Here is a 136,757-nt window from a genome sequence, read left to right on the forward strand (position 1 = left end):
ATGAAATATCAACTCCTAGAAGAAGAAAAAACTACTTTTTTTAAACTCTTTTGAATTATAATGCTGTATTTGTTTATTTGAAGGAAAAACCCCCCAATAATTCTTCCTAAAATTACCCTTTGCAAGGCTTAACCAAGAAAAGAAAAAAATGGACCAACAAGTCAAAAGAAAGTAGCTTTTCAATAAGAAATTATTGAAACTGAAAGGAAATAGATTTAATTTTTTTACCAAATGAGATCTTGATCAACAACTTATATCTTTTTATACAAAACGACTATCACCAAAGTTAAAGTTAAAATTGGAGTATCGTTTGGGATATGATTGGTGCTTTAAGGCTTAATCTAATATTAGAATTAGGAAAAAGAAGCTTCAAATACATATACATTGAACAAGGAAGTAAAAGAGATATGCTTCAATTCAAGCAAACAGTATATATATGTCTGTCTAAACCACACCTAAAGCAATAGCAACCAAAAGAAAAAACTATAAAGTCATGATTAATTCTATGCAGCAGACTTGAAATGAAACTCATCTATGGTGGAATATATCAAACCTTCATCTTCAAGAGACCTTATGGAATCCCTAAACCAAACCAAAAGTAAATATAAGTTAATTCGCATATTAACCACACAAGGGAGTTGGAAGGTATAGGGGAAACATACAGTATTTTCTCCATTGGAAGTTTCAGTTGTTGGGAAAGTTCATCTTTGTGTATTCCTCTTTCTTTTGCACTGAAAAGAAAGAAAAAGAATATTTAACTTCTCCAAGTAAAAGAAGCCGTTTTCCCCCTTGTACAGAATAAGTAGTTTATACATTAGTTTCATAGAACAATTTTTTAACTCTCTTGATCATTATACTAATTGTCAAATAAATAAAATAACTTCACTTAAGATGAACCAAATTATACGTACAAAAACCCTTAAGTCCAGGTACTCTAAGATATCCAAATTTAGTCTGTATATAGATAAATCTCAAATGTCATCTCAAAATTTTAGTCTTGTTTACTCTATTTAATTAACAAACTTCGATGAAAACTAACATCAAATACAAATAATTTAAGACATTGATAGTGCAAAAACTAAATACATTTGAAAGTAAAAGGGATTAAAATAAGTTCATAAACCAAAATCATATCATAACCTATATTTATCTTAAAAAAACTTAACAAATATCATACACTTTTTACTAGGTAACAAAACGAAGGATTCCATATAATCACTGTTCTATACTCTTTTTTTTATATCTATAACAAAACGAAGCAGATTGCATATAATCATTGTTCTATACTTTTTTTTTTATATCTATAAGTGTCCCAATCAGTTTACGTGCATCGAAACAATCCATCTGAAATTATTGTCCTATACTTGGGCAACAATAAATCTCAAGGGCAATACTAAATTTCTAATCTACAATAATTAGTTGGATTTTTTTTTAGTGGCCCACATGAAAATTGAAACGTGCAACCTAAAGTCATATCTTGTCCCCCCTTATTATTGAGCCAAGGGTCAACTCAGTGTGAGTGTCTATTGAACCAATAATCAGAAGTGACCTGACTAACAGTCAACCACCGACCTCACGTCTTGTTTTCTATTCACAGAAGTTAAAAAGTACCACGAATGACTCAAAATCACATCTGATGATAGAGCTCAATTATTTGTATGTAAAAACACCTTGTGTCCGGCAAGCTTAAGTCAGTTTCATATGGAAAAACGCACAGTAATTAGCCAACAAACAAAACAATCTGCAAAGGAAAATCAAACTTTGGTTTGGGACAACTTACACGCTGGAGGGCAGCTGCAGATAGTCAAGAACCAATTCATCACAGCTCTTTTTAACATCAACAGTGTGCTGCTCAGATGGCTGCAAAAAGAAATCAGATTTAAATTCCTATCAAGCAATCACAGATAAGATATAGATGCACAGTCATAACTGTTAAGGACAACCCTCCACACATCTCTACAATAATATGATATTGTTTACTTTAGATCCAACTCACATTACTTTACTTTTAGCTTCACTCGAAGGACATCAATATGATATATTATTCCTCACTTACATATTCTAAATCTTCTATTTACAGTCGAGTGGTATTTTTGTCACATTCTCAATAATTATCATGGTTAATTAAGACTTACTATTGCTGAAGAAGTTGTATGATATCCATTCGAGCCATTCTGCACTGGAGTCTTCACAATTGAATCTGAGGTTTGGAGCTGTGTTGATCCATTGCCTTTGAGATTCTAGCAGTTTAAGACAAATGAATTGAGAATTATGATATTTGTTAATAATTAATTCCGTTAGACTATAGAAAAAACAATGTTACAAGTTCGAAGCACAATTACCAAGTCAGCTCCAGGAACTAGTACCTGTAACTTGGAGTTCCGCAAGTGGTCGTGTATGCATTCAATAAAGTGGAAGGTAATTTCATCAAAGTTCGTAACAGGCCTGGCAAAGCATAACCAAATTCAATCATTGTGTCAGTTGATCAAATATACAACAGGGACAGATTATTTGGCATTAGACGGTTTCCAATACACAAATAATTACAAAAAAATCAATCCTTTGGACTGTAGTTTCAAGCAGAAGTTTTAGGCAATTACATATTAACAAAGAGAGACTATATAGCATTAACAAGACATTTGTTTCCCAGAGGTTTGCTTGTTCATATTTTACTAATTGGGGAAATCCAGAAAGGAAATCAGCAACTGTAAATTTTAAGGGAGAACATAACATTTCTTAAACCAACACTGGCGAAAATTTGCTAAATCCCATATGTAAATGTCATCATTCAAAGCATGTAATCTAGAAATAGTTTAAACAATTTAGCCACTAATAATTGATTTTAAGTCGAGGGTTGATATGGAATTGATCTAATTCCACTACTATGTCAAAACTAACAAATGACACGTCTCATAGTGCCCATGCACTGGCAACGTGAGAAGTTAATACTATTCTCAAAATTTCTTAAATTCATTGAGAAAGAAGTTTAAGAATTTAAAATATTAACTTTCAAAGCATAAAATATTTCTCTGCACCTGACACATCCCCGAGACCTTCAACAAAGTAGAGATCATAATGTAAACATTTCAAAAACAAATTTTGTTATCCTGATATGCTTAGTTTGAAAGTTTACGAGCACTATGATTAGAAACAAATATAATGGTCACCTTCACTTGTTTGTAAAATGTGAATAAAACCGGTCTTTCGGCACCAACACTACCCATTTCTTCTATTGGACCTTAATTCCTTCGTACCAATACCGAGTACCTCTCTCCGTGACAATCACACAGAACTCAAGGGTACTGTAACATATCCTGGTTGTTCTACTTACAAAACCAGTAGACTATATTTGCTGCAATAGATCTAAGAACTGAGAATTGGCACAATAGAACGGATTCCATTCAATCCTATACAAGCAAGGTTGTAGTTGTATATTTGATGGTTTTACTACAACAATGAATTAGAACATATATGGCATCTTTCCAGAACGGTGCTTAGCTAACATTGACCTACTTCAACTTACTTGATGTGTAAATCCTAAAATTTCAACATGCAATAAAACACCGAGCAGAATGATAACCTTATGTGTAAAACATTTAACTTCAAAAGAGATCCCAAAGGCTTGTAATAGATTGAAGACAATCATAGTACCATACCTTACGGAGAATGCAAATATTTGCTTATTGCTTTGGAACATTTTCAAATGCCCATTCACCCGAACGTACATTCCATCTCTGTGCCATGAAAAATCAAACTACATGAGGATCAAGACCACTAAAGTATTTTTCATCACAAGAGAATCAAACTAGATAAGAACTTACTGTATTTCCTCCATTTGGTTGGTGTCAAAAGTGTCGTTTACCCTGAATAAAATTTGACACACGTTCTTCAATAAAACGGAACAGATACAACGCTAGAATGAAGATTAAAAGGTTTAGGAAGATTGCAATTGCAACAGTATACCATCTTTTGCAACCAATTGTTCCTGTTCCATCATCTACCGTGAATGTGATATCCGTATTCCTTTCAGCTTTCTCAGAGACCTTCCCAACGATTGTAACCTTTTCCCAATAACTAAAATGTCAGTACTTATAACAAAAGAGAATTTACAAGTACAGTATGAGAAACTCGAACTTAAAAACTAGATAGAAATACACAGGCTGATGATCAAATCTGGAGGAGCCAATCATGAATATGTACACCAACATGGCCTTTTAAGAAACGATGCTTGTCACGAGGGGAAAAGTTACATGTTGATTATACAAGTTTGCTGTAGAAAATTTCTATGATTTGACAACTGTTTATTTCAATTAACATTTATATGATGTAAAAAAACTGAAATCCATAACCTTCCCTGCGCATTGCAGAATTCAACACTCTGCTAACGTAATGTCCATGCTTCTTAAGGTTGAAGGGATAAAGAATCTAAGAATAACTAAACCACCCAAAAATATTAACATAAGACCCTCTACATCGTTTTCTTGTCGTCTTTTTTAAATAATACATAACAGTTGGAAAGAAGACAAGAAAATATACATTTGTAATATCAACCCCATTGATTACAAAGTTGGCCTTCTCTTCACCAGAATGTGAAGCTTCGCTGATCTGTTTCACAGTTACCGGAATCAAGCCCGGGGATTCTCGACTCTGCATGGAATAATTAAAAAGATATGAAGAAAATGTAACAAACATCCGACAATTAGCATTTTATTCACGATTCTCTCAAGATTAATCCGACATAAATAAAATGAATTCAAACCCCATTTCTTGAAATTTCAACACCGTTCCGATCATCGTTCCGGTGAACTAAAAACGATTTAGGTTTACGCTTTCAGTTTTGCTCTCGCTGGATTCTAGCCATCCAACGACTTTATAAGGAGTATCGGTTCCTTAAACCCCAATTCTATTCATTAATTAAAAAAAAAAATCTCTCTGGATCAAGCAGAAATTTAGAAGTTGAAGCAGCGACTTACCTTCGCTGAAGAGGAGTCATTGGTCTGAGAAGACGTAAATCCGCTGGCGGAATCAAACTGGGTACTGGAGAACATTCTTCAAAACTCTGTGAGTAATAACGCGATGAACAATCAGCAATGGAGAAATGGAAGAGAATTGGGGAGCAAATATGAACATATGGAAGTAGAAGCTTTTCGTTTTCCCGCCATTGATGCTCTAATTTCCCGCGAAAACTTGTTAGCTGCAAAGCCCACAAAGCCCATTCTCTCGTTCACATTCTCTTCGTGTAAATTTATGGGCTGAGCCTCTTTCATTGGTCCATCAAATATGCCAACACTATCTTAAAGAAATATTTAGGTGAAACAACTAGATTAGGTATGATATTTTATAAATGACCTAATTTTTCAATAATTATCTAAACTAAAAAATCGTTCTATTTTTTTTTTTTGACAATTTTAACCTTCTATTAATTATTTAAAAATAAATTATATCAGTAAACACTAATTTTTTTTAATATTTTAAAAAATGTTAGATAATTTTTTACTTAATTATCAACCATCTAATTTATTATATTAATGGTAACTTTCTTAATTATATTTATTTATTTATTAGTGTAATATTAATAAAAAAACTACACGTCAGAGGACAAAAATGAGAAGAAGAATGAACTAAAAAGAAATACCAATTAATTCAAAATCGTGAGAGTGTAGAGCAACATGATGGAATGAAAAAACAATTTTAATTTAGGATTTAAATTGAAAATGATTATTACTAAACATATATAATTTATATCATATTATCACAAACAACTAATAAGTATTACATAAATAAATATAAACTAATATAAACTAATAATTAAATAAGTTACAGATATATAAATTAGGTGGTTTATAATTAAAGATTTGATGTAATATTAAAAAGTTATTTAAGATATTTGAGTATTTTGTGTAAATATTTGAAATATATATTAATTCGAGTGAATTGGATTGAATTAAATCTAAGTTTTCAATTCTATATAAAATGGTTTGGGTAGACTCACGTTACCGCTACCTCCAAGCTTTTACCTTTCCGCATCGGAAGTAAAGGAGTAGAACTACAGAAGAAGACGAACCTGAAATTTTGAAGCTCGACCTCATATACGTACCGATACACGGAGCTTCTTCCATTGCTTCTCGACTCCGATAAACCCTAATTTCCAAGGCGTTACCTTTTTTTTTTTTTTGTTTCTGATTGTTTCTCAAGAATGTCGGGAAGTGGAAACACGCGATTCCTTTTTCGTTGCATCTAATTTCGTCGGAAGAATAGATTCTACACATTTCACAAGGTGAACTTGGAAACATTCCCGATTCGGCTGCTTACAACTTATTGGTACTGGATTTAGCTTTGGTGAGGTGAAAAATGGGGGAAAAATGTATGTGCAGCTTATGATTAGAGTTAGAAACGGAGTTTCATACACTTGGTTGATTGCTTGAAGTTGCTAAGGCGGTGATCATTGTCTAATTCGCAATCTGCAGAAGATTTTTTTTAATGATGAAGTAGTTATATTATCAATTCAGATAGAATCGTGTAATCAAGGTAGTCTAGATTTTGTCCAACGTTGAAATTTCAGGATTGGATTGAATGATTAAGGAACAAATTAAAAACTTTCGGTAGCTCTGACATTTATCTGTTTTCCTTTCTTGCTAGAACAATGCCTCGCAAGGTGAGCCACGGGTTAGATTACGATGATGATTACGACGACTACGACGATTACGATTATTATGATAACGATTTCGACGTAGAAGAAAAAGGCAAGAAAGTTCTCTCTCTGATAACATTTAAATTCGTTATCTTCCACAATTTCTCGAACTTTACCTTGAATTTAGATATTTGAAGTAATAATATAGACTAAATTACCTGTGGAGCATTGCCATCATGTAATCAATTAAAAGGGAAGGTGGAAAGATGATTGGCGGGTTCTTATTTGGTTAATCAGTTTAAACTACTGCCCTGATATTTGGACGGGCTATAGCATGCATAGCGAGCTATTAGTTTGGTGTAGACCGGTGCTGGTTCTGTTTTGAATAATCTGTTTCCTTGACGGTATTCTGTTGCTCTTCTTTCATACCAAATATTTGGGTTTTGTTTACAGCAACAGAAAAAATACCTGTGACTAAGGAAGAACCAAAAGGGCATAAGCTTTGGCGATGCTCGATTTGCACTTACGACAACGAAGACAGTTTTTCTGTCTGTGATATATGTGGGGTTCTGCGCATCCCTCTGGACAACAACAGAAATACTCAAGATGATAGAACAGGTACTTCATCATATCTTTTTGACGCGATTTTGTTCACTGATTAGAGGAAGAGAAGTGCTGTATGAACATATTACACTACTTTAGTTATGGAGTGCTTTATGGCTAATTCGCTCGTGAGTCTCTCTTCTTTTATTGTTGTTCTCTATTTTATTTTATTTCCATTCAGTAATACACTGGTCAGAAGTTAGATTTATCGCATTAGGTAAAGGAGTTTACATTTGGTTTAATGTAGCTCCAAGAGAACTTCACTGTTTTTCTAAAACTTTCTTTTTTGGATGGTTTCAAACTTCCCTTGTCTAGCTCATTCCTCTTTCATAGATTAGATCTCTTTCATGCAGTTGAAAACATCTGCAAAGACTCTGGAGTATCAAAAATGGCCAAGTCTCTCTTTGCATCGTTGCCAAATCAGATACCCAAAAGGGCTGTAAAATTGCAAGAACAGGATGATAAAATTGTGGAGGAAAGAGAAGAGAACATCCACAAGATTGGAAATATCCAGGGCCATTTGCATGAATTCCATAATGCTTTTAGTACCTGTAGTCATTTCCATACTAACATAGGTTTGTACTTACCAATTTTCTCAGAAGACGTGGATTCACAAATTTAGAGCAATTTATTTTGTGGTCTGCTTCCTCAATACCTAGAGCCAGAATGACATTGTTAATATCTTCTATTAAGCAATAACGAAATCTAAATCGATACTTTTGCTCCCCCAAGATATCCATAAATGATTGCAACTTACTTTTGAATTTTGATCTACAAATAATCAGTATAAAATATCTTCAAATAATTACTCAAAGATTATCTTTTATTTTCTAAACAACATCTTGAGTTCATCATGGCATTAGATTTCTAACGTCACTCATTTGGAATGATACAGTCCCTTTCAAGTTTGATATTCCATCCCCAGATGATGTGGTTTCTAATGGATTGCGTTCCTCCAAAGTTGGTTTAAAAGGTATATTTTTTGGTGGCTGAAGATTTCGTTGTTGCTTTAGTATCAGTTGCGAAGCAAAATTTGAATTTTCTATTTAACCGAGAGGAAGCAACAAAAGATGGATCTACACATTTAGAAAATTTGATGTTTGTGCATGGCTGAAAGCATCTCATTGATACGGGAACCTAGTTACTTTGTAGAAAATCAAGGATAGCTAGAATCTATTGGGTTTAAGGTATCTTTTTCTCAATGTGCAGGCTCATAAAAATTGGGTGTCAGGGAAGTGAGTGATAGTTTTAGACCCATGCTAGCACTGCACGGGGTGGGGGTTTACCTGCTTATATGTCAATTTTTTTTTTGTTATTGTGTCTTTATCCCACATTTCATTCACAAGGGTATACCTGTACTTTCTGTGGTTCTTTTATGTAGTAGATCAAAGCCTATTACTGTGTTCAAAAGATTTGATCCTTTACTGTAAAGCTAGTCATAAGGTCCTTTTCCTGCAGTAGTCTTCTTGAATGACTAGGACAAATTTACCTCAGTGTTTGAAGATCTGTAATAGTTAGCTCGTCTTCTGTCATTATCTTATTTTCGAGCTACTGGATGCTATCTCCAAAGCAATTCTTATTAGGGTCTCTTAAATGATCGACTACTCCCTTTTGCCTTTCAAGTTGTTATGTGCTGATGTCTTTCTGGATTACTTTCAATTTCAACGTCGGTTCATTCATATACAAGTTTTTTAACTCTGAAGACACATCTAAAGCTCTCCATCAGAATGATGGTTTGTTACATTTTATGGCTTTTGGCACCAAATTAAAAATAATTACTATTACTCTAGAATGATGAATCTAAATTATTTATGGTTTAACTTATTATGGAGATGATGGAACCAAAGTAGCATTTTGGAAAGTATAAGAATTACTGTAGAAGGTTGACGGTTTTTCTTTATGTTTGTTAGCTCTTTGTTTCATCTCCATTGCTTAATTATCACAATATACGTACAGTCTGATATCCGATGTACCACAACATTTTGACATCGTTTGTTACTCATTGGTTGGTATTAGGATTACAGTGGTAAAATTAGGCTCCAAAACGTGTCATCTAGTGGTTGGTTTTGACTGTCAACTTGAACTTAGTTTCAGTTAGAAGTATGAATTTTTATGTTCCAATGTTTCTATTTCCATGGTTGGTTATTCAGTCTTCTTGAGTCTCAATTAAGTAATAGATATCTTTGTATTTCTACTCCTTGCTATCTGAATGAAGTTTGCCTTTTTTTGTTGATTCACCATTTTATAGCAGCCAACCACAACGACTTCAACTCTTTAATATTTTCTTCAGACACCACTAAGATATCTGCAAACAATGCAGCATTGACTTCAAAAAGTGCACATAGCGCGTCTACTTTATCGCAAATGAGTAAATCAGGCAATATAGGAGATAAACAGTTGAATACCAAAGGTTCAGCCAACTCAGGGATCTCAATTGGAAAAAAAACAATGGTTATTGAAGAACTCAATACATCAATTAGTGTAACAAAAAATTTACAATCACGTGATAACCGGTCATCAGGCACTTCCTCATCAAAGTCAGCAGGCAAATTTGACAGCATGGATGAGAGCAGCAACCCTTCTGTGGACTGGGAAAGGTCCCAAAGTCTTGCCGGTGGTTTGAACAACATGGTCCTAAATGTTAAATCTGCCTATGCAAATTATATTAGTGGGATTGGGAAAACATCAAATCCGCAGTATAAGCATGATAAGTGGATGCTACCTGATAAGGCTGTAGATACGCTGACTCAGCTGAATCTTGCCATAGTAAGTCTTCGTATAACCACGAACAGTCTCATGAATTATTCTGAGGCTTCTTTTTAAGTCCTTATATCAATTTATAGAAAGGTACATAAATAATAGTTTATTCAACATTTTGCAGGTTGGTCATGTTGATTCTGGAAAATCTACACTCTCAGGAAGATTGCTGCACCTATTGGGACGTGTATCCCAAAAAGAAATGCACAAATATGAAAAAGAGGCAAAATCAATGGTAAATTAATTTTTGTGCATTTTTCATTCATCTTTTTTTACGGCCACCAAAATAGATGTAATATTCATCTCCATGTCTATATAGCATCTCCTTAATCGTACGCATCAGCTACACATGATTAAAATTAATATAACAAGCTACATAATCTAATAGCATATCAAGTACAGCTACAAACTTCCATTTGAAACTTCACACAATATGTACGAATTCTCGTGCTGTCACTCTTCAGTTTGTTAGATATGGTCATCAAGGACAGTTCCATTCGCTGAAAAAAAGAAAATTTATGAATCCTGCAAACTTGCGCATTTTTCATTCATCTTGTACTTAATTACTGCTAATTTGTATTTTTTTCTCAGGGCAAGGGCTCCTTTGCTTATGCCTGGGCACTGGATGAGAGTGCAGAGGAAAGGGAGAGAGGAATAACTATGACTGTTGGTGTTGCTTTTTTTGATTCCAAAAGATATCATATTGTTGTGCTTGATTCCCCTGGCCATAAAGATTTTGTTCCAAACTTGATATCTGGGGCCACACAAGCTGATGCTGCAGTTCTTGTTATCGATGCATCTGTTGGTGCATTTGAGGCTGGTATGGACAGTTCAAAGGGGCAAACAAGGGAACATGTGCAATTAATCAGGAGCTTTGGTGTAGATCAGATTATCGTTGCAGTTAACAAAATGGATGTGGTGGAGTATTCCAAAGATCGATATGAGTTTATTAAGCTGCAACTGGGAACCTTTATTCGTTCATGTGGTTATAAAGATTCATCATTGTCTTGGATTCCATTGAGTGCCATGGCAAATCAGAATCTGGTGACTGCCCCTTCTGATGTACATTTTTTATCCTGGTGAGTGTCAGATGCATTCCTTCCTTTCAAACATTTGAAGCAAGATTTATTGAATGAGGAATATGATGTTTTATCATTTATGCACCATGCTTTTCTTGAAAGACTTTCTTCCATGTCCTTTTGGTATGAATAAATGGGGTTGCCTTTTCTTACTCCCTTCAATCTGGTCTGGTGGAATATTATTTCTCTTGTAGCAATATTTTAGACTCTAAGTGCTTAAAACATATACGTGCTGGGGTAAAAAGGGAAAAGAGGTTGAGAAGCGGTAAGAGTAAGCATCGTATCTACGGACTGTTAAGGGAATGTTTTATGGGGAGGGAAAGTGACAGGGACCTCTTTTTGTCTAAGAATTGGCTCACACTCAAGTGGAGGAGAACCAGCTCTCTCCAGGTGATCCGTAGTGTCTTCTTGCTTTTTTGTTAATCTCTTATCCCCGTTCTTGTTTGAGACTCTCTGTTTGTAATCATTGTTTACATCAACATATCGCTTTTATTGGTGGTCTGTTTGGCCCATTTCGTGCACGGATTTGGTTTGTTTATGTTTATTGTGCAGGAACTTTTTAGGATTGGGAAACCTAACACATTATTTGTGGTGGCCTCCTACAAAAAAAGAAATATTATCTTTTGTTGGACTGTATATGGATATATGATGTTGACTAAACATCTAAGGCTGCAATTAGATAGTTAAAAGTAGGGGGATTAGAGCTCTTATCTTTTCCACTCCCTCTAGAAAAGAAATAACACGATCTCATCTTTGTTTCATATTGGCAACAAAGTTCTCAAGTTTGAGACTAAAAGCGTTTCAGATATCTCTTGCGGCAAGTGATGTCCTGTCTGTTTCAAAATCTTCAGTGATTCTATCAAGTATCAACTTTAGCTAGAGTTGGTGGCTTGAAAGCTTTACCTTTTGGTAAGAGGAAATCCTCAAGGCAGTGAAGGAGATTGGTAGTTTAAAATCTCTTGGCCCCTACCCCCTGTTAACATATAGTAGTGGGGGTGCTTTCTTTAAGAAGGTTGAAACTTCTTAAAATATGGCTTGCCGAACCGGTTTTGACTGTTTATCGGTCATTAATGTTATTTCTATAGTCAAATTAAAAGATGAAAAAGGAGGGAAGACAGAAAAAACTCGGTTAGGTTTTGGGTGTAAACTACTATGTTTGATAGAGAGATTTTGCCAAAAGAATGACGTGAGACCTAACTCTATTGTAATGGTATTACTTGGAAATGGTGTTTTGTTATGGTATTTGTAATCACTGCAGTCACTATTCACTACTATTGACACATACTTGGTAGGTCAGTTTGTTGGTTCGAATTTGCATCCCTACTTGTTCCGATGTCTTTGCTTGTCCTATGATTTCACAAACAGTAATATGTATGCAGGTACCGTGGACCTAATCTTTTGGAGGCAATAGATTCTCTTCAACCACCCACTCGAGAATTCTCTAAGCCACTGCTTATGCCGATATGCGACGTTGTTAGATCACTTTCACTAGGACAAGTGTCTGCCTGTGGAAAATTGGAAGCTGGAGCTCTCCAGTCTGGATCTAAGGTACATGCTCTGCTTCTAAGCTGAGTTTATATGGTTTTGTTTCTGGAGACTACAAATTTAAAAAATGAAAATTTTCCAGTTGTTTCTTTCATGGTCTAAAGTTGGGTCCTCTATGCGATTTCATGAAAACATTTTTGAACCTTCTAAAGTTAAAATGTCATGTTTGTCTGTTTCTTGGTGTTCTGTAGGTTCTAATCATGCCATCTGGAGATAAAGCAACCGTGCGAACTTTGGAACGCAATTCTCAGGCTTGCAAAATCGCAAGAGCGGGGGACAACGTGACTGTTACTCTACAAGGAGTTGAACCAAGTAGCGTGATGTCTGGGGGTGTCCTATGCCATCCTGATTTCCCGGTCGCTGCTGCAAAACATTTGGAATTGAAGATTCTCACCTTGGAATATGCAACACCGATATTAATAGGATCTCAGGTGCACATCATTCTGCCTGCGCCATTCGATTCTTTTTCGATCGTGATTTATTTGTCCCTTTCAATTATTAGGGTGTTAATCCCATTTCTCAAAATGAACAGTTGGAAATTCATATACACCATGTGAAGGAGGCTGCTAGAGTTGCAAGAATAGTCTCATTGCTCGATTCAAAGACGGGGAAGGTCACGAAGAAGGCACCACGCTGTCTCAGTGCTAAACAAAGCGCAGTGATTGAGGTGAAAACCAAGTTTACAAACACATCCTATTTCAATCAATTTTCAGGTTGACCATATTCTATTTTCTTCATCATTAGGTTGTTTTACAAAGCCCTGTTTGCGTCGAAGCATTCTCAACTAGTCGAGCACTTGGTCGGGTATTTCTGAGAACGATGGGAAGAACCATAGCCGTCGGCATTGTGACCCAACTAATCGGAGGCTCTCAATAATGTAACACAACACAAACATCATAGGGTTGTATTTGAAGTGAAAACAAAATCGTTGGCGTAACTTTAGATAAGAGCTTTATATTATTTAGAGTGAATTTGGAGTAGTGGAAGTTAGAGCTTTGAATAAATGTAATTTCTGAGGGAATATAGGTTATATGTAATATCAAATTTATTGATTCTTTTCTTGCAGTGTTTTAGAATTTGTTTTTTAAAACAGCGTTTTGATGCACTTCTAAATTGTTTTAGGATTGTGAAGTGTAGTTATTGTATCAATTTTGTAATCACTAATTCATCTTTTCTTGACAAAGATGGACAGTACAACCAAATGAGTTTTGTTTCAAAGTAAATGGAAAAAATAATTGAAAAATCATGGATATAACGTAACGAAAAATAATTTGTAAATATGATATAATTTAGATATAATTTTCAAACTCTTAACATTTCATATTAGATTTTTAGATTTTGTTTCTGAACCTACAATTATAATCTTACATATGTACAGGTTTGGAGAGTTTTTTAATCTGATTTTAGAGCTGTTAGTTGTTATTCAATATAACTACAAAATTAATCAAGTTTGAATCTCATCTGATGATATTATCAATTAACTCTTGAAATATGAAGCAAAATGTCCTGAGGATTCCAAAATTCAAAGATTTCTTATAAAGTTACTATATTGTATAGGTTTTATATTGATTTTTTGAAAATCAAAATCGTGTTAACCGATAGAAAAGAAAGTTACATTATCAAGGTGATAATTGTCGAAGGCCTGTTGGTGGTATACACATCCCATTCCAAAATTTAAAACTTGTACGTGTTGTATGCAAATTCCTCAGGAGTGTTAATAATAGTTCATCACATTAAGAATAATTCCTTTCATCTTCTTTACCAAGTAAACTAAAACAGATTTAGAGTAAGAAATTGAATAGTGAGGAGTATGAAGCCCTAAATTTTGATATTTTCTAGTGACAAAATCCACAAACTCCTTGACCCAAACAAACAACAACAGTAGAGATCATAACCCTAAACTTTCCTACTACTTCCAAACTTTTTGAACCAAACACCTAAAAGGGAATTAGCATAGCTGCTTTGTGCCCTATCATCCTAACATTCATTCTTCAAAATAAAGGGAAAAAATTAAAAATGCATGATATAAGGAAAGTTAACGTAGCAAAATGAACTCCATCATGATAGACAATATAGTAGACTATGACATATAGATTTTTGCTATATTTTAAGATGTTTTTAGAAGTTTTTTCATTTAGAATGATTTTCAACCATATGAATAAAATTATAATTTATCATCGACTAAACAGATAAACAAAACTTTGTGGTGTTTAAGAGAGAAAATACAGGCAGAAAACGTACAACAAACTTAAACTGCACCCTGTTAGAATCGATTGTTCCTTCTCCAATCATAAGCCATTTAAAATTTAAAGACAAATACCAATTCTAGTGTGGAACATTCTTAGGCAGGTTTCGGATTACGTTGTTCTTCAATCCGATTTTGGTGCGCATTGCTTCCAACCCGGTTCGATTCATTTCTTTCATCACCTTCATCCTGATCATCTTTTCTCTCGATTGGACCGTTGCCAATCCCATACTCCTGTACCTGCCAAATCAAAATGATAAAAATCTCTTCTCAAAGGTTTGTTCATTCCATAATAACATATTGCTTTGATTCTGAGCTCATAACGAACAGAGTTCCTCAAACGATTGAGAAATCATTTTAATATTTCACCCGCCGTTATTGTACGTCTTTAGCGAGATTTAACATATGTATCCATAGATTTTAAGGCTTTTTCTTTAATCATTCAAGACAAATTTTTATTATATGCAAATTGCATATTTTTAGTACATCGATTGGGATGAAGGTTATGCCAATTACTGTTTGAGTTAAGTTCACTTTGGCATAAAAACTGCATTCAAAAGTGTAAAATTAAATAATAAACTAATCTTGAGTGATTAAAGTCATTTATCAAAATGGTATTGTAGATGAAAAAAGTAATTTTAACCATTTCAACACTTCGATCCATCGAGTCTTCTCCATGAAAGTTGGCTTTAAAACAAATATAATTTATATTAGCAACGGGATCTCACGGTAAAATATCAGAACATACCTAGCTGCCAATACAGCAGTAATGGCTGCATCGTTTGCAGGAGATGGTCGTGGTTTTTGGCGATAATAACGTAGAAATTGTCTGGAACCAAGTGTTTTAGTCGATTGTCGTTCGCTGCTTCCTTGAACTAAGATGAGCTCTGCTCCACCACTACCAAATTGGACAGTGTTGTCTTGCGCACCTGATGGTACGAGCTGGTTGCCACTTCCATCGACATAACTATATGATAAACACCATAGAAAATGAAGAAGAAACTCAGTTAGAAACTGAGTTTATTTCAAGATATGAGAAATGAAAAATTCAAGAAACAGAAGGATAAGCACCTGCTGCTGTAATCATAAAATTCCTCCAACTCTACTTCTTCATTCTCGTCTTCATCACCATAATGCACTTTGCAATGGCTTTTTGCTTCCATATGCTTCCTAACAGCTTCCAAGCTGCTAAAAGGAAGACAATTATCATTGCAGTACAGACACCTGAAATCCCTCATCACCTGGAAATGGAACATTGAAGTAAATCAACTTCTGATTTCATTGAGCACAAAGTTAAAAAAGGGGGTATCTCATTTTAACACCTTCAGGCCGACATATGTAAGGAAGCCTTTTGGATCCTTCAAATATTCAATATCAGGAATAAAGAATCCATGTTTCTTGTGCATGTGGACCATGCAGCTCTCAATGGTATCATGCTCTAGATCACACATGAAGCAGCATGATGGATCCAAGTCCACCTCAATGGCATCAGTATCATCATCCTCATTCTCATCCTCATTTCCATCAACCATGTCTTCATCGGGATCAACTTCTTCCCACTCATCCTCACTCTCTTCCTCCTCACTTTGTTGGGGTGCCTTGTTGGAAATTCGCTGGGGAAGGGGCTTAATTATTGGCTTTTCAACTTCTTGATCATGTGCTCCTTGCGAAGCTCGAATGATATGACTCCTAGATTTAAGGTGTTGGGCATGTGCCTGAGCACTCCTATAAGCTTTGCTACAAAGGCCACAAGAGTATAACATTGAGTTCTCTCTTGATTTGGCATTCTCTTGTGCAGCTGCAGCAGATTGTCTAGCTAAAAACAATGCCTCTGTAACTCCAGGAACATTAGCAACCTGATTTATTCACAATATAATTAGATAAATGATATAAGATGTATTTTCAAAGAGACACGTCCAAAACACTATACTAAAGCAAGGTCAATTGTGAATAAAATTATTATCCCACGGAATATGTTTGGCCTTATATGTATCTTCAACAAGATGAAATCTAGTGAACCTTAGAACAATGCTGCTTAACCACCACCAAGAGTCTCACGAGAAATCAATAAACAAAATTATCAATGGGTACCTACGACAAAATTACAAGAAGAAAAGAAAAGGAACATTTGCATTTAATGGAAATCCAGAAAGATGATATGTTCCATACTTCCACGTATAATGCTTTAGAACAATCATTTGAGCTGAAATTCATTTTTTTTTTAAAAAAAACGTACTGATCGAAATTCTGTATATGCATACCCCCAAAACACAACATATCACATATTCACACCAAAATATTCAACAAAGAAGACAAACACCCCGAATCGATGAAATTGGGCAACGATACTCCAGAAGCCAAAACCAACAAGCAAGCAGAAAGAAACACAAAACTAGCAACGGGAAAAGAAAAAAAACAAAACGATTTCATATCAGTAACAAACGACATCAACCTACTGCGGCAATAGAAAACCTAAGCGATTGGTTTCAATTATCAGCATGACACAAACATTACATGTAGAGATAGAAAGAAGACCTTGCGCTTAAGATTATATCGATGCCATTCGGATTTGTAGTGAAGCTTTTGCTCATCGACGTCTAGAAATTCTTTGTTACAGGCATTACAAGTTAGACCCGGCATCTTCTTATCTTCTTCCTAATCACTGACGCTAAATTCTGATTTGAACGTCAATCAATCTGTTTTGAGAAACGAAACAATGAAGCGATATGGAGAGGGAGAGAAAATGAAGCGATACGGCGGGGTTTGAGGAGAAAAATATATGAAGAAAAGGAACTCGGCGCCGACTGCCGACGGGACGTGAGTTGTGACTCTAAACAGACGCATGCTCTGTCGTCACCAATTATGGGCCTTTATTTGGGCCTTCTAATATTGGGCCATAAATTTGTGACAATGGACCTCTCTTGAGCGATGCAGTCCTGATTGGCCCGTAATTTACCTTTCTCATGATTTTCAAATTTAGATAAGGATGAGATTCCAAGTATTAACACTACGCACAACAATGAAGGGTACTTCTATTAACTAAACAATTATGTGAAAGAATTGATGATCATTTACTCGTTCATATACGAGCATATAAATAATTAAACGATAAATATCAAAACGATTGTGTGAAACATATTAAACAATTGTGTATAAAGAACCAAACGATCGTTTGTACTTTGTTACATGATATTGTATAAATAACTGTTTGATAATTTTGACTTTATTACACGGTCGTGGATGATTGTATCGTGCAAAGGAAAAAACAATTGTTTGCACTTACGTTTGTTTATGAAATCATATTTAAGCAAACATGAAATCAAACATTTACCTTCATATATCGAGAGAGATGATTGGAGAAATATTTTATAGCAAAAAATATAGAATGATAATTAATGTCTTGGATAAACTTTTATTGTTCTATCGTTGATACAAGTTTATTAAATGCTTATCTATAAACCTCAAGCTTATATTGGTCATGGATTGAGAACGGGAATTGAATTCTCTAAGACCTAATTTACAGTTGTTCCTCAATAGCTCAGTGGTAGAGCAGTTGATCGTTAACCGATTGATCGTAGGTTAGAAACACATTTTTGCTATTCTACTAATACTTGTACTTGCTCTGCTATTCTGCACGAGCGTGGCCAACCATAAAGTTAAAAAATATTAGTTTTACATATGAAGAAAACATATGTAAAACTTTTTTAATTTTATTTTAGGTTGCTTCATGAAAATTTGCATATTTCCTTCTGGTCGTATAAGTAATTTTCATTTGTCATTGGCAAAGTAGGATCCGAAATGAAACCTTTACGCCAAATGTAAAAAAGGCGAAGTTAGATTACTTGCATTGCAAGTTCTGCATTGGTGGCTCAAAAACAGTCACGGCGGGTTCTCTCAGCGGCTCCATGAAGATGAAATTTGCAATCGGATCAAGCTCGGGAAGATGGATAATTCTTAGCTGCCATCTGAATACGCCAAATTTCGATCGAACTATTCAGATTTTGAAGTTTCAATAATCGATTTGTTAATCGAGTATATCAATCATTCGATTTAATCTGTCGCTGTCTTGAATTCGAATTGAGATATATTTATAAATTATGATCTCTGGGAACTGTCGATGAGAAAGCCAAAATGTCGATTCATTCAGGAAGTTACCTCGGAATCAGCAATTAGCGACAGGATAGGAAAGGGCAAGAGGATGGATATTCTTCTTCGGAATTTCATCCCTCTTTTTTGTCCGATTTCTTCTCTTTATCTAAGGGAAAATCTCTTGAATAGGATAAGGTTGAAAGAAAAAATGCCAAAGTGGAAGAAACATGGGAGGGATGAACTAGATTTGGCTTTCATCTGATTTTGATCCTTCAAAGTACGTGCTAACTCTCTGTTTCTTTTTCAGAAGTAGCTCTCTGAAATGTGTCTGGATTAGATAGCTTCAATTATAATTGTTTTGAGCTTCGTAAATTTTGATCAATTTCGTTGTTACTTACGATAATGTTGTGTCCAGTTAGTGGATCACTCATATAGAAATTTAAGCAAATTAGTGATATATGATTTGGAAGTTCATATTTATTTTCTATTTAGTTTATGGTTCCTGTCTGAAGGAAGGAATGTTGAAGAGGACAGACAGATATTAACAATGTTTAGGGGAGAAAGAACCAATTCTTTTAAAATATTCAAATATACCGGTTTACGCCCTAACCTCGAGACAACCCGCTGATCTTAGAACATCTGAGTGTCGTTAATGAAACTCATAGGAAGTTAATGAGTTAGTTATCGAGACTAATGTCTTGTTTTTTACCACTAGGCCAAGTGAAATCTAGTAAAATATTGTCATACAAAACAAAGGACAATGAAATGAATTGGGATTGGTTCCATTGTTGTTTTTTTAGAAAAAATTAGGGGTATTGATTTAAAGTATACAAAGCTTAACGGGTGTCACCAACACTTATGTAGAGGCTTGAACACATGATCTTCTTGGACCACCTGCTCTGATACCATATTAAACCACCGATTCACCCAAAAGCTTAAACTAGTGGTTGAAGGTAAATTTAAATATATATCACCAACAAAGGGAATGCACAAAAACTCTAGTGAGTTAAAAAGACAAACAGGAGGATAATTTGAAAAGAGTCGAGATAGAGAGAGATTCAAAGATAGATTGATGTTTTGCATCAGTATTCAACTTACTTACTTTTACTCCTAGAAGTATTTATGTTATGCTTAATGATCTTTGATCAAACAAACATGAACCAAATGAATTGAGCATGTTTTATAATTTCTTGACTCTGATTCTGTTTTGTAGTTAGTTTAAATATCAATTTGCCTCCCTTAGAATGGCTACAGGCTTCTCTCCGCCAAATTACTATGCTGACCGAAGATCGGAAGCAAGAGCAATTTGTGAGTATCTAATCCTTGTTGTTTGTGGTAAAATATGAAAGAGTATCCTCTGAATTATTATTGTGTGATACACTTTAGATCAAAATTCATTGATACGGATTAGGCTTTTGTATATCTCACCATTTCAATAAAAAACATTGGGGCTTGCAGATGTAGTTTTGATCTTGGTGCTTTTTTCTGTGGTTGCTGCAATTGGTTGCTGCTTTTCTAAAAAAGTGAGACAAAATTGTCTAACGGAGCTGGAAAATGCACTTGTTCCTCCATCTCCACCAAGGTTTGCTTCTGCACCAAATTTGGCACATCAACCAATGCACAATAATGTAATTCAAGTTTGGGAAATTGATGCACCAACAATGGAGAAATTCATTCAAGAACTGGCAAAAGAAAAGCCAATAAGGTTCACTGCTCAGCAACTATATATTTTCACTCGCAATTATTCAACAATACTTGGGGCTGGAGCATTCAGTACAGTCTACAAAGGTGAGTTCCCAAATGGGGTTAAGATTGCTGTGAAGGTTCTAAATAGAAACTCAGATAAACAGGCTGAGCAGCAATTTATGGCTGAGGTAGGAACAATTGGCAAAACTTATCATAGACATTTGGTTAGGCTTTATGGTTTTTGTTATGATCAATATATGGGTGCATTGGTATTTGAGTATATGGAAAATGGATCTTTGGATAAATATTTGTTTGGCAAAAATCAAGATGTTGATTGGGGGAAATTACATGATGTAGCCATTGGGACTGCTAAAGGTCTTACTTACTTGCATGAGGAATGCCAAGAGAGAATCATTCATTATGATATAAAGCCAGCTAACATCTTGTTGGATGCAAATTTCTCTCCCAAAGTTTGTGATTTTGGACTTGCCAAGCTTTGCCACAGGGATAGAACTCATATATCTCTCACTGGCTATCGAGGCACCCCCGGATACTCGGCACCGGAGTTTTTTCTGAACAATTATCCCATAACGCACAAGTGTGATGTTTATAGCTTTGGAATGCTATTGTTTGAAATTGTTGGTAGAAAAAAGAATGCTACTGTTACTCCTTCCGGGAACCTTGATTGGTTTCCTCGACACGTGTGGGATAAGTACAAAAAGCGCGAGTTAGAAGAAATTAGTCAAATATGTGGTATTGAAGAGAAAGATAAAGAGAGTGTGAGTAGAATGTGCAAGGTGGCTTTGTGGTGCATTCAAGACTCCCCCGACGAACGGCCGCCGATGAGTGTAGTGGTGAAGATGCTAGAGGGAGATGTAGAAATAATGGCGCCATCAAATCCATTTAAATTTTCGAATCCAACGCCAGTAGGGAACAACAAACCGAATTTGCTACAAAGTAGTAGTAGTTCGAATTATTCGACATCGAGTGAAGAAATACATTCTTCTTGGTACAAGAAAGCTACTCCAATTATGAAGAAGTATGAAATACACATAGGTAGTTCATAATTTAGAAGTTGAAAGATTTGTGTTGAGGTTTTAATTTATAATCTTCGTATCCCTTTCCTTTGAAGTACGAAGTTCTCAATGGATCGATTTATAGAGACATTTTGGTAATCTGATAGTTACTTATGGTTGATTGTTGGACAAAAGGATAGCTAGTGCCTTAGTACGTGTTTGAATTGATTTTTTAAGCGTTTAAATAAATATCCATAAGTGTAAAAATATGTCTATAAACTCTTAGAAAAATCATTTCAAACGGATCCTTAATTTGGTGGACGAATTCTCATTTCATACTGTTCAATTTTATGTATTTACTTTAAATCGCCGTATTGTTCTTTTAATCTCCTAATTTTGAAGGACACGTGCATCTGATCAATGAGCTTCAAACATACCCTTTTGGTCCTAATTCTCTCCGTTTCTTTTTCTAGAAAATTTGCATTTGATCCTTGATGTTTCAAAATATAATTCTTTTAGTCCCGAATTGTTAACAATATGTTGAAAATGTCTCTGAGTGGTTTTCTATACTCAATTTTCAAAATCTTTTATCTTCCTATGAGTAAAGGATAGTAATGAAATTGGCTTTGTTTCAGCGTCACTGCTATATAATTATATGCATTTTTTAATTAAAAAAATATGCTTAAGAAATAATTTTAGCGATAGGTATTTTTTTAAAACAATATTTTTCCAAATTAAAATAGTAAAAAATAGTATAGCAATCTTTTAAATCTAATTTTAAATTACAAAATTTAGAGACTAAAAAAAGTTTATTTTAAACTTAGGTACAATACAAACTTATTTTAAAAAACTCTAAAACTAAAACCAAACGCAGGTATTCTACGAAATATTAGAGTTAAAAAGTGTAAATTATTCTTGTTCTTTTTTAGTGCAATAATATATATTACGATACACGTAAACGAATATAGTAATTTATAGCAATCTATCACGATAAACTAAAATATTTTAAGCAGTTTTATCGTTTAAAATAAATTCTCAAATACAAAATATCAAAATAATGACAAAAACCATTATCAAAATTAAGGAGCTAAAATAATAACATGGGTTCTTAATGCACTAAAAAAAGCAAATATTAATAGATTTAGTCATGTCATGAATTTTAACTTAAAATATCACTTTTACCTCTAAGAAAAATTACTTTATTTTTAAAAAATGTTCTAAAAATACTTATCCATATAAAAAAATAACATAATTTATATGTGATAGACCACTTGATGTATATTGATCTATCGTATAGAAAATAAGATGTTTTTAAAAAATAAAAAAAGTTTAAAAACTATTTACATTTTATATAACAAAACTATTTACGGTCGATCTTTCTATAAACAATAAATATTTTTTGTTAAAAATATCCAATATTTAATCATTCGAAATTAATTTTTACTATGATAATAATAATAATAATATATTACCTAAAAAGAAGGGCTGAAAAGGAAAGACTAACAATAAATCTAATATTTATTAGGTTTCAATTGAATTCCGCGGGAATTTATTAAGTTTAGCTGTTAATGAGACTTTTCTACTCTCTCCGATAGACTTCTTACAAGTTTTGTCAAAATTTTGCCATGGCGGGTCCTCTCTTCACCGGCCCCATGAACATGAAATTTGGCATTGGAAGAAGCTTGGTAAGAGGTAAAGCAGTTCTACACCACAAACATATTACATTGACTCCACCGGTCAGCTCTGAAATTGATGTTTTTAAATTGTCGGTTGTTATATTAGGGTTTTGTTTCTTCATCATTTAAATAATACATTCATTTTGACTCTTCTTGTTCATTTTACCTTTCGCTGTCTGGGATGGCCCAAATCATTGAATGAAATATTGAATTATTGGTGAGAAAGTCAAATTTTAAGTTTCTTAGGAATTGATTATTGTTAGAAAATTCATGTCCAGGCGGAGATTTTTTTTTTGCCAGCATACCGAAACCTAACAAATCAACTGCAGAATGTTGATTAGTAAAATAAGGTTTTAGAAAGCCTGTAGTTTGGGTCGAGACGCATATTAGAATTCCCTAGAGAAGATTTACCCCTATGTGTAGGGATTTCTTTTTTTAAAAAAATTTAAAATTTGATATCCATGGCTGTTCGCATTCCTTAGACAACCCATCCTACAACATTTGAGTGAAACTCTAAAAAATTAATTTATAGGTAGGTGGCACCTGGATCAAACCGATGACTTCTTAGTAACTTATGTCCCCCATGATGGTTCTATGTGTTGGGAGTAGTTTGAAACTTCACTCTTAGGCTAGAACTCCCTACAAGAAAGCTTGTGTATAGCTAAGTTACGAATTTCTGTTAGACTTATATGCTCACGAAAGACCCTTTTGCAATTGAATGTTTCAAAACAAGTGGAATAAGGTCCTGGTAAAAATGTGTTCCATATGATATGATTTAAAAAAAGTAAAGAAGAGCTAACCTCATTCCGTAAGTAACTTAAAATTTTAGTTTAAAGAGGGAAGGGGAGCCTGACTCCTTTTCACCCATTTATTCAACAATAATGATTGGGACAAGCAAGGGCCATGGGAATGGTTCTTCGTCAAAGTTTCATCTCAAATTCATTTATATCTAAGAAATTTTTTTGAATAGAAGGTGGTGGAAACAGGAAAAGGTCAAAGAGAACATGGGACTATGGGAGGAAAAAACTGCTGTGGATGAACCAGATGTAGCATTCTTCTGATTTTCCTATCGAGTAAGTGTAATTCTATATCTCATTGAATCTCTCTTGATTGAAAACTGCGATTAAAAGAATAAACATCTTTGGGCTACATGACAGGATTAGTTTGATTTCACCATATAATGACTTTGTTTTTCTTCACAAAATTTGATATGATTAGTTGGTACTTGGTATGATGCTCAGTTGATCAACCTTCAAACTGAGAAGTAAGCAAATCAGTGATGAGTTGTGAGTAGAATGGAATTTTGATATTTTAAGTAGTTGGGGAGAGAATTATTGAAAAGTTTTGAATGGCTAGAACTACTTGGGGAGGCTACACTGGTTATTATAGTTAGAGGTTGTTATAGTCTATGGATTATAATAGTTTGTGTTTAGGGTATAAATTATTTAAGTATAGGTAGGAAATATTAAACAATGTAACAATAGAGAAAGAGAGAATGAGTATGAAATAGTAAAAACATTGTAGAAAAGAGAGATTTGAAATAGTAATACTCTAGTTAATTGTATGTTATTACAACTTGAGCCCCAAACATGAAGTGGGCTATAATTGTCCACTCTATCAACTTCATGTTGGTGGCCTAAACACATCCTTGAAGATCAAAGTCCCATTATAGGTAGGTTGAAGGGGTGAATGTGTTAGAACTTTTTTTTGGAATATATTATAAAAAGTTAGCTAATTGATAAGAGGAATCAGGTTCTTGTAAGCATATTTTGGAGAGTAGTCCTGCAAAAGTAGAAGACTCTTAAGAGCTTGGAAGTTTTACATTTCTTTTCTTAAATGAATCAATAACATTTATCTATTGCTTTTCTCCTTTAATTTGTGGCTCCTATCAGGTAGGTATGTTGAAAGGGACTACAAACGTTAGCACAATTAATGGGAGAGATCTAATCATTTCAATTTTCAAAATCTAAAAAATTCATGTTCACTGTGCTCCAAAATTAATTTACATTTCTTTTTAAATAGTAATACAATATCTTATTATTATAATTCAACTTTCTGAATCCTGGTTCGTATCATCGTTGTGGTAGTTCTTTTTTAAATACTTCTGCCTTTTCAGCTCCTGGGCTATGGCAGAATTGAAGATAGTGATTATAGCAATATGTTGTAGGAAAATACTAAAAACTTCAATAATCTATTAACAGACAAATAGAAAAACAGATTGATGTAGGTCGAGAAAGTGAGAGATTTAAACATAGGTTGATGTTTGTTGTCAAATGGCATCATGTTGTTAACTCTTTATCACACTATCAACTTGTTTCCCTCAGAATGTCATCAGGGTTTTCTCCAACAAGTGACAATGGCGAAAATAATGCTGGAGCAGGATTATGTGAGTACCTTATCACTCTGTATGAAAAAATATGAAACATTATTGACACAAGTTAAAATTCTCTTTATCTCACAAAAACATTGACTTGCAGATATACTTTTGAGCTTTGTGATTTTTGCTGTCATTGGTGCAATATCTTGCTGCTTTGCTAGGAAGGTGAGGCAGGGTATTGTAAGAGAGTTGCAAACTGTAGTTGCCTCAGCTACACCAAATTTGACACATTCACCAAATGTAGTTCAGATTTGGGAAATCGATCAACCAACAATGGAGAAGTTCATCCGAGAAATGGCGGAAGAAAGGCCTGTAAGGCTCACTCCTCAACAACTGTATTGTTTCACGAGCAATTATTCCACACCACTTGGGTCAGGAGGATTTGGTTCGGTCTACAAAGGTCAGTTTCCAAATGGGGTGAAGATTGCTGTGAAGGTTCTGAAGAGGAACGCAGATAGACAGGCAGAGGAACAATTTATGGCTGAGGTAGGAACAATTGGAAGAACTTATCATATAAACTTGGTTAGGCTTTATGGTTTTTGTTATGATCAATATATGGGTGCATTAGTATTTGAGTATATGGAAAATGGATCCTTGGATAAATATTTGTTTGGCAAAAATCAAGATATTGATTGGAGAAAGTTACATGATGTAGCCATTGGGACTGCTAAAGGTCTTGCTTACTTGCATGAGGAATGCCAACAGAGAATCATTCATTATGATATAAAGCCGGCTAACATCTTGTTGGATGCAAATTTCTCTCCCAAAGTTGGTGATTTTGGACTTGCCAAGCTTTGCAACAGGGATATAACCCACATGTCCCTCACTGGTTATCGAGGCACGCCGGGATATTCGGCTCCAGAATTCTTGTTCTTTAATTATCCGATAACGCACAAATGCGATGTATATAGTTTCGGAATGGTATTGTTTGAGATTGTTGGAAGAAAAAGAAATGCTGGAGTTACAGATTCTGGGAACCCTGATTGGTTGCCGCAACATGTTTGGGATAATTATGAAAAGGGTAAACTAGAAGAGCTCACTCTAATGTGTGGCATTGAAGAAGACAATAAAGAGAGAGCTAACAGAATGTGTGAGGTTGCTTTGTGGTGCGTTCAAGACTCTCCAGACAACCGGCCGCCTATGAGTACAGTGGTGAGGATGCTTGAAGGAGGAGTAGAAATAATGCCACCACCAAAGCCATTTCTTTACTTGCAATCAACTGCAAAAAGAAACGCACAACAAACTAGTAATAGTTCAGATTATTCAACTTCCAATGAAGAAAGTGGGTCAGTATGGTACAAGGACACTCCAATAATGAAGAAGTACGAAATACAGATAGCTAGTTCTTGATTTGAAAGAAAAAAGATTGTCTTTTGGCTTAAACATGGTTTTTCTTCTTCTTTAAAACTTATGGAAAATGTAGTCATTTGGTTTATTTTTTCCGTGAGAGGTAAGTGTTTGATCTTGAGATTGATAATACAAAAACTATGACATTTTAACTATGCTCATTATAAAACTATGACAGTAATATATTGGAACCCAAATCTCGAACATAGAATGGATAGAATATGAATTTAGAACTTTATTGCTAGTGGTAGAATTACAATGTAACAATCGAATTAAATAGAAACCTAATTCGATTAACAACTTTTCCTCACCATTTTGTTACTCTCTCTTTCAAGAATATACATAAATGACTTCCCACTTAGAAGCTAACTCTTTTATTTATATTTCTTCTTACTAATTGTGATCTCCTCCTATTGGTTACAATCTTCACTATTTCACTCTCCCGTTTTCCTTCTTTATTATTTTTCTCCTAGTGTATTCATGGATTTGTGAGTGGTCTATCATTGCATTCTCGATCCAGTTTCACCTTGTCCTCAAGGTGAAAATCAAGAAAAGATTGTTGAAAGTCATCATAATTTTTCCAAGTTGCCTTGTGGCTCGACAATCCCTTCTAGCTCATCAAAACCTCCCAAACTCCCTTATCAGTTAAGGAAGCTATTGCTGTTTTTTTTTCCTCAACATTGATTAAGTATTGCTAATTTGTGAGGACAAGGATATGATGAAGCATGTAGTATGAAAAGTGAATTGTTCCATGGCTTGAAAGCACTTATTTTGAAAGAAAATGAATGTGCTTTTTACGTTTATTGTTTTGCTCATCAACTTCAATTAGCTCTTATAAATACTACAAAAAATCATATGAAAATTGTCGGTCTTTTCCTTATTGCTACAAATGTAGTGAATGTTATTGGAGCATCAACGAAACATCTAGATATTTGTATCATTATCGTGTTGAAGTCTTCTATGCTGTCATTGATATGCAACTTCAAGAGTTGAATAACTGTTTTACTGAAACAAGTACTGAATTGCTTCTCTGTGTGGCCTGTTTGAATCCGAGTAATTTATTTGCTGCTTTTCATAGCCAAAAACTTAATCGACTTACTTAGTTTTATCCAAGAGACTTTTCAGCTATTGAATTCTCTATGCATGAGGATCAACTTCAAAATTACATTATTATTGATATCCATTTAAAGTTTGTTGAACATTTAGTTGATAAGTGCCCTCAGAAATTGTTTGGAGTTGTTTCGAACCAGACTTCCACATCCCATCAGGGGAGAGTTTTTGCCACTAATAGGAAGGAGGCCGAGAAAGCTAGCACAATGGTGACAGGTACGCTCCCAATCTTGGGAGACCTTGCTTTAGTATTATTTGACTCAGGTTTGTTCAGCATATGAGTTTAGAGGTAGAACCTTTGAGTCACATGTTGTCTGTCTCTACTCCATCTGGAGAAATTATGTTGTCAAGAGAAAAGATAAATCATGTCAAATTGAAATAGTAGAGCATGTTTTAGATGTAATCTAATTAGTATTAGGCATGCGAGATTTTGATTTAATATTAGACATGGATTGACTATCTGCTATCCATGCAAGCATAGATTGTTCCCGTAAGGAGGTAGTTTTTAACCCTCTTGAGGCAACTAGTTTCAAGTAAAAGGGAGTAGGAATTGTGGTCCTACCCAAGATTACTTCGGCCATTGGCCAGTAAGTTTATCAACTAGGGTACCAGAAGTATTTTAGCTAGTGTTGTAGACACCAGAAATCTCGAGGTATCCTTATCATCTGAGCCAGTGGTAAGAGAATATCATGATGTTTTCCAGTAAGATGTGGTTTGGGGACGAACCAAGTGGAAGCTGGTGGGTATGTAATGCTCGAGATTAAGAGAAAAACATGAATGAACCGGTATCACATCTGAATGAGAAAATTTCTGAGGGCATGAAAATAATATTAAAAAAGACTTAAAAAATTAGAAGTTAATACCAATAACAAGAAGGTGCAGAGGAATGGTTTTAGTTGTTAAACTCTCTATATTTGTAGGTATAAATTGATGGTTTTTCCTCTAAATTTTATATATTAAAGTTTAATGAATTTAAAATAGAAGTTGACTTGACTTCCATACAAAACTCATAACAATTTTAAAATTTGAGGCTTCTTCTCTCTCTCTTGTTCCTTCCCATTCACCCAATCTTCTTTCTCTCAATCAACAATGAAAAATATCAAATTCCAGATTTCCCAATTGAAGAAGTCAACCATGAAAATTTCAACGTTACTTCCGATTCTTCCTCACTCTTCATGAATCTGATCATGTCATGCATTTCCTTTTTCAGTACATACCCATTTTTGCTCACAAAACTCTTGCCACTTTCAAGCTCATTCAGAGGCGTTAAGAAATGATCGAAATCGCTCTGTTATACCAGTAAGTATCTTCCACTCTATGTTGGATGGTATTCCTACATCTGAGTTATCGATTTCAGTTCTTTTTCTTTCTTTTTTGTAATTTCAGATCCTCATCCTCCCAAGACAACGATCAAGTAAAGTCGATTACTGTTTTGTGTAAGCATACAATATCTCTAATCTCGTTGAAGCTGAGAGGTTTCTTATTCTGTTCTGAAAATCAAAGAAGCTCTTTGGTTCTATATTTTTTTTTATTACTTGTTAGAAAAGAATACTTGCATCAGTTTGTAAATGGGTATGAAGTGTGAGACTGTAACCATTCCAATTTCTCCTAACTTTTGAACACTTTTGATTGAATTAGCTGTTGTTGACTTTCAGGGGTGGTGGGCTCAGTGGTTTCCTTGGTGGTTTTTGTGGTGATTGTCATATGTGCTCTTAAGTTTGCCAAAAGCGCTGCCCCAGGTATTGTAAGAGAACTGAGGAACATAACTGCATCTCCTGTGGTTATAGCTGCTCCTCCTGTAACTGTTCCTTATAGAACCGCACCTCCTAGAGCTGCTTCTCCTTCACTTGAACTTAGCAGGGCTTCTGAAGCTATTTGGCGAGTCGATGCACCAACAATGGAGAAATTCTTCCGCAAGATTGCCGAAGAAAAACCAGTCAGATTCACTGCTGACCAACTCTATACCTTCACAAGCAACTACTCGACTCGGCTTGGATCTGGAGGTTTTGGTGAGGTTTACAAAGGGAAGTTCCCAAATGGGGTGAATATTGCTGTGAAGGTTTTGAAGAGAGGCTCAGATAAAAGAGCTGAAGAGCAATTCATGGCTGAGGTAGGATCAATTTGTAGGACTTATCACATTAATTTAGTAAGGCTGTATGGTTTTTGCTATGACCATTTCATGAGTGCACTTGTTTTTGAATACTTAGTAAATGGATCTTTGGACAAGTACTTGTTTGGAAAAAGAAAAGAAATTGAATGGAGAAAATTGCATGATATAGCAATTGGAACAGCCAAAGGTCTTGCTTATCTTCATGAGGAATGTCAACAGAGAATCATTCACTATGATATTAAGCCAGCAAACATTCTTCTAGATGCAAACTTCTCCCCCAAAGTTGGTGATTTTGGGCTTGCCAAGCTCTGCAATAGGGACAGCACACACATCTCGTTCAGCGGCTATCGAGGCACTCCCGGTTACTCAGCGCCTGAATTTCTGCTGGTTAACTATCCATTAACACACAAGTGCGATGTGTATAGCTTTGGAATGGTGTTGTTTGAGATCATTGGAAGAAAGAGCAATGCTGGCACAACTGTTTCCGGGAATCCTGATTGGTTCCCACAGCATGTGTGGGATGCTTATGAAAACGGTAAGTTGGAAGAGTTGATTATTGGTTGTGGCATTGGAGAGGAAGATAGGGAGATGGCAAGCCGAGCATGTGAGGTGGCTCTTTGGTGCGTTCAGGACTCCCCTGACGGGCGTCCAACGATGAGTGTAGTGGTGAGGATGTTGGAGGGAGGAGTTGAGATAATGCCACCGGCAAAACCATTCCAATATCTGAACCCCATAAGAACGGGGAATAGTTCAACAAGTTCACAACAAACAGGCAGTAATAGTTCAGGCTCTTCAACAAGCAGAGACAGTAATTCTCAATGGTACAAGAAGACTACAACAATCATGAGAAAATACGAAATACAAATGGCTAGCTCTTGATCTTTGCTAAACAAACTTGTATAATCTTGTGGAAAAGCCTTCATCTGTCTACAAATTCGTTATTGTTACTCGTATTTCGATTTGAAATCATAATTTAAATGTTGTAAACTCGTTAAGTTTGTAAACACTCAAGAAGACAATCCAAACATATCTTTCTTTAAGTTTTTTTTGGCTAGACTATAGTGACAATAGATTGTATTCATTTCAACTAGACACCATTTTCAAGCATTTTCCTAAATTAAGGATCAAAGTCATACCGTGAACTTTGAAGGAATCACAAGTTAAAAGATATATACATATATTCTAATTGAAGTTTGATCTACTTGCATTTGGATTAACTTTCTAGGCATTAAAATAAAAGACAAATATATAAACACTTAAACTTTAAAACGTCAATTCAAACTAGTCTTAGATTTTGAGTAAAAGACTCGTTCTTATTAACGAGTTAGACAAAAGTTTAGACTTACAAGCTTTTTACTCAAAACGTTTCAATCACAATGGCATAAGCAATATTATCTTTGCAATTATTTTTAATAACAAAAGTCAAAAGTCAAACTTTAGTTTAAATTTATTAGCTAAGGGACTTGGCTCTCATTGTCATATATCATATATGTCATTCTTTCCAAATCCATTTTAATATAAATGTGAAAATACCTCAATATTTAAAAAATCAAATTAATTTTTTACCTCAATATTCAAAAAATCAAATAAAAAAATTAATTTAATTTTTTGGTTCATTTTCAAAATAGTAAAATATTAAAACTATTTTGCTTATATTTTTTTAAAAAAAAAATGGACATATTCTTTAGCCTTCTATTTTGCCACTCATATTAAGAAAATGACTATTTTACCCTTGTGGTTGGTTCTTGTTTTGTATCTATTCCTTAGATTTAATTAGTTGATATTACCAAAACACACATTGTTTCAAATTGTTTGTTAGATTTTAAAATTCAAGTTCTTTTTAACTATTTCCTTTCGTAATCCTTACTAAAGACTACTTAAACAATTTAGGCTCCATTTATGGAACCATAATGAAAATTGGTGTAATCGTAATGAAATTATATTGATAGATCAATTGTAACGAACTTGAATTGCATGTGTAATTAGATTGCTTTTGATTGTATTTACTTGAAATTATAAATTTTGACTCTCGAGAAGAAAAAGTAAAAGGTAGTCGTTGGAATAGTTATATTTGAATGTGATTGTGAATGATTGAACCATTTTATTCATGAACTTTTCTTTTCTTAAAAAATAGGGTTGAGACAAAACTATTGACAAAAATAGGATTTAGGAGAACTGTTATTTATTTAACATATTTTGTTAATGTAGGTGTTTTTTATAAAAAAAATAAAAAATAGAAAAAAAATGTATAATTTTAATTAAGAAATAACCAAATTAAATTAAGAAAGGTGAATTTAATAAAAAAGTATTTATTATTGAATATTTAATATTGAAATATTTTAATATATATATAAAGAAAAAGAATAAATTGAAATTGAAAAGTTGATATTAATTTTAATAAAAAAAGATATCCTATTGAAATATTTAGTATATAATAATAATAATAAAAAAAAAAAAAAAAAGATATGGGGCATGTTTAATATATATAAACAGTAAAAAAAACTGAAACTAATTTATTTTTGTAAATAGTTTTCTCTCTATTCTATTTTTTACATTACTTTCCAAAATCACATTATTTTTTAAAAAAAGTTTTCAAAAAAAATTTAAATCACATGCTTACCAAATTTAAAAAATCCAAAATTCCAACTAATTAAAAAGTTTCATAGAAAATAAGCACAACTTAACCTTCAACACTTATCCCTAAACAACATGTTAATTAAACAACCCGTCTCTCGACACAACAAGTTAGCAAAAAGTTCATTCACTCTTCAACACAATAAGGTTGAGAAAAATTCACTCCTCGACACAACAAAGTACAAAAAAGTTCACCCACCCCTCAACACAACAAAGTTAAGAAAAATTCGCTACTAAAATACAACACCAACATAATACAACTCATTTTTCAGCAAAGCATATTGATCAAACAACGTGTTAGAGTACCCATTTCATATTTTATTAAACTATATCTCATTATCTTAATTCAATTTAAGTATTGTCTATTAGTGGTCACTACGGCCAATTCACTTTGGGTACGTTTTCAATGTATCAATAGTCCATAACTCATTATCTAAATTCAATTTAAGTATTGTATAGATGTATCAATAATATATTAACACTTAAGTAAATTTTTATTTGAATGCTAATATTTCATCTATAACTTGGTTTATATTTGGTGTATCTTGTTGACTTATAATTACACTAAATGAATAGTAATTTTGATACATCACTCGTATACGTTATATACTTTATGTTTGGTAGAATAACCAACTTATATACCAAATATAAAGTATATCAATATACTATAGATTTACACATTAATACACCAATGGTCAATTTGAACTAAATAAAAAAAACAAAATCCTACTTCATGAAAAACCAACATTTTCAAATTTGTTTAAAAAATTGTCGTTGTTATTCTTGCAAGTGCCCTTACTTTAAAATGTTACTACAGTTGTGCTAACATTTTGAAAGAACTGAACTGACATGATGATTTTTATGTGTGTGCAAATTTATTTTAGTAATTTCACTTGAATTTGACGTGAGCTTTCTAGTCGTAGATAGAAGTAAATTTTGAATTTATTCATACAAATTTTCTTATTTACAATCTTTTAACTCACCAACTAAAAATCTTTTGGTCAATTATCCTTCATTAGAATTTCTTTTGGATTTTTCCATCAAGAAATTATCAAAAGGGTTTTGTGTTGTAGCCTCCGATCTTTAATTTAGCATGGCGTAGAAAAATCAAAGTTAGAGTAATATTATTCAACGCCTTCCTATTTCTCTCTTCAATTACTTCAAATTTCGAAACATATCTTTCATGGAAACCCAAATACTCCAACCCCTCTCTTCTTCTAACTTTGTCTTCCAAACTCTCTCCGAATGCCTTCAATGGCCGCCGCGTGGTTCATCGGAATACCAATCCTACTTTCCCAGTAACCACTCTCTATCTCATATTCTTAATTTCGATCTTTTCAAATCTCCCAACAACATAACTAATTTAAAATTATTTATGGGTTTATGTTTTCTATCTTATGCAAAACCATAATTAATCAATGTTTTAGCTGATTAATCGTAGCAATTGATGATTTATGTTTAATTTGATCTCTTAGATTCTCCACTTCATCGGCGCAGGGCGGCAGCGGCGGCGGAAATCCAACGTCCATCGTTATCGCCTTCTGTAAGTGTTGATGATCTCTCTAAATTAGTTTTAACATTAGAAGCTAACAAATCTGATTTAAACCTAATTTTGTACATTTTGGCATGTAGCCGTTGTTGGGTCTGTGGTTGGATTGCTCATTCTCATCGCGATTGCTATTTTCTCTTACAAATTTGCCAAGAAACTTGTACCGGGTGTCGTAAGAGAATGGAGAAATACATCCACTCCGGCACCGGCTGAGATTTGGGGAGTTGATGCACCGAAAATGGAGAAAATCCTCCGAGGAATCGCTGAAGAAAGTCCGATTAGATTTACTGCTCTGCAACTCAATGCCTTCACTAGCAATTACTCGACGCGGCTAGGTTCTGGCGGTTTCGGCGATGTTTACAAAGGCCAGTTCCCAAATGGATTGAAGATCGCAGTGAAAATTCTTAAGAAAAACTCCAACAAAAAAGCCGAAAATCAATTCATGGCGGAAATCGAAACAATCGGAAGAACTCGCCATCGGAATCTTCTTAGGCTGTACGGATTCTGTTACGATGAAACCATGAGCGCGCTGGTTTTGGAGTTCATGGAGAACGGATCGCTCGACAGATTCTTGTACGGAAAAACCAAGAACGAACTCGATTGGGAGAAATTGCTTGAAATCGCGATCGGAACCGGTAGAGGAATCGCTTATATGCACGAAGAATGCGAGAGGAAAATCATCCATTACGATATCAAACCTGCGAATATTCTATTAGATGAAAATTTCTCACCGAAAATTGGCGATTTCGGACTTGCAAATCTCTGCAACAAAGACAACACGCATGATTCTCTCACAGAGTATAGAGGAACTCCGGGATATTCGGCGCCGGAGCTTTTGCGATTCAATTTTCCGGTGACTTACAAGTGCGATGTTTACAGTTTTGGAATGGTATTATTTGAGATGGTGGGAAGGAGAAAGAACGCCGCCGTCAGTCCATTGGGGAGCATCGATTGGTTTCCGATTCAGGTATGGGAAAGGTTTGAGAAGGGGGAATTAGTGAATATGAGCGGCGACTACGATGTTGAAGAAGATGGAGAGAGAAAAATGAAGGTTGACAGAATGTGTGTGGTGGCTCTTTGGTGCGTGCAGGATTCGCCGGAGGATCGGCCGCCGATGAGTGCGGTGGTGAGGATGTTGGAGGGAAGCGTAGAGATAATGCCGCCGCCGAAGCCGTTTCAGTATATGTTTCCGATTCCGACGGATAGCAGCACCGTCACCGTTGCCATGGATTCCGAGCAAATGAGCTTTGGTTCAACTTCGAGCTATTCGATGAGTAAAGGAACTCTTCCAATTTGGTATAAGGCTGCGTCGAGAACTTGAAAATGTTAATCATTTTATTTTATTCTTGATTACATTATATATGAAAAAAAATGACATTAAAAAATAGAGAACTTGTTATGAATTAGAAAAAAAAAAAAAAAAAACTATTTAAAAAATATAGTAGAAAAAAAGACATGAGAGTTCCATGATTTTGCTATATAAAAATGACCCCAAAAAATACCTAAATAAGTTTGGGATGAAATTTTTTAATTTTAAGAGTGTTTACGAAACTTTTCAATAGTTTAGAGATATTTTTGAAATAAAATATTTAACGTTTTCGTCTAAAACTAACTACAATATTAACTTTGAACTTCTTTTGAAAGTCTAAAAATATTTTCGAAAATTTTGAAAGTTTTTGTGTATTTTTTATACAACCTACAAAGTTCATAAACATTTTTTAATGTTTTTAAGTAACGTATTTCAAATTTTGAACAAAGATGGATATAAATTTTGAACAAATCAAGGCCACGATCAAATTATAAATTATAAAACTTATAAACCTAAGAAAAAGAAAAGACTTAAAAGGTTAGAAGTTTTCTTCTAAAACCAAAATAAAGGTTTAAGTTTCTAACAAAATTTGATGATGGAGTAGTTGTGTCAAAAGTTTCTGAACTTATAGTAGAAAAATTTACAAAATAAAAAGAAAATAAAGCATTTAATGTTAAAGTAATAATTCAACGTAGTGATGTCATGAAGAGAACGACACCCTTCATCAATTTTAAAAAGTAGCATTTTAGACTTTTCTTATGCTTATTTCTCGACTTCTCAAAAGTTGTTTAACACACCTAAAAAATCCAACTTTTTCAGATTTGTCAATTGGTCGAACTTCCAAAACTTCCACATATAGGTGGGTGGGGCTCAATGTTTGAGGCTTTTTCTTCTTTTTCTCGTCTGGAGGTTGTTGGAGCTCGATGGGTCTATGGCTCCCCACTAACCATTTTAGCCACCTCCCTAAATCTCTCACCCCCACAACCCACAAAAGTTTTACAAAATAACCCAAAATCTATCAAGTTTTCTATCACTCATCTCTTTCTAAAAACTTGCACTCAATAGTAAAAGACTTCCTTATCGTGTTTTTTCTACGCTTCTCTTGCTCTTCCTCTTCAATGACGACAAAATGGAAATTCAACCTACTTTAAAACTAAAGATGCTTGAACATTTTACTTACCTTATAAGTATGGTTGAAAAGAACACGAAAAACCTTAGAAAAACGAGTGGTCTTTTAGTTAAAACATTATTGTATCTATGAAGATAATGACAAAAACAGTTTTTTTGGTTTAGGACAATCCCTTAGAACTTCTTGGGCAATGTTGATCCCAATTTCTCAGTATTTCCTTCTTCGTCATTTTTTCATACATATGAGTTTTTTAAACAAAACAATTGTGTTTGCACAAAAGAGCATAGCTGCAAACAGAAAACGAGATGTGCTTCAACCCTTATCAACGAACTACGTAGCGAAGGGAGGTTAGTAGAAGCAATGGATATGTGAAAGGTATAGATCTTTATTAATGAAGAAATAGATCGAATAAGTACAAACTTTAGAGCCCGATCACAGGAGATTTGCATTGTCTCTTTCTTCAACCTCTCACTGTCAAGAAGGTTACTCAAACTCTGAACTGTTAGATCCCCATTTAAGTGTTACGTTTCAAAATGAATATAGATGCTGTAAACTGATTTTTCAATTTATGGGTATACCATAATCGTAGTTTAGACTTGGTTCAAGGTGTTCGATTGGGGCTTAATCAAAGCATTTAGAAGCTGAATTCTACTTGTTGGGTTTGTTTGTCTGTGTGCAGGCATGTTGCATGATTTATTTGTAGTATGTAGAATTAAAGTTCGAGGGGAGTTGTTAATCAAACTCACCACCTCCCAAGATGCCATTGAGTCGTAAATTCTGTATGTATTAAATGTACATATAGTAGGATGTATTATGGCCACTATTTCTACATGTGTAATAAACCAAAGTCCCCTATGCTATTGTTTGTAGATTACATCAAGATTGCTATATCTCCTTCATCTAGAGTCCTCCCAGTTTTTGAGCATTTGAATTTTGAAGGTCTTTGCAAACCAATCTTGCTTCCTTGTAAGAATGAAGTTTCCACCAATCATTCCAACCAACACTCCACATCCATATCCAATCAACACTGTCTTCCATCCAATGTGAAAAGATCCTTCATCTTCACCCTCATCAAAGCCTGATGAAGGTGGCTTCAAATCTCCACATTTCTTTGACAATGGATCTCCACATAATCCCACATTCCCGATGAACGAACTGTTGTCAACATTGTTAAATTGGTTCCCTAGTGGTATTGGACCAGAGAGGTTGTTGTAAGAGACATTAAATATTGCGAGGAAATTAAGCCATGAGAGTTGTTGAGGTATCTGTCCTGAAAGTTGGTTGTGTGAAAGGTCCAAAGATTCAAGTCGAGCCATGCTTTTCATCGATGGTGGGATGGGGCCAGTAAGAATGTTGTGGGAAAGGTTGAGAGATTGAAGACCTTTTAGATTTTCGACAACATTTGATATTTCACCTTCAAATTTATTGCTCGAGAGATCGATACTTGTAAAAACCTCTTGGATTCTTGAGTAGTCTCTTTGATTACCTTTGATGGTTATTGTGGTGGAATAGAAAAATTCAAGAGCCCAAACATAGTCGAATGAGAAGGTTACAAATGTGTTTCGATATGTTGAAGCAGTTGTGTTGAAAATCTTCATACCTTTTGAATTAGTTATATACCTCAGAGGGAGATTACCTGAAAAGTTGTTGTAAGAGAAATCGACAATTCGTAACATTGGGAACTCGGTATTGGTCTCAGGCTCTTCAATTTTTCCATGGAAGTGGTTGGACCGAAGTATTAGAAGTCTTAACATGGGAAGAGCTCCAATCCAATAGGGAAAACCATCAGTAAACTGATTGTCACTCAAGTCGATGATCTCCAAAATCTTGCAATTGGCTAACGATCTTGGCACTTGACCTTCCAACTGATTCTGACTGAAATCAAGGAACCTTAATTTGCTCCCTTTTCTGAAGCTATCAGGAACAGTTCCATGAAGCAAGTTCTGTCTAAAATTCATAATATCCAAAGAACTGAAATTGCCAATACATTGTGGAAGCACACCACTCATTAGATTACTTGACAAATCAAGAGCTACAAGTGAACTTAGTTTACATATGGCTGGTAGAATTGGAAGTGATTCTCCTAACTTGTTATTAGAGAGATCCAAGACATAGAGATTAACCCAAGGAAGAGCATCTCGAGGTTCTTCTACGCCTGTCAGCGCATTGTGACTCAAGTTCAAAACCTTCAAACTTTCTCTACTCATGCTCCACATCCATTTAGGTATTTGGCCTTGAATATTGTTCTGTCCAAGTTCTAATACCTCTAACTCATTCTGATTCTCAAGAAATGTTGGAATATGAGTTAAATTGCAGGATCCAAGTCCTAAAAGATTGAACTTTGGAAGAGTTACATTTCGGCTACCAACTTGATCGTCAATAACCGCTATATCATTGGCAGTTAGGTGGAGTTCGGTAAGGTTCTCGAGTTTCAAAAACATGCTCAACTCCACAGTCCCATTCAAGTAATTATACTGAAGATAAAGATGCTTCAGATTGGTAAGTTGAGATAAAGACTTGGGGATTGAACCAGTCAACTTGTTTCCATACAGATGAAGATCAGTTAACATTGCCATATTTCCAATCCAAGATGGAATCTCACCCGTCAATTCATTTTCACCCAAAAGTAGCTGTTCCATGTTAGTCAAATTTCCAAGAGAAGGCATAAGAGTACCACCTAACTTAATACCAGAAAGAGCCAAGAAAACAAGCTTCTTCTGATTACCAACCCAAGACAAAGTTGCATTACTAAACTCATTATAGCTAAGAAACACACGATTCAGCTCAGTTAGGCGTTCGAGCGAGGAAGGAATTTGACCGCTAAAGTTGTTTAAATGAAGTTCCAACTCCTGTAGTCCAGTAATATTACCAAGTGAATCAGGAACTATCCCAGAAAAACTACAATTTCCCAACTTCAAAGAAGTCAAGGACTTAAGATTTTCAATGGAAGAAGGTATTTCACCATGAAATGAACTTTTTTCAACCCATATCCTCTGAAGAGAACTATTATAGTTAAACTCAGGGAAAGTACCAGAGAGATTTGGATTGTAAGGAATTACAAGAAGTTGCAAATTTGGTAAGTGAAAAATTTTCTGAGGAAAATTTCCATTCAACTCACATTCTCCTAAGCTAAGAGACATCAAAGAAGACATATTTGCAAGAAAATCAGGAACAGCAGAAGATATATTAACCCGACTTAAACGAAGATTTTCTAACTTAGACAACCTTGAAATTGCTGAAGGGATTGGTCCAAAAAATCTAGAATTACCAAGATCCAGCTGCCTCAAATCAGAAAGTTGCCCAATACCTGAAGGGATTTGAGAGAGATTGAAGTTGTTGTCAGCAAGAATAAGTGTTTGAAGATGAACTAGTCTAAAGAGGCTGTTGTTAGAGTCAACAGAACCATAAAGACAGCCGCCGGCAAGGTTAAGTCCAATAACATTTCCAGTCAAGTTGCTGCATTCGACACCATCCCATGAACAGCAATCATCTGTTTCACCCCAAGAAGCAACCACTGAAGGTAAGCCTGAGCAAGATGGATCAGAAACGAAGGTGTTCTTGAACTGTAACAGAGCAGATCTGTCTGAAGTTTGACATTTAGCTGCTGATGAGGAGTGGATGAAGAATAGCAAGAATAATAGAGATAAAAATGATGAGTTCATTTTCATGGTTGTAATGGAAATGGAAATGGAAATGGAAATTGGGATATTCCTTCTCTCTCCTTTTATGGGTTCAGAGAAAGTTTTGAAATTTTTTGGGTTTGGGAATGCAAGTTGGACTTTTGATGAATGGATATTCAAAGGGTATGCGTGGAATACGGTAGATTGATTATATGGTTTGAAGGTTGAGGTCATTAAAGCTTTTTCTTATTCAAATTTTCTCAGCTTTGTACGAATGAAGTGGGGAAACAAGAAGTGTATTGGTCAATTTCATGTTTTTTCTTGACCACTATGAATTATTTTATGTTTAAATGGTTTATTTTAAATTGATTTATTTGTATGGATTGTTTTCTAATACAAACGAAGTTAAGTTGTCATTTTTATTAGAAACTATGTGAACTAGAGGATGATATTGTCAACCGTTTGATTGCTCGATCGATAGAAGAAAAACCGGGATAGAGAGAGATAGAAGAAACAAAAAATAAAGAGAAGGGAGGGAGGGAAAGAGATATGGTAAATGGAATATTGGTTTTGTTTGTCTTTATCGGCCAGTGGATCGGTTTTTCTTTATACAAAACCGCTTTTCGATCGAGATATATGTTGAATAGGTCGAAGTATGTTTGTTGGCCAACTTGATTTGGTGTGTTATCCTCGTCCTACATCTAAAGTAAAATATCAAGTACTATTTAAACCAATTATTTATGATTATGGTTTTTTTTTAATTACAAAGTAAAAAAAATATTCGTTAATTTTTATACTTTATCACCTAAAGACTTCAACGTCAACAAAAAAAAATAAAAAATAAAAAAGTTGAAATAAAAGGTTCAAGAAAAGAAGTTTAAAATAAAAAAGTTGAATAAAAGCTTCAAGAAATTTTTTTTTAAAAAAAAGTTGAAATAAAAGCTTGAATTGTTATAATTAATAAATCACAGATTAATAAATTTAAAGGTTCGAGAAGGTTTACATTCTTTTTACAATATAAATATTAAAAAATATTTATTAAGTTAAAATAATTACCGATAAAATATGTTTTAGAAAAAATGATTGTTATATAAATCAAATTAGTGTTTGGTAAATTCAAACCAAATTGAATTAGGTATTATTTAATTATTTATAAAAAAATCATTTAAAATTGAAGTTAGTTATATATAATTTTTATAATTTAAATTACAAACAACATTTAGAAAAATACATTAGTAAAAATATGTATCATTATATTGACAAAAATATTAATAACAAATAACAAAAATGTTAATAAAATAAAATTATAATAATCACAACAAATTGATTGATGTTTGTTTTGTTAGAATGGATTACTTCCTAATTACAAGTGATAATATAAATAAATGAGGATTGAAAACAATTGGCTTTGAGAACCATTTGGTGTTCTTATCGTTTTGTTATTTGAAAACATCTCTTGGTTATTCACATTTGTTCACTATTCTAGTTTGTTACACTTTATATAACAAAAACAGACCAAATTCGTTACATCTTGAAACCTAAATATTTTATCAATTTCTTTTTACAACTTTCATTAATAAATATATATATATAATATGCTTTAAATTCACGAAAGTCATTCAATTTTTTTTTTATTGTTTGGGGTTGCATATATTTTAAGTATAACAAATGAATTCTCACCCAAATTCTTAAAAAAAATGTTTTTTTTTTTTACTTAAACAAACAATTTTTTTGTAAGTTACTTTTTAATTTTTAAAAATTTAGTATTTTTTAAAAAGTGTAGCCAAAGAAATAGTGTGTCTAAGTTTATAAACAGAAACATAAAAGCTAAATAGTTCCTAGACGTGACCTTATTGTAATAAAATATGTTTGAAAGGATATATATATATATATTAATTGTAAAAGGTCATACGAATATAGATCAAACTAAAAATAAAAAAGTTTTTGCTAACGATTATAACATTTTTTACAATTTAGATGTGGTTTTGATAATAATTTTATAAAGTATGCTAATTAAATAAAAAATTGAACCAATAAACTTGAATAACTTGCTAAAACTCATTAAGAAAATACGATAAATAGTTAAAATTAAATTCTCAAATTTACCATAACTATAAAGATTTGACATTTGATAATAAAAATTAAACTCTTAAACTTGTACATATCTACGATCATATAAATTTGATGATCTAACTTTAACACAGGTAAAAATTGAAGGACTCAAAATTTATAATTAAATGTTGAGGTGTTTTTTTTGGTAAATATTTTAATTCATTATTTAGAAATTATTGCAGAAAAAACAGCGAACGTTAAGCCCTCTTTTGCAATTATTACCGTTTAAGGAATCTATCAATAAAAGAAAAATGAAACTCGGTTGAATGTTTGGGAAAAAATGTCAAATTCGGAATCCAATTTACCATACAGCCCCTACAAGTAGCGTAAAATCACAATTTGATGAAGGTTATTATTGTCATTTAGATACTACAGAACGTCAAATTTCAATTACTTTCCCAAAGTGGGTTATTTCTCCTTCCATAACTGGAAAAAAAAAAACCCTCTTCTCGCCTGAGCGAGCAAAAACTATCTTCTTCATCTTCACCGTGAACTTCCATGGCGTCTTTCCCGGCATATGGCGGAGCCGCTGGGCCAAGATCCGGCGGGAAAATTGTTAGAGCTAGGCGAGTTCAAACTAGGAAGACTCCTTATGAGCGTCCTGGACCTTCGAATTTGGGCCCTGGAGAAAACCCTAGTTGGATCTCTAAGTTCATTTTCTCGCCTACTCGTACCATTGCTTCCGGTGCTGGAAAATTACTCTCTTCTGTCTTTGTTTCCGACTCCTCGTCATCCTCTTCGGAGAGTGATTCAGGTTGGTTTAACTTTGAGCTGAATTTTGGTATATGGTTTTTGAAATTATGCGGATGGAGTAGTTGTTGTACTTAGAGTTAGTAGTGGTTAAAATGTTTGTAGTTGTTTGGTGTGCTGCGAAATGTAAGGTTATTTTGAGGAAATGAAAAGTTGAAGGAGTTCTGAACTTGTGTACTAGCTAAAGAAGAGTCAATGTGGTTCGAACTTTGAAAGTGAATTTGAAATGGAGGTAGTATAGTACTTGAAAAGAAGTAAGCAACACTTCGTGAACTTAATGGTGTTTGCTATTTAGTATGCGCAGTAAGCTGGCTAGGATGCTTAATTAGCTGATTTCTTTAGTTAACGTAATGAATCTGCATTTTAAAGTTAACTTAAGAATGCAATTTCTAGTTTTTGGACTTTCGGTTACAGATTCAAACTATACAAGCATTTCTAAGCTCCTGGCTTATATTTCAAGGTTGTATCGTTATCATATGTCAATTTAAGTTTGATCTATTTTAGAACAAGAAATAGTATTTCCATTGTTTTAGAGAAAAGTTACAATAAATGATCTATACTCTCTTATGGGAGCTTATTAGAATACACGCCAATTAGAACCAATTACAGCAAAAGTATAATTACAAAAGGCCTCAGGAAATAGTTTCCTGTTTCATAGAAAGGAAAGAAAAAGGCCTAACCACCTAAGGAAATATTGTGAAGACTAAAGTGCAATGAAACTTTCCACTGCCTTGGTAATTGTAAGAGTTGGTGAGTTCAATTAGGGCTTCCTTCAAGGCCCAAGTTGAAAGTCCAACACGATCTTAGGAGTCTTAAACTCCCAGCTTGCTTGGCTCGATCCATTTTTCCATGGGATTGCGGCCACCCATGGCGTTTAGGCGTGTAGGAGCAAACACCATGGACCATTTCAATTATATATTTAGCACTGAGGCCATCTCAAATCACTTTACAACATCAAATATGGACAGTTATCGTCCTAGAAAATTATTGTATCATTCTTGTTTCCCTTTTTTCAAAAAAAGGAAGATAATAGTATCATCATTGGCGTAAAAGTGAATTGCATGAACCTGCTTATTTGCACTCTCGGACTAATCATTCTACCAAGAATGCCTTTGACAATTACGAAGGAGGGAGCTAGTTGCCTTATCTTAGACTCCTTGATACCCTATTATTTCTCTTGGTTTTCCATCGAAAAATGTTGAAAATTTAGTTAGTGAAAGGCATGTCTGTTCCCCATCTGCATTAGCCATCTAGGTCCTGATTTATTTTTTTAACAGTATCATTTATCAAATCATTGATTATGTCTGTTTAGTGCATTTGGAAGATATGTGATTTGATTTGCAATGGAAATTTGATTTAAAACTTGTATCAAAGCAATGCTATGTCAATTCATGTGTGTATGCACACAGTTGTGTGTTAGATCAATGGACTATGTTGATGACTAATAATACACCTTTTATGTTGGATGTTTCGTTCATATTGTTTCTTTTAGTTCCTTCTACATCTTTCATTCTCTTTTCACATTTATTATTCATTTGAGTGTTAAGTTCTCAGCCTTTAGTTCTGATGATGTGGCTCAAGATTTATTGTATCTTATTTTAACAGAGGATGATGATGAGGACGATGTTCCTGATGAACGTCATGTCTTTCAGGGAGCTGAAGGAGGGAAGAAGGTAAACAATCTATATGTTAAATCATGTGCTTGCTTAGATGCTTATCTCACTATTGCACAATGTCAGAAATATCTCAATATAGTTATAGCAGACCTGCTATCGAGTTTGATATGTGACTGAGTGCTGCAGTATAATGTTTCTCAGTTCTTTCTATGTTGAAGGAAAGAGTTTTCATGACTAAGTGATGCAACATTGTACTGGACCTTACGGTTTGAGGGTTAGCTAGTGCTATGTTGGATTGTGGGTATACAAAATTTCAAATTAATAAAAGATGTGGATCAAAGATATATTCTTAGGTCAACATGATAGTTATATGAATAAAATATATGTGAGAAAGTCGAAGTGTAAGGCAACATATTAATTGGTATTTGATTTATAGACTACAGCATTGTGTCTGATTGTCAATGTTTATGTTGGAAGAATGGGACATCGGAGATGGTCAGCTTATTTAGGAAGGACTTTCCACCAGAGAAAAAAGATAGCAAGCATCTAATTGAACAGCTACTGATGCAGGAGACCTTCTCTAGGTACGGCAATGATTTTGTAAGATGTTCTGTATGAACTTGTTCATTGTTTCATGCATTAGTTCTATCTATTTTTCACTATAACCAAACCATTTTTTTGGTGTTGGTTTAACCATATAAATTGTTCTAGACATTTCTTACGTAATTCTCTATCAATTAACTGGAAAACATTAATCTCCATTTTGTTTCCTGTGATTAACAATGCTCTCTTGGTTTTTCTAGCTTGCTTGTACTTTTATCTTGATCAAGGATATGGTTTCAGACTTTCAATTTTCTTTAGACTTTCTGCTCATACTGAAATTATGCTGAAATTAGTTGTTCTTCCTTTTCAAACTAAAGTTCTATATGTTCAACGGTGATGGTTTCATGGTTAAATAGTTTAGTTCATGAGTGGCAGGCAAATGACAAAAAAACGAGCTTAGTTTTTTCAATTACCACTTAGATGAGAGCCTTCAATTATTTGTTCAAGTGGGTTCTGGTCCATATCATTCTCACTTTTATTCAAGCAGGGCAGAGTGTGACAAGTTAGTTCAGATAATTGAATCAAGGGTTGTAGAATGTCAAACCTTTGAAGGCCAGGCTGCAGGGAGGCTGACTGAGATATCAAACAGAACTGTTGATAGTGGTACTGAGCCTCCAATTTCTGTAAACTAGAATTTTGATTTTGTGCAAACAATGACTTCTGTTAACATTTAGAAAAACAAAAAAGTTCGTGAGTTTTCTTAGTAAGAAATTCAATCTTTATTACCAGATTAAGATGTGTACAAATTGATACAGATGATGGCAGGCCTGCAGTCTGCAGCTCAGCAATTCTTGAGGCAAAAAAATGGTTGAATGAAAAACGATTAGGACTGGTGTCTACTTCGACATTAAAATTGGACGATGGACCATGCACCTTGAATTCCACGATGTTGCCTATGGTTGGTGATTCTTCCTATTGTTGTTCTTGAATGGCATATGAATATTCACGGAATAGATTCAACTTTTATTTACCTTACAGTTGACTATTCCTCTCAGTTCAAATGTCATGGACTCCTTTTCTGAGCAAAAGATTTATCTGTATACATGGCATATCCCAGTTTCCGTAAATTTGCTCATTTCTTGCTAGTTTTTTTTTTTTTTTTTTGAATGCCATTTGAATTCATGATTTTATTCTTCTTTTTCCCTTTCAACACCTTTTCTCCCAAGTGCATTTCCACATGGATATTAGATTTTCTTTTTGCTGATTGAGTTAAATTTCAGCTGATTTCTTCAATCAATTTTAAGCCATTAGGTTAGACTGATGTAAAAATAAAAAGAACTACTGAAGAAAACATACAAGTGTCCTTGCACTTCGTGGTATATCAAATTTCTCTAGGAATGAGAATAGAGTGAAGAAATTTTGTAATCACACCTTTGTCCTTGGCCCGTCCACATTGCACATTTTTTTTAACTTGTGTATAATCATATTATTACCAATTAGTTTTTGTGATCAGATGGTTTATTTAGCTACTAACTTGGTATAAGCTGAACATTTTTTTTTCTTTTTTTGAAACAAACTGAACATTTCTTTATGTAACTATGATTTAGCTTGTATCTGTGCTAAATTGATAATTGGAATTCTTTTTGATACCTTCCTAACTAGGGCTGTGATCTCCTCCCATGTGTATGTTTCTCCTCTTTCAACAACTCATTGCTTGCTAATGTTAAACAACAATGACGATTGTAGATTAATTTTATAATACTATAATACAGAATCTAGAGTTGATAGACGTTTCTATATATTGATTTCTTCTTAGAATATTGAAATATATGCTGGTGCAGGTTAACAACGAAGAGATGGGTTCACCTGTAGATGTAGCCAAATCATACATGCAGGCACGCCCTCCATGGGCCTCTCCGTCCACGAATAATTTTGAGTTCAAGTCTCCTTCGCCATTAGGGTTACAGCTTTTCAAAGAAGAAACATCATATTCAATTAGTGGAAATCCATTGTCTTCATCTAGGGTAACATTTTATCCACTAAACTACACTCATGATGCTTTCCCCCATCATTTCTCTTATGTTACATTTTTTTATTTAAGTACGACTGTCTCTCGACGACATGAAGCTCAATTCATATATGTTTTTTAGTTTCTAAAAAATTATGTAATAAAATAGCACCGTGAGGGCCGACCGTCATTGGCCAGTAGGTAGATTGTTGTTTTGGGTTTTCCTCTCTTTCTCATGTCCCTATCATGTATGGATACTTGTAAGAACATGAACATATATATTTCTAGTACAACACAACCCGTCATTCTGTTTGTTAACATTGGAATGCAGATTAAAAGGGAATCTCCTACCAGTGGATCATGGAACATTCAGGAGGAACTAAGACGCGTGCGTTCCAAAGCAACTGAAGAAATGCTAAGATCTCCCTCTTCCAAACTTGATTGGTCTTCACTTGCCTCAGGCTCAGACTACAAAACAAATTTAAGCTCTACACATTTCAACCATCTGAAAATTCCTAGTGGAGATAAAATACAGCATGCTGTGAAGCCAATAGATAAATCAATGAATTGGTCCGCAGTCAATACTGTCACTCATAACTTAACGGGTACACATTTCTGCGAGTGCAATCTATTTGTAGTTTGGAATTCCATATACATCGTTAACCTCATTTGCACTCACAGAGTCAAAGACTGCAGAAGATGTGTCAGAAAATGAAGCTTGCCAACTCGGTACAACAAGCATTGTTCTACAACAGGATAAGGTAACAGACTTCCAGAAGGGCTTCGCTGGGCCTCCAGCTGTGAATGTATATTCTAGGAGGGGTAAAATGGAAAATTGCATATCTGACCGTTAACTTTTGTACTTTGTATGTATGAGTGGCAACTTGAGTTTGAAAGTGTAGGGAAGGGGAAGTGACCAGCCCTCTTAAATTGGCTGGGGTGTTATTGTAAGGCTATATGACCCTTTTCGATATTGATATACGTGAATAAGACTAGATATGTATCATTCTTGTTCTACTTCTCTCTCGATCCGCCATCTCAAGAAGTATTTAGTTTCTGTTCTATGAAACTTTTTTTTTCGTTAATAACTCATTTGGGTGAATTTGTATCGATATTACTTGATATTTGATACAGTTCAATTATTCCCTTTCTTTGCAGGATTTGGAAACCAATCCTACCACTCAGATGAAAGGTACGTAATCGTTCTTTCTTAACATTTTACATTACTCTTTTATATATATAGGATTAAGCAGTAGTTTCTACAGGATTTATGATTTATCATAGTGCTAACAAAAGATTTTGACATCCATGATTATCAAAAATCAAATGATCATTATTTTTTAAACAAATATTGAAAAAAAAATGAATTTGCATCAATTGGTGAACTGTATGTTGCTTTCTTTGCAGTATCAAATTCAAGTTTAGATGCGAGAGAATGCTCTACACCACACAAAGATGCGGGGCTGGCCAACGGTTTTCCTCCGCTACCTAGGTACCCTGGTGCCTCATCTCTTCCGACGTCTCAATCCAAATAAATATTGTGCGATAGCTGAGTTTCTTTTCTTGCATTGCAGTTCTTCTCGGGAGCTTGGTGTAGAACAGAACCATTTTAACAATATAGTTGAAGAAAGCAATTCATCAGGTCACGACCACAAGGGGAAAGACCCGCCTGTGGAGGAGCGATGCGAACTATTAAGTGAAGTGTCCATGGAGGTTCCAGATATAGAAACCGATACTGATAAAGTTGTATCGGACGGAAATGATGCTAGTAAAGTTGTATCAGAAGACAACAGTAGCTGTCAAATCTCCAAAGAAAACGGTGGTGGTAATGTTAAGAGTGTGGAGAAGCCAAGTTCAGCAAGCGGGGTCGCAGCGGGGAAGACTGGGAGCGGAACGGCGTATCTGCGACGGGGAAGACGGAGAAACTGAGGTGGGGGGAAGGGAGAATGTAGTTTGTGCTGAATTTTTGTTTAGAAACAAACGTTGAATACAAAACTTTTGACCATAGCTCAAGCAAGGCGGTTGTATGATGAGTAGTTTGGATTAGTTTGTATGGATTTGTATAGAGCTAGATCATAGAATCAGCTTGAATAAGCAGCAACAACAACAACGAAGAAGCTTTGTGTATTTAAGTTGTGGAGGAATTCTATGTTATAAGTGGCTAAATTCTAGGGTTTTGTATCCGTTTTAATTCTTAATACACAAATATCACTCGTGTATACTTGATGAATATAATACTAGAATCAAATGGGTACTCTTAATGCAAATAGCAACGAGGTTTCGTACGTGAGTGATTTTAAGGTGCTAAAACTAATCTTAAAAGTACAATGATAGTTGCCGTTCTATTCTTGAACTTTTTAGTTTGCAAAATGATAATAAAGTTGTTGAAAATATTTACTAATAAAGTTTTAAACTTTTTAACGTGATTTTGAAATTTTACTGTATTAAAAAATGAATTAAGTGTCAAAGTCATATAAACGTTAAAATTAAGTAGGTAGAAATGGATTTAACTCAAACCACAGCAAAAAAAACAACTTGAAACGTGTAGTTTTTTCTAATTGGATTTGTTAGGTTTGAATTTGACAAATAATTCAAATTTTTTTATTTGTACTTTTTTTTATAAAGCTCTCTTTTAGATAGATTTAGCCTTTTATTTACTAAAATAAATAAATATTATTTTTAAATATAACAAAATATTTATAAAAATAATAAAATACCATGATCTATGAATTGTGATAGATCAACATATATTATAATCTATATAATTGTATCTATCTAGCTATATCATGATATACATATATAATAATTTATCTTAATCTATCGTGGTTGTGCTACTTATTATATTTATAAATATTATTAAATGTTTTAAGATTTAAAATAATAACTCAATAAACTATTTCTTCAACATTTTGGTTTCGTAAGAAGCTAAGAGAAATAGATAATTAGAAAAACCAAAATCAATACAAATTCTTAGTATTTTGAACAAAACGATGCTTTTATAAAAGGAATAAAAAGCACATCATTTATTAATTTAAATTTTCTTAAATATTACAAATACAAATATTATATTAAAAAGTTTTTTTTTAAAAAAATAGAATAAAAAGCAAAAATATTTATACACAATAAACTATTAGAAAAAAAACTCACAAATCTACATCATTAAATAACAAAATTATTTAACAACAGGGGGCTACATAAAACTTTTAATATAAATGATCGTATAAATCAATTTTGTTCTATATATATATAAATTGACCTATTAAGGAAATAGTGTGTGAAATTAGTGCCACGTGGCGGTCTTTAACAGAGCGGAATTGAATAATAAATCCTCACATTTTCCATATTCCTTTTTTACTAATCCAAAAATACACACTATAAATACAAAATTCCACCACGTTTATTCTCATGCGTGTTCCGTTCACTCACTTCGTTCTTCTCAGTCTTGCTCTTGCTCTTGCTCTCGCTCTTACTAACGTAACAAATGGCTAATCCCATCACTCTCCAACAGATTCCTAATGACTCTGTTGATCTTGTAAGTCTTTTCCATTCCTATTCCGATTGACCGTTATTGTTTAATTGTATGGTTTTGCATGGCGTTTTAGAATTGCTAAAAACTTTTTTTTAATTGTTCTATCGTTTAGTTTGTGTGCTGAATTTAATGTATGAACCGATCAATCAATCTCTGAGGCTGTTTTGCATATGTGACGGATTGATGGATTGAAAGAAAATGAATAATGTGAGGATTTGTGTTTGTTAAATGTGATGGAGATTTGAAGTCTGTGACGTACTTTAATTGTTTTGTTGAAGGAATTATGGTGATTGATAGGTGATAACTGTGAGAAGAGTTTAGAGTTTTTTTTTTCTGGTTCTATTATTATTTTATTTTTGCAAAACGAAGCCCTTTTTATAGCTTGATGTTTGAGTTGATTGCTAACAGTTTGTTGATATTTGTATCTTCTTCAATTTTATTATTTGGATATTGTATGTATTAATTATGATTTTTCCTTTTGTAGGAACATATTCCAATTGATGATGTGTTTGAGAAACTCAAATGCACAGAAGAAGGTCTTACTTCAGAGGAAGGGGCTAGTCGGCTTCAAGTTTTTGGACCTAACAAGCTTGAAGAGAAGAAGGTTTCAACTATATGACTTTTTTTTTTGTTTTGTACAAGGAGAAATTACTAGTTATGAGTAGAGTTTTATAGTGTTTTTTTTTAATGTGTGGAAACAGGAAAGCAAAATTCTGAAATTTATGGGATTTATGTGGAATCCCCTCTCATGGGTTATGGAAATAGCCGCGATCATGGCTATTGTTTTGGCAAATGGCGGTGGAAGGCCTCCAGACTGGCAGGACTTTGTGGGAGTCATTGCGCTGCTTTTCATCAATTCAACTATCTCTTTTATTGAAGAAAACAATGCAGGAAATGCAGCTGCAGCTCTTATGGCTGGTCTTGCTCCCAAAACCAAGGTTCAAAACATACTCGATGTTATCATTATTAATATTGTTATTGTTTTATAAAATACTAAAGTTCTAAAGATCATCATTTCTTATTTATTTTCGTTATTGTGGAACAAGGTTCTTAGGGACGGCCGGTGGTGTGAGCAAGATGCTTCCATTCTTGTTCCTGGAGACATAATTAGTATCAAATTAGGAGACATAATCCCTGCTGATGCTCGTCTTCTCCAGGGAGACCCTTTGAAAATTGACCAATCTGCTCTAACCGGCGAGTCCCTTCCTGTTACCAAAAATCCTTCAGACGAAGTTTTCTCTGGATCAACTTGTAAGCAGGGAGAAATTGAAGCAGTAGTGATTGCGACTGGTGTGCATACCTTTTTTGGTAAAGCTGCTCATTTAGTGGACAACACCAATCAAATTGGACATTTCCAAAAAGTTCTCACTGCCATTGGAAATTTTTGTATTTGCTCCATCACCATTGGAATTATTATCGAGATTGTTGTCATGTATCCTATTCAACATCGTGCTTATAGGGATGGTATTGACAATTTGTTGGTGCTTTTGATCGGAGGAATTCCTATTGCCATGCCAACGGTTTTGTCTGTCACCATGGCCATTGGTTCCCACCGACTTTCCAAACAAGGTGCAATTACCAAGCGTATGACCGCTATTGAGGAGATGGCTGGCATGGATGTCCTCTGCAGTGACAAGACGGGAACACTAACTTTGAATAAACTCACTGTTGACCAAAACTTGACGGAAGTCTTTGTGGTGGGTATGGATAAAGAACATGTCATCCTTCTTGCAGCAAGGGCTTCTAGAACAGAAAATCAGGATGCCATTGATACTGCTATTGTTGGGATGTTGGCAGATCCAAAAGAGGTATAGTTTTAATCCAGAACTTTTATTTCATTCTTATCTCTATTTGAGTAAAATTTTGATAATCATTATTTTACATGATATTATGCAGGCACGAGCTGGTATTAGAGAGGTTCATTTTTTTCCATTCAACCCTGTAGATAAGAGAACTGCTCTTACTTATATTGATTCTAGTGATAATTGGCATCGAGTTAGCAAAGGTGCTCCAGAGCAGGTAAAGTTGTTTCTCTTTGTATTCTTGACCGGTGCAAAATTGCTTTATGATGATAGTTATATGTTTCTCACTACTCCTTGTTTGGCACAGATCTTAAATCTTTGCAATTCCAGCGAAGCCATTAGGAAAAAAGTTCATGGAGTGATCGATAAGTTTGCTGAATGTGGACTCCGATCCCTGGGTGTTGCTAGACAGGTGATCAAATGTTAACCTTCACACATGTTATGAAATGATCAAAATAATAAACTCTGTTCTTGAAGCTCATTGTTTAACGTATGATTCACAGGAAGTACCTGAGAGCACCAAAGAAAGTCCAGGAGAACCATGGCAACTTGTTGGTTTATTAGCTCTGTTTGATCCTCCAAGGCATGATAGTGCTGAAACCATCCGAAGGGCTCTGAACCTTGGAGTAAATGTGAAGATGATTACTGGTATGCAAAAAACAAATTGCACTATAACTTGTTTGTTATATACAAATAGTTTTCTCTACTGAGCTTTTGAATGACTTTCTAAATATAGGGGACCAACTGGCCATTGCCAAGGAAACTGGTCGGAGACTTGGTATGGGTTCAAATATGTATCCTTCATCTGCATTACTTTCTCAAGACAGGGTTTCAACAGATTCCCTTCCTGTGGATGAGTTGATTGAAACAGCTGATGGGTTTGCTGGTGTATTTCCAGGTGGGTTTTGCAACTTCCTTTTCCGTAAATAGCATGCAATTGGTAGAGTATAAGAAATAATTATTTTGTGAATTATTGAACATCCTCATGTATAATTTTACATTTCTCCCTTCATTTAATTTCTGTTCATGCTTATGATAAAATTGAGTTTCCCATTATATTTGCGAAATCGATATGCTTTATCTCTACTCAATTGTGTAGTTCCATCTGTTTGGTTACCTATAAAGTTCTCCTATAGAAAATGCATTGTCTCACATTGCTTTGCTAAGCTTATTTGCATGTGGCAGAACACAAATATGAAATTGTGAGAAGGTTACAAGAGAAAAAACATATTTGTGGAATGACTGGAGATGGCGTAAATGATGCTCCTGCACTAAAAAAGGCAGATATTGGAATTGCTGTTGCTGATGCAACTGATGCAGCCAGGAGTGCTTCCGACATCGTCCTCACCGAACCTGGATTGAGTGTCATCATTAGTGCAGTACTGACCAGCAGGGCTATTTTCCAAAGGATGAAGAATTATACGGTTAGGTTATTCTTTTTTATGTTGGTTTTCAATCTTTTACCATGCAATTAGATTTACTTTATTATTTACAATCTACTTTTTTTCTTTCTTAGATTTATGCTGTTTCCATCACCATTCGTATAGTGGTAAGTAAAATCAAAATAGAAAATATATTCAATACTATTATATCAGTATCTTATGTGGATTGGAGAATAATATTTCTTTCATTGACATTGCAGTTTGGTTTTTTGTTGATTGCTTTGATTTGGAAGTTTGATTTCGCTCCATTCATGGTTTTAATTATAGCTATTTTAAACGATGGTAAGGCTCTACCAAAAATGGCCCATGCACTTATCTTCTTTACCATTTTACGGATCCAGAATTAAGTTTTTTATATTGTACTCTAGGAACAATCATGACTATTTCAAAGGATCGAGTTAAGCCTTCCCCCCTTCCAGATAATTGGAAGTTGAAGGAAATTTTCGCTACTGGCATCGTGTTAGGAGGATACTTGGCCTTGATGACAGTGCTGTTCTTTTGGATCATGAAAGATACTGATTTTTTCACGGTATAAACATATAATCTTTACATTTTATCGATTGGAAATTAGAAAACTGTTCAACTTCTTGAGACTATTTGTTCTAGTAATTCATGGTTGTTCTCCAATTTCCTTTTGCAGAGCATATTCTGTGTACCATCTCTAAGGAACAACAACCAGAAAATGATGGCAGCATTGTATCTACAAGTCAGTATCGTGAGCCAGGCCCTTATTTTCGTCACACGGTCACGAAGTTGGTCCTTCGTCGAACGTCCTGGATTTTTGTTAGTGTTTGCTTTCATAATGGCCCAGCTTGTAAGTACTTAGTTTTTCTTATAAAAAGAAAAGCCCTCTTCTTAGCCTTTTTCCTTGGCTCATCCAACTAGATAAACAAGGCTTAATAAGAATTTATTTCTTTTGTACATTATGGTAGATTGCAACTGTAATAGCAGTGTACGCAAAGTGGAGTTTTGCAAGGATACATGGCGCCGGCTGGGGGTGGGCTGCTGTCATTTGGCTATATAGTTTGATAACTTATATCCCTCTTGATATTCTCAAATTTACCATTCGCTATGCTCTTAGTGGAAGGGCTTGGAACAACCTTGTGCAAAATAAGGTACCTTGTTGGTGCTTCCTTCTTCTTTTTCTTTTGTTTTATAAATTATACCACTTTGGTCTCTATACTTTTGACTATGGTTCATTTTGGTCCCTATACTTTTAAAACGTTTATTTTTGTCTCTTTACTTTTAACTTTAGTTTATTTTGATTCTTATAAGAAAACGAGTAGGCAAGAAGATCGAGAATCTAGAGAAGTACGACATATTCATTTGTGTCATTATGAAAATGAACACTTTGAAAGCTAAAATGAACTAAATTTAAAAGTTTACGGATCAAAATAACCAAAACAAAAAACAGGGGACAAAGTAGAATTTAAACTTTTTTCCCCTTGTAATCATGAAAGAATGACATTATTTGTAACCTGTCAAGCCCATTTGAAGTCAACTCACTTTTTCCATTTTTATCATGATAAGACTGCTTTTACAACAAAGAAAAATTATGGCAAAGAAGAGAGAGAAGCACAATGGGCTACCTCACAAAGAACTATTCATGGTCTTCAACCACCTCAAACCAGCAACATTGTTTCTGATAAAATCAGTTATGGTGGCGAGCTTTCCGAAATAGCCGAGCAAGCCAAGCGACGAGCTGAAATTGTCAGGTAAACAATCACTCTTCCTTCAAATATTTCCAAGTACACTAGACTTCTCCTTGGATACTTTACTGAAAAAAAATTTCGTTCTCGTTTTCGTTTTCGTTTAGGCTTCGTGAATTGCACACTCTGAAAGGTCGGGTCGAGTCGGTAGTGAAGCTGAAAGGTCTAGACATTGATACTATTAATCAACATTATACAGTCTAACAACAAGCAAGCTAGCTAGCAACAAACCCAAAGTTTTCTAATATTTTCCTCAATGAGTTTTCTCCTATTTTTGTCAGAGAAACTCATTTTTTTTTTCCTTTTTTCCCCCATTTTTCCTCAGTTAGATTAATGTTTCCTTAGTGACTACTAGCCATTATTTTTTTCGTTCTAGTTAATTATTTTTTCTCTGTATATATCATGAGTACAGCATTTTCCAATTCTTTCTTCTAATAAATAATAGTAATAATAATGTTGTCAGCAACATTCTTTCTTTTTGAATAATTGGTTTTTCCTTTTTATTTAAATGTTTTTCAGTTCACTTTATTATTGAATGGCTAAGCACTAATAATTATGGTCATTGGTTGAGTTTTGTCCCTTTCTTACTTGTGCCATTCTCCATTTCTGTTCCTTTTTCTTTGTCTTATAATTAAACTACCTTATCTACTCCATGTGATTTTGCCACTTGTTCCTTTTTTCTTTTCTCTTTTAAAGCCACCTTTTCTTTTTAAATTCAAGTTTTGTATTCTTATTCTTTCAAAATTTTCATTTTTACTCTTCTGATTTTGTATACAAATTTTGAAATTTTAACCATTTGTTTTAAAAGTATACTTGTTCTTTCAAATTTTGTAATATTACTCTTTTGATATTTCTTCGTTAAAGTGTCTGATCTTTCATAAACGTTTTACGAGTTTGGCCTTTTATGCTTAAAAGTATCATGATTCTTGCAAAATTTGTAGCGTTATTCAACTCTTTATAATTTTAGATGGAAATTGGGACTTGAAATGATGTGGAGCAAAGTTTGGAGGTATTTTTATAATGTGAATAATATGTGAGATGAAGGAATCGAATTTCTAGATAATTTCTAGAGATGATAAAAAAAAGTTTTAATTAGTAATATAGCATTGAATTGAATATTTAAACTATTAGAATGGTTACTTAAGGGGAAAAAAGTGATAGAATAAAACTCTTTTCTTGTTCCTTTTTAATGCAGTTTTTATCATTAAGACATTACTCTTTGAGTTGTCTGCTTCTAAGGCAAAGCAATTATGGTTCTCTGTTGATAGTGATAGCTCTTCTTTTTTGAACTTCATTGAGAAAAACAATTGTAAGAAAGACCCCTTTAATATATAAACCATAATACTTTCCAATGGCCCTCACCTTGTCCAAACAAGAGAAAAGGAAAAAGGTATTAAACCGATTCGCATAACGAAAAAACAGAGCAAATTCTTTCTGTTAACAGTTTATTGATAGAGATTTTTGTATGAATGACCTAATACAAGTGGTGTTCTTGCAAAATGACTCAATTTTGAAAAACCAAATGAAAGCTAACCTTCATATCGTGTTAGAGATGTCTTACTCATCGCAAAATAGTCAAAGCCCTAACGCAATGAGAGGAACATCTGTAATACGCTAGTGTTCTGTGACATCAACAAAAGATTAGTTTTTCATTCGTTTTTTTAGGATTAGATCATTTTGCATTAATGCCTCCATAAATGGGTCATCCGTACATTGTACAAATTTATTGTTGACTGTTACAAGAAAGGTGATTTTCTTTTAGTTCACTGATGAACAATCAATTCTGATCTCTCCTTGGTTTTTTGTTTTGACTCCAACTCTCCCAAGCTTTGTCATTGCAACTACGAAAGCTTGCTCAAAAGCTGTATTGTTGGAAGCAAATAAGTTCACTGTTTTTCTTGATCTTGGATCTGTGAACAACACTTGGTCTGAGGTGAACAATCCTTTTCCCATCTGCAGATTCTTAAAGTACATGTTGTCGAATGTGAACGACGACGTTGAGTCCATGTCGATCGCAATTCTCTGGTCGACGTTTCTCGGGCATTCCCTCTTGAGCTCATCGACATACGTTGGATTAAACGTCGGGTCAATTCTGTTTTTGCTGTGGAAACTGTATAGCCTTTTGGAGAAGTGCTTGCAATGTGAGAATCCAATTGTATGTGCACCTAAAAGAAACAACAATACAAATTCATCAAAACTAGAATCCAATTGTATTTTACCTTTTCCAAAATTATTCAAAGCTCTCTCTTACCTGAGAGAGCAATCATGTCTGTTTGAGTTAGACCATGTTTTGCAAACATAGCATTGAGTTGATTTAATCCAAAATCAGGCTTAGGAAGGTGATGTCGAACACTCTTTCTTGTCGAGATTTGCCCATCTCGTCTTCCTAACTCCACGGCATATGACGGTCCTCCCGTCTGCAAGATAACAACAACTCCCTAAGTCCAACTACTGAATGAACAAGACATGATTCTACATGGACAAACACCAAGTAACATAACTCAAAGAAAGCTTTTTGCTCTTAAGAACTGGCTTGTGACACACCAAGTGGTTCGATATTCAGAAGTTACTTACCAAAGCTACAACATCTCTAGTAGCCAAAGCCAAAATGTCAGCACAAGAAACCTTATTCTTACATCCTGGCACGCTATCCACAGCAGCCTTAGCTTTGATCACAGTGTCGAAACCGTCTCCGGCGAGCGAAAGATTCTCTGCATTATCTTTCTCAGAAGTGTGGTTATTTGTTTGGATCAACACAGAAGCATCACAACCCTGTCTCAAGAAAAAAAAAACAAACAAAAACAAAAAGAAAGAACATTCTCAAATTCATCAAAATCTAAAAGAATTCTCATCAAAGAAACAAGAAAGAGGAGTTTAGGAATACCCTAACAAAACAGTCATGGAAGAAGAGCCTTAGAGTGGCAGGGGCAGTGACAAAAGTCTGTTCAAATTTCTGTTTCACTGCAGCTCTAACAATGGACTCAACATTTGGACATGAATTTTGATAAAAATTGAGGTGAAGCTGAGCAAAACAGCAAATTGAATGAAGAAGAAGAAGAAGAAAAAGAAAGAATTGGATCTTCATTTTGATGTGAACTGTTTCAAAAAAATTGTAATGATTGGTTTATGGTTATATAATTTGAGAGAAAGAGGCAAAACAGAGGTCCCCTTTGGCTACTTCTCCTTTCCACAAATGTGAAAAAAGAACAACAAAATTAATGAGTGAACTTTTAATTTTTTATTTTTTTTTAATATAGTGAAGCAACTTTACTCAAATTTAAAATCGAGGATTTGGATTACATACCTCTTGATCTTATCTTATTTATATGTCAGTTGAATTACGTTGATTACGATTGGTTGGAAGTTTCTTGATCAAGTTTCATCAAGTTTTCACTTTTGTTTTTATCTGAGATTCCATGTGAGGTGAGTTTTACTTTTGTGCCTACTTAGTGTGATTTTGAGTTGTCATTTAGATGTATAGTTTAACCTTCAATTAATTTTCTCAACCCCTTCTCTCTTGGGGAAAAATGTATCAAAAGTGGATCTGACCAACTTGAAAAGAAAAGGAATATTATATATAGATAGATAAGGCTCTTTCTCCATTGTAGTGTTAGTAATTTTGATAAAATTGGGAAGAAGAAAAAACACTTCCTCTCTATTTAGGGTTTGTTAATTTGATGAAATTTGGAAAAGAAAAAAGAAACCCTCCAAAATGACTATCAAATCAAATCTCTCTCTCTCTCTGCTAAAGTTGGATAATTTTGATCAAAAACGGGTAAATAAGGATTAATGGCAAAAACTACTCTTAAAAAATACATTCAAACTTTTAATTTTAATAGAATAAATTGAGCGCTCAAATTTATATAAATATTAAAATTAGACATAGTTGTAGAAATCGGATTCTCAGAATACAAAACTAAGGGTAATTGCAATTATGTATAGTACTTTTAGAACTAAAAAGAACTCTAAATGTAGTAAAATGTATTAATGGTAAATTCTATCTCAATTGACTCTGTTACTAATAGACTTTTATCAGCAAGTCGATCACTAATAGACTTCGATAGTTCAATCTAAAATTTGCTAATTAGTACTCTTTTGCATTTGTACTAAATCTCCAAAGAATGTTATATTTACAATATCATCCCTACAAAGTCTCTTACCATTGTTATAATTTCTACAATTATGTAAATTTAACACAAGAACAAGTTTGTGAGTTTAGTTCGATTTGTACAATCGAAAGTTTGAGAATGTAAATGGAACAACTAACTCTGTATCTATACATAGTTATATGATTTAAAATGACACCGACAACATTAAAATCACATTGTGTTAGCCCATGTAGTTTGTTCGTATTTAGATATTGTATGTGCATTGCATGTGAGTAAAAAGCATCTTTTAATGTCACTTTTCATACTCTATTAGGTCATTTTTCTTTTTGCTTTAGCTAATTAAAAGCACTTAGAATGGGACAGCTCCAAAGTGAAATAGTTCCTAACAAAATTAATTTAAGTAAATGGATAAAGTTTGGTGAACCATTTTCAAAATAAACCCTTTTGTTTATAAAAGACAAAAACAAAAGGAATCAATCAACAATAAATAATAATATTGTGAGAAAGAAAAAAAAAAACCCATTGTATTGTGATGAAAGTGCTCTCTTAATCAAAATTAATTATAATTTCAACCATATTATTCCACTACTAATTAAGAACATGTCCCACTAAGTTATGTGCATGTCACAATTCGTCATTTTATCGATTCATAAAGTTAATAAATAATATGTTATATTTTAATTCATGAAGTGGCAAAGTTGTTAACTAATCGTCAATATAAGGAGTTATACTTAACAAGAATAAAGTATATACTCTTAATCAAAAAGATAGAAATTAGAGTGTGACATCTTGCCTCTTATTCAACTAAAATGTATATAAATTCATCGTATTCTAGATTAGTGAAGCTCGTTAAATACAACATTTTGAAGTTTGACAAATAAACTGTGTTTCTTATAAGTTCATCGTATTCTATATTAGTGTAAGACGTGGTAGCTTCTAAAGTTTTTTTTTTACCATCTGTTTTTTCTTTAGAAAAGGGTTTTTAGAAAGATCAAAATTGATTCACAATACTAATAATTTTCAAGTAAGAAAAGACAATAACGTGGAAAAACGAAAAAAAAAAAAGTTAACAAACTAAATTTAAATTTTAAATACGTGAAAAAATAAAGTTTTTGGTTCAAATCCTCCCTCCAACATACAAGGTATATTATAATTTTAAAATAAAGCAATTTAAGTGGATAAAAAATGATACTTAAATATTTTACATAAATCAGATTAAATCATAAAGAAAATCATGCATAACCGTGCATTCATCTGACTAATTTATATATAAAATCTTTTAATTATTTGTTTGAATGAGAAAGAGAGAATACAAACAAAGATAGATGCATCCATCTTATCCCAGTAAAAAAAAAGTTATTACAATGGGATACACTTATATCACACCTCAGCAAATTAAATAAAATAGTCATAAAATAGTTAGACGTATTTTTAGGAAGATTACAGGGTTTTTGTTCGTTTCTAAATTGGAATTTGAATTTTTGTGTTTATTTCAAAAGAGTAATTATAATTGGTGAGAATCAACTTTTTTTTTTTTGAGATTATATATTCTTTTCATGATAATTTGGGTGCACACATTTTAAAATATAAAAAATTGAATTAAGTAAATAAACATGGAGAGGTTTTTCCATTCATATAACATATTAGTTAATTACTATGTTTTAATTAATTAGAGATATAAAATGGCCATTCTTTTAATTATGTATATTTCACTGCGTTTTCTCTAACACCAATTCTCTAACACCAATTAATTCGTTTAGGAAGGTTTCATCAATTTGTAGTAAATATAATGAAAGGAACCTCCAATTATTAAGATTGATACATGCATGCAAATTCATTACCATTATCGATAATATTGATTAAAAATTAGTAAACATGACCTAAATTTATGCTGATTAATGTCATTTGCTCAAATTCATAAAAATAATAAATGATGATCATTTGCCATTGTTAGAACACATTAAAAGTGTGCAAATTATCCATATTATACTCTGGTGATTTTGATGATATGAAATTAAGATTATCTGTGTATGACAGTATTTTCACACGCTATATCACTTTGACACACTTGCACTAACACTCGCTCTTAGCATTCAAATAATCTAATAATCTCCTTCTTTACCTTTTCTAAAATGTTGCAAAATGATCCTCAATTACAATTGTTATTAAATCAACTTAATCGGTCTGGATTTGGGCATCTATTGTGTTAAAAATGGGCTCAGTTTACAACCCAAACTTTTCAGTTTGATTATGCGAGGCCCAGCATCTTATAATTGGGCCGATTGGTCCTGCTTTCAAATGAGCCCAATTAGAACGGCCTTTCCAGTTTAGGCCCAGCTGGTGGGGAGTCGAACGAAGAACCTCACCTCCAACGTTTGAGGGGTAACTTTAAATTAAAATCACGTGCAAATCATGTTTGTTAATGCCATTTAACCGTTTTTCAAACAAAAAAGAAAAAGAGAAAGAAAAAACGATTTCACCAATTTAAAAATTTTCTTATATTTAACTTTAAAAACAACTATTTATTTATTTTTTTAGATTTAATTTTGAATATGCAGAACGACGCCCGTTGAGATCCAAACCCTTTGAAGACTTATTGTCAAAGAAAAATCGATTGCAAAAAAGATTTTAAACCTTTTGCTTTAAACAACCATCTCACATACTTTATAGAGGTGTCGATGGGTGGGACGGGAGAGACAAAGAAGCTTTTCCATTCCTGCCTATATTTCAAACCACATCCCCATCAAATCCTATGTAGGGGGAGTCAACTCGGGATCAGGTTCTCGCCACCATCTCAAGTTAGTCCAACCTCTAACATGGAGAAATTTCTCCAAATTCCTTGTCCAAGCAGAGATTCTCTTCTTTTTTTCAAAAGAGGGTCCCTATGAGATAAATAAACATCTCTACCTCCAGTGATAAAACAAAATATCACTCGTTTGACAAAGAGAGAAAAAAACACAAAGAAAAACTATAGTGTTCGACGCTTGTAAAACAAGATTTGATTCTTCAAAATTACTCTTAATTATCACGTTGTTAGTAGAAATTGGACAGAGATACTCTTAAATGTGTTTTTCCACGGTAGATTTTAGCATCAATAAATTATTATGTGCTAAATTCAAAGCTTATCTTTTTTAAACACAATTTCAAAGATTAAAAAAAAAATCAAAATACGAATAAAGACAAAGTCATACTCTTATTCTTGAAATTTAGTTTTAATAAACAAAACTAATTAAAATCTAACAAACAAAGGTTTGATATTCAAATTGCTTCCATAGTCTAATATGAAGAGAGAGAGAGAAAAAAGCTAAAATAAGAAAGAAAGAAAGAAACTTATGAGAAAAATGGGCACAAGAGAGGACAGTTAATATGGTTGAGAAGAGTGCTTCATTAACAAAAGATAGTTCCCTTTAATTCATACTTCTTCTACTAATAAAAGAACATTATTGCTATATCTTAAATGGTCCATACAATCAAACCAACTTTAAAACTAATAATTTTTCATAATATTTGGTTCATTAATTGGTGTTTAAACAACTTTTTGGCACTTAAAATAACTAAAATAAGTTAGAAACTACCTTTGAAATTGATTTATAATAAAAATATATCGTTTTATTACAAAAAAAAAAAAAGAATTTACGTGTGTCTGTCCATGAATTTGTTGTCGTTGTAAGAAATAAAATTTATTTTTAAAACTATATAAGATTGTTTATTAAAGTTTTTAAATTATTTATCCACTAATATTATATTTAAATTTATTGTGGTTAGTGATAATTATTTTTACTATGATAAATTTGGTTAGGTTATTAAGTTTGATCATTATTCATCGGTTATTAATAATACATTTATTATTATTTTGTTCACAAATGATAATATTCAAGAATATGCTTTTTTTTCGTATAATTTAACCTTAAAAAATGTTCCAAATTAGTTTTGGTGTGAGTAGAGATGTCCGTGGCACAAGGACAGGTCGGGGATGCCACTTTTCGTCCTCACCACCGTTACCAATTCTTCTCAAAAAAATATTATAGTTTTTTAAAGTTTAATCTCATTTTTCAATCTACAACTTGAAATGTATATACATTTTCAATGTTATTTTATTTTCGATAGAATATTATCATAAAAATAAAAATTCAACTATTAAAATATACATTTAGAAATTCATCAATAAAATTCAAAAATCTATTAAAAAAATAATTAAGAAATACTGTTTGGCAAATTAAAATAATGTATTTTTTAAAAATTCATTTATAAAATAATTTGTTTTGGAGAAATCTTTAAAAACCAAATTCTAATATAAACACTTATAAAAAAATCTAACTAAATATTAAGTGTTTAAATTTTAAACTCATTTCTAAAAAAGTGTTTAAAAGGAAATGTATTATTGAAAAAAAAATTGTTCTTAATTCAATCCAAACGTCATCATTTCTCATATTTTCTTTTCTAAATCCAAATAATTGTGTACCAAATATAAAAGATCTTGGTACACGTCTTGAACAAAAATCGTCTAGATATTAATGATCTTGGTACACCATCGTTTAGATCTTGGCGATCATGTACCAATATCTAAACGATATTGGTTCATGATTGTGTGTCATGATCGTTTAAAAGAAGAATTACACGCTAGCGTGTGGTCGATTAATCGCGTGTTGACGAATCATTTTTTGTATTTCATTGTGGGTCTATAGACTTTTTCCGTTTTCAAAATTATTCTATATAATGTAAATATTTTGTTGTTTTGTTATAATTTGAAAATTTTGCATTAAATGAAAAAAAAATTTAGAAAAAAAATAGCTCATAACACCACTTTTTTTGCATATTATAAATATGACAAGTAATTAGATAAATTATAGAGTCATCGTACGACTATAAGAGGATTATTTGCTTTGAAATTAACTACTTTTACAATTTAGAAAATATAGTGACATGAATTCTATTATTATAATTTTTTTTGTTAATTTTACAAATGTCTCTCTAATTTTGAAAAAATCCCCCAAAAATGTTATTATATTCTTTAAAATTATTACCGTATTTGAAAAAAACTTATAACATAGAATGCATTAGGAGACTCGTGCTTAGACCCTAAATTTAAATTGTTTAATAAGTTTTTAGAATGGACATTTTAAAAAATACTAAAATTTAAAAACGATTTACAAAATAAACTAAATTCTTCGTAGTCTCATTAATTTTTTTTTTTTGTAAATAATTTAATGATTCGTTTTTAAATTTGAACTTGAGCTAAATAATTTATGATGTATTTTATGTTGTCTTAGAATTTATGCTAAACAACTCATAAATACAAATTAGAAGATTAAGGGATATTTAAAACATACATCTCAATTCAAGTGGTCAAACTTAATGTATTTAACTCTTTTTCTAGGATTCAAAGAATTACAAACAAAAACAAAGTTGATTGGTCTTTGAAACTTCATGCAATTTAGTGATTGTAAGCTCACTTTTATAATAAATTATTCTATAAACTCAAATACATTAACAAATCGGTTATTGTACATATTGTTGTGGGTGGATTTTGGACCAACGATAAGATAGTTAAAAAATAACAAATGAAAGGGAGAAGATCAAGATCGAAATAAAGATGGCTCTGAACGCCCTCAACTTGACAGAGGTTAAGCTCATCAACAATGGCCTAGAATTAATGAGTTCTTTTTTTATAAATGAAAGTTTTATATTGTTTAAGATGAATGTGGAATTGTATTCAAATCATTAGTATTTTCCTATCAAAGTCCTAACTGTTATGTGCACATAATATCAGTATAGGCGACCATGTAGTAAAGGTATGCATGGTGGAATGAAGCTAACAGATGCATAAAATATGTGTATCGTGCTTGGCAACTTGAACAACTAGAAATGAATCAAAAGATTCGCTATTGTTAAACGAATTATTATGATTTGAAAGTTCAACTTTTATTACTATTATTTTAAACTAATTTATTTTTTATGATTTAAGTGTGTTAATTTTCTATCAGTGTTATCATTTGATAGTTCAACTTTCAAAATAAAAAGTCAAATTTGACTCAGTTTTTACCATTCAAACTTTAAAAATATAATTATAACCACAACATATTTCACAATGGTTTTCACAATTTTACCCTATATATTTTAAGTATATAAACATATGCACTCATACCCCAGTGGAATGTTTCATAACTTTTCAAATATAACACATAAAGTGCGTACAAAGCTTAAAATGCCGATGCCAAAAGAAATATTGATATCTTATTTTTACAAAAAAAAACAAATGATAGTATGAATAAAATGTTGGTTTAATTAGAATTATAAAAAAAAAAACATTATACAAACTTTAAACTAGTTAAAACGTATATTATTTATAATATCTAAATTAGTAACATTTTGTTGCTTATACTTATACATTTCATCCACTTTTCTATCATACAATTAAAATACGGATTCATACCTCCGTCAATATCAAATCTATGAAAACACGAAAATTCCGATAAATCTAAAAGAAAAATTAATACAATGTGTGATTGTGTGTGTATATATATGTTGTAAGAAAAGAGAGAAAAAAAAAAAAGCCAAGAAGGGTTGGGTAGGGGAGAGGATTGGGACCCACTCACTGAACTTTGGTTTTCTTTTTTCTTTTTTTTTTTTTGGGTTTCAATTCTTCTCTTCCAAAACTAAAACGAAGTTTATGTTTTTTTCTTTTTTTTCTTTTTCCCCTTTCTTTCCTTCAGGTCAGACCTTCTTCATAATCATCATATTCATACATACACACAAAAACAACATACATACATACATACAATCTTCTTCTTCTTCTTCTTCTTCTTCTTCTTCTCCTTCTTCTTCTTCTTCTTCTTCTTCTTCTTCTCCTTCCTCTTCTTCTTCTTCCATTTACATAACTTCATTCTTCTTCTTCTTCAATTAATCCCCTTTTTTCCAACTTTCCTCATCATCCACTTTACTGATCTTTCCATCATTTTTACTTCCAATTTCCTACTTCCAACTTCAACCCACATCCCCAATTCCCTTTTACGAACAAGGGTTTCTTCTATTTCTTACTCTCCTTCTGCAATTCGCGTCCTTTGCCTTTCTTCTTCCAGGTAAGTGGGTTTCCTTTTTTTGTGTTTTTGTGCCTTTTTTTTCTTTCTTTTTTTCAATTTCAAGTTAGGGCTTTGATTTTTCGCGATGATCAATACAGCTTTCTTTCCTCGATTTTTCTCGTTTTCTTTTTTTTTTCTTTCTGGGGGTTTAGTGATTTTAGCTTCTTTGATCTCTAGGGTTTTGGTTTTTGCGACTATAGATCTGGGTTTGTGTTTTATTGCTTGTTGCCTTTGTTTTTTTTTATTGAGGAATCCTTATCCAATTAAATGTTACTTAGTCATTGCTTGAATTATGATTTCAGGCTGCTGTAAAACCCCCACTTTTTTGCTTGGTGCGCGTATTATGTATATGTGTGTGTGTATATATAATATATTTATATATATATATATATTCCTTCAAATGGTGCGGCGTTTTAGACTTGATTTGTTCTGAATGACGTGGAAGTACAAATTCTGGGGGATTTTTGTATTGGTACAATACCACAATTCAGCTTCAATTTTAGTGACTGGGGTTTGGAGCTACAGTTTATAGTGTATGAAACCAACCGGCCTCTGGAGAAATGCAACCTCAGCACAGCTCCAGAATTGATTTAGGTGACTTGAAAGCTCAGATAGTTAAAAAACTTGGAAATGATAAGTCCAAGCGGTACTTCTTCTTCTTGAGCAGATTCTTGGGTCAGAAGATGAGCAAGGTTGAATTTGATAAGGTGTGCGTTCGTGTGCTTGGAAGGGAGAATATTCAGCTCCACAATCAATTGATAAGGTCAATTTTGAAGAATGCTTGTGTAGCCAAGACCCCACCACCAATAAATGCTTCAGGACATGCACAATCTGTGTTACAAGCTTCAAACAACTCTCCTTGCAGGGAAGATGGCCCCGAACAAACTGGATCTGCCTTTCCAAATCAGAATCAGAGTAAACCAATTTGGCCAAATGGAGTTCTTCCGGTATCCCCACGGAAGGGTAGATCTGGCTTACGTGGAAAGTTTAGGGATAGGCCAAGTCCGCTTGGTCCAAATGGAAAAAGCACATGTCTTTCATATCAATCAACTGGCTCTGAAGATAGCAGCAGCAAAGTTATTACAGAGAATGGTAATGTAACCTTGTGTGACTATCAGAGACCAGTACGGTATCTCCAATCAGTAGCTGAGCTACCTGAAAATGACATAGATGGTGCAGTTCAACGGCCATCAGAAAAACCAAGGATACATCCAACAGAAGCAGCTATTCTTGAAGAAGGAGAGGAGGTGGAACAGTCGGATCCCTTAAGCTTCCTGAGAGGTCCTCTACTTCCACCTCTTGGTATTCCATTTTGTTCAGCTAGTGTAGGTGGGGCACGCAAGGCCTTGCCAGTCAGCAGTAGTGGCAGTAGTGATTTTCTGAGTTGTTATGACAGTATTGGATTGTCTGATTCAGAGACAGTGAGAAAACGCATGGAGCAAATTGCATCTGCACAAGGACTTGAAGGTGTTTCTATGGAATGTCCTAGCATCTTGAATAATACTCTGGATGTGTACCTGAAGCAATTGATAAAGTCTTGTCTTGAGTTGGTGAGAGCAAGGTCTACATTTGAACATTCAGGGCACCCTATCCAGAAGCAACAAAATCAAGGGAAGGTTTTAAATGGCATGTGGCCTACTAACCACCTACGTGTACAGAACAGCAATGGGCGATCTGAAGTTTTGCAGGAAAAGAGTTTAGAATGCTCGGTGTCATTGCTTGATTTCAAAGTTGCTATGGAGCTCAATCCAAAGCAGCTTGGGGAAGACTGGCCTTTGCTGTTGGAGAAAATTTCTATGCGTGCCTTTGAGGAATAAGCAGTCGCAAAGGTTTTATTTATTATTCTACAGCCATCCAAGGCTGGTCGTTCTGATCGTTGGGGGTTTAAAATTTACCTGGGATATCATCCCGTCCTTACCTTCTTGCTGGGGTATACTTGATCGCTCCCATTTGGTTCAGGCTCCAAGTTTCCATGCTAATATATTGTAACTTTATTGCCTGCACCATTGAGGAAGTTGAATTAACTCGACTAAGAAAGAGGGAGCTTTCAGCCAGAATGCCCATAAAAGGTTGTTCTGTTGCATTTTTAGCATTCTTCTTCACCCCATTTGCCACTACCATGTAACTTAGCTTTTCGTGTAACTTATTTTTGAGAGAATCAAAAAAGTTTTGCAGGGATACTGTCATTTAGTTTGGTGAAAGATGAATCGCCTGGGTGAGAGCTTCAGGTGCTCTGTATGTATCTTTAGAATCTGAGAATTTATTGGAATTTCAATATCAATAACAAATTAACATCCATTTCAATGCACTTCGTGGTTTTTTCCCTTGCTCTTCTATATGATTAATCAATATATTATGATTTTGGTCTCATCTTCAAACTGAAATTAGTTATTCTTAATCCCACCTTCACGATATGAATAATGTCAGCTGCCCCTCTAGATAAATGTTAATGTGTATGTGTGGGAAGTTCAAGTCTCAGGAGCAGCACAGCCTGACTTCAAAGTGTCTGCAACCAGATATCTTGCTTGCTACTGAACAAATCAATGCTCTACGAGTGCCATGGCCAATTGGATGCAGATAATTCTTCTTAAAGGTTAACGGCATGATTGAAGTTTGAAGTAGACAAGAGGCACAAGGCCATAATAACTCAAAAGGTACCTGTTCTTTTTTTGAAATAGAAAATTTTTCTTTCCTGCTCAGATATTCTACACTTCTATGTGCTGGTGCTTGGGTTTTGTAAGATATGATTTGAATCTTGATTGAAAAATATATTTGCATTTAAAGTACTATTAAGCATTGTACTGATTGTGGAAAGTTTGACCTGGTGCTGTGTATCTGTTATTTTATCACAAGTGCCTTGCCATCATCATATTATTGATTTGGTTTTCTTCTGATAGCTTTACCGATTTCTTCTTATGATATTGCTTGTTTGTCATATTATGAAATAACAATTGCCGAGTTCAATATGAACTTCAGAATCTATAATGTACAAGGGAAGGAATTTCAGAAGCAATCAAGGTGAAGTGGCTAATTGCACAACAATATGACAGTATCTTTCCTTCTTTACGTATCATGTCAAAAGCTGTATTGACTCTCACCATTGAAACTTTTTTTTCTCTCTTTTGGGAGATGTAAAGTTTGTTTAGGGAAATAAATTAACTAGGGATAGGTTGAGATTTTAAGATAACATGTCTGCTAAGAGACAATTTACTTCGTTACTGATCAGAATACAACTTCTGTCAATACTTTTGATAATACACTGTTCATATGATTTTGATTAAGAAAAAAGAAATCCTTAATCTTTCTTTGACTTGGGAGCACTTGGACATGTTAAGTATTTAATTTAATTAAGTTTCGAGGAGATGGTTCTCTTATCTAATTTATATCTTCTTAATTTAGAATTTCTACTTTTCTGCTGAATGATCCATGATTTGGTATAATATGTTGAAAACTTGGTTATCCTGGACTTAGAAATGATCAAACTGCAGTCTTTGTCCTTGCTGTTCATACTAACAGTGGCATGCTTGTTTTAAAGGTATGCAGAATTCTTTGAAAATTTTGAAATTGACCAGCAATACTATCCTTGTGCTTTATCCTGTTTCTTAATTCCCATTTATATGTGATGTTCGCTTGTGATTTTCAGGATGATCATGTGCTTTGTGCAGCGAATTCTGGTTTCATTTTACTCACTCAGCTATGTAGACTTCTGTTTCGTGTAAGTCGATTGCTGATATTAATGTGCCTTGTTTTGTTTGTGGGCTGGAGGAAGCTTTTACGATGGTTCTTTGTTTATATCGACCTGCATGCACTCTTTAGCTTAAGACTTTGGTGCCTCAATGAGATATTCAAATGAGGTAGAAGTCACACTACCAAAGCACTTAAAAGAAAAAAAGAACGCTTTCTCTCAGGATTCAGCAACTGATTAAACCATTGACCTTTGAAATGATAATTGGTGTCTATATCTACCTTAAGCTATGCACATGGTAAAATATTGTCTTGGTTATTAATGTGCTTCAAATTGTATAGGCTTGGTACATGCTCCAAGTGTTCTGTTTCTGTAATCAGGTGTAAATCAATGCCCGTGTAGGAGATGGAGATCGTTCTGTTCATTATCCAAAATGTGCGTAATTTGCGAGATTATAATGTATTGGATTGGCAGGAGCCCCTATGTAATGAGCTTGTTCTGATGGGTTCACTTTTTTCTGCAGTTTGGTTTGTGGACTTTTGTCTATTTTTATCATTGATTTTGTTGTCTAATCAGCACTTCCATTTTTCAGAAGTTGAAGGTACTTTTTTTTTTCTTTTTAAAGGAAATTTTGTTGAGCCTCTCGAGCTTGTGAAAAAGAAGTTGAAATCAGTTTTTATAATTTCGAAAGTTAAGGAGTTCAACTCTGCTCTTTGCTCAGCTGCGTCTTATATTCATTTGACAGAGATTTGTGTACTGTCAAAATTTTAAATTCACAGGTCGAACTTATAATGCAATAGAAATTAGATATCAACATAATTTTAAAGTTCAGTTTACAATAAATTAATTAGCTACATTAATTGAATTAATTCACACAAATGATGAAATCATGGATTTCCAATCAACTTATGGACAATTTTTATTCAAATCAATAAGAGAGTTGAGATCAACAGCAATTGGTGAATGGAGAGATTAAAACAGATTTAATTTGTACAAAAGAAACATAAAGTTCCATACAGTAAATCCTAAATCTTTAAAAAGTGGAAACTATTTGATGATAAAATTTAATTTGGTTATTATATCATCTGAAAGGGTGAGAAGTTGCTGCTGATGATTTACAAATGGGGCACCAGTTCTTCAACCTCAACCATTGTTGAATGCATGCTACATGATACTGATGCTCACATTGCAGTCTCCCAACTTCATCTCCACTCACATATTCTTCCTGCAAAAAAGCAATTTTTCTTTTACAGAGATTTAAATTCCTCACTGGCATACCAAATAAAAACTATCAAGTTCCTATGAAAGAAATCATTCTGCAAAAAAGGAATGTAAAGATGACTTTCAAGGTATGCCGTATTACTACTGATCTCACCCGCTTTGGTAGGTTTAAGACATAATAATGTTAAAGTGAAAATGAACGACCTGAAAACAAGGTGATTGACTGATTGCTCAAGTGAAGATCAAAGGAAACAGAGAACAGAGCTATAATTTTGAATTTGTTAGCCCTTGAAATTTGAATTTGCACGCATGTTGCCTATGTTATTCTCAAACCCAAAGGGTACTTTGATTCAGTTTTTCAAGTCATTTTCACATTTGCTCTCTATCAATCTGCACACTAAATCACTCTCCCTGGTGTTAAATCGATCAAATGAGTCGAAGTAAAGAAAGGAGATGAAAAGGAACCTGACAAATACAGCATTTGACATCACTCAGTTCCCCGATAGGATCCATGGCTGTTACTCCTTTAGGTTTGGACTGATAGATGCTTCTATTAAGGCATTTTGTCAGCGCTTCTTCGGACAGTGCTGTGCTTACTGTCCCCATTTTCTCTTCTAAATCTAAAAGTTGCTGTTTAAAAACAGAAGAAGAGAGGTGAAGACTACTGCAGAGGAGTATTTGGCAAAACCGTTATATATGATATGTGCTGATTGCAGAAGTAATCCAACTGACTTTTTACTTTAAAAAAGTGCTAACCTCATATGTCATGTTATCAATGTCAAGTCTCATGTCTCTGTGCTGATCATAGATGTTCAGGCTATTGAGGAACACACTCGTCTCAAGAAGAATGGTTTGCTGCAGGACAAAATGAAGAGATTGTCAGCATGTTTGATTCTCAGTTAAAAGTATGAAAGGAAGCGAAAGACTACACACCTCATAAGTTAGCTCCTCCTCTTGTTCAATTCTCTCCAACGCCAATAGTACCTGTGAAATGCATAATAATTAAGTGACAACTCTCTTTCAAAACCACAAAAATGAGATGCGTAGTCTAAAGAAGTCGAATACCTCAGCAATTCCATCGACATTGTGGCATCTAAAACGGCTTGCATTTGTTGAAGTGCTTGAAAGACCAACTTCTGCAGAAGTAGCTTGTCTAATGTCATGTAGCCTTTGACTATAGCCTTCTGGTTTGGGGGAAGTAGTGTGCTGCCTGGAGTGTGATTCTGAAGATAACTGAAGTGAAGTAGAAGCATTTGAGGAACTGGAGACATTAGCCTGAGGCCTCCATGAAGTCGTTGCTAGTGAATCCTGCAGTGACAAATTGTCACTTATGCCTTGGTAAGAATGCCTTCCCCCACTACATACACTAGTCAAACTTCGAGTCCCATGTGATGAAAGAATATTTTTCCTGTGAAACACGTTTCGACCTGGTATTTGATCAGAAATAGAGATACCATGCCGGTAGATACACTTTTGTCCTCGGGAAGTTCCACTCACCTTCTTTCCTCTAGAACTGGAACTATTCTCACCATCAAATGTCATCTTCTTCATTACATTCTTTCTTCTCACAAGGTTTGATTCCAGTAAAGAATTATTTGATGGAATTACTTCAGATACAGAATCACATGTGAGGTTTCTTGAATTGTACCTACTGGAACTACCATTTGATTTCTGGCAAAGACTTCTAGGCCTCATTGATGCATGAGGATCTTCATTGTCCACTTCATAACTTTGAATGGAGACTCTCTTAGATATATTGCTAGAGTCCGTACTGCAGCTTCCCCTTTCCATCAGCATGGCATTAGCGACCACTGGACTTTCAGATTTCGCATGAAGCCCTGTATGGAACAATCCATGAGGTGAGATGAATTCCAGTTCTTCCAAGTCATCCTGAATGCTATCATTTTCAGATGAATCTGTTTCAAGCTTAGATGATAACTTTCCAAATGGATCTGGAAAAGATTTCCTGAGATTTTGGATTCCAGAGGAACTTCCAAAACCTTCTTTACCACTTGAGCTGTGGAATGGTCTTTTTGAGCTGAATTTACTCGAACAACCAACTTGTGCACCACTACTGGAGCATATCCTGCCATTGCAGCCAGGGCGATTGCTGCATTTATTACTTTGATCCCTGTGCTTCATGTTATCCCTCAAAACTACACCAGGTCCCTTCCTAGAAACAATTCCCACATGAACTCTTTTGCTAGAATACCCATCCATCAGAAACTCTTTGCTGTCTATAAACCAATCTGCACCAATTAAGGAACATACAATAAGTGGAAAAACTTACAATTAGACCAATAATCAATCATTGGAGTCCATATTATAAAATACCTTGCACAAGAATTTGGATAACGAAATACATGGACTATGAAAAACATACTAGACTACAGCAAAGATACCGAATGTAAAGATAAGAGAAAAAAGCAGCCCATGAAAGTCATGAATTTACATTCAAAAAACTTTAGAAGAAGATGGAGAATACCTGAAATACCTCAAGCGCTGAACAACAACTATTAATCTCAACTTGGAAATCTGCTAAGCTATAGCCTTGACTACAAGAAGCACTTTTGCTTTTGCACTTGATCAAGTCTGCACCCATGATTACATTAATATATTAGAACCCTTCTGTTCAATCATGTTTTTACTCTCTGACTCGAGGAAAAGAAGGTAATGATTACCCAAGGTAAGTTTCACTTGTCATACAGTTTTGAAGAAGCTTTTCTCTGTCTTCCTTATTTCCTTTTCCTTTTTCTGTTCAGTGATATCTACTCGACCTACAGCAACATTTTCATGATTATGAGTTGAACTTTTTTGATGTTAGACAATCAGAAGCAAGATGGACAAGATAGAGTAGTAAGGTCCAAAAACAAGCTAAATACATATATCATCATATGATTAATTGAACCTGAAAAAATCAAGATTTTAATAGGTCCTACTGTGCTCGTGTCACAATCTAGATCTGCAGGCTTCGAGAATTATTGAGTCAAAAGGAACGATTAGCAAATTAACAGAAAAAACATTCAATATAAAATGAATATTGGACGATACTCATAATAAGATAAACAATTACAATACAAAAATGAGAAGGAAAAAAAAGGGATGAAACCCCATAATCAGATACAAAATTATAGAAATCCCTACAAACAATAATGCAGAAAAGGAACAGAACATCTGATCTTCAAGGAACATTTCTGAAAGAAAAAAAAAAAAAAAAAACCATTAAAAGAATAGAGCAAAAGAACCCAAAGTGCATATGCAATAATAATCCATCCTCATAGCAAGTGGATCTCAATGTATTTTTTTGATCGGTTGCTTTCTACAAAATGTTCCTATTTCAAAGCTAAAGACCTGATCAGCAATCTGGTAACAATGCATCACAATCAACTAAAATGGAAGAGTGGGAAAAGGTTAAAATGAACAAACCCAACAAAAGAAAATTGCCAAAATCCAAATAGAAGGCAGAAGAAAAAAAAAGTTCAGATAACAGAATCCATCATAAAGACACCAAAAAAGAAAGAAAAAAAAGTTCATAAAAGTGGAAAAGCTTTAGAAACCGAAGGAAGTAGAGAAAAAGGGTAATTACCGAACTTCAATTCTACACCAAATTTAGTGGAAATTGTGGTGAAAAAGAAGGAAAGATGAATGAAGTTTTTGAAGGCGATTATGTTGAGTTTCTGGTGGGAACAAGAATGGCGGTGAAAGAGAAAGGAAATGAATATAGTGAGAGATTCTTTACTTAGAAGCTGAAGTGAAGACTCTCAACAATGGTGCCGTTCAGCAGCAGAAAGAACAAAGAAGAAGAAATTTCGGGTTCGGCGATATGAGCCGTTGGATCGGAGTGTTTGGTGATGGACGGCTGAGGAAGGTTGTAAAGTTTGAACCCATCATTTCATTATAAGCGATTTCACTACGGTGTCAGTGGCAGATGAATTATTGTATTCTAAGAATTCAAAGAGATTGCACCATATTGACAAAATATAATGTTATCAAGAGGAGATGGAGGGTAAATAGTTTGCCTATTTTTTCTACTTTAATAAAACCCCATAAAAAATTGTTTTAACAATTTTTGAGTGAGTGTCTTTTTAAGTTATTATAAAAGTTAACTAATTTGTTTGAAATAAAATATTTTTTTATAATTCAGCCAAATAGAAAAATGTTCTTTACTTCTTTACTAGCACCAAGGCCAAGAAGCGTCATTTTGACCGCTCCTTAATGGGCCCTCAACGGCCCATTTAGTGAGTGGTCTAGTTTGGTGAACGACGATGGCTATCGCAGTAGTGGGCCCGGTATCGCTTTCCATGTGGGCCCATATTTCTTTTCACTTCTCACAAAGTTACATTCTTACCAATTAAAAATCATATTCCAAAATACATCAATTCTAATTAAACAATTGGAATGGTAAAAAATAGCAAATTTGATCTAACATTTATTATATATAGCAAAATTTTCATATTTTATCCATTATAAGAGTAATAGAAATCTAAAATAGAATAACTTATAAATATTTTAATTGATTTTGCTATTTTTAGAAATGTCACGTTAAAAATTATATCTTTTATATAAAAGCAACTTTTTTTTTACTATATTTCTGTTGTGGAAGTTTGGATCTCAGTTTTTTGAGAAATGGAAGATTAAAATTTAAAAAACATAAAACTTATTCAAAAAGAGGTTTAACAAAAAAGTAAAGCCTGTACCCATAAAAGAAAAAATATTGTAAATAAAAAAACTGCTGAAAATATTTAGAATCTATAGCAAAATTTATTTTGGTTGTGCCAACTTACGTCAAACAAGATGAAAAATAGCTAGTTATACTGTTTTTTTTTCTTTTTCATTTTTACACATTTATAATAATAAATTATTTTGTGGAGGTGTGATGGTCCAATTAAGCATGATTTATATTACCTAATATTTGGAGAGGGAAAGGATTAGGTTAAGAGAGGAAATGTTTACAAAAAGATTTTCAAAACACAATAATCTTCAACCACTGTCTTTGAGGAATGTGATGTCCAATAAATAATATCTCATTAACCTCACCTAATCTCCTTTCATTCTCTCATATCTTAAGATTTTAAACAATTTTTTGTGCAATTCCTATATTTCATACAAGAGATGCTTGTTATATGGTTTATGGTTGGATTTTTTGCGCTTAAATATAATGTGTTGATGGTGTTTTTCTTTGAAATTTGTGTAAAAGAATGTTGCAGATTAGTAGGGGTATGTAATGGACTGGTTTGTATGCCCCATTAAATATGAAAGCTTCAGTTGGTGGGACAACTAACATTATTTATTGGCTGTGAATAATGTGGCCTGCAAGTGGACCTAAAATTGCCAAAGCAAATGGTAAGGCTAAATGGAAACCACTTTTGAACCAAGGTCACCAATTCAAAGATTAAAGATGACACGCAAGGCTCAATTCTTAGACAAAATTGAAGTATGAGAAGGAATGAAAATCGTTATTATTTTGGGTTTGATAGAAGATGTCTAGATAAGATAAGTGGCAACATCCTAAAGGGAGACTTTAATTGATCTAATTACTATAAGTGTAAGACCAAGGATAAAAGTGAAAGAAAAAGGCAGCAATGGCAACTCCGGCAACCAAATTTTTATCACGCAACTCGGTCGATCAATGCCTTGTTTTTTTAACAAAAAAAGACTCCATTTGGATGTCCATCCCTAGATATGGAGTTATCTAGGAAGCACAGACACTTCAGTTTGGATAGTTTGTCCATGTCGGACACTTGGTGGACACCTATCGGACGTTTACTAGTGCCAAGTACAACAAATGTATTAGACATGCATAGAACACTCGTTAAGTAATCTAAAAAGACACATATGGCAATAATAATAACTTTTGAACATGCAATGCATCAAGCTAAGTCTTTTAAGCATATAAATGCATCAATTCATTTACTATGAATTTTCTTTTACTATAAAAATGATATATATATAATTTAAAAATGAATATTTTAATAAACGTATTCTTGCCATGTCATGTTCTAAATTTTTAAACTATGATTTGTCGTCGCCGTTCATGTGGTATTTGTGTCTCGTATCCATGTTTGTACTTCTTAGGGGGCTATCATCAAAATAACTTTGATTTGGATCATACGACTAACTTATCGAGCAAACGATCTAGGATGAGATAATAGCGATTTGAAACATTTTAAAGGTAAGAAAATGAATAGACACAATGCTCAAAAGTATAATGAAAATACCACAGAAATGCGGAGATGCATGAAAACATTTGCTGTAAAGCTAATAATTCTATTTTAAAAAATGGAGGTTTGTTTTTGTCTATTACGTCTTACAAGGGATGTTTGGCCGATGCTGAATTGGAATGGGAGAAATAAAGCCATACAATTGCTCGATAGTAAAAACACCGAGAGCCCTCAAACTCGAGCCATAATACGTACTATACTTGCTATGTCTTACAACAACGACCATTTTGTACCTCTTTTGCAGAATTAGATTCGCAACATGTCCAATCGATGCTGTAGTTGTTACACCAGGAGGAGGGCTTCTCATCATTTTCCAAAGGGGCTCATCCAACTGCACCATAAACAAATATTTACTTCTATACAACCACAACCACTCGGTCAAATGATATGGCATAAAGCTTTGCCTTCCACTTTTATCGAAATCAAACAATAACCCAAAGAGTCCGTGGTCGAAATAACTAGAAGATTGCACATGCCCGTCAAAGCTTGTGCTTCATTATCATGAAAGATTTTGTTAAAAGATTCGTAAAAGGAGCTAAATTCTTTTACAAACTTTAACAATTTGTAGAAAATTTCTGAGTGGAAAACAGGATCTTAATTCTTAAAAGACCGACCATGATCCTCCTCAAGGGGCCTGTCTTATTCAATTAAGAATCCGTTGTAATTACAAATGTGGTATAGTAAGGTATTATTTCAAAAAATTGAGTATATTTCTGCCATTTTGAGATATGATATGGTTCAAAAAGGTTAAAGTTCACAGAAGAAAGACCATCTGTAGTTATAGAGAAGATTCTATCTCTATGGTGTAATTTGTAATGGAAAAAAGATTCTAACTCACCTCAGTACAGTCTTCTCGGTGAAGTAGTCCAATACATATACCCCAGTCGTCTATGATAGGCACAACTGATTTGTCAAAGAAACGCATAACCACCTCCTTCAACAGTAAGCTTCCATTTAATGGCTGAACGGCTTTAAATGGCATCATGACACTCTCAATTGGTGCACCCAGATTTACCTGCAACGAGTATGTATGATTAAACTAAAGTGAAGACTTACATATGATCAAATAATTAATTAAAATGCATGGTAATGGCAGATATTTAAGACTCGAGAATTAGAGAGCTGAGTTTATTTATCAATAAGGGGTAATTCCCACGGGAAAAAATAGAAAGCCTCCTCTTCTCTCACAATACAGACTAGCTCAAGAAATCAGCGAAAAGATATCCACCCCCAGACCTACCCTTTTCTACCCTCTGTTTATAACGTACCACCATAACTTCTACAACTAATTCCTAATGGCCCTAAATACCCTAATAATGTTCCTCAATTATCCTAATAGCATTCCTAGCACATACATAACATCTTCAAGATGTAAAATAACCGGACATATGTAAGCACAGAAAATTCAAACCCGAGGAAATATGCAAGGACTAAAGAAAGATTTGGTGAGTCCCAACAATGCTTCAATACGCAGAGCAACCTGGATCAGCAAAAACATAAATATTATAAATTACCTTAATTGAATAAAGAAAAGTGCGACAAGCCATGGGGAAATAATCTGGTTTCATAAAAGACATCACGGTTCAAGGCTTCTAATGCAGAGAACAGTAAGAGGTTAGAGCATTTCAACTTTCAAGCATTGGACTGCTCAAAAGAAAAACTTTCACATGGTCATAGACTATTTGGAAGCTCTAGAAGTATATGATGGCATATAAATTCTTCTGGATTATGAGTAGCATAATCATCTTCAAATCAAGACCCATCAAGAAGCTAAAGTGCTCAGGAGATTTTAGATTGTATAAATAGATTTCAAAGAACTAGAAAACTAAAAGAAACCTACTTTATGAGAGACGTGTATAAATCATCCTAAGCCAGGCCCATAGTAAGCCTTAGAATTCCTTTGAAGCATATCACTAACGAAACATGAAAAAATGGAACCATAATGAAGTTTATGATAACTATTTACAGAGATTTCTATAAAATCAAATCAAATTTTCTCCCGGAGTGCAAGAAATAGTGAATTGAGAAAATATCCTCCATTCACAACGAAAGTAGAGGCTCCAAAATGGCAAAATGCTTAAGCTAACAATTAAGGATGATAGGATATATATACTTACACTGCCACCTCGACTAGCCCATGAGATTCCCTTCCATTTCTTAATAATTGTTGAAAGTTTCTCTATTGCCACATCAATCTGCAAAGGACATATATCACAAAGTCCATGAAATGTCTTAAAGAAAATAATTTTTTTTTATGAGAAACAGACAGTCATAATTTTATTGATAATGTGAAATTCTTAAAGAAAAGAATGAAAGAAGATTAACCAAATCTGAAAGTTTGAGGATTCTAAAATTAAAATGATTTCATCAAGATTGTAAAGTTGCAGTTCATCTTTAAATCACTTTAACAACTCTAATCATTCATGATTCTGCTTACTATAGGAAATAGAACCTTTATTGAAAGAAACCTTTCAGAAGTGACAACATATAACATCCTCCCACTCAAGGAAAGTCCAAGGGGGGCAACAAAAAGAAAATAACCCAATCCCAATTGGATTGAAAGCAAGGAGCCATTGGGTTAAATAATAAAAATAACAGTTGTAACAGAAACCCACAGCAAAGAACTAATTAGCTCCAACATGTTCTCACCAGAGCATTTCAAATAATCCCCACCTGTATGTTTAAAAAGGTGGGGACGCACTATTTTGTACAGTAGACTTCAAAAATGTGTATGATTTTCCTTAAAATACTAACTTACAATTAGTCTCCCGCTCTTCTTTACAGTTGCACATAAAACGCCAATTTGGAGAAATGGCATGAAGGAAACCCTTTTTAGGATCAAATATGTACTGCGCATACACCAACAACCAAAACAACAATTCATGAAAAGAAGATTTTTGCTTCCAGGTGGCTTTTGACGACTTGCCACTTAAAATCTTGCCAAATGCGTAAAGTAAAAATATTTTTTTTCTTTACCAATCAGACCCTCATTGTGGTCAAAACTATAGTAAATTAGATAAACTAGCACTGTATTAGCTCATTCACTTGTATAACAATCAACAGTCATTCTCTATCTAGAATCTACTCAGGGTGTACATGTTGTTGTCTCCAATATAAAGGAAGCAAACTTTTAGCACCTAAAGGAGAAAAGGAACAACAAGGCATGTGTTGTTCAAAAACATTTAAATCTCAGAAGAAAATGGATAGTACCTGATTGTCATTGAAAGCTGCCTCCATGAGAAGATGATCTGCTTCTTCCTGATATCCAAGAGAAATAGTTCCAGAGGAGTCCAGCCACATGCGTCTATGCAAACATTTGACCATCCTATAATCTCCTCTACTAGAAAAAACTCTCATAAGAGTGAGATAAAGATGTGGCTTTGGCCGTAACTCCAAATTCCATCCAGAAAGCTTCAATAATTCCCCAAATAAAGAAAGAGCACCTGATACCATGGACAATCAGTAGCCAGTACATTTCAATCCCAAAATTTCCTACCACTTACTAGTTATGTATTCACTCATACCATTAATAGAGCCACAGTTAACCAAAGCATCAATCATTGCAGTGTATGCAGTTCGATCAATTGACAAACCACGACAAGACTTCATTTCCAGCACAATTTTGTGAACAAGACGGACATCTTTCAGAATCCCAAAACTCTATAAAAATTATAACAGTAATTAATGAATGGGAAGTTCATGTCAGAAAAGTGAATCAAGATGCACTAGCTTGTAGCTCTAGTTATCCAAAGGAGCTAGAACCTAGAATCTCTCAAGAAAAATTTAGAACATGCAAGAATTATTGTGGGTCAGACCAGAATGAGGGGTGGGGGAGTAAATATTTTCCTATTGCCATATGTAATTAAGTTGGATGCAGATTTTGCATGGTTTATGAACAATGGCTGCAACAATTCTTCTCAGAGCCGCCAATCCGAAGTATATGTAACTTGTAAAAACTAAATTGTCTTACACGATAAGCAAAGCAGGTGAAAAGTTCACTGACCTTAAGTAAAGTAGTATAAGTCACAACATCAGGAAAAATATCTTCCTGATCATACTTATCAGCTCGTTCCTGAAAAGAATGAAATTATGAGTAACAAAATATAAACACTGGTTGATTTCCCAACGAATTAATAAAAATATTTGGAGGCTCTAAACTGGCCTTTCAATACATGCTTGTGACCTTCATTTCCTTGAAAAAATACATTGCCGCGTCCAGTTTGTTGATCTTCACACAAGCAGATATTAATGTATTATATGTGAGCCTATCAGGTTTCAACTCCAGATTTAGCATCTCATTGTACATGGCCAAAGCAGCTTGAGGAACACCTGAGCTTATGTACCCCTGAAAATCCAAGAGAACAGAATTACTCAGCAACGTAATCCAAATTCTGGCTTCTCCAATTGCCCACCAGGTCAAAATATTTTCCAGCAGAAATAAAACTGTGTGCACACCTTCATCAATAAGTTGTAAACTGATATTGAGAGATTGCCTCCTTCACGAAGTAAGAACCCATATCGTGCTATTAGACCATTGGCACGGCGCATGTCTCCTGCACTACAAAAAGCAACATGATACCATAAATGCAACATTTTAAAATATAAAACTAATAAGACCATTTGAACAAATTTTAAAAGAAGATTCAAGGCACAAATTTTAAAAGAAAAAGGAACTTAATGCATACTATTCATTGAAAAAAGTGCATACTTAACTATTTATTAGGAGTTCAAGGCGCAGATTTTAAAAGAAAATCAGATGTTTCATTTTAAGCATTTTAAATATGAATAAATGGCATTTATATATACATGATCATGTCTGACAACCATGTTAAATTGCACCATCCATTCCACGCTGATTTAGTCGTTACATGTTTCCATTGAAATGTTGAAGATTTATAATAGTAGTAAGAATATACCTAAACTGTTACACAGAGAAATGTATAATGCTCATCACCATCAATTAAGGTGGGGGTGTTGAATTAATAATGATAGTGAGAGACTTACAGCAGCAAATGTAATATAGTAAATATAAATATTTACACCTGAAAGTATAATAATCTCAACTAAAGTACAATAAGTTGACTGTAAACTAACTTCCTAAACACTTGAGACGTTATTCTGATCCTTGAAGCTTAGATAAAGATGGTAAGGATACAGAAAACTGCATAATAAGTGACCTCTCATAGGAACTGACCTGCTTCAATTAAAGCATTTAGAAGACCATATATAAGTGGTGCTGACAATATTGGACCTCCGATGGCAGTTCCTTCTTCCACAGATTCAAGTAATTGAAATGCTTCATCAATCTTGCGAGCTTCGCCCAAACCCTGGCAAAGAAAAGATGAAGACGTGACTGGAACAAGAACTAATCACGACTCTTCCACATAAACTGCCATTACGGATTTCACACAATTAGGAATCTAAAACTCGGAATAGTTTAACTATAATAAATTACCTTTAATAGCGTGCCATAACTGACATTGTCAAGGCCACAATTATCTGGTTTAGACATTTCATTAAAAGTCCTCAGAGCTAAATCAATATCACCACAGTGAACACAAGCTTCCAAGACCGCATTCATAACAATTGTATTCAGCTTTCCATAACGTCTCTTGGCAATCTCAATTTCCTCAAATACCTGAGAAAGTAAATGACGAAAATTGAGCTAATTTCCGAGAAGGATATAGTTCGATGCAAACCATCACTTATAGTACAACCACTAATTTCTAACGTCCACACTAATCCGTTACGTGAGACTATATAATTTTAATCAATAAGAATGCATGAAATACCGGTGCTTAAAATGAAGATGACAACGAAAACTATCAAATTATGCTTTATCTAGAAGAGGCATGAGAGTAGAATTTCGTACACAACAACAAGCAATGACCAAAGATTGGAGTCCTCAGTCTTTCTCCTCACTATCTCAATGTTGAACAGTTGAACAGTTGAAATGAGTGCAAAACGAAGTAAATAAAGAAAAGAAACATGTAAAACCTGGTGGAGCTGCTTTCGACGGGTGAGGCTAACAACACGAGAGGTTAATCGCTTGAGATTAGGACTCCGAGGAGAGACTCTCCGAAGGCGGGAGGTGGCCGTGCGAGAAGGAAGCGAACAGAAAAATAGGTTCGTTGAGTTGGATGTATTTAAAGCCAATTGACGAGAGGAGAATGATGCGATGGGTAGCATCTTCTCCGGTGGTTGTGAGTGCCGATAAGATACGGAGAGAAATTAATCATCAACCATGGAGCGAAAGAGAGACTGAATAATGAAGGACGACGGGATGTAAAATTGGCGGTAAATGAAGGTTGTCGTTTGGTTGGGCTATTCGGCCCAATATTGCATCACTGGGCCTGGCCCGGTTTAAGCCAATTCTGTGTGTTTGTACACGGCCCAGCCCAGCCCAATCAGTAAGTAAAAGAAAAATACACTTCCCCACTCGGAGGTTGTTAGGGTGGTGTCTAAAGTTTCAAAAGATATACTTTACCTTGGAGGTTTTAGTTAATAGGGTGATGTCTACCAATGCCGTTCAACTCAGCCGCCCAAAACGTAAAATATGGTATTAGTTGATATTTATGTTTTTAGTGCAGCTTCTTCGAAATGCATTTATTGAACATACAAAAGCATGTAATCAAACATGAAATCAACTGAAAATTGAAAAAACAAAATGTATATTTCTAATAGTCAAAGTTCCAATCCTATTATTAATTGTTTCAATCGAAATTTGAAGATAAAAATCTCAACTCAAAAAACGTTCAACTCATCGATTAGATTAAAGTCAAATTGTTAAGGTTTCATGTGTGAAAGATTCAAAAGAACAAACAAAATAGAAGAAATTGAGAGTTGAAATAGATTGAGGAAGAAGAAGATGAGGTACAGAATGAATTTTGGAAGGTGCAATTTCTATAAGTTACAATTATACTCGATTTTGTTTAAGATTGTACATAAGTCGAGTTGGGCCAGGTTCAAGGAAAAATATTAACCAACCCAAAATAAATGGGATGGCAAAAATTGAAGTAATATGCAAGAATCAACCCAACCCAACTCAACTTAAGAATTTCGAGTTGGGCCAAGTGACGTTGGGTTCGCGGGTTGGCCTTTGCACGTGTAATTCTTATTTTAAACAATCATGATATGTGTCCATGTAGAAAATGATACACGATCGTGCAAGTAGTATCAGCACAATCGTGTAGTTTTTTTTCACGATAAGAAATATGTTACAAATATAAACGATTGTGTTGATCATGGTAAACGATCGTTTACATCATATCTATACGATCATGTAGTTCTTTTTAAACTATAGAAAAAGAGCTTCAAATATAAGCAGTCGTCTCGACAATGCTAGACGATCGTGTTGACTAGGTAAGTGATCATTTAAATCATATCAAAGTGATATTTAAACGGTATTGATATTCTCTTGAAGAGGAGTTGGAAGAAAAAAAAGAGAACATCAGATAACCGGGTTGGGTTTGATCAACCCGTCCATTATTTGCACAATCGGGGACTCGACTAAAGTATTTTTTTCTCCAATTTTCTAATCCATTAAACCAAACACGAAATTTAACCCAACTGGTTAATTAGGGTTGGTCGAGTTACCGGTTCTTTGAACACCCCTAGTTTGCTTCCTTTATGTGTCTACTTTATGGTGAAGAACGTTCATCTCTACAAACCAAAGCTAGAAGTTTGCTTTCACCGGTTCCTCAAACAATTCTTTTATCTTCCCTAAATTCTCGTAAACTTCTTTTGTACAACAAGTGAGGCTTGGGCACATTATAGGTATAATTTAAAGTTTTTATTTTAATTTATTTTTCAACTAATCCAATATAATCTACGCATATAACTAATGTTCATGTCAACACATAACAGTTTAGTAAGTATTCGGCTAAGTTAAAGTTAATTTAGACACCATTTAGAAGTATTTAGCAAACATGAGATACCAAAGTTGAATATTTAAACTTAAATTATATACTTAAAAAATTGATTACTTTTTTAGGCCAAAATTTGGTAATTGATTTCTTATATCCATAATAAACAATATAAGGATATAGAGTTAATTATTTGATTAAAAAATGCCCACATTAGTGATTTAAATTCATTGGTCTTTTTTCAATAAAGAAAAAAAGACCTAAGAAGTGAAAATTTCCCGCGAGGAACTCAATCTCCGTAAATTCTTAGGATGGAGAATGAAATGAGAAGTGAGAACGAAAACGAGGAGTGACATCCCACACCTGTTCCACTCCATAAACATCTTTAACTCAAAGATCAAACACTTAATCTTGGTTAAGTGTTTTTATTTTTACAATACTTAAAAATGAGAATAAAATATCTAATTTTCAAGTCAATCATACAAACAAATGAACTAACATTCATACACATATATAATGTATAGAATAAAACAAATACGCATACTGTATACAATAAACTAAGGGAAGAAGATTATAGACTTTGTATTTGACCGTTTTCTAATGAGAGTCAATGGGGAATGGGGGACTTAATCTAATACAGGTTGTCCAAAAAATGAAATGAAACACAAAAGGAGCGTAGAATAGGCTATTATAGTTTGTGGGTTATAACAAATTTTGTTATTCTATAGTATGTCTCGAGAGTGTAGAGTAATTACAATATGAGTTATTGTAGTGTTTGAGGTACAGATTATTATAGTCCAAATTACAGTTGTTTGTAAAATAAACATTGGTTTTTGATATGTTTAGGTACATGAAATAACATTTTTAAAAAATATAGTTTAAACTTTACCTTACACCAATTTACACTACACAAACTATTTTATTACTACGTGTAATGCACGTGTTATAAATTTTATAAGAATAACCTATTTTATAGAAATTAACATGTGGTTTTATTAACAATGTTGTTTATTTAATAAATTTAATACTATCTATATGTATAGGATTTAGATTTTCCAAGGTTTTATATTTAAAATATAATATTCGGTGTTCGAGCTAGTTAAATTAACCAACAAAAAATTGAAAAATATCATTAAACCAAATTAGAGATTTTATATATATATATATATATAAAAGTAGAAAAAGATGCATGTATGTAAAGTTTATTTGATATATATACAACAACATCATCATGTATAATATATATACAACATCATCATGTATACTAGTAGTATTATTATTTTAAGAGATGGTTTTAAAAGGGAACCTAATAATAATAACAATTTAGAAAATGATTAAAAAGAAAAAAGGGAAAAAAATGATAACGTATATTTTAATATATATTATATATATTATAATTAAAGTAGGCTTATTTGGAATAACTTATAAAATCTTTTTTCAAAAAATCACTTTCATGTATAAAAACATTTTAAATAAAAACACAAATATGTTTTAAAACTTTTTTAAAAAAGCATTTATTAGTTTGTTATATATGCTAGAAACGTTTTTATTAAAAAAAAATCAAGGTTGATCGGTTTCAAGGAGGTAGGTTGTCAATAATCACTGAAGTTGGTTGTTGGACGACGTCGCCAAAGATGGTGATCAAAGGTTGGCCAACGACGATCTATCAGTACATAAGTACCCTTGAAACAAATACCTTTTGGTAGAAGAATAGTAAGAGCGTGAATTATTTTAAAATATAATCTTAATCTTCAACTAAAACCAAACAATAATATACTTGTGAGTGTTCTCATAGGACAACACGCCCTATCTTACAAAATTTGAACGATAGTAAACCCATAGAAAATTAATTTTAGATAGACGATCATCTTAGATTGAATTTATGACCTGAAACTAAGAAGGATTATAACTCATCCTACTCTTAGCCCGAATCATGTCCGAGGAGATTTGCATAATTTCACCATCACTTGCCATCTCCCTCAAACATTCATATCATAAATCATACACACATTGAGACACCAATATAATAGAATACATATACATATCTAAATAGATAATTATATAGAACCTATATTATTAATTTATCTACATGGACACATTAAACATAAAAAAAGAAAATTAAAAAAAGAAAAAAAAATAAATATTTTTTGTTGCCTTCCTTTTTGTTCAGATAAATAAATCTTTAAAAAGTGAAGAACAAAGAGGCTTAAAGATTTTTCATTTTCATTGTTGTTGTTCATATTCTTGCAGATCAAAACAGCTTTTGAATTTTAAGCCATTAACGAGCTTCCCATCATGGAATCTCTGCCCTAGGCTTCGTCTTCTTCCTCCTTTACCTTCATCGGATTCCTCGCCGGATTCTTTACCATCTTCTTCTTCTTCTTCTTCTTCTTCATTGTTTTCGTTCAGAGCTAACAGAGGCATCGATTTAGGGTTTGGCCAGTTGTAGAACGAACCTTTCTTTCTTGACCATTTCGACGCCATTAAAATCCTTCTTCTCTTGTTGAAAGGATTCTCTGCCTTCTCTAAATCTTTCACTTGAATCACCTCTGATAGATTCGCAAACGACTTCGATTTCCCTGAGAAATGGCTCGATAATCCCCTCCTGCAAGTTCATTACATTCAAGAGTTGGAAATCGCTAACTCGCGTCGAAATTAGATGGTTAATAGAAAATTTTTCAAGTTCAATTTGCTAAATTCACCTTCGATTTTAAGAATCAAGGATAGAGAAACTCACTTAATCGGAAGAGCTTTTTCAAGAGACTCTAATCCGCACAATCCTCCTTCCTTTGGCTTGCTCTGCACCTCATCACCACCGCCTCCATCGTCATCGGAATCACCGTCAGGAACTCCAATCGACGACGAACTCTCCGACGAATTTTCCCCAATCGAGCTACCAGATCCAGAGCGGAGAAAACCCGACCGAGCTAGGTTCTGAGTGTCGGCAGCGGATGGATTCTCCGACGGAAGAGAGACGGCGGAGAACGCCGAGGACGGCGGAACCTCGATGCTAAAGGTTGGAGGACCGAACAAAACTTCCATGAGTTAGCGGTGGAGATGGATTCCGTCCCACTAGTGAGATGGGGCGGGCTTCCGAGCTTCCTCCGCTGTAGTTCAGCCCACCGGCGACGCCAAAGGATTAGGGTTCGTTGTCATAAACCGGCGGCGGTTTGGTGATTGGCACTGACTTTTCTGGTAGAGAGAAAGAGAAAGAGAGAGTAAAGGATAAGGGGGGTCTCGATGAACTTTACAGAGAAAGGGATATTTTAAGAGTTTTCAGGAAGAATTTAGTTTGGAATTTGTTTTTTGTTTTTCTTTTCTTTTTCTTTTTCCTTTAACTAAATTACAAATTAAACAAAATACAAACAAAAAATAAAATAAAATAAATGGTTAAACTCATAAGTTTATTACTCACTATTTTATAGCAAAATTTCAATTTTTTTAATTTTTTTTAATTATGAATTGCACATAATTTCTCATAATAATATAGTTTATAAACATTTAAACGAGTTAAAATGTAAATTAAACTTTAAAAATGATATAAAAAGAGAAAGCATTAATACATATAAATGGATAGGAAGGAGCAGACATTTTGCACCCACAAACATAACAAATTAATGCAACCTTAAAAAAAGCAAAAGGAAAAGAAAAATAAAAGAAAACTGAAGGAGAGTGTTTGGGAGATGGGATAGTGGACTCCACTTGGGGTTTATTAGATATCCACGTTTTGCAATTTCAACTATTTTTTTTCTTTTTCTTTCTAAAAAGTAAAAACATTTTAAATAAATAAATTTTGGTATTCGTCTTATCCCATTTTTATCCCTTTGGGAAATTATGATATTTGTATGAAACTGTTTTTTGTTTATGACTTTAATGGTGTCCTTTACACTATTTTAAATGATTTAAATGCATTTTTAAGACCCATTTTAATTTAAATTAGTTTTTTTGTTGACCATTTAATAAGTATGACATGGCATATTAATTGGATAAATAAATTGGCATATTAATTTGATAAATAAATTATTATTTGGAATGCCCATGAAATTATAGTTGATGGTGTAGAAAGAAAAAAAACATAAATTAAAATTAGTACTTGGTTGAAGTAAAATATCGACACTTAGTAATTAATTTATTTAAAAAGAAAAATAACATGATCGGCAAAAGAGAAAACACATAGATGTTTGTTACATTTCTGACGCTTAAAGAAAAAAAATGAAAGACTACGGAAAAAATATGATGTATTTATATAGGTGTCCTAGATTGTTTTGTCAAACATCTATCACTTGATAATCATCTAACTTATTGGGTAAGTAACGTGTTCAGTTTCATGTTTGACCAAAGTCGCATTATCGACCTTAGTCAAACTTCTTCACCTCTACTGTTATTTTCTCACAAGTGTGACCCATGAATTTCGGCTTTGATAAAAAATAAACTCTTATTTTGTTACTTTTGTTATAGTTCTTCACTAATTTTAATCTTAGTTTAAAATATTACTTATTTTTTTGTGTCGTCCAACATTAAAATTCTATTTAATTCATGGTATTATCGACATAGTTTATCGACGGCAAAATTAAATATTTCTATTTAAGTTTTAAAAATTAATTTCATAGTTTCAAAACTTCGAATACATTGCTAGGAAAATACGAAGTAAATTTAAATGTGAAAAACAATGAAAGAATACATAGAATTTAAGATAATTATTTGTAATTTAATACAAACCAGTTCTTCATTGACCATATGATATTATTTCCCTTCTCATTATATAATAAAGATGGGATCAAGATATAATATCTTACATGAAAGTTGCATTTACAATAAAGTTAAAATAAGTTATGGTTTATTAACGATGGTCGATGTATTATATAATAACATAATATTTTAATAATCAAGTGGTTTTTGTTTGTTTTTTTAAATAAAAAACAACTCCTTATTAAAAAAATACATATATCCTTTCAGAAGATGTAATCCCGTAATTGATCTTTAGTTATCTATCAGATTACAAATTTGATTAAAACATAGTTACATTTATTCTTATTCATAAGTGAAACGTGGAACGATCAGTAAAATATTAAAATGAAATATTTATGCATCACATCTATATTTAAAACAAAAGATAAATTGTAGATAAACCTATGGTTTACACTAATAGTAAGGTTTTAAAATGAAGTAATAATAGTACTTGGGAAGGGATAATAGACTAGGATAAGATTAGGTCAGGCATAGGCATATTTATTAATAACTTTAAAGAAAACCAAAGGCATATTTATTGGTATATACTAACTAATGTGTTTTCATTTTATTTTAAAACTTTGCTATTGCATATACATTATATATATTTTATATCTAATAATTTGTTTGGGTTTTAAGGATCTTTTGAGAATATCTAAAGAATAATCTAAGTTTTATTTATTTTTTCCTTATTTGGAAAGTAAGATTGCAATGTGAATGAAAGAACTGTTATTGGGAGGCAGTTTGATTTTGGCTTATTTCTATGGCCCATGAAGGAATTAATTATTTAAATTTTCCAAAATTAAAGTAAATAAATTCATTTGATGAAAAAGTTTATGGGAGCAATGACAAATAGAGAAAATGAAAATTTTCATTACTTGACCTAAGTGATTAAACTATTACGTGTTTATAAACAAATGATTAGGTATTTATATGTGTTAGGAGAATCTCTTTTACGAGATATAGAAAAATCTAGCGTCCATTTAGGATTATATATATATATATATATATATATAAATAAAGAATATTTTAAAAATATAACAATTCGACAAAATATTTACACCATATAGAACAATTTCGAAAATAAAAAAAAAAAGTTTACGGGCCCACCATATGAAATACCAAAAATATATCAGTCAACAAGCGATTAATCGGCCACACACGTTCGCATAATTCTTTTTCTAAACGATCACGATACATGATCGTGTAGACAATAGTATATGATCACGTAGGTAATATCAACACTGATCACACGAGCATGTGTTGTTCTTCTTCTATACGATCGTGAACCAAGATCTTTTATATTTGGTACAAGACATTGAACCAAAGATCATTTAGATATCGGTACACGATCGCATATTAAGAGTTAAACGATCGTATATAAAATCTAAACGATCTTGGTTCATGATCGTGTACCAAGATCTTTTATATTTGGTACAAAATCTTGGATTAAGATCGTTTAGATTTGGTATACAATCGTGTACCAATAACTCAACGATTGTGTACCAAAAGGTAAATCAATGAACGATTTTTATTCAAGATTATGTGTTAAGATCTTTTATGTTTGTTAAACGATCTTGAACCAAGATTGTTTAGATCTTGATATACAATTATTTAGATCTGAAAGAGAAAATATATGAGAGATGATATGAAGTTTGTTTACCAAGTGGGAATTTGAAGAAGTAAAAATAGAAGAAGAAATAAATTTTAGAAGGAAAAATGAAGAAATCACGAACGAGAACACGTGGAAAATGAAGAAGAATAAGTAATAGTACGAAAAATCAATGACATGAAGAGGAGACTAATAAATCGCAAAGAAAAAAAAAGGTGAAAACTCGTTTACGAATCATCTACAAACCATTTGCAACATTCAACGGCAAATATGGAATTTACAAAAATATATTAGATTTTTTTTGTTACACAAATCGTAAATATTTGACTGTTTTGTTATATTTATGAAATCTAACGAAAAAAATAAAATTAAAATGATTGCTTCAAATTCAAGCAAAATAATAATATTATTATTATGCAAGGGAACTTGTTTCACGTTTTTGTATTTGTATTTTAAATGCATTACATGTTATATAAATGTTTTTGACTTCATAACTTGATATATGAATTAAACACTTTACTTTAAAGTTTTTACCCTAAAAAAAAATACTCACTCGAAAAAACAACTTTTTATTATGAAAAGGTTTATCGAACACTATTTTCATTCTTAAAATATTCAATTACTTTCATTCAAAGTTTATGTCTAGCTCTTTTACTTTCTCTCGTTGCTTACTTAGCTTCACAAATGAAGATACAACTCCCATTTATTTATTTATTTATTTTATTAAATAAATAAAATAGATTTTTAAAAAAATACTTGAAATAAAAAGTGAAAGAAAGAAGGAGAGAAAAGACAAATATTAGAAGATGTAAATAAATGAAAATCCAATAAAAACAAAAAGAAATCATCCAATTTTTCAGTTTCTCTCCACTTGAACTTTTTTTATTTGCTAAATTAAAATTAAAAACAATTAATTATTTTGAGGGAAATCAATGTTGAAGAATTCCCATTTGATTTAAACTACAAAGTTTACTTTCTTTTCATTTGTCCCAACACCAACCTATCATACTTTCTTCTCTTTAATTTAATGCCTTTAAATTATTATTATTATAAATTAAAATATTTACACGATATACTAACGATATATGCTAATCAATTTTTATGAGTGACTATCAATACTATAAATATCTATTATCAATATAATCTAAAATTTTGATATACATTGTAAATATTTTATCAAATTTTCTATTTCTTTATGGATTATTATTTTATATAGTAAACTAAAATCACAATTGTATATGGAGTATTTTCAAATACATCAAAATATAGTAGAATATCACTATTGTATTACAATAGATTTCTATATGTATTTTCATAATTTTAAAAATATCTCAAACTATATTGATATTATGATTTTGTATAGATAAATATAGGAGGTGAAGTTAATTAGAATATATATGTTTAACCTATAACATATTTTGGAATGATAGAGACCCCACACGAACGTCTCCGACCCCATCTCGTACCGATATCATTTTCTTTTTCATTTAAGAGATCCACGTTTAATAATTTAAAGCCACAACACACAAGAATTTTGGTGGATATTTCTACAACAAAAGTGAGTAGTTTTTCCATTATTACAGTCAACGCGAGTACATATTTTAAAATATTGAATTTCTAAAATACGTATCTTTTTTGTTCATACTAATTGTTTAGCTTGATATATTTTTAGGTTTGGGAAAATATCGATCTCGATACAATCGTGTTATAAATTTAGGGTTTAATTCGATATATTAATTATTGTTAAGGGATTTTATATTTATTGTAAGGTATGGTATTTTGAAAAAAGAAACATAAAATTCTAAATGATATATATGCAATTAATTAGATCCTTTATATTAAATTAATCATAAAATTTTCAATTATAGAAATTTTCTTTTCTTGTTTAGGAACATAAGATTTTTCAACCAAATGATCAAACGGAATATTAAAAATTAACATATGACAAAAAAAAAAATATTGACAATCACGAGTGATTTGATGATTTTGCTTTAATTCAAAACAATATAATTCCGTATTGAAAAATAATTAAATATAGATTTACACGAAGTAAGTGTTAATAAATATTTTTTAAGATAACGTGAGATTAACTCTACAATATTTCTCATGACCTTTCTCTTAAGATCGAAAAGTCGTTGGTTTGATCCTTCATCGCTCTACAGTAACTAAAAAGATATGCTCACAAAATACGTTGAGTTTCTTCTCATTTTATTTTAAGCATATAGTCTCATATCGTGAGTTTTTTTAACCTTTATGGAAACATTTTAATATAATTAAATTTATCGTAATTCATTAACTTAATTAAGTAATAGAGAGATTTCAAATATGAGTTAACATAGTATAGTTGTGTCATTTCTTTTTCGGTTACTATATATTGATTGATACATTGATGGATTATCTCATACTAACATTCAAGTTCACTAGCAAGGGACTCTTAAAAACATTTTATTTTTCGTGTAATATATTTACATTTTTATTTCAAAAGTTCGAAAAGGAATGAAAATAATTACAATAATTTAAAAAAATGATGAAGGTATGCACAACATTATATGAGAAGTTTTGATCTAATGGAATTGAAAACAAAGGGTGTAGGAGAGGAAGATATTGGACAAAAATGTTCCCTTAAATAGTAAGAAATATCTATCTATGTTTCATTTTAGGTTAAAGTATCGGTTTAAGCACTAAGGTGAACTATCTTAACGTTGTCATACACTCACACCAAAGAATTGGGCGCGAGGAAGAGAAGGAACACCAAGCTCATAAAATGAGAGGTCACATCTTTATTAGTTTAGTTGTTGCTAAGCAGAAACTCAAAATTATATTTCAAAACTTGATCGAGATAATTTTGTTGTTTTTTTTTACTCCACGTTATAAGATTGGCATAAACAAAATATGACGACTTGATGTGAATTTACGATCTTAGGCATTCAATTAGTATGAAAATTGATTGTTCCATGCAAGTAGGGAATATTTCTCTTGGCAACTTTGCAATAACAAGAAAGGTATATGAGGACGAGTAAGGGTGACATAATAAAAGATCTCTAATCCAATGATATGCTTCTATAAAATTTTGGACAGCACGATCAACTAACTCACAATTGTTTTGGGGTTAGGACATAAAAAATCTACATAAGAATTCGAGTAACCTTAATACCAAAGAAAATAATTGTAAATTTCTCATAGCATAAACTCGTATTTAAATCATAAATTAATTAATCATTCGTAACAATAACATATAAGTCAATGATAATTGTGTCATCTATATGAATTAAAACAAAGATATGCATACAACAATAAAATTATTTTAAAAGATTACAATTTTTTACGTGTATTTGGTCTTAAGTTTTAAGAATGTACATTTTTTTATTTCTTAATAATAATTATATGATATTTAAATTTAGAAAAAAAATAGTTTTAGAGATGTCATAATTTTTAGATTTATTCTTCTAATTAGAAAAATCAAATAATTATTTTAAAAATCTTTTAAATCTATTTTTAAAAATTCAATCACTCGAAATGTACATTTAGAGGTGGTTATTATAGTATCACATAATCCGAACCTCAATTAGTCCGTTAATAATTCGACAATAGTTTCATATATTATGCTTATTTCGGAGTATAAAAAAAAAAAAAGATAAGATAATAGTTGAACGTAGATTAACTTATTTTAAACGACGATTCAATATATATGTTTATGGTTACTCAATCGGCAAAGTTCTATCTTAGAAAACAAAATTTGGATTTTATCACATTTTCATATCGAATAATGACTACTTTCTTGACGTAACTAAACTATTGTAAGTATTTTTTTTTTTTTAAGAAAACAAAAATAAAGAGATAAGTATGTTAGGAAAGGTATTGTATAATGAAATTATGATAGTAAGATTAGGTGGTTGATTCAATAATAATTGAAAATGGAAATGGATTAGAGAAGGGGTCTATCTAACTTTGAGGTGTAAAGCAAGAATAGTGGTATGCTTTGACTTTAACAATCAAACCATTAATGGACAATAATCTAGCATTTCACTTTTTTTAATTTATATAAATCTTATCGATTACTATTTGCCTTAAATAAACTATAAGATTGACAATGCAATAAATGGGGGAAAATCTATGGATTATTCCATTTTTAATTCTAATTATTGAAAAATTATTTTTAAAGATTAAATTAGTGAAAATATTTATTGATTTATATCTATAATAGATTGCAATATAGACTATTATTTGTTTACATTATTTTGATATATTTGAAAACAATTTTTAGTTTTATTTTTTAAAAAATGAAACTATAATAGATTGCAATATAGAATATTATTTGTTTACATTATTTTGATATATTTGAAAACAATTTTTAGTTTTATTTTTTAAAAAATGAAACTATTTACAAGATATAGTAAAGAAAACTAAAAAATCAAATGGTTTGATTTTTTTTAATATAAAAATGGATATTTTGGTTTGTATTGGAAGAAAACAAACATGTATTGGTTTGGAGGGTTTTTTATTGGAAAATTTAAGAAAAATATCAAATTCAAATATATAAACTTAAATTAACAAAAAGAAAAAAGGATAAATTTTAACATTTACTAAATGGATAAAGATGTTCACACCTAATTTAAGCCTATGACAATGTGTAAAAAAGATTGATTAAATTGAATCGAATTAGGAGATATTGGATATTTATTTTTTGCTCCGTCAAAGTAAGAGAATAGATTTGGTGATTTGTGTGGTGAAGGCGTTGGGTATCGTTTTATTCAAACACTTGGGCGTGAATAATGGGCCATACTCCAATTAAATGAAAACCCCATTTTACCCTTCTCTTCTACTTTTATTTGACTTTTTTAATATAATCACATCTTTCCAAAAAATTAAATAAAACATATTCCAACTCCATAATTCAATTTTCCTCCCCAAGGAAAAGACAATTTAAAATAAATAAAAGAAGAAGAATTTTTTTTTTGAATATATGCCTAAGTTTACGTCTTTAAATAAAAGAAAAAAAGTCAATTTGGGAATAAGTGAAATAAAGTATTCCATCAAGTAGGACTTTTTTCAAGTCTCGAAAAACAATAAGATATCATTAAAACGAAAAAAAGAAAAGAAGAAAAGTAAAATTTCTCCTTATTGAATTAATTGGCCCCCACAATACCAATTTATGAATTGATTGATTGACAACCTCTCCCACCATTTTCCCTATTCTTTTTGACTTTTCATTCCCAATTACCATTTTCACCCCCTAATTTTATTTCTCCAAATTATATTCTTTATACCCAAAAACTAAAATAAAAAGAAAGAAACAATTTCTTTTTTAATTTCGAATTTCTTCGTCCTTTTTTTTTTTTTAATGTACAATCATCAGAAGAGATAAAAACGAAGTCAAAATTCAAATTTTCTTTTTCTTTCTCTTTCTCATTCCTCTCCAAATTAAATCCACTTTTTTTTTCTTTATTATTATTCTAGCTTCAACTTGACTCAAAAACTAAAGCTACTCCTCCAGCCGCCGCCATATTTTCCGGTAATGAGCTCTGTGTATGGCGATGCTCCCCTTCGTACGTTACAATCAACATCGCTGGATCGTTCGGATCTCTCTCCACGTGTTTCCTCGCCGGACATCCCCTCATCGTGCTACACTTATAATACCCCCTGAAATTAAATTTCACAAAACACCGTTCAGTCTCAAATCCCTAAATTAGCGTTGATCCTATCTGTTATTTTTTTTCAAATTTTTATACTCACCGTGGGTATGGAGATCCTTTGATCGGCTTCTGACCGTACTTCCTCCATGAGTACTCGTCCGGTGGAATATCGGCGATTTTTGAACTGATAGCCGGGACTCGGATGGTCTTCTTCATCCGATTTTTTCTGTAGAGAAAGAACGGCGGTCAATATTTATTGAAATTGGGAAAGTTGATTTTTGCAATTTTAAAATTGGATGGAGATGGTGGGGCAGATCATGTGAAGGATGTCAACGGTCAACAATTAAGGCTGAAAGAACGAGACAAAATTACTTTATTGCCAACTTGAATTTTCCCCCTCTCTCTCTCTCTCTTTTTTTGTTTTTCTAAATTATTAATTATTAATTATTATTATTATTTGGAAATTACTAAACCACCCCACCTAATCGTGTCAGTGTCACGCGTGTTGTGCCCACTAACTCGCTAACTGTTCCCCCAATTACTACTCTGACGAGTCAACTCGGTCTCCGTCAACAAGGTTCTTCGTTAACGAAGTTTAGGGTTACTGTTTCTTCAAAATATATCAATCCCACAGATATTCGTCGGTGTTTTTGTTCAAATTTAGAGAAAATAATGTGGAAATTAGATTTGTTACCTTCTCTTCGAGCAATGGCACTTTCCGGAGATTGATGTTGATCCGGAGAATTTCCCGGATAAATCTTCGGAATGATCGTGTTCGTGACACCTCTTCTTGTAAGGTGCCGCCGAGAGCGGAGGCTTACCGCCGGAAGCAGTTGGCGCTGGTGCTAAAAAGATCGACGTTCCTAATTTTCCGTTAGATACACTTCCATCTCCGGTGATAGCAGAGGACATAAACGATGAGCTCGAAGAGACACTGAAGGTCTCTTTAGAGAATTCCAAATCGGCTCCCTTAGGGTTAGAGTTCAGAATATTCGGTCTAGTGAAATCAAGAGTCATACTCTGAGGCTGAGATAGAAAGTTCGCGGCGGTGGCAACGACTTTTGTCTGTGGCTGAGCGACAGTGGCCGGAGCGGTAAACGGCAGAGCAGGAACATTCGGCGGTGAAGTGAACGGAGTAGGAGTGAGAGTCATGGCTTGATTTTGAGAGAGATGAGCGGATGAACCGGAAGACGATGAGGAAGTCGAAGAAACCGGACCTCGCCGGAATCTGGCGTGACCGGTTCGATTGAGGAGAGAAATGACTTTCTTGAACTTGGAAACGGTTGCATCAGTTAGGTCAGAACAATCGACATGGTTTGAAGATTGCTTGTGAGAAAGAAGACGAATCAAATGCTCCATACTCTTCAAACCTTGCGATGCTGCCTCTTGTATAGCGATTTGATCATCCATCTTCGGGAAACTCATCAGATCGACCGCCATAGTTAAGAAGAAAAATCAAAACAGATACAAAAAAAGATGAACTACAAGAAGAAGATCATTGAATGAAGAGAAGAGAAGAGAAGAGAATGATGAGTAATCAGAGAAAGTAAGACGAAGGTTGAAAGGTTGGGGATGATTTAATGGCGTTGGAGATGACCGGATGACCGGGTAAACAAGTTATGAGTCAAAGTAGATTCGTAATCCAACGGTGGAGATTGGTTCAAAGACGTACACAGTGGGGCGAGACAAAACGACGACGTATGCTGCCGAACAAATTTAGAGACGATAAAACGCGGCGTTTTGTTGCTTTTTAAATGGAATTTAAGCATTTTGCATACGATATGATCTTAAAATACCGTATCGTTGGCGATGAAATGGAGATATTTAGAAACTGAACAAAACGACGAACAATTCTGTGTTTTGATGAAGAAAGCTGACCAAAAGTGGGGATCACGTGGTGCTGTTTTATTATTCTTGTAATTTAACCTCCAAATGTTGACTAACTTTATTATAATAAATATTGTTTCAAATTTATTTTCCATATAAGCTTTTTCTTCCTTTTTTTCTATATATTTTTATTTTTATTGCCAAATTTCTAAAATAATTATTATCTTAGTCTTACCAATAAAGAGAATATTTTTTCTTATCAACTCAATATTCATCCCAATCATCTTCTATAGTACCCTAACATCAATGGTCACTAATCCAACTTTGGACATCAATGATCATCACTTACCAACTTTGGAGTTGTATTCCTTTAAGTCAATAGTAAAAGTGACATGCAATGTTAGATTTTGATATTTAAACTCACTATTGTTGCATTAAAAAAATTGAATAGTTGTTATATATTTTTACAAAAGTAGGTCGAATTACAATTTTGATTCTTATAGTTTAAATAAATACAGAAGATGTTTGAACAGCTAAAATACAATTAAATCACTGAAAATCAAGAAAATATTGAAAAACGTGAGTAATTGAAGATGAAATAAAAACAATAAGCGAAAACAACATAGTTTTTATGTTAGATATTAAATTGAAAATATGTTATTTTTTTTGGAAATAAAAGAAATAAAAGTTGTGGGGATTAATTAATAGAAATGGAATACAAAATTGAGAAGCAAAGTTTATTATGAAATTAAGAGCTTTTTTAGAAAAAAAAAAAGAAGAAAAAGGTAGATTAAAGGAGAACCGTGGGATTAATTGGAGATGATCGGAGAGTGGGAAATGAGCAAAAGAGTTGACGACGACTTTTTGCATTACGTTCATTTAATAATTGGGTTGAAAATTTGAAATTTTGTGCCACGTGTTGAAAGCATTAAAAGAGTATGGAAATTAGCTGGTGCCCAATTAAAGAAAAATATTTGAACTAAAAAAATTAAATTTTATTTTTCGTTTTTGTATTTGTATTTAATAATTAATTGTTTTTGTGTGGTGCAGTGCAACTTTTAATAAAGTAAGAGATAATTGTTTTTAAACTAAATAAATAAATAAAGTAAGCGATAACTTTCTCGAAACCTTTTGACCTAATTGAGGGATTAGGACTAATCATGAGAATATTAATTAAATATTATCAACTTGCTTCATAAACTTGAAATTAAATAACTTTGTTTTATATAGAAAATAATAATAAGATTGGAATGGTTGAATGAATATTTAAAATAAAATTATACTCATAATTTTAATCGAGTCAATTGTCATTAATAATTTACTTTTTAAGTCATTAATTTATGTAATTAATTGTTAAGCTTGCGACTTTTTAAACTTAGTGGGAATGGAGGCTTTTTCTTTTCATTTTTAAATTATGTGTTCCTAACTTTAGAGTTTATATTTGAAATTATATGCTTGTCTTATTTTCTAGTCAATTTTTTAAATTCAAACTATTAATCTTTTTAAACTATATACATACATATATATATGTATGGAAAATAGAAATATCGACCGATGTACATATATACATGATTCACTAACATGTCTTTAGTATGTTTATGGATAGGAGGAGAACAAATAGTATTAGAGATACGGATAAATTATAAAATTTATATATTGCACTTCTCTAAACTCTTGAACAAAAAACGTGAACAACTAAAATATGAAAATTAAAGAACTTTTCAACATATATATATATATATATATGGCAACAAGACGTGTGTATTAGGTCATTTGTAGCTAAATTTAAACTTGAAACTTGAAAAGCATATATCAAATGCTATTCAAGTTATAATAGCTAAAATACGTTTTTCTTTTTAAGTTAATTTTTAAATATTAAAAAATTGGGTAGTTTTAAAAAATAAAGTTAATAAGGATGATATAGTTTGTTCACAAAAAACAACAAATATATTCAACGTACGAAAAATCATAAAACATAATTTGATTATACCGTAACAAAATAAATTTTAATTTTAAATTGTAGATGAGTTCATAATAATCTAAATGGCACGAAACTAAATTTAAACTTCTGAACATGATTTTAAAAATAGTTTTAATTGATTTAATCATCTGTTAAATTTGTTCTTACTCACTTTTACTCCTTCTATTACCCTTAAACACTAAAATCTCATACATTAAATTGAATGTAATGTTAGATTTGCCAAATACAAAATAACATATTTAAGAGAGGGAAAAGAAGTCAAGAGAATTATATGTATAAACATACTCAATGGTATTAGGAGGAAATTGAAGAGGTGATTGGATGGAGACAAATAAATGGTAAAGGAACAATAACATTATTTTTCAAGTGGGTTTGAAAAGCAAAAAGAAAAAGAAAAAGGTATTAAATTGGTTTATAGTCAAATCAAATGGCCAAAAAAGCAAAGCAAAATTTGGTCCAAATAAATAACAATTAATTCAACACCATATAAACATGCTCTCCACCACTTTATTGCTCTTTATATCTTCATTTCTCCCATTTAATTTTTCTAACATTTCCATATGGTTGACTTATCTACGACACAAATTATAGTTTATTTTTTTCACTATTAAAATTAATAGGTCTAGCCCTGGAGATGAAAACTGATACTTTAACTTTAGGATTAATTATTTTGAGACTTTGTAAAAGTTATTTATGGATTAATTATTATAAGATATGAAGTGATAAGTAAGTGAAATTTGTTGAGAGAAATCGTCAAAGGAGCGTGGGGTTTGGGGGCAAAGCAAAACATAAGAAAATAGAGTGGTTCGTTCTAGAAGGGTAGAATTTTATGTTTTAAAACTTCAACTATTCTATTGCTTTGACATAACATTCACGACTTCCTAATAATAATAATAATTATTATTATTATTATGTGGGTAGGTATAATATATAAGGTTGAAATATCATATTTTAAAATTTCACTAAATTATTATAAATATTATTAATTAATATAGACTTTCATTAGTATCCAATTTTAAAAAATGCAATCATGTTGGAGGAATTTCAAAAGACTTGGAGAAAGTGAAGAAAAAATTGCGATTTTTTTTTCTTTGTTTATTTATACATCATATTATTTTTAATATTAGTGTAAATATCATTTTCGACAAATTTAGATATTTGTTTAATTTTAGATTTTGTACTTTCAAAATTTTAAATTTATTAAAATTATCATATACTCAGTTTAGTTACAAATATATAATATTTTTAAAAAAATGTTAAAAAATAGAACGTTTTACAAAATATGAATTTGGTCTTTATTGAGTATGTTTGCAATAAAAATATTTTGTTTTTGGTGTTTTCTTAATTTAGCCAACTTTAGATATTTGTAAAAAAAACAATTATTTTACTGATAAAAAGTATTTGGATCACAAATTTGATATATATATATACACGAATAATTTAAATGTTTGAGATAATTAATATATGTGTTTGGGTGTGTAAAGTAAGGAATATGTAACCGTTACGTGTCAAGTTTATTAATCTTAATATTTTAATTTTTTAGAAATAAATCAGTATTGTATTAAGTGTATAAATACTCAAATTACATAACTGACGGATTAAATGCAAAATATCAATTATTGAATTTATTGTTATATTTATTTCATCCGTTAAAAGGGCTGTTTGGGAGCGGGTTTATGGAGTATTAGAGTTATCCTCATCTCTCGCTCCTTATCTGGGAGAGGGTTCGCATAAGCGGGGATTAAATTATCTATATTTTCTTTATTTCGAAATGATATATAAAAATAATAATTTTAAAACGAGGAAAACAATTTTAAAAAAATGTAATATGATAATTAAGGAAAATGTTAATTTATTAAACTAATACATATTTAATACAATAATTATAGGAATAGAGGATAAATTTTTAAATCCAAACGAGAGTGTGAATGATTGAGGTGAACTCACCATATTTTTTTTTGTTTATTTTTCAATTTCCTTTGAAATTCAAAGCATTTTGAAAATGTTCCAAATCTTCTAATCTTCTGTTAGAGTGTTAATCATCAAGCTTGTAAATTTATTAGAATGTATTAGTAATCATGTAATAGTTTAAATAAAATTAAATCAATTACAGTAAATCTAAAATTTGTTTACAACATGGTTTTTTTATTAAAAAAAATTAATGATAGACATAATACAAATACATATTCACCATCAAATCTACAAACTTACCACAATGTATTAGTAACAATAATTAAAAAAAAAGAAAATTAAATACATGAGCTTTTTGTATTAGAAAAAAATTCAAAGATCGACATAAATGCTACGAACAAATGAACTTAGCATAGAAATTGAAAATTGATTTGCTTACCAAATTCATATTGTTATTTATAAGAAATGCAAATGCTACAATAGATATGTTATTTTTTTTAGGGGTATTTTTAAAATTTTTAAAATAAATTAAAATATTTACAAGTTACGGCAAAATTTTGGATTATATCACTGATAGTCTTCTATCACTGTAGTATATCAATGACTATTAGTAGATCACTGATAGCCTAAGTTCACTCTTAAAATTGATGTTTTGAGGTGTTTACGATGCAAAACAACAGTAGCAGATCAGGAGCTCTAGAAGTTGTATTAATTTAAATCCTAAATTAATAATTTTATGTCAATTTAAAATTTGAAGTTTCTCGTGTGTCAATTTGAACCCTCAATTTAAGGGCTTGGATTGATATACTTATGAAAGTTCACAGTTTAAAATCAATACACATGATAAAGTTTAAAGTTTAAATTGATACAGTTATTAGTTTATGATTTAAATTAATACAGTTATTAGTTTATGATTTAAATTAATACAGTCTCAAAAGTTCAGAGGTATAAATTGGTATTTGCTATAAATATCACACATATCACATTGTATGTATTAAATACTTATACTTTAAAGATTTTGAATGGCACTCGCTCACGTAAGGTTAAAACCATCATGCATCCAATCCGTGTAATTATAAGGAAGGCAAATCATGAATTATTTTTAAATACTTAACTTTTCGAGTATTAAATTGGTGTAACGTTTAATCACAGTCATTATAGTCTATAAACGTTTTCAATAAAAGATGTACTGGTCAATGATGTTGCATGAACTATTATACTTTGGTTGTCAGCATTATTTACTTTCTTATCATAGTTTGGTATACGTTATAACCGTCTTTCAAAAGCGAACACATGCCGATTACACGTGAAATAAAACACTTGTCAACATAAAGTAGTAATTGTTCATGTAAATAAACAAACTGCAACATCTCAACGTGTTAAATAATTACTTATAACAAATTACCAATAATGAGACTATTATACACGACCGTTTCATTTGCATGGCAAATGTTAAATTACAAGACTGGTCATTGAATTATCAAGATTGTTTGTTTGGTCCATACGTTTTATTTTCTAAGTAATAAGAACGAGAGTAATGATCTGTATAATATGTATGGTATGTGTGCTAGCTTCTTCTTTTAGATTTTATGTCAAATATATTTATGACGTGTTTAAAAACGGTAAGAATCAATTGAAATTAAACCCTATATTTTTTTATTTTGTGTAACTGATATTAATTTCGATATGTTTGAATGATTGTTTTCCAATAAATAGTTTCTCTTAGTATACGTTTGAGGGTTGAGAAATTCGAACTCCTATCTTTAAGATATATAAAAGTTCCATGTCAATTAACGTTGAGCTAAGCTCACCTTAGCATCCTGATAAACAGTTAACACTGTCGAAGTTGATGAAGTTAGATTATTAAACACAATCTTGTAAATCTGATAACCCGTATTGAAAAAAAATTAAACTAAAACAAACATCACATCGACCAATCTCTTTAATTAATATAGATGAAGTTGAGTTTTCTCTCTTTCTATCTTTAAGTAGTATTTAAATTTATAAAATGAAGCCCAAATTTTTACATTTTGTTTCTTCTTTTAAAATATTGTTGTTTTAGTACAAATTTACACTGAGATATTTCAACTCGAAGCTTTAATCTTTAGGTACATACAAGTGTCAAATGGGATAGATCGTTGTTGGAAGATAACCATTATTTTATAATAGAGTTTTTTTAAGGAAATTTTTTTAAAAACAGTAGATTTTACAAAATATTTACGATCAATAGTAAATTATACCACGGATAGTTATTGATATGTTACAGTGATATAATCCAAAATTTTGTTATAGATCGTAAATATTTTAATTTATTTTACTATTTTTAAAAAAAACTAAGAAACCGACAAAATATTTTGTATAGAACAATTTTGAAAACGAAAAAGGTTCACATACTCACAATATTTCACATGGCTAGGAAGGAGAGTGAGAAAGTTGAGTTTTAGAGAAAGAAAAACAAAATTTTAGTTTTATGGTTCATTTGATTAACGTTTGTTGACTATATTTTCGTATTAACATTAAAAAAATTATAAAATAAAGAAAAACCGTAAAAAAAATAAAAATTAATAAAATATTTACAAGAGAAAATATAAGTTTAATAAATTTTATCTTTTAGATATTTGTTTTCCAACAGTGTAAATAATTTATTCATTTTTCTATTTTCTAAAACCGAATAAATTAGTCAGATCTTTGGTTATTATCAATTTAATCCATACAATTAATCTAAACATCCAAACTCACTTCTTCAAGTAACAAAACCTCACCAACAAATACCAAAATTAAACATTTTTAAAAACGCTTTTAAAAGTTTAAGAAAACAAAAATAAAATAGCAAATTTTACAAAATATTTACAATCTATAACATAATTTTTAAATTTGATCGCCGATAGTCACTGATATGCTACCGTGATAATAGTCTATCAGTGACTATAATTGATAAAATCTAAAATTTTGATAATTTAAAAAAAAAATAGCAAATGTTACAAAATATTTACAACCTACAGTAAATTCTATTACTGACAGTCATTCATATGCTACAGCAATTCAATTTTTTTTATAGTTCGTAAATATTTTAATTTATTTTACTATTTTTAAAAATTCTTCAAATAAAATTATACAAATTTCTTATTATTGTTATTATTATAAAAAATAGAATTATTTAAGGGGGTGAGGTGACCAACTTTGATACGGAAGTGGATTTGATTCCTTTTTTTAAAAAATAAATAATTTTGTTTTTCAAAAATTTGTTTGTTTATTTATTTATTTCCGATAAGGATATATATTTTTAATATGTGTATTGAATAAATAAAGGAAGAATGTAATCTGCGGAATCTCTTCTCGGTGCTATTTTATTTTTCTTTTCTTTTAAGAACAAATTGGGAATTCATTTTTATTTCACTCGTGGCTATAGATTCTCTTTAATTCTAAATCTTCCCTACCCCTCCTCTCATTAGTCATTTCTATAAAGTTGACATAAATAATATACATTTTTCAACTCTACGTCTCTTTTCGGTCTCTTTTCCAACTAAGATTCGAAATTAAATATCGTATCTTTTATTTACTAAGTCAATCTTGATTTCGTTCGGAGAATTGTTGAATATTAGAAAAGTGTTCGGAATGTTTTATAAATGTAACTAAATTTTAGATTTTATTCGTTGTAAAAGTTTATCTGAATCTATGAGTGAGTGATGCATGTGAAATGTTACTTGATTTTATTAATTTGTTGTATAGTTTTGAGGAGAATGAGAGATAGTTAATAGAAGAGAAGTTTTTAATAAAATAGTTGTGAATTTTGTAGGGATGGATTGAATCAAATATGAGTAGTAATGATAAGTTAAAGATTTTATTTTAGTACGTGTAATTTGATCTATTTTAGTTTTTAAATTTTTAAAAGGGTCTGTTTTTTGTCCTCAAATTTTTTGAAGAAGAAAAAAATCACTTTGGTTTTGTAAGAGTTTCGTTAGCTGTTTAATGTAACGATGTTGTTGCTTTTATATTTGGATTATTATGCTATATATTGAATAAATAAATAATAATTTTTTTTTTTATTATATGTCAATACAAAGTATCGAATATACTTGAGTGAAATGAATTCAAACTAAAAGTTGATGAGTTTTTTTTTTTTTTTCAAAACTTAAATTTGTCCGATCTGACTCTCCACCCTTTATTTGTTTAATTTTCATATTGAAATCACAGCAACAATGTTGACTAAATTAAAAAAAATAAAATAGAACTAACGTAAAATAAACTAAAGAAATAAAAGTTTAAAATTGAAATTGGTTTTGAAAGTACTAACAAACGGTAACTTTTTTACATGTTAAATCCGAATTTCAAATCGTAGAAATTTCAACTGTAAAATAAAACATAGCATATTTTTTTATTTTCACTAGTGATTCCCTTTATAAAGTAGTTTTATGATTCACGAACTGTTCAACAGAACCACTGTAGTACTATGGTGATTATTAATTTTATATCGAGATTTATTTGTACCATACAATGTCAACTTTGATTGGTTATATTTTACACATGTTAAATACATGTTGGGTGTACATATATTTTAATATTAGATACTATACAAACAACTTACAAAACAAATGAAGCAATATTTTATATCTAATTAGTAGCATGTGAATACCTATATATACATATCTAAAGTCATAGATCATAGTTACACACTACACATTTATTGGGCTAGGAGCCGAATATTAATGGTAAGTACCAAAGTTGATCGATCAAATCTATACTCAAGTCATAAAATTCATCGTAACATAAGAACTATGTCTAAAATATTAACAAATACAATAAAATAGCTTTTTTTTTTTTTCAGGTGTAGCGAATTGTAGATCTATTTTTGTGAATATCAATAATAGATTGTATTGTTCGTGTTCGGATAGGTCAGCCTTGACTTTATTATATGTGTTATTTTTTTAAAACGATCTTGTAGAGTTGATTATTATGCACGAGAATAATGGGCATTGCAATGGTCCAATTTTTTAAAGGCAGACGTGATTTTGAAGTGGGGTTCGATGGCAACTGTTGGGGCCACTTGGACCAGAGTCCATAATGTCAAGCCCACCGCAAAATCATGCACCCAATTGGGCCTTTAAAGGCTTTGTCGTTGCTTCGTCGCCCTGTTCCTTGAGTTTAATGGGTCTGGCCCAATAAACAACAAGTATAGTTTGGGCCTATTAAATCCAGTTGGAATTTTTCATTGTATAAATTTGATTATTAATAATTAATTTTTTAATAACAAATTTTTAATTACAAATATAGCAAAAATCTATTCGTGATAATATTACGTTGTTGTTAAACTTTTGTGGTTTGTTAGTAATAGACCAATATTTGTGCATGGTCTATGATGAATTTTATTATATTTGCAATTTTGTTCAAAATATTGTTATGTAGTTAATAATTTTGAATTTGATCGTTGCATTTACAATTACCTTTTTACCATGACGTACATATATAAAAAATGTTGTATTTTTACTCGTTGCATTTAAGTTATATTCAGCTTAGTTCACAGGTTTCAATATCTACTATGTTCACTTTAATTTTTTACCAACTAATTACTTGTCGTATTTGGAGTTAATATTTATTCATTGATTTAAAATAAGTACGAATTTAAGTTTTAACGAGAATGAATATTAGCGATAACCTTATAATCGTTATGTAACCTTATAATCAACCAACTATAACACTTGGCAACCAACATGCTTTCACCAACTTGATTATTAGCTCGTTAACTAACTTGTCTAGTTGTGAAAACATAAAAAGTCCAAATTGAAAAACGGTAAACAATGTAAATAACATTAAAATTTAAAAAACACTAAAGTTCTAGAGATGAAATCATTTAAACGTATGACACTCAATGAGAATTGAAACAAATTGTCAAAATAGAGGTTCAAATCTACACATTCCCATATCTATAGTATGTAAACAGTAAATGCCACATTAAAGTATGATGATAGTTGCAACTATATCCTAAAAATTTCGAAACTAAAAGTTTAGCCATCCAACTTATAAAGATTTAAAAACTAAACCCTCGATCTTACGTAATTGTGTAGAATGTATCAATTGTACAACTTTTGAGACCAGTTCAATCTTTTGTAATTTGTGGTAGGCGTGATAATCGACATACTAATGTGTCGATTTTTCAATCATACTGCCATCGAACCAATCATGTTTGGTTTAGTAAATATTCAAAACAAACTCAACAATGAAGAGTAAGAGTAAGCTCGCCAATTTAATTCATTGAAAAATTTCAAATTGAAATGTTACCAAATCGACACCTGCTAACTGACTTCGATCGAATTGGTTTTTTGGTATATCATGTTCGTCTCTAATTTGTGAATTCAATTTTTACAATTATCATAAGTTAAGTCGTCAAATTTTAACATTTATTGAAGTTAATTTTCATTATTAAAAGTTTGAAGGTATAATTGTAACAATTTTGAAAAAAAGAAAAAGAAAAAAAGAAACAACAAACTACACGTGTTTGATATTCACAGATGAACCGGGTTCGCACCGACGGTCGAGGCCGGTTCCTCAGGACTCACAAAAACTGCAAATCGGCGTCGTATAGAACAAGAACACAAACCAACACATTTCTTTCCATTTCTTTCCTTTCCCTTTTTTTTTTCATTACAATTTATTTGGTTCGTCGACTCTACGTTTCACCAACGAAAAGAGAAGGAGCTTGCGTGAGATCTGGAAAGCAAAAAAGCGAAGCATTACAAGGAGGAGAGTGAAACGGAGGTGAAGATTTTTTGTTCACAATCCAAATCCATCTCCAACTTCTGCAATTGATTTAGGCGATTCCAATCGAGGTCTGTTCTTTCTCTCCTTCAAATCGTTCCCTCTTATTACTTTTCTTGTTTTTTTCGCCTTCTATGGCTTCAATCCAAAGTAATTGGTGTTGATTCTTTTTTTTGAATAATGTAGAAGTGCGATTCTTGGAATAGTTTAGGAGGAGTTTGATATTTGCTTTTTGGATTGAAGCGGTGATGTGATAGTTAGGATTTGAAAGTAGTCTGTGTTTTTCTTTATTTTATTATTGGTGTGGAAACATGAAATGCGGCGTTTACGAACTGTGATATTATATATTAAATCATTATTTTTCATGTGAAATATTGTTTTTGTAGAGTTTTGGTGGATTGGAAAAGATGAATGATTCACTTGTGATTACGGTTTAAGTAAGTGTGGGGGCAAAAAACGGAGTAGATCGGATGGACAAGAACAAGAGCCGTTCCGATCTGCTCGCCGCAGGCAGGAAGAAGGTAAATTTGCGTTCCTTTTATTTTCATTTTAAAATAAATGTTAAGTGTCTCATTTAGTGAGTTGAATGGGAAAATGTAAAAGTATTACATTATTGTAGCCGATAGTTTCATAAAAGCGAAATTCGTTCTGCTCATTTCGTAGGGTGTAATGTAGACTGAGTGGGGTAACAAAATTTTGCTGTTTACTCTATTTTTTAATTTGTACCCTCTTATTTTCCTTTTTCGGGCTTCCAATGACTCCCAGTTGGTAGATTTCTTTATGCTCATTTCATAGGGTTTAATATTAAGTTTGGGTATTAGTTTCTCATTCAATATGAAGAACATATTCTGAAAAAGGGTTTTTTTTTCTTGAGCTTTATTTTTATTGACTTATCTGAGATTTATTTGAACTTGGAAAGGGCATTTGTCTCAAGAATGGTTTTCTCTGCACCATTCACTCCCATTTGGCTGTACAAGCTGAAATGTATGATTTCCCCCTTTATTTTCTCTATTTATCAGCTCCAGCAATTCCGTAAGAAGAAGGATAATAAGGGCAGTGGTAGCCAAGGAGGTTCATCAAGAAATACTAGTAAATTGGAACAGCATGATGCAGATGCAGACATTGGGATTGGTGCTGCTAAATCCACATCTGGTAGGTTTTCCAGTGATGAAGTACTTGCATCCAGTGTTGATCGCAATCCACATATTGTAGATTCTTCAGCATCATCTTCTACAGAACATTCCTTGGCAGCAGAGACTGATGATCATTCGACAGTTTCTGTTAAGCAAGAGATGGATTTAGCGGAAGCTTCAGCCATTGACCAGGGAGAGACTTCGATGCAGGAAGTGGGGTATAGGGAGGACTTCGAACACACAGTCCAAAATGTTGAGGCCTCTGGATTTGTATCATCTGGACCTTCCGTTCCTACTGATGTTGAAGGGAACGACAACCCTACTTCCAATTTGTCTTTCGCCGAATCATCTTCCCAAATTTCTTCTGCTTCTGTGGAGCAGCAAGGAAGAATAGTTGAAGTAGGGGGCGGATGTAGGGAAGAAGAGCTGTTGGTTTCACCGTCTACGTCTTTGTTGCAAGCAAGGGAAGATGTAGGTTGTCCTCTTATTCTTTGGTACTTATTTGCTAATCTATTTTATCGATGGATTGTCCAGATAAACTGTGTGATCAAGGAAACCTAGTGCAAGTCCTTTATGATTAAATATATTCTTACGTTTTTGATTGGTAGGCATGGGGGATGCAGTGATGCAGCCTGGTCAAGTCCATGAAACAGAGATTGCAGGAGACAAGCAGCTAGACACTGGTGGCACAAGTGAGTCTGCAGCAGAGACTACTTTTAAAGAAACACGCTGCAATGAAGAAGAGGATATTGCAGCAGGAGTGACATCTATATCTGTTGCTGTAACCAAATCAAATAATTATTCAATTTCTAGTCCGGGAGAAAATTTAGGCATGGAGAATAGTTCAAGTAGTAGTAGAGATGACTGGAAAGAAGAAAGACAAGTTCATGCTGAAGATACAATACATTCAAGCAGGTCTCAAGTAGAATCTATACCAGAAGATAATTTTGCAGATCTGTCTGAGGGTCACGGAATGGCTTCACAAACAAGCGTGAAAGTTTCTGATGTGAGAGATGCCAATACTATCTCTCTTAATGCACATATGACCGCAACTTCAGATGCACAGTCAGAAACTTTTTCTTCCTTTAGACAAGATTGTAATTTTTTTGATTTACTGGAAAGAATGAAAGAAGAGTTGATAGTATCAAGTTGCTCCAAAGAAATCTTTAACATGCAAATTACTGAGCAGAATGAACTACAAATGGAGCTTGATAACCATCGTTCTAAATCAACCAAAGATGTGGCTCTGCTCAATACCTCCCTCAATGAAGTTGTTGAGAGAAATCAGAGCCTCGTCGATGAACTTTCACATTGCAGATCTGAACTTGAAGATGTTTCAACTGCAAAGGAGAAGCTCAGAGATCAGCTGCTAACTGCAGAGGCAGAGATAGAAAAGCTTTCTTCTAAAACAAGTGAGACAGAGAATAGCTTGGAAAAGTTACATGGAGATATGTTCAGATTGGCAAAAGAGTTGGATGACTGCAAGCATTTGGTGACAATGTTGGAAGGGGAGAAGGAAAGATTAAATGGTATTATCACCTTTGAAAATGAAAATAAAATAAAATTAGCTGAGGAAAAGGAGTTGTATAGTGATGAGAATCAAAAGATATTATCAGAGTTAAGTAGCTTAAAGAGTTTGAATGTGGCTCTGGAGGCTGAAAATTCTAAATTAATGGGGAGTTTGTCATCAGTAGCAGAGGAAAAAACAAAGCTTGAAGAAGAAAGAGAGCAGTTGTTTCAGATGAATGGGACTCTGTCAGCTGAACTTGCCAATTGTAAAAACTTGGTTGCTACTCAACAAGAGGAAAATATGAACTTAACCAAGAACCTTGCACTGGTAACAGAAGATAGGACGAAGGTAGAAGAAGATAAGAACCATTTATTTCATAAGAATGAGACAATGGCGTCTGAGCTGCTTGTTCTTGATGAGAGACTGTCAACTGAACATGAGAAACGTGTAAAGTTTGAGGGTGACCTTAAAGATGCTTTGGCACAGCTTGACCAACTCACTGAAGAAAATGTATTTCTCAGCAACGGTCTTGATATATATAAATTTAAAATTGAAGAACTTTGTGGCGAAATAATTTCTCTGCAAACGAGAACTAGAGAAGACGAGGACCGGGCTGAAAATGCAGGCTCTGACCAGTATCATGGAAATAATTTCCAAGAAAATGTTTCTTCCCAGATCACTTTCAAGAAATGTTTACCTAATCCTTCTTCTGTTCTTACTGGTGGGAAACCCTTCGAAGTGACTGAACAGGAAATCTTTGGTGATTCTCTTGGGTTTGTAACTTTGGGTCAACACTTGGAGGAAGCAGAACTCATGTTACAGAGACTTGAGAAGGAAATCACAGGGTTGCAGTCCAATTCTGCCTCTAGCAGGTCAGGTAGTAAAACGGCTGCACCTGCTATTTCTAAACTAATTCAAGCCTTTGAGTCGCAGGTAAATGTTGAAGAAGACGAGGTAGAGGCTGAAATCCAGTCACCTAACGATCCATATAAGTTATCAATTGAACTTGTGGAAAATTTGAGAGTATTGCTTCGCCAAGTGGTTGTGGACAGTGAGAATGCCAGTGTGTTGCTCAAGGGAGAGCGTGATCATCAGAATGTTGCTATATCAACATTGAACGAATTCAAGGACAAATTTGAAGCTTTGGAGAACTACAGCAACAATTGGGTGATGGCCAACATTGAGCACGGGGTTTTATTTGATTGCTTCAAACATCATTTGAACGATGCTGGTGATAAGATCTATGAACTTGAGATTCTTAACAAGTCTTTAAAGCAACAAGCCACGCACCACAAGAATTTTAATAGGGAGCTTGCTGAAAGGTTATGTGGATATGAATCAACACTTACTGAGTTGGAGCGTCAATTGTGCGATCTTCCTCAAAGCTCAAATGAGATGGTTTCTTTGATATGTAATCAGTTAGACAATTTGCAGGGGGGAGCAATTGAAAGGGCAATGACACTTGAGAAGGACTGGCACTCTTTCTTATTGGAGCTTGCTGAAACAATTGTTAAGCTTGATGAATCATTAGGGAAATCTGATACTCCAGCCATCAAATTTTGCACTAGTGACCAATTGCTTAGCTGCATTTCTGCCTCTGTCATAGATGCTGTCAAAACGATTGATGATCTGAGAGAGAGACTTCAAGCAACTGCTTCCAATGGCGAAGCATGTAGGATGTCATATGAAGAAGTAACTGAAAAATATGATAGTTTGTTTAGAAGGAATGAATTTACTGTTGATATGCTTCATAAGTTATATGGTGAATTGCAAAAACTTCATATTGCTTCTTGTGGATCTGTCAGCGGAAGTGATATGAACATGCAAATCAAGATGGTGGGTGATCCCTTAGATTACAGCAACTTTGAGGCCTTAATCAAATCGCTAGAGGATTGTATTACTGAGAAACTGCAACTTCAGTCTGTAAACGATAGACTTTGCACAGACTTGGAACGTAGGACAGTAGAATTTGTTGAGTTCAGAGAGAGATGCCTTGATTCGATTGGCATTGAAGAATTGATTAAAGATGTTCAAAGTGTGTTATCACTAGAAGACACTGAGAAGTATCATGCTGAAATACCCGCTATTTATTTGGAATCTATGGTATCATTGCTTTTACAAAAATACAGGGAGTCTGAGTTGCAATTAGGCCTATCTAGAGAAGAGTCTGAATCCAAAATGATGAAATTGACGGGACTGCAGGAAAGTGTGAATGACTTGAGCACCTTGATTCTTGATCATGAATGTGAAATTGTTCTTCTAAAAGAAAGCTTGAGCCAGGCGCAGGAAGCCTTAATGGCTTCGCGATCTGAACTAAAGGATAAAGTTAACGAACTGGAACAAACAGAGCAGCGAGTGTCTGCAATCAGAGAGAAGCTAAGCATAGCTGTTGCCAAGGGAAAAAGTTTGATTGTACAACGGGATAATTTGAAGCAGTTACTGGCACAGAATTCCAGTGAACTGGAGAGGTGCTTGCAGGAGTTGCAGATGAAAGACACCAGGCTTAATGAGACTGAAATGAAACTTAAAACCTATTCAGAAGCAGGAGAGCGTGTTGAAGCACTGGAATCTGAGCTTTCGTACATTCGGAATTCTGCCACTGCACTAAGAGAATCATTTCTTCTTAAAGATTCAGTTCTTCAGAGGATAGAGGAGATTCTTGATGAACTAGATTTGCCAGAGAATTTTCATTCAAGAGACATAATTGATAAGATTGATTGGTTAGCGAAGTCAAGTATGGGTGAGAATTTACTCCATACGGACTGGGATCAAAGGAGTTCAGTTGCAGGAGGCTCAGGCTCTGATGCTAATTTTGTTATTACAGATGCCTGGAAAGATGAAGTGCAGCCGGATGCAAATGTTGGGGATGATTTGAGAAGAAAATATGAGGAGCTCCAAACAAAGTTTTATGGGCTTGCTGAACAAAATGAAATGCTTGAACAGTCATTAATGGAAAGGAATATTATAGTGCAAAGATGGGAAGAGCTTCTAGAAAAGATTGACATTCCTTCACACTTCCGGTCCATGGAGCCAGAAGATAAAATTGAATGGTTGCACAGATCCCTTTCGGAGGCTTGTCGTGATAGGGATTCTCTCCATCAGAGGGTCAATTACTTAGAGAACTATAGTGAGTCATTAACTGCAGATCTGGATGATTCACAGAAGAAAATTTCTCACATTGAGGCAGAGCTCCAGTCAGTCTTGCTTGAGAGAGAGAAGCTTTCTGAAAAGTTGGAAATAATCCATCATCATAATGACCATCTATCATTTGGAACTTTTGAGAAAGAAATTGAGAACATAGTATTACAAAATGAATTAAGCAATACACAGGATAAATTAATTTCTACTGAGCATAAAATAGGGAAATTGGAGGCTTTGGTAAGTAATGCATTGCGAGAGGAAGACATGAATGATTTGGTTCCTGGTAGCTGCAGCATTGAATTTCTTGAATTGATGGTGATGAAGCTAATTCAAAATTATTCAGCATCTTTGTCGGGGAATACTGTGCCTAGGAGCATTATGAATGGAGCTGATACTGAAGAAATGCTTGCCAGAAGCACAGAAGCGCAGGTTGCTTGGCAAAATGATATAAATGTTCTCAAGGAAGATCTAGAGGATGCAATGCATCAATTGATGGTTGTGACAAAGGAGAGAGATCAATATATGGAGATGCATGAATCTTTAATTGTCAAGGTTGAAAGTTTAGATAAAAAGAAGGACGAGTTGGAGGAACTGCTTAATCTAGAGGAGCAGAAGTCGACGTCTGTAAGAGAGAAACTAAATGTTGCTGTCCGGAAGGGAAAGTCTTTGGTTCAACAACGAGACACTCTGAAACAAACCATTGAAGAGATGACCACTGAGTTGAAACGACTGAGATCTGAGATGAAGTCTCAGGAAAATACTCTCGCTAGTTATGAGCAGAAGTTTAAGGATTTCTCTGTTTACCCAGGACGGGTGGAGGCCCTGGAATCTGAAAATCTGTCTTTGAAGAACCGGTTGACTGAAATGGAAAGCAATTTACAGGAAAAAGAATATAAATTGAGCTCAATTATCAGCACGTTAGATCAAATTGAAGTGAATATTGATGTTAACGAAACTGATCCTATTGAGAAACTGAAACATGTTGGAAAACTGTGCTTTGATCTGCGTGAAGCCATGTTTTTCTCTGAACAAGAGTCTGTGAAGTCCAGAAGAGCAGCAGAGTTGCTTCTGGCAGAATTGAATGAAGTTCAGGAAAGAAATGATGCTTTCCAAGAGGAGCTAGCAAAAGCTTCCGATGAGATTGCTGAAATGACCAGGGAAAGGGACTCAGCAGAGAGTTCCAAGCTTGAAGCTCTTTCAGAACTCGAAAAGTTATCTACTCTCCAATTGAAGGAAAGAAAGAACCAATTTTCTCAATTTATGGGATTAAAATCTGGCCTTGATCGACTAAAGGAGGCTTTGCATGAGATCAATAGCTTACTTGTGGATGCTTTCTCTAGGGATTTGGATGCTTTTTATAATCTGGAAGCTGCTATTGAGTCCTGTACTAAAGCTAACGAACCTACCGAGGTCAATCCTTCTCCTTCCACTGTGTCTGGTGCCTTTAAGAAGGACAAGGTACGTTGGTTCCTCTGTAAATTTACCTGTTTCCCTTGATAGCTGTTTTGTATTTCAGTACCTGACCCTGGTCTGAGTGCCCCTTGGGTCAAGCATTTATCAGAGTTGCTGACACGAAACTTGATTTTCATTTTGTGAACTCTTGGTTTCCGCTTTTAAGGTGGTGTGGGTTTGGATTAAGCATATGGCAAATCCATGTTTGGTTGCTACTTCTATAAATCCAAGTTATTGAGATTGTTAAATCTACTTTTTTTCAACTTAGCAACATAGGTTTACAACAACTCTGTAAATTTTTGCTTTATTACAACTAATCTCGTCTCTAGCCTCATTCTTCCGAATGCACTCACTTCTTTAGTAAACACATTAGTTAAATAAAAACAATTATCTAATGTTAGTTTTTAATTAATAACTAAATAAGGTAATCAGAACTGTAAATAGTACACAATAAGGTTTAAAATTTGTTTTGGTTTTGTACTGTTGAAAATCTATTTAGGTCTTAATCAATGGGCTTATTGACGAAGATTCTTTTTCTTGTAGGGGAGTTTTTTTGCTCTGGATTCCTGGTTGAACTCCTACACTAATTCTGCTATGGACGAAAAGGTTGCAACGGAAATACATAGTCAAATTGTGCATCAACTAGAAGAATCGATGAAGGAAATTGGGGATCTGAAAGAAATGATAGATGGCCATTCTGTGTCATTCCATAAACAATCTGATTCTCTATCTAAGGTACTGGGGGAGCTTTATCAAGAAGTTAATTCACAGAAAGAGTTGGTCCAAGCATTAGAGTCAAAGGTGCAACAGTGTGAATCAGTTGCAAAAGATAAAGAAAAGGAAGGCGATATCCTATGTAGAAGCGTTGACATGCTTCTTGAAGCATGCAGATCTACAATTAAGGAAGTTGACCAAAGAAAAGGGGAACTAATGGGAAATGATTTGACTAGTGAAAATTTGGGAGTGAATTTTATCTCCACAGCACCTGATCAACTTTCACGCACAGGAAGAACTCATTTATTGTCTGAGGAATATGTCCAGACAATTGCTGACAGGTTGCTGTTAACAGTAAGGGAATTTATAGGTCTGAAAGCTGAAATGTTTGATGGTAGTGTAACAGAAATGAAGATTGCAATAGCAAATTTGCAGAAGGAGCTTCAGGAAAAGGACATCCAGAAGGAAAGGATTTGCATGGATCTTGTTGGTCAAATCAAGGAAGCAGAAGGAACTGCAACTAGATATTCGCTTGATCTCCAAGCTTCAAAAGATAAGGTTCGTGAGTTGGAGAAAGTAATGGAACAAATGGACAATGAGAGGAAGGCCTTCGAGCAGAGATTAAGGCAGTTGCAAGATGGTTTGTCCATCTCAGATGAGTTACGGGAGAGGGTCAAATCACTCACAGATTTGCTCGCATCAAAAGACCAAGGTATGTTAATTTGTGCTTAAGTTCTTCATATATCCACTTTTCGTAAGACTATCAATGCTCAGGCTGGCTTTGCTTTGATGTCTACAGAAATTGAAGCTTTGATGCATGCACTTGATGAAGAAGAGGTACAGATGGAAGGTCTGACCAATAAGATCGAGGAGCTGGAAAAAGTCTTGAAGGAAAAGAATCACGAACTTGAGGGCATTGAAACTTCTCGGGGGAAGCTCACAAAAAAGCTCTCAATCACTGTGACAAAATTTGATGAGCTTCATCATCTATCTGAAAGTCTCTTAACGGAGGTTGAAAAACTTCAAGCACAGTTGCAAGATCGGGATGCTGAAATCTCCTTTTTGAGACAAGAGGTAACAAGATGTACAAATGATGCTCTTGTTGCAACTCAAACAAGCAACAGAAGTACAGAGGATATCAATGAGGTCATAACATGGTTTGACATGGTGGGAGCTCGGGCGGGGCTGTCTCATATAGGTCATAGTGACCAGGCAAACGAAGTTCATGAATGCAAGGAAGTTCTCAAGAAGAAGATAACATCAATCTTAAAAGAAATTGAGGATATTCAAGCAGCATCTCAAAGGAAGGACGAATTGTTACTGGTTGAAAAGAATAAGGTAGAAGAATTGAAATGCAAGGAATTGCAACTAAACTCGCTTGAAGATGTTGGAGATGATAATAAAGCAAGAAGTGCGGCCCCTGAAATCTTTGAATCCGAACCATTGGTGAGGTTTTTATTAGTAGCTCTTTTCTTTTCTTTTCATTTGATTATATTGTTTACTACATCCTGTAAAATTTTAAGTGAGGTTAGAAATGGGACTTGTCCTGTCGCTTTTACTTCAAACATTATGTCTTGCAATTTTGGATATTACACTGAATTTGTTGAAATAGGCTCGTGCATGTTTATACATTGCATTTTCCCCTCAACTAATTTATCAACTAAAATGTATATTTTTGCTTGGTTTGCCAGGATGGTAATGTTAAGACAGTGTTTTTCAATTCTCATTTTCTGTTTTGCTATGCAATAGAAGTAATTTAACTATTCATGCATTCTTGCGCAGATTAACAAATGGGCTGCAAGCAGTACTATTACACCTCAAGTTCGTAGCTTACGCAAAGGCAATACCGATCAAGTTGCAATTGCCATAGATGTGGATCCTGCTAGCAGTAGTAATAGATTAGAGGATGAAGATGACGACAAAGGTAAAACTCTAAACTAATGTGGTTACTTTCACCTTGCTTTTCAACTTTTTTCCTTTTCTAGACGGCTTAACTTACTGTTCCTTTGATCCTCGTCCATTTTAGTGCATGGTTTCAAGTCATTAGCTTCATCAAGACTTGTTCCAAAATTTTCAAGACGTGCAACAGACATGATTGATGGTCTTTGGTAGGCATTCAGATATTCATTTTCACAGTCATTAAATTATGTAAATCCGAACAAGTATGTAACAAGATTTTGTATGCAATTTTGCTAGGGTATCTTGTGATCGGGCGCTGATGCGGCAGCCTGCATTACGACTGGGAATTATATTCTATTGGGCCATATTACATGCACTTGTTGCCACATTTGTAGTTTGAGAACTCAAGTTGGTTAGTTATTCTTCTTTGGCTTTGGCTTTGGCTTTGGCTTTGGCTTTGGCTTTGGCTTTGGCTTTGGCTTTGGCTTTACCTTTACCTTTATACTTCATCTTTGGTTTAAAAAGTATCCATTGCAATATTATTCTTACCGTTCATAAGTATTTGTAAACTACCATTTGGAGTAGAACTCAGGACAACCAAACACCACCATGTTTTAAATCACCACCACACGCGTTTCAAGTCCAAAGTTTTCCATAAATTATACACGGTACACACTAATATTGCAATTTTTGAAAGAATAAGTATTTTAATTGTCTTTTCTCCAGCTGTTTGCGATTATAGTTACTTATTTAACCTTAAAAGTTGATCTTCTGTTTACATATTTAGTTATGCACACTGAACACCATGTTGATGGAGATAATTAGTCCTCTTTTGCCTTCTCCTTTTTCCAGGTCCAAATTTGTTTTGAATCGAAGAGCGGAGTTCATATAACTGGTTACGCTTCCTCTCAAATAGATAATTAGGCTCATCATTCGTTTGTACATGTTTACTATTACTGTTAGAGTGGTCAGATGATATTTTTTTTTCCTTTGTTCATCCAAACTACTGGGATTTCCCCCATTTTTTCCCTAGCAAATCCCAGATTGATTGGGTGCATCAAATAAACATCACAGAATCATTGTCTATTACAGAGTATAGATCATTAATTTGTTTACTTTCAGATTGTACTAAGATACAATTTATTCTTGTTACAATTTTTTGCTACAAAGCCTACAAAATTTAGGCTTTCCAGCTTTTAGACAAGTAAGCTTTTGAATTATTTTCAATTTACTTTACTTTACATCTCATTGCCCCTTCAATTGTAATTTAATTTTGGTTTCTGAAATTGAATGGTTGTGTTATCTTTGAACCTTAAATCTGATTTTATAAAATGTTTCCTTTATATATTTATATATATATAAATATATCCGTGATTTTATTGAGATTATGTATCTTTTTCTTCACTAAATTAATGGATGATGGTTAAATGTTTCCTTCTTGTTGTAGCCAAATAAGTATAATAAAGGATTATTTGTCTCATTGACTTCATGAGTTTGTGTTAAATAACTGTTTTTATAATTTATCGTTAAATTTTACCGATTCAATACTTCAAACATGAACTTTCTCGTTCCAATTTATTAATTTTGGACTCCATGATTCAGTTCAACACTTACCACCCACTTACCACCTGAATAACATTCTCTACATAAGAAAAGAAAATGTCAGAGAAGTAAGACATTTTCCTGACCACTTACAAAGGAACCTCTTGGTCCCACATATTGAAATTTAAAAGTTGCTTAGATTAAGAAAGGGCTGAGGAGTTATTCGATATTCATTATGACGAGAGAAAGAAGAATAAAAAGAAAGTAGACAACACAGATGCCCTTTGAGATTAATCATTCTAGTGAAGCTTTACTTGATCTGCAAAGCTCTTGACATTACCTTTTGGATTCTCTTCAAACCTTGCTAACTTGAAATACTTCAACTCCACCCCCTCCGCCGCCCCGTCCAATGCAAGCTCTGCTAGTATCCTCCCGATCGTCGGTGACATTTTGAACCCATGCCCCGAAAACCCCCCACCAATCACCACATCCTTTTCAAATTCCCCTCCTAAGAAATCAATCACAAAGTCCCCATCTGGAGTCATTGAGTACATACACGATTGCGTCGACACTGGTCCACTTGAATCCACCCTCCCTCCAAACTTCTCGTCTATCCACTCCTTTAACGCAGCTATCGGTAGCCGCCCTCCCTTCCCCCACGATCGCTTGTCCGGGTTGCACTCATGTCCACCATGTATAGCCACCTTAATCAATCCCGGAAACTCCAATGATGGTGTCCCATAAACATACGGTTCCCCATAACTAGCTATTGTTGGAAACCCCCCTCCGATTGCGTACTCGGCCTCGAACCCTTCCTTGATCCTCCAATACGAAACACTAACCTCCAATGGCCGAATCGGCAATTCAATCCCACCAACTGATTTAACTAACTTTTTACTCCAAGCTCCAACTGTCACAACACATTTTTTCCCACGAAAACTCTCCCCATTGGCTATCGAAACAACTATTCTTCCATTACTCTCATCTCTCTTAATCTCCACTACTTCCGCATTATCCTTCATAACGGCCCCGTTTTTGTAAGCCAAAGTTTGGTACATCGAAACCGCCTTCGTCGGCTTAATTACGCCGCCGTATTTACTCCACACCCCCACCCAGTCCGCCGGAATCTCCACCCTGCCGGAGTACTTCTCCCTCAACTCCCCACTATCCAAAACCAGATGAGGGATCGAATGCTTCCGGCAGGTATCAACGACGGCGGTGAGACTTTTGTCGTCGGGAGAGCCGATATCGAGCTGTTCCGTCGGAAAGTAGACTTTGTAGCCAATTTCCTCCTCCGCCATCCGCCAGAGCTCGTAAGATTCCATAACGAGGCCATAGTAATAATCCTCTGGATAGGTGGCACGTATGGTACGAGATTCACCATGAGAAGAGCCTCTGTGATGAAGAAAATCAAATTGCTCGAGAATGAGAACTCTGTTCCCTGTTTTAGCAAGATGGTAGGCCGTCGAACTTCCCATTACCCCGGCACCGACCACAATTACATCAAATAAAGTATCGGAAGCAGCCATTTGTCTGCCCGGTTGGATTTGGTGCTCGTTTTTCTTTTCCTTCTCCGACGGAGTCTCCGAAGAGAAAAACAGAGTAGGCAGATGAACCTTTGAAATTGATAAATATTAGTGGAGCTTCTCGGAAGCTGCCAACGCTTAGTGAAATTACGAAAAAACACCCATTTTTATTTTTATTCTGTATGTGGGAGATTTGCATTTTGAAAAAATAAATACCTTTTTTAGTTTATTTGATAAATTAGTAACATTTTCTTTCTTAGAGCTTAATCAACATTCATAAAAAAAGTTAATTAAAACTCTAATGACACTAAGTTTTAATATTTTTTGTTGATTCTTTGTTACCTACTCTCCACTCTGTCAAGATTCCTTAAGATATAGTTGGTTGACATGTGACGTAATTCTTCTACATGAGAACAACAGGATGAAATTGAAGTAAATGGTAGAGCAAAAATGGGAAACAAAGTTCTATGTTTAGAATAATTTGAAGAATTAGTGATACATACTTTTCAATTTTCAAGAAATTAGAGGTTTGAACGAATATAATATAATGTATGTTATATATTTAAATTAAAATGGTGGGATTATGAGCACAAGGCACGAGGATAGATCTATGAAGGTCAGAGGAAGTGACCATTTGTGTTATAGAATATGTTAAAACATTGGTACCTTTGGACATTTTTCTAAGTATATCTCACTTTTCTTACAATAAAAAACGTAAATTATTATTTCAACTTTGGAATATAGCTTTTGATTTTATTATCTAATTTTGGAATAATATCTTTTAATATAATAATATTTAAGTTTAATATTATTCAAACATGTCACGGGTCATTCTCGGTGGGCATCAAAGGAAATTGATAGCTCATTCTTTGTTTGGAGTTCATGTCATCGAAACTATAACACCCAATTTATCCATATTTCCCGTAAACCTCCAAAAAAATTCTTACCAGCAATCCTCCAAATTCATTCCAATGAAAAAAATAAAATTTTGAAAAAGCCTTTGTACTCGTTTAGATGTAATGGAGATTTTTATACTCGTTTTTTATGATGACGTGTGACAAAATTAAAAACAACGATGTTTAAACGTAATGTGTGAAAATACGTCGTTATATAGTTAATTTTGAGTTAAGCTATGTGTTTGAATTTGATTCAAATGTTAATTTAATATAAATAAAATTTAACATTCATTGATTCATATATAAATTTTTTTTTTAAGGAAAACAAATATTTATTACATCTCAATATCAAAATTTGATAAATGTGTAAAAGCAGAAAGATAAGCATTTAAATTCAAACTATAAGTTATTACAACTATAGGTTATAAGAGAGATGTACAATTATAACATTCACTATTCACGTTAAAATTATAGGTTAGAAAAGAGACGTGCAATTGTATTATACATATATTTATTTATATTATAAAGACAATTTAGTTTAATTAATAATTATATGAATTACTAATTAAGCCCTAATCTCTCCTTGGCATTTTGTAGAGAGTGTGGAGATGATAAGCGATTTTGCCTTCCTAACATACTCAAAACGTGTTATATACGTACGGAGTTAAGGATTAGTTAAGCATAAAAACAGAGAGCTTTTTTAAAAAAAGTGTGAATATTTTGTGAAAGGTTCTATTTAGTTTAATAGCTACTTTAATAATACACTTGTATTCATGATATGTTTATACGAATTTAATATATTTTTCTAAAATTAAATTCTGATTTTGTTTATTTTGATTATGTATTATTTAAATTATTTAATTTATTAGTTTGTTTTGTTTGATTTAGTTTATAACGATCGATGGTTGTTAAATAAATAATCTCTAACTTAAAAAATATGTATTTCATTGATTGTTTTACGTAATATAAATAATAATACAATTTTTTAAAAAGAAAAACTATTTTCACCTCATGCAAATTACCAAAAACAATGTTAAAAAGAAAGAAAAAAAGAAAACTCACTCTATTTGCCACTGAGAGTGTTGATTTTTATAATTTTCCCAATAATAATAATTATAATAATGAATACAACAAATTAAGCAATTCAAACTACAAATTCAAAACTTCCTTGTATACAATGTTTTTTGTCCACAAATCCTTTGATTTCATCAGTAATTGTCATATAGACTCCTCTCGATAGGGCTACGTATAGTTGACCATGAGAAAAGACATCTTGAGGAAGATAAAATCCTACATTTGGTATTGTTTGTCATTGAGCCTTCTTGATAGTCATTGCAAAACATAATCTTATTGGAAAATTTTTTCTCTTGAACTTGAATGGATACCCTTTGTCGTTTGCAAGACTCATTGGTATTCGTGGTTGAACAACTTTTTTTCCTGCATTTTGTCCAGTTGCAATTTCTGCATAAATTATATTTTTGCGAAACTTACGACAAACCATTCTAGTTCCATTACATAGACCATTACCTGGGTCTAAGTTTCTCAATAGTATAACTGGGCAATCTTTTTTAAGAAACAATTTGTGTGGAGGAACACCATTAGGCAACAATGAGTTGAGAAATTTCTCTTGATAATAATTATGTGTATCATCAATTGCTTCATCATAACTCATGGAAGAAGGAAACAGCTCAATCATTCTTTCACTGATTTGGTCAACATACTCATTTGTTGTCGATAGAATTGCTCTACTAGTCATGTAATTTGCTGAAGTAGCATGCGTTTTCAGATCAGCATAAACAATATTCAATAACTTCAATATTGAATCTTCTTCATTTGCACCTGTAACAGTGATATTGGAAGGGAGACAAATATAATCATCTTCTGTTGACATTTCAGTTCCGTTTCCAATCTTCAACAAATATTATGCAAAACGAGTATCACTTTGAGCTCTCATATTTTTAGTTAGTTGGATTTTCTCCATTTTATTCCAAATGTACAACTTTACCAAACTTTCATTAGTAGTTTGTTGTCTTGTAGCTTGTGGGACAATAGGTAACACTTGTCGAAAATCTCCTCCAAACACAACCACTTTTCCACCTAATGGTTCTAGATTATCCATTATATCTCTAAAAGTTCTGTCAACTGCTTCTATTGCGGCCTTTTTTGCCATTGGTGTAGCGTCCCAAATTATTACTTTTGTTTGCTTGATCAATTCTACATTGTTACTTTGCTTAGAAATATTGCATATAGATGACTCATGTGTTTCTAATGGTATATTAAATCTAGAATGTGTTGTTCGGCCCCCTGACGTAATTGAAGCAGCAACGCCTGATGTTGCTGTTGCAATTGCAATCATATTTATTGATCTTATAGTAGGTAACAAAGCACGATACAAAAATGTTTTTCCGGTTCCTCTTGGCCTATCAATAAAAAATACACCACTTTTATTACTAACAATTTTGTCAAGAATAATATCATATGCAATCTTTTGGTCTTCATTCAACTTTGAATGAGCTTGAATATCTTCATCTGATACTACAATTGATTTTTCATCAATTATTTCTTTTTATATAGCAATTGTTTCCACCTTCTGGCATATGTTTGATTTCAGGCAAATCATATATAGTGATTTGTTTGTTCATTGACTCTAAGAACACTTTTATATCTCTTAAACTGTGTTACAATTGATATTCTACATTCTTTGGCTTGTCTTTTCTATAATCATGTAACAATTCATGAGAATATCATTCTCACAGTTTTCTAACATCTACAGGTTCATAATACACTAAGATTGTTGCAAAAAGTCTTCGAAAAGCATAAGGCATAGCAAACGAAGCTGCTTCATCCAAACATTATGTTACATTTTCATCAGATTCCAGTAGTACTCCTCTTTCTTTTGCTGAATCTTTAAATGTTTGAACTCTTTTTCTATTGACTATCAATAAGGACTCAAATGACGTCGATCCCCTGACATGATTTAGTAGCAAACACAAGTAATATCTTTCTTCTTCCCTTGGATTTGCTCCTACAATGCGTGATATAGCTATTCATTTTTTCCTCTCCTTCCAAATTCGTAGATGTTTGTCCTATACATAATGTTCAGGAAACTCTTTGTATAAAAAATTTCGGACTGTTTCAGATGTTCGACACATATGAAAGTACTCTGTTAACATTGTTTTTTAGACATAATCCTAACAAATAAGTTTCTTCAAATTTTGATTTTTCCAATAAGAAACACAATGCATATTTGGAAGGTAAAGTTGTAAGTTTATAACTGGAGGATATATCTCGTTCAGTTTAAAATCATAAATTCTCCATAATGCCTCTTGAGCTGATACCCATCTTGCATCTTGATAATCTCTTATTTCATCAATACCTTTATTGTCACCATCATGTGATATATAAACAACTGCTCTATCATTCCCCTTGTAAATATACTTGTATAAATATTTAACTGCTTTCAATCCCGAGCATATTTCAACATTAATGTGACAATTGTATCTCAAAAATAGGTATGGATTATAAGGCACAACCCATCGATTATCAAATGTCTTTTTTCTTATTGATACCTGATATAATTGTAAAGATATATTTTTTAACAAATAAATTGAGGAAATTAACGCTATTATGAAAGACATTATAGAGAAATAAATATAAAACAATAAAAAGTAATATTATTATAAATACTTGTGTTCCGTCGTCTCTCTTTCTATATATTGGATATGCATCCTTTCCTTGCATTGTTTTCGAGGAAAACTGTCGAGGATAATGAAATCTACATTTTCCATTGATCATGCACGAACATCTTATTTGACCCAACGTCATGATTTTGCTTCACATTTCTTTTGATGTCTTGATGCCAACCACCCTCTCCATTTGGTAATAGTAAAGGATATTAAAGTGAATCATAACAACTAAAATCATAACAACTATATCTCTTTTAAATTGAATGTTGTTATGGTTTTCTTCAATCCAAATAGCCGCTACTTGATCCACTCCAGGTAGATTATAGACACGTTGGTCAACGTGAACATTTGTTGCAAGATGAATATGAGCATCTTCAATAGATTGAAGATCTTTTAAACTCCTAAAATATTTGGCATATGGATTGTCTTTTAAAACTTCTGTCAACTTTTGAGTAAGACTTTCGCTCAATCCAACATCTTTTAATCTTTCCATACGATTTTGAATTTCATTCATGGTATCATAAAAGTATAAAAGTATAATTTCGCTCAACCCAAGATCGACTGACTCTATCCACATGTTGAATTGCATAATGGCTGGCACCCCTTGAGCCTTGCTGTTGAAAGTTCAATATTGACGTAACTTGTAGCCTTGATGCAAATTCACATGAGTTGGGTCCTAGGCCATGTTGATCGTGTGTGATTGGTTGTAAAAAGTTTGTCCTTAGATGTTGAAAGGCGAGTTTGTCCTATGATAATATGCTTTGATCCTGGGAACAAGTCTTCCGTCCATATGTTCAAATACATCAATCGAGTCTAATATATAAAATATCATAAATTGACTTAATGACAACGTCGTTGATTTGACCAAAGTTTTACTGTTACTGAAGAGATAGAGGGATAAAGGTAGAAAGCTGAAAGTTGTCTCATTCTCTCATGTTCATTGAAGTCAAAACATGTTGGTACACTATGGTGCATCTAAAGCTTGAAAGATCGAGTATCTTGAATGATTTACATTCTTTATGTCGCACGATTTTTTTGGTATAGTTGTTTGGTTATGATATATAGGTTAAAAAAAAGGAAAGAAGAAAAAGAATTGATAAACTGTTTACGGTCCGTAGAACAAAACAACTAAAATTATTATATTTGTTTTTTTTGTTGTGAAGTATAAATAGTTTATCAAATTTCATATTTTTTACGAATTTGAAAAAAAAAATAGATGGAAAGGGTAGAAAATAAAAATTCACATAAGAATATGGGGGCAGTTTACCAATTTTAAAAAGTTCAAGGCTCCAACCTAAATTCGTAGGAGATATAAAAGCATTCCCGTAGTACTCGAAACCCAAAATATCTGAACCTCGAAGAGAGAATCACGTTGTGCTGCTAGGGTTTTTTCCGGTACGTGCTTCATCGCCTCCGATCTCTTCGTACGCCTCCTCCAACTTGTTTTCTTATCTAATTTCATGCTTGCCTTCAAGTAAATTATCATCTTGGAAGATATTTGTTTTCCCCTCCTCAAGCCTCCGGTCATTTTCCTGATATCGGATTGTTACCCGTAGGGCTAATGCTCCATTTTGGTTTCTGTTTTTTCTTTTTTAAATATTTTCTGGAGTATAATGTGTGAATTCGTGTATTGTATTGTATTTTTGGGTTACTTGTTTGATTATTTTTGTGATCCATAGGTTTCCTGGCAAGCAATGTCTCGTGTATATGTTGGGAATTTGGATCCGAGGGTCTCTGAGCGCGAGCTTGAAGATGAATTTCGTGTGTTTGGAGTTATTCGAAGGTGTGATATATTTAACTTCGTGGTTAATTTATTGTGTTTTCTGCTTCCAATGTTAAACGCCATTTACCAGACAAGATGATATATATTATTGGGTTATTTTTATTGGAATATGGTATAGGTTCATAGTTGTATCTGAAAAATTTGAACACTCAAAACTCGTAGTAAAAATATTTACCAGCACCTCTACTTAGCTTACGACCATAATTTCATGCTTTCAAGACTTTCCAACACTAACTTATCTCCTCAGATTTACTTATTGAGTTATTTATTTTCTTGATCAACTCTTTGGCCGTTGCCATGGATTTACCTGAATTTAGAAAATATTTTACTCAGTATTTTCTTTAGATTGTCCAATTTACATGATGATGTTGATACCAAATAATTTGGATGTTATCTTGGGCATCTAGTAGTCTTCTTAGCACCCCCACCGCTGTGAAATGAAAAATTTCATGCGCAGGGGATCTGCAACTTAGCCTCATTTTGAGGCACTAACCTTGACATATTGTTAGATGCTGACATCATAGTCCCATAATACTGTATGCCTAATATTTATGGATTGGGTAGTCAGCTGGATTTAAGACTTCAACTTCTAATTATTCAAGGTTTATCTGGGCTGGGTTTAGATCTCTTCCATCATATTTGCTTTATGAATTGGGTAGTCATAGCAGCTAATAATCGGAATGCCTGTCTTCAAAATTTTGATGAGTAGTTGTGATCATAATCTCTTGGAACTGTTTATCCATATAAATACTTGGTTTATCCACAATTTTATCTGCCCAACTTTTATAAGGTTTGTTGATGCTCCCAGATTTGTAATTGGGTGTACGTTCAGGGTTAAATCCTACTTTCTGGGTGTTAGGCTGCAGGATACAAATTTTATTGATTTCAAACACTGGTATTCAATTTTTGCATGTTGTGTTTCAGTGTATGGGTTGCACGAAGACCCCCAGGTTATGCCTTCATAGATTTCGACGACCCCAGAGATGCACGGGATGCAATTCATGAATTAGATGGTACGTTGGGGATTTTCTGCTTTATTTGTGTGTGTGCGCTCTGTAATTGGATGGATTCTTCATTTTCTTAAGCGGTGCATTGTTTTATACACTTTTTAGCAACGATATTTCTGGTATGGTTTATACAGAACTCGGAAACTGTTTCGTTATATGTCTATTGAATAATTGAACCAAGTTCAAGTACATGGATTTTCACCTCCTCAGATGCCATCTTATCCAACTATTATTTCTAATCCATTGATGAGAATTTCATATGTTTTTTGTTTTTAATATCCTATATACAAACTTTAGGGTACCTCTTACTTTAGTTTATACACTTTTCTGAATCTCCTATGATTTTGCTCATCTTTATTCTTCAATCTATTGTAAATAAGCAAGTTTCCTTTTCTTTTATGATATGTTGATGGTTTATTAGCTTCACCTTCTTCATATTCGTCCCGAAGTTTGTTTATATTTTATTTTTGTCAGACAGTTCATTAATGTCAATTTTGTTTTGTTAATTGTGATTTCCATGATTTTTCTGAATATGGTTGATATTGGTGAAGATTTTGTTGCAACTCATTCATGAACTTTTAATTCTGAATCAGGGAAGAATGGCTGGAGAGTTGAACTTTCTCACAATTCTAGAGGTGGTGGAGGTGGCCGTGGAGGAGGGGGTCGTGGTCGTTCCGGTGGATCTGATTTGAAATGCTATGAGTGTGGTGAGCCTGGGCATTTTGCTCGTGAATGCCGTTTACGTGGTGGTGGTGGTGGTGGTGGCGGTGGTGGTGGCGGCGGTGCTGGAAGAAGACGTAGCCGCAGTCCCCGATACCGCCGGAGTCCAAGTTATGGTCGCAGGTCTGAACATTGAGGCTAAATCCTGCTAGTTTCTTATTCGCAGTTGTTTGGATCATGCTTTTGTTAATAGTTCCCTTTGGTATTATTTATGATTTAAGGCGGTTTTGACGTCTTTGATTTATTTTCAGGAGTTACAGTCCCCGTGGAAGATCTCCAAGACGTCGCAGTGTGTCACCTCGTGGGCGTAGCTTTAGTAGATCACCTCCATACCGTGGTAGAGAGGAGATACCTTATGCCAACGGGTGAGGCTCTTCACAAATATTTTTCCTTTGGTAGATTTAGTTTCTTCTACATGAATTTGTCTGCCTAGCCTGCATGCTCTATAGTTGCAGCAAAAGATGTGCTTCAAGTTTAGGTATTTTTTGTTCTGTAATATCTTGGATGCATGATTTTTGGTGTGGGATTTAACTTAGAATTTTTTTGCTGTACTGGATTGCGTGTTATTTTTTTTTCCTTTGTTCCTCGTTGGTGGTAGATGCTCTAAGTTAGTTTTTCTTCACTACATAATTGTGTGAAGAGCCTCCACTGCTCTCCATATCTGAAATAAGTTTTCTGCATGCATATCCAAGCATTACATTGGTTTGTTTTAATTATATTCATTGTTATGATTTGTTCTGTGTTTTAATTTTGTACAGAAATGGCATAAAGGACCGGCGCCGGAGCAGGAGCTGAAGACTGCCAACTTCTCAACCTGCCTTAGTTAACACATGATGTTTAGAGGATTACTCCGGGTCTATATGTTTTTAGTGCTTGGACTTCGTATGGGACCTTTTTAAAATCGGGCGACGCCCTCAGCCTCTACTTTTGAGTTTGGATAAGTCCTTTCTATCTTCTGTTTGAATTGTTTTTCTTTTAGTTGATCAGTATAGTTGTAGGATACTAAAATATCATTAGCTCATATTTATTTTGATAGTGTTATTAAGCAAATGTCTTGAAGGGCACTGCTAAAGATGTATGTTTTTTTTTTCCTTGTTGAGGTGTCGTCTCGTTCTGCCTCACTGCTTTTCTGCTTCTAGTCGTCTGCTTCTGCTTCACTGCTTTTCTGCTTCTGCCCTATCCTCTGGGATTTCGTTCTACACTGCCCAGCTCTGGGATCTTCAATTTGAAAGGTTGTAGGTCCCAGCCGGCTATTGATTGAATCTCTCTGCGGTTGTCTTGCACGCTCTCATATTGTTTATGGGATTCCTTTTTAATTAACTTGATGAGGCATGAGGAACGTCATCAAATGCTTCTGGCAGGTACATGAAAAACTGTTCTACAGAAGTTTTGGTTGGGATTTTTTTTTTTTTTTTTTTTATAGAAAATCAGTTTTTCTTAAGGCATCTGCATTGCATTCTTCTCTTCATAGCATTTACGTCATCACATTAGGAGGATGTTTTTCCATATCATTTATTATCATTTGATCTGTTTCTCCCTTGTTGTCTTTTGGTAACATCATTGATCATTTGAATCTCGAGAGTTAGCTTCGCTCTACATGTGATCGTTTAGGACGTTTGCATCTCCTTAGGTATGGTTCTATTAATTGAAGGGGTGATTAAAGCTTTACTAGTCAGTATCTTGTGAACGGGGATTTCTTTTGAAATTTTTATTTCAAGTCTTATACATGTTAATTTTTTTTCTTGATTACGACTGCTTGTTTGGTGGGGCGGTTGTGACTGCTTGACGACCACGTTGCCTTTAAGTGACTTGTCTCAAGATGAGCCAACCTCTACCCAACCAAGTGCTAGTGGGAGTTCTCTTCCGTGCCACTCGACCTCCCATTTCAATGATTCTTTAGATTATCATCGCGTTCGTGTTCAAGTTCTGCACATCTAGCAGAGACTTGGTTCGTTTCCCCTCTGCTTGAAAGTTCTTCCTATCTCTCAAGAGAAACATAAGTGTGTTCCTGTGGGTTTGTCATCGGAAGTCATCATCATGCCCGCCAGTTTCCCTTCGTCTTAGTATGCGGATGCTAGGTCCTTGTCTGCCCTCCTACACATAACAACTATGCACGTTCTATACACACACACACATATTATATGTAACCAATCAAGATTTTGTAATTTGACTTTTGCTCTTTTTATCTTTTGCGAATGTTTTTTATAATTGCCAGGCTGGATCATCATTTTAATTCTAAAGGTTTTTTTTTATTAGACTATCCATAGCTGGAAATGCAAACCTCTTCTAATTTTCCTCCCAATTGATTGATGATTCCTTTTATATCCATATTTTTTTAAATTTGGACTCGTGCATTTTTTGATTCAAATGTTTGGCCGAGAATATGAATATTGGTTTTGATATATATATATATATATAATGCGACATGTTTAAATCTATTATTATTAATTTTCTTTAGATTCTCTCATTTTCTAAGCACTCGAGGGTTTTCTTTTTCTTGCAATTACATTGTTCTGTTCTATTTAGGAAATTACCGTAATCTTGTTATTATCGATTCTTGAATTGTTTGGTCAGTTCATGAGATTTCTTAGGTTTCTTTCTCCATGGCCTGTCGTTTTGGTTTTGCGTATTGGAGAGCATTTTGTGTTTTTTTCTTCCTTTTTTTAATTTGCTTGTTGGTTTGTATTTAGTTTTCAGTTTTTGAAAATTATCTTTTTTCATTCGCTTACGATGATTTGATTTTATGAACTATCTCTCTGTGTGTAAAAATTGGCTTGGTTTTTCATTATTGTTTTTAACTGCTTTATTTATTATCTAATGTGAGTTTAAGCCTACTTTTCTTTGGCTGAAGATTTGAGACCAATTCGGTTAATCTATTTTCATGGGTGGCAATTTAGAGTTGTCAATTAAGTGTGCTTTAAAAACAAGAATTGCAAATATAAAAAAAATATCTATTTCTACTACCAACAGATTTCTTTTATAGAGTTAAATTTACGAATAAATTTGACGAAAGAAAAAATGAATGGAGTATTAGTTGTTTCTTTTTTTTTTAGACTTCATCACGAGGAATTTAAATTTAATCTATCTTATCCACGTATGTTCCGAAATGAAAGAGTGATGAGTTTAAATTATAATCTTATCAAGTCTTTAATGCAACTTTTTGCTCCAATTTTATAAAAATAATATCTAGCAACTATGGACTTTGTCATATTTGACATGGAATTATAAAATGTTCTATTATGTTAGCCACATGTAAACCCTTACTATAAATGTTTCTTTCTTCAATGGAAACAATTATTGTAAATGTTCTTAAAATGTTGAATTTGTACGAAATCTATTATTACATATAATTGGAATCTTAATGGGAGTTATTACTAATTTTAAAATTCACATAACTATTAGACATAAAATAAATAAATAAAATAACTAAATAAACAGACTTAAAGTGCTCAATAATATCAAAAATGATATCGTCCAATAAAAAGAGGCAAGTGGAATGTATCAAATGGGAATACGCAAGAAGATAATGGAGTTCAATATCTTGAACAATAACATCAGTTCTATAATTAAAGATGTATTTAATACCATAAACACAAAAACCAATGATCAATTAATTAATTAATTAGGCAATTAAACGTGACAATTTGGATCAGAATCTGTTTGATATGAAAAATTATGGTTGAGCATTAGTTGGGTGTCAGTTTTAGAACACAAGTTGTGTTATAATTAAATTAGTTGACAGTTGGGAATTTTGTCTATAAACGAATTCGATTCTACAACTAATCACTAAATCTTTCTTTCATTATAAGATATTTGATTTTATTGTTCAATAATTAATCATTTCTTAAAGCAAAAGTTAAATTTCTTTAAACTGCTGCTTATACTTAAGCATGTAACTTTTCTAAAAAAATTTATTTTAAGAGTAGAACTGAAGAAGATTCAAATTTATAATTGATATATTTTTATTCATCGATATCTAAGGTTAGATTATATGATTAGTATTTAGAATTTGAGGTTTACGTCTATTTAGTATTAGTATTTTTAGAAGTGTTCTATACGTTTTTTTATATATTTTCCATTTCTTAACAATACACAAATTTAGTTATTGTACTTTTAACTATAGCTCAATTTGATTACTAAACTTTAAAAAAAATGACCATTTTGCTTCGTAGAAGTAAATTAGAAGAGCAGAAAAGGGAAAAAAATAAGAATATTTTCAATATAATAAAATGAATCAAAATATTTATAAATTATAGTAAAATTAGACTATCCAATCTAAAAGTTTACTATATTTAGCAAATACTTGTTTATAATAGTTTATGAATAAAATTTTTTTTGAAAAAAGCATACAAAATAAATGTAAAAAATAAAATATTTAAGCTTTATGTAAAAATAGGGAGCGTAATAAATTTTGTATTTTGGAGGGGTTCGGTTCCTAAATTAATAGTTTGTTCATTTTTTGTATTTTTGGAAAAAAAATAAAAAAATAAAAAGGAATGTGCGTGGGAAAGAAAAGGCAGATTCGTAGCTGACTTAAATAACACATCGTTGAAATTTGAAGAAAAAAAAATAATAACAACAATCAATTCCAATTGATTATTATTATTATTATTATTATAAAAGAAAAAAGAAAAAAGAAAAAGAAAACCTTACTTCCCGCCTGCAATTGGGTCCCATTAATGCTTCTTTCTACAACTGAAAAATCTTTGATTCCAATTCAATTGAAATGAAGAACATCAATATCAATATCAAATCTTCTTCTTCTCAATGGATTTCAATCCATTTCATTACTCCATTTTTTCCTTCTTCTTTATGCTCTACACGTTTTTCAATATCTTCCTTCACTCGACTCATTATATTATTCATAATAATTTAACCCCAAATCAAATCTCATCATCATCATCTTCTTCTTCTTCTTCTTATTCCGCCATTTTTACCCTTTTTCCTCTGCCAGCTCTTTCAGTGCTAAGTCAACCATATACGACAATCCCCTCATCATTATTTCTCTTTCCGCCCATTGCGGGATACTTTTTTCTTCCAATGTGAATCTTCCCCACTTCTCTTTCTTTCATCAAATCGCTTCATGGATTAATCCATATT

At 33.1% G+C, this 136,757-nt stretch overlaps 21 protein-coding genes and 1 long non-coding RNA gene across 53 annotated transcripts in view; 11 read left to right on the top strand and 11 right to left on the bottom strand.

Moving 5' to 3' along the window:
* Positions 1-239: 239 nt before the first annotated feature.
* LOC101220176 (replication protein A 32 kDa subunit A) lies at positions 240-5,157 on the bottom strand. The gene is made up of 10 exons (XM_004136269.3): positions 4,974-5,157; positions 4,537-4,647; positions 3,964-4,061; positions 3,822-3,863; positions 3,657-3,734; positions 2,367-2,445; positions 2,136-2,240; positions 1,781-1,860; positions 663-731; positions 240-582 (listed from the first exon to the last, which is right to left on the bottom strand). Exons 1-10 carry the CDS (start codon positions 5,046-5,048, stop codon positions 504-506), a joined length of 816 nt encoding a protein of 271 aa, XP_004136317.1. The 5' UTR covers positions 5,049-5,157; the 3' UTR covers positions 240-503.
* Positions 5,158-5,981: 824 nt separating this feature from the next.
* LOC101219939 (HBS1-like protein) lies at positions 5,982-13,746 on the top strand. Of its 12 annotated transcripts, none has more exons than XM_011654213.2 (12): positions 5,982-6,528; positions 6,640-6,743; positions 7,085-7,249; positions 7,588-7,809; positions 8,130-8,207; positions 9,483-10,000; positions 10,116-10,226; positions 10,583-11,070; positions 12,450-12,618; positions 12,807-13,046; positions 13,148-13,282; positions 13,360-13,746. In XM_011654213.2, the coding sequence occupies exons 2-12, from the start codon at positions 6,644-6,646 to the stop codon at positions 13,489-13,491; spliced, it is 2,358 nt and encodes a 785-aa protein (XP_011652515.1). In that variant the 5' UTR covers positions 5,982-6,528; positions 6,640-6,643; the 3' UTR covers positions 13,492-13,746. The 12 variants fall into 12 exon arrangements, with proteins under 12 accessions (XP_011652515.1, XP_011652516.1, XP_031738788.1 ...); XM_011654214.2 differs by having other exon boundaries at positions 9,486-10,000; XM_031882928.1 differs by having other exon boundaries at positions 9,525-10,000.
* A 1,009-nt stretch (positions 13,747-14,755) lies between these two features.
* LOC101219700 (cytoplasmic 60S subunit biogenesis factor REI1 homolog 1) lies at positions 14,756-17,674 on the bottom strand. Its single transcript, XM_004136267.3, has 5 exons — positions 17,396-17,674; positions 16,183-16,716; positions 15,932-16,101; positions 15,609-15,827; positions 14,756-15,100 (listed from the first exon to the last, which is right to left on the bottom strand). The coding sequence occupies exons 1-5, from the start codon at positions 17,498-17,500 to the stop codon at positions 14,941-14,943; spliced, it is 1,188 nt and encodes a 395-aa protein (XP_004136315.1). The 5' UTR covers positions 17,501-17,674; the 3' UTR covers positions 14,756-14,940.
* Positions 17,675-18,652: 978 nt separating this feature from the next.
* Positions 18,653-21,985, top strand: LOC101213731 (rust resistance kinase Lr10). Its single transcript, XM_011654222.2, has 3 exons — positions 18,653-19,226; positions 20,163-20,257; positions 20,408-21,985. Exons 2-3 carry the CDS (start codon positions 20,194-20,196, stop codon positions 21,700-21,702), a joined length of 1,359 nt encoding a protein of 452 aa, XP_011652524.1. The 5' UTR covers positions 18,653-19,226; positions 20,163-20,193; the 3' UTR covers positions 21,703-21,985.
* A 1,220-nt stretch (positions 21,986-23,205) lies between these two features.
* Positions 23,206-27,248, top strand: LOC101219459 (rust resistance kinase Lr10). 4 transcript variants are annotated; one of them, XM_011654224.2, is made up of 4 exons: positions 23,207-23,343; positions 24,301-24,400; positions 25,652-25,713; positions 25,805-27,248. In XM_011654224.2, the coding sequence occupies exons 3-4, from the start codon at positions 25,653-25,655 to the stop codon at positions 27,052-27,054; spliced, it is 1,311 nt and encodes a 436-aa protein (XP_011652526.2). In that variant the 5' UTR covers positions 23,207-23,343; positions 24,301-24,400; position 25,652; the 3' UTR covers positions 27,055-27,248. The 4 variants fall into 4 exon arrangements, with proteins under 4 accessions (XP_031738772.1, XP_011652526.2, XP_011652527.2 ...); XM_011654225.2 differs by having other exon boundaries at positions 23,216-23,343; positions 24,298-24,400; XM_031882912.1 differs by having other exon boundaries at positions 23,206-23,343; positions 24,301-25,713.
* Positions 27,249-29,128: 1,880 nt separating this feature from the next.
* LOC101213495 (rust resistance kinase Lr10) lies at positions 29,129-31,361 on the top strand. 2 transcript variants are annotated; one of them, XM_004136407.3, is made up of 3 exons: positions 29,129-29,460; positions 29,548-29,597; positions 29,817-31,361. In XM_004136407.3, the coding sequence occupies exons 1-3, from the start codon at positions 29,435-29,437 to the stop codon at positions 31,148-31,150; spliced, it is 1,410 nt and encodes a 469-aa protein (XP_004136455.2). In that variant the 5' UTR covers positions 29,129-29,434; the 3' UTR covers positions 31,151-31,361. The 2 variants fall into 2 exon arrangements, with proteins under 2 accessions (XP_004136455.2, XP_031738771.1); XM_031882911.1 differs by lacking the exon at positions 29,129-29,460 and having other exon boundaries at positions 29,467-29,597.
* A 2,619-nt stretch (positions 31,362-33,980) lies between these two features.
* On the top strand, positions 33,981-35,985 carry LOC101213257 (rust resistance kinase Lr10). The gene is made up of 3 exons (XM_004136406.3): positions 33,981-34,203; positions 34,381-34,448; positions 34,538-35,985. The coding sequence occupies exons 1-3, from the start codon at positions 34,151-34,153 to the stop codon at positions 35,773-35,775; spliced, it is 1,359 nt and encodes a 452-aa protein (XP_004136454.1). The 5' UTR covers positions 33,981-34,150; the 3' UTR covers positions 35,776-35,985.
* Positions 35,986-37,788: 1,803 nt separating this feature from the next.
* On the bottom strand, positions 37,789-40,560 carry LOC101213015 (receptor-like protein 7). The gene has a single exon (XM_004136405.3). It carries the CDS (start codon positions 40,558-40,560, stop codon positions 37,789-37,791), a length of 2,772 nt encoding a protein of 923 aa, XP_004136453.3.
* Positions 40,561-43,029: 2,469 nt separating this feature from the next.
* On the top strand, positions 43,030-49,802 carry LOC101212538 (protein KAKU4). Of its 2 annotated transcripts, XM_031883145.1 has the most exons (12): positions 43,030-43,378; positions 44,980-45,047; positions 45,468-45,574; positions 46,081-46,196; positions 46,349-46,491; positions 47,375-47,557; positions 47,873-48,146; positions 48,223-48,302; positions 48,700-48,733; positions 48,949-49,033; positions 49,116-49,285; positions 49,316-49,802. In XM_031883145.1, the coding sequence occupies exons 1-12, from the start codon at positions 43,123-43,125 to the stop codon at positions 49,468-49,470; spliced, it is 1,671 nt and encodes a 556-aa protein (XP_031739005.1). In that variant the 5' UTR covers positions 43,030-43,122; the 3' UTR covers positions 49,471-49,802. The 2 variants fall into 2 exon arrangements, with proteins under 2 accessions (XP_031739005.1, XP_011652528.1); XM_011654226.2 differs by having other exon boundaries at positions 43,031-43,378; positions 49,116-49,802.
* A 1,147-nt stretch (positions 49,803-50,949) lies between these two features.
* LOC101219224 (plasma membrane ATPase 4) lies at positions 50,950-56,585 on the top strand. The gene is made up of 16 exons (XM_011654227.2): positions 50,950-51,073; positions 51,555-51,674; positions 51,772-52,008; positions 52,117-52,878; positions 52,967-53,089; positions 53,180-53,284; positions 53,376-53,520; positions 53,609-53,770; positions 54,058-54,296; positions 54,389-54,421; positions 54,515-54,596; positions 54,683-54,843; positions 54,955-55,128; positions 55,247-55,429; positions 55,845-56,029; positions 56,131-56,585. Exons 1-16 carry the CDS (start codon positions 51,023-51,025, stop codon positions 56,225-56,227), a joined length of 2,859 nt encoding a protein of 952 aa, XP_011652529.2. The 5' UTR covers positions 50,950-51,022; the 3' UTR covers positions 56,228-56,585.
* LOC116402948 lies at positions 53,979-56,024 on the bottom strand. The gene is made up of 2 exons (XR_004215654.1): positions 55,904-56,024; positions 53,979-54,225 (listed from the first exon to the last, which is right to left on the bottom strand). It is a non-coding gene; the product is annotated as an uncharacterized LOC116402948 (long non-coding RNA).
* Positions 56,586-57,431: 846 nt separating the features above from the next.
* LOC101218982 (peroxidase 45) lies at positions 57,432-59,195 on the bottom strand. The gene is made up of 4 exons (XM_004136264.3): positions 58,908-59,195; positions 58,598-58,795; positions 58,275-58,440; positions 57,432-58,188 (listed from the first exon to the last, which is right to left on the bottom strand). Exons 1-4 carry the CDS (start codon positions 59,106-59,108, stop codon positions 57,782-57,784), a joined length of 972 nt encoding a protein of 323 aa, XP_004136312.1. The 5' UTR covers positions 59,109-59,195; the 3' UTR covers positions 57,432-57,781.
* A 7,565-nt stretch (positions 59,196-66,760) lies between these two features.
* On the top strand, positions 66,761-71,418 carry LOC101212293. 5 transcript variants are annotated; one of them, XR_004215400.1, is made up of 4 exons: positions 66,761-67,211; positions 67,514-70,746; positions 70,855-70,926; positions 71,277-71,418. XR_004215400.1 is itself a non-coding variant. In XM_004136402.3 (2 exons), exon 2 carries the CDS (start codon positions 67,772-67,774, stop codon positions 69,026-69,028), a length of 1,257 nt encoding a protein of 418 aa, XP_004136450.1. In that variant the 5' UTR covers positions 66,761-67,211; positions 67,514-67,771; the 3' UTR covers positions 69,029-71,418. The 5 variants fall into 5 exon arrangements, 1 of the variants encoding a protein (XP_004136450.1); XR_004215399.1 differs by having other exon boundaries at positions 67,514-70,926; XR_004215397.1 differs by having other exon boundaries at positions 70,855-71,418.
* Positions 71,419-71,788: 370 nt separating this feature from the next.
* On the bottom strand, positions 71,789-76,027 carry LOC101218753. 6 transcript variants are annotated; one of them, XM_031882967.1, is made up of 8 exons: positions 75,704-76,027; positions 74,824-74,894; positions 74,612-74,709; positions 73,183-74,366; positions 73,051-73,101; positions 72,874-72,972; positions 72,583-72,747; positions 71,789-72,121 (listed from the first exon to the last, which is right to left on the bottom strand). In XM_031882967.1, exons 4-8 carry the CDS (start codon positions 74,335-74,337, stop codon positions 71,978-71,980), a joined length of 1,614 nt encoding a protein of 537 aa, XP_031738827.1. In that variant the 5' UTR covers positions 74,338-74,366; positions 74,612-74,709; positions 74,824-74,894; positions 75,704-76,027; the 3' UTR covers positions 71,789-71,977. The 6 variants fall into 6 exon arrangements, with proteins under 6 accessions (XP_031738827.1, XP_031738826.1, XP_031738824.1 ...); XM_031882966.1 differs by having other exon boundaries at positions 74,799-74,894; XM_031882964.1 differs by having other exon boundaries at positions 74,603-74,709; positions 75,704-76,021.
* A 2,324-nt stretch (positions 76,028-78,351) lies between these two features.
* Positions 78,352-84,621, bottom strand: LOC101218517 (pentatricopeptide repeat-containing protein At5g10690). 2 transcript variants are annotated; one of them, XM_011654230.2, is made up of 12 exons: positions 84,336-84,620; positions 83,794-83,976; positions 83,533-83,665; positions 82,794-82,891; positions 82,522-82,683; positions 82,342-82,410; positions 81,863-81,998; positions 81,549-81,781; positions 80,456-80,533; positions 79,750-79,818; positions 79,177-79,353; positions 78,352-78,669 (listed from the first exon to the last, which is right to left on the bottom strand). In XM_011654230.2, exons 1-12 carry the CDS (start codon positions 84,525-84,527, stop codon positions 78,418-78,420), a joined length of 1,782 nt encoding a protein of 593 aa, XP_011652532.1. In that variant the 5' UTR covers positions 84,528-84,620; the 3' UTR covers positions 78,352-78,417. The 2 variants fall into 2 exon arrangements, with proteins under 2 accessions (XP_011652532.1, XP_031738823.1); XM_031882963.1 differs by lacking the exon at positions 79,750-79,818 and having other exon boundaries at positions 84,336-84,621.
* Positions 84,622-88,053: 3,432 nt separating this feature from the next.
* Positions 88,054-89,468, bottom strand: LOC101218277. Its single transcript, XM_004136261.3, has 2 exons — positions 88,941-89,468; positions 88,054-88,808 (listed from the first exon to the last, which is right to left on the bottom strand). Exons 1-2 carry the CDS (start codon positions 89,243-89,245, stop codon positions 88,427-88,429), a joined length of 687 nt encoding a protein of 228 aa, XP_004136309.2. The 5' UTR covers positions 89,246-89,468; the 3' UTR covers positions 88,054-88,426.
* An 8,534-nt stretch (positions 89,469-98,002) lies between these two features.
* On the bottom strand, positions 98,003-99,616 carry WRKY25 (probable WRKY transcription factor 11-like). Its single transcript, NM_001288599.1, has 3 exons — positions 98,871-99,616; positions 98,277-98,402; positions 98,003-98,183 (listed from the first exon to the last, which is right to left on the bottom strand). Exons 1-3 carry the CDS (start codon positions 99,614-99,616, stop codon positions 98,003-98,005), a joined length of 1,053 nt encoding a protein of 350 aa, NP_001275528.1.
* Positions 99,617-110,484: 10,868 nt separating this feature from the next.
* On the top strand, positions 110,485-121,738 carry LOC101211810 (centromere-associated protein E). Of its 2 annotated transcripts, XM_011654231.2 has the most exons (10): positions 110,485-110,719; positions 111,035-111,169; positions 111,668-112,256; positions 112,390-117,890; positions 118,428-119,310; positions 119,398-120,044; positions 120,381-120,522; positions 120,625-120,706; positions 120,795-120,909; positions 121,350-121,738. In XM_011654231.2, the coding sequence occupies exons 2-9, from the start codon at positions 111,119-111,121 to the stop codon at positions 120,895-120,897; spliced, it is 7,998 nt and encodes a 2,665-aa protein (XP_011652533.1). In that variant the 5' UTR covers positions 110,485-110,719; positions 111,035-111,118; the 3' UTR covers positions 120,898-120,909; positions 121,350-121,738. The 2 variants fall into 2 exon arrangements, with proteins under 2 accessions (XP_011652533.1, XP_004136448.1); XM_004136400.3 differs by lacking the exons at positions 110,485-110,719; positions 111,035-111,169 and having other exon boundaries at positions 112,110-112,252.
* Positions 121,739-122,042: 304 nt separating this feature from the next.
* On the bottom strand, positions 122,043-123,682 carry LOC101211572 (probable sarcosine oxidase). Its single transcript, XM_004136399.3, has one exon. It carries the CDS (start codon positions 123,566-123,568, stop codon positions 122,339-122,341), a length of 1,230 nt encoding a protein of 409 aa, XP_004136447.1. The 5' UTR covers positions 123,569-123,682; the 3' UTR covers positions 122,043-122,338.
* Positions 123,683-125,770: 2,088 nt separating this feature from the next.
* On the bottom strand, positions 125,771-126,631 carry LOC101211322 (ATP-dependent DNA helicase PIF1-like). The gene is made up of 2 exons (XM_004136398.2): positions 126,467-126,631; positions 125,771-126,370 (listed from the first exon to the last, which is right to left on the bottom strand). The coding sequence occupies exons 1-2, from the start codon at positions 126,629-126,631 to the stop codon at positions 125,771-125,773; spliced, it is 765 nt and encodes a 254-aa protein (XP_004136446.2).
* A 2,763-nt stretch (positions 126,632-129,394) lies between these two features.
* LOC101217802 (serine/arginine-rich splicing factor RSZ22) lies at positions 129,395-133,959 on the top strand. Of its 4 annotated transcripts, XR_004215376.1 has the most exons (7): positions 129,395-129,542; positions 129,827-129,930; positions 130,855-130,943; positions 131,531-131,780; positions 131,909-132,022; positions 132,416-133,018; positions 133,463-133,959. XR_004215376.1 is itself a non-coding variant. In XM_004136259.3 (6 exons), exons 2-6 carry the CDS (start codon positions 129,842-129,844, stop codon positions 132,450-132,452), a joined length of 579 nt encoding a protein of 192 aa, XP_004136307.1. In that variant the 5' UTR covers positions 129,395-129,542; positions 129,827-129,841; the 3' UTR covers positions 132,453-133,959. The 4 variants fall into 4 exon arrangements, 3 of the variants coding, with proteins under 3 accessions (XP_004136307.1, XP_011652534.1, XP_011652535.1); XM_004136259.3 differs by having other exon boundaries at positions 132,416-133,959; XM_011654232.2 differs by having other exon boundaries at positions 129,414-129,571; positions 132,416-133,959.
* A 2,395-nt stretch (positions 133,960-136,354) lies between these two features.
* The window catches only part of LOC101211072 (probable cyclic nucleotide-gated ion channel 14), a 4,907-nt gene continuing 4,504 nt past the window's right edge, over positions 136,355-136,757 (top strand). For both annotated transcript variants that reach the window (XM_004136397.3, XM_031882409.1), the window contains exon 1: positions 136,355-136,757. This exon is cut by the window's right edge and continues 36 nt beyond it. The gene's annotated coding sequence lies outside the window, so the exon portion shown is untranslated.

This window comes from Cucumis sativus, chromosome 3 (genome assembly GCF_000004075.3).
Source record: "Cucumis sativus cultivar 9930 chromosome 3, Cucumber_9930_V3, whole genome shotgun sequence".
Taxonomy (NCBI): domain Eukaryota; kingdom Viridiplantae; phylum Streptophyta; class Magnoliopsida; order Cucurbitales; family Cucurbitaceae; genus Cucumis; species Cucumis sativus.

What these genes read in the sequence shown, in the direction of transcription:
- LOC101220176 (XM_004136269.3), bottom strand. Translation starts at nt 5,048, where the DNA reads ATGTTCTCCAGTACCCAGTTTGATTCCGCCAGCGGATTTACGTCTTCT. An exon ending in AACCAAATGGAGGAAATACA is followed by an intron (nt 3,735 to 3,821) that starts GTAAGTTCTTAT and finishes TTCATGGCACAG; the next exon opens with AGATGGAATGTACGTTCGGG. An exon ending in ATATTTGCATTCTCCGTAAG is followed by an intron (nt 2,446 to 3,656) that starts GTATGGTACTAT and finishes ATGCTTTGCCAG; the next exon opens with GCCTGTTACGAACTTTGATG.
- LOC101219939 (XM_011654213.2), top strand. Translation starts at nt 6,644, where the DNA reads ATGCCTCGCAAGGTGAGCCACGGGTTAGATTACGATGATGATTACGAC. An exon ending in CTCAGCTGAATCTTGCCATA is followed by an intron (nt 10,001 to 10,115) that starts GTAAGTCTTCGT and finishes AACATTTTGCAG; the next exon opens with GTTGGTCATGTTGATTCTGG. An exon ending in CGATATTAATAGGATCTCAG is followed by an intron (nt 13,047 to 13,147) that starts GTGCACATCATT and finishes CAAAATGAACAG; the next exon opens with TTGGAAATTCATATACACCA.
- LOC101219700 (XM_004136267.3), bottom strand. Translation starts at nt 17,500, where the DNA reads ATGCCGGGTCTAACTTGTAATGCCTGTAACAAAGAATTTCTAGACGTC. An exon ending in TTACATATGTCGGCCTGAAG is followed by an intron (nt 16,102 to 16,182) that starts GTGTTAAAATGA and finishes TTCCATTTCCAG; the next exon opens with GTGATGAGGGATTTCAGGTG. An exon ending in ACTGCTGTATTGGCAGCTAG is followed by an intron (nt 15,101 to 15,608) that starts GTATGTTCTGAT and finishes TTGATTTGGCAG; the next exon opens with GTACAGGAGTATGGGATTGG.
- LOC101213731 (XM_011654222.2), top strand. Translation starts at nt 20,194, where the DNA reads ATGGCTACAGGCTTCTCTCCGCCAAATTACTATGCTGACCGAAGATCG. An exon ending in ATCGGAAGCAAGAGCAATTT is followed by an intron (nt 20,258 to 20,407) that starts GTGAGTATCTAA and finishes TGGGGCTTGCAG; the next exon opens with ATGTAGTTTTGATCTTGGTG.
- LOC101219459 (XM_031882912.1), top strand. Translation starts at nt 25,587, where the DNA reads ATGTTTGTTGTCAAATGGCATCATGTTGTTAACTCTTTATCACACTAT. An exon ending in TAATGCTGGAGCAGGATTAT is followed by an intron (nt 25,714 to 25,804) that starts GTGAGTACCTTA and finishes ATTGACTTGCAG; the next exon opens with ATATACTTTTGAGCTTTGTG.
- LOC101213495 (XM_031882911.1), top strand. Translation starts at nt 29,486, where the DNA reads ATGGTATTCCTACATCTGAGTTATCGATTTCAGTTCTTTTTCTTTCTT. An exon ending in AAAGTCGATTACTGTTTTGT is followed by an intron (nt 29,598 to 29,816) that starts GTAAGCATACAA and finishes GTTGACTTTCAG; the next exon opens with GGGTGGTGGGCTCAGTGGTT.
- LOC101213257 (XM_004136406.3), top strand. Translation starts at nt 34,151, where the DNA reads ATGCCTTCAATGGCCGCCGCGTGGTTCATCGGAATACCAATCCTACTT. An exon ending in ATACCAATCCTACTTTCCCA is followed by an intron (nt 34,204 to 34,380) that starts GTAACCACTCTC and finishes TTGATCTCTTAG; the next exon opens with ATTCTCCACTTCATCGGCGC. An exon ending in GTCCATCGTTATCGCCTTCT is followed by an intron (nt 34,449 to 34,537) that starts GTAAGTGTTGAT and finishes TTTGGCATGTAG; the next exon opens with CCGTTGTTGGGTCTGTGGTT.
- LOC101213015 (XM_004136405.3), bottom strand. Translation starts at nt 40,560, where the DNA reads ATGAAAATGAACTCATCATTTTTATCTCTATTATTCTTGCTATTCTTC.
- LOC101212538 (XM_011654226.2), top strand. Translation starts at nt 43,123, where the DNA reads ATGGCGTCTTTCCCGGCATATGGCGGAGCCGCTGGGCCAAGATCCGGC. An exon ending in AAACAGAACTGTTGATAGTG is followed by an intron (nt 46,197 to 46,348) that starts GTACTGAGCCTC and finishes AAATTGATACAG; the next exon opens with ATGATGGCAGGCCTGCAGTC. An exon ending in ATTCCACGATGTTGCCTATG is followed by an intron (nt 46,492 to 47,374) that starts GTTGGTGATTCT and finishes ATGCTGGTGCAG; the next exon opens with GTTAACAACGAAGAGATGGG.
- LOC101219224 (XM_011654227.2), top strand. Translation starts at nt 51,023, where the DNA reads ATGGCTAATCCCATCACTCTCCAACAGATTCCTAATGACTCTGTTGAT. An exon ending in CTAATGACTCTGTTGATCTT is followed by an intron (nt 51,074 to 51,554) that starts GTAAGTCTTTTC and finishes TTCCTTTTGTAG; the next exon opens with GAACATATTCCAATTGATGA. An exon ending in CTTTCATAATGGCCCAGCTT is followed by an intron (nt 55,129 to 55,246) that starts GTAAGTACTTAG and finishes ACATTATGGTAG; the next exon opens with ATTGCAACTGTAATAGCAGT.
- LOC101218982 (XM_004136264.3), bottom strand. Translation starts at nt 59,108, where the DNA reads ATGAAGATCCAATTCTTTCTTTTTCTTCTTCTTCTTCTTCATTCAATT. An exon ending in CTAGAGATGTTGTAGCTTTG is followed by an intron (nt 58,441 to 58,597) that starts GTAAGTAACTTC and finishes GTTATCTTGCAG; the next exon opens with ACGGGAGGACCGTCATATGC. An exon ending in AGACATGATTGCTCTCTCAG is followed by an intron (nt 58,189 to 58,274) that starts GTAAGAGAGAGC and finishes TGTTTCTTTTAG; the next exon opens with GTGCACATACAATTGGATTC.
- LOC101212293 (XM_004136402.3), top strand. Translation starts at nt 67,772, where the DNA reads ATGCAACCTCAGCACAGCTCCAGAATTGATTTAGGTGACTTGAAAGCT.
- LOC101218753 (XM_031882967.1), bottom strand. Translation starts at nt 74,337, where the DNA reads ATGGATGGGTATTCTAGCAAAAGAGTTCATGTGGGAATTGTTTCTAGG. An exon ending in ATGTCGATGGAATTGCTGAG is followed by an intron (nt 73,102 to 73,182) that starts GTATTCGACTTC and finishes TGCATTTCACAG; the next exon opens with GTACTATTGGCGTTGGAGAG. An exon ending in AGGAGGAGCTAACTTATGAG is followed by an intron (nt 72,973 to 73,050) that starts GTGTGTAGTCTT and finishes TTTGTCCTGCAG; the next exon opens with CAAACCATTCTTCTTGAGAC.
- LOC101218517 (XM_011654230.2), bottom strand. Translation starts at nt 84,527, where the DNA reads ATGCTACCCATCGCATCATTCTCCTCTCGTCAATTGGCTTTAAATACA. An exon ending in TAACTGTGGCTCTATTAATG is followed by an intron (nt 81,782 to 81,862) that starts GTATGAGTGAAT and finishes CCATGGTATCAG; the next exon opens with GTGCTCTTTCTTTATTTGGG. An exon ending in CAGCTTTCAATGACAATCAG is followed by an intron (nt 80,534 to 81,548) that starts GTACTATCCATT and finishes TGTCCTTTGCAG; the next exon opens with ATTGATGTGGCAATAGAGAA.
- LOC101218277 (XM_004136261.3), bottom strand. Translation starts at nt 89,245, where the DNA reads ATGGAAGTTTTGTTCGGTCCTCCAACCTTTAGCATCGAGGTTCCGCCG. An exon ending in GAAAAAGCTCTTCCGATTAA is followed by an intron (nt 88,809 to 88,940) that starts GTGAGTTTCTCT and finishes ATGAACTTGCAG; the next exon opens with GAGGGGATTATCGAGCCATT.
- WRKY25 (NM_001288599.1), bottom strand. Translation starts at nt 99,616, where the DNA reads ATGGCGGTCGATCTGATGAGTTTCCCGAAGATGGATGATCAAATCGCT. An exon ending in TGCCATTGCTCGAAGAGAAG is followed by an intron (nt 98,403 to 98,870) that starts GTAACAAATCTA and finishes CTTTCTCTACAG; the next exon opens with AAAAAATCGGATGAAGAAGA. An exon ending in AAAGGATCTCCATACCCACG is followed by an intron (nt 98,184 to 98,276) that starts GTGAGTATAAAA and finishes ATTTAATTTCAG; the next exon opens with GGGGTATTATAAGTGTAGCA.
- LOC101211810 (XM_011654231.2), top strand. Translation starts at nt 111,119, where the DNA reads ATGGACAAGAACAAGAGCCGTTCCGATCTGCTCGCCGCAGGCAGGAAG. An exon ending in TCGCCGCAGGCAGGAAGAAG is followed by an intron (nt 111,170 to 111,667) that starts GTAAATTTGCGT and finishes TCTATTTATCAG; the next exon opens with CTCCAGCAATTCCGTAAGAA. An exon ending in GACATGATTGATGGTCTTTG is followed by an intron (nt 120,707 to 120,794) that starts GTAGGCATTCAG and finishes CAATTTTGCTAG; the next exon opens with GGTATCTTGTGATCGGGCGC.
- LOC101211572 (XM_004136399.3), bottom strand. Translation starts at nt 123,568, where the DNA reads ATGGCTGCTTCCGATACTTTATTTGATGTAATTGTGGTCGGTGCCGGG.
- LOC101211322 (XM_004136398.2), bottom strand. Translation starts at nt 126,631, where the DNA reads ATGGCAAAAAAGGCCGCAATAGAAGCAGTTGACAGAACTTTTAGAGAT. An exon ending in AAACTACTAATGAAAGTTTG is followed by an intron (nt 126,371 to 126,466) that starts GTAAAGTTGTAC and finishes TATTTGTTGAAG; the next exon opens with ATTGGAAACGGAACTGAAAT.
- LOC101217802 (XM_004136259.3), top strand. Translation starts at nt 129,842, where the DNA reads ATGTCTCGTGTATATGTTGGGAATTTGGATCCGAGGGTCTCTGAGCGC. An exon ending in TGCAATTCATGAATTAGATG is followed by an intron (nt 130,944 to 131,530) that starts GTACGTTGGGGA and finishes ATTCTGAATCAG; the next exon opens with GGAAGAATGGCTGGAGAGTT. An exon ending in GAGATACCTTATGCCAACGG is followed by an intron (nt 132,023 to 132,415) that starts GTGAGGCTCTTC and finishes AATTTTGTACAG; the next exon opens with AAATGGCATAAAGGACCGGC.